The following is a 144179-nucleotide window of genomic DNA, read 5'->3' as shown; positions in this document are numbered from 1 at the left end:
GAGGAGAGAACTGACTGAAGATAACCGTAAAATGACGGCTGCTAAAACGGGCTGAGGACAGCAAAATAGAAGCGGCACAACACTGGTCTACCTGTAAGAGAAAGCAGTCGTGGCTCCCACACCTCCTGGTCATTTTCATCCAAAAGACCTACTGCGATTTCATTAATTTCTGTATTAATGACTACCTCAAATGTGGGGTGATAGTTGGGGCCGTAGTCTGTATCAAATGTTTCAACCTATGAAAACCAACGAGAGTTGAAATCATTATTCAAACACATCAAATGTCAACATTGTTTCTCCACATATTGCTGCAGTGTTAATAAATTGTAAATAAGGAATTGTGCAGGCTGTAGTTTACCCTTGGCTGGGGTTTATAAGTACCACAGCATGGTTTGTATTGTCTGCAAGGGGTTAGTTGACATCTGGAGCTGGTTGTAATGTATGTGCAGCTCTGATGATGTTTCTTTACCTTTAAGAGGAGGAACAAAATAAGTAGTATCTAACTTTAAATTCCAAGGTTGTGTGTAGCCTAGGGCAGTTGTAGCCTAGCAGTTAAGGTACTGGGCTAGTACAACCCCAAATCAGAAAAAGTTGGGACATCATGGAAAATGCAAATAATGAAAAACACAGAGTTTCTTACATTTACTTTGACTTTTATTTGATTGCAGACAGGATGAACCTGAGATATTTCATGTTTTCTCTGGTCAGTTTAATTTCATTTATTAATAAACATACATTCCTGCATATCAGGCCTGCAACACATTTCAAAAATAGTTGAAACACTAAAGCATTTAGCACTTTGTAATGTTGCCGCTCCTTTTCACCACACTTAAGACATTTTGGCACCGAGGAGACCAAGTGATTTAGTGTTTCAGCTTTTATTTTGTGTCATTCTTCCTGCAAACACGTCTTAATATGTGCAACAGTACGGGGTTGTCGTTGTCGTATTTTTCTTTTCAAAATTCTCCACACATTCTCTATTGGCGACAAGTCAGGACTGCTCTTCTTCTGCAGCCATGTCTTTGTAATGTGTGCAGCATGTGGTTTTGCATTGTCTTGTTAAAAAATGCATGGACGTCCCTGGAAAAGATGACGTCTTGAAGGCAGTACAAGACGTCATAAGGCATGTTGCTCTAAGATCTCAATGTACTTTTCTGCATTAATGCTGCCATTACAAAAGTGTAAATGACCTTTGCCAAAGGCACTGACACAGCCTCATACCATGACAGACCCTGACTTTTGGACTTGTTGCTGATAACAGTCTGGATGGTCCTTTTCGTCTGGAGCATACAGTGTCCATTTTTTTCCAAAAAAAGACCTGGAATGCTAATTCATCTGACCACAATACATATTTCCAATGTGTGATGGTCCATCCTAGATGCGTCTGAGCCCAGAGAAGTTGGCGCTGCTTCTGGACATGGTTAACATAAGGCTTCATTTTTGCACAGTAAAGTTTTAAGTGGCATTTGTGCATGTAACTCTGTATTGTAGTTCTTGACAAAGGTTTGCCAAATTGAGTGGCGGTTCTTGATGCAGTGTCATCTGAGGGATCAAAGATCACAGGTGTTCAGCCTGGCCTTTACACACTGAAGTTCCTCCCGATTCCTTGAATGGTTTAATGATATTATGCACTGTAGAGGAGAAACATGCAAATCCCTTCCAATCTTTCTTTGAGGTTCATTGTTTTTAAACATTTAAATCATTTTCTTACACATTTGTTGACAAACTGGAGATTATCTGATCATCTCTGTTTATAAGAGACTCAGCATTTTCTGGATGCTGCTTTTGTACCAAACCATGATTACCTGTTGATCACCTGTTTGGAATCACATCATTTCATTTTTTACCTCATTACTAGCCCTAAATTGCCCCCGTCCCAACTTTTTTGGAATGTGTTGCAGGCCTGAATTGCAGTAATGGAGGTATAATAACAAATGAAATGAAGATGAGCAGACAAAACATGAAATATCTCAGGTTCATCCTGTCTGCAATCAAATAAAAGTCAAAGGAAATGTAAGAAACTGTGTTTTTATTTTATTTGCATTTTCCATACTGTCCCAACTTTTTCTGATCTGGGTTGTAATAAAAAGGTCCCTGTTTCAGGCCCCACCACTGCCAGGTTGTCACTGTTGGGCCCTTGAACAAGGCCCTTAACCCTCAATTGCCTAGACAATATATTGCCATAGTACTGTAAGTTGCTTTGGATAAAAAGCAAAGGTTTTACAATGTCTAAAAAGGTAACCACTTTTTAATCACTGCATGTTTAAGCATCACTGGGTGACTTGTAACAGAATTAAGACAATTACCTCTTCAACTGGCACGTTTCCTGGCAACAAGTGTATGTATAATTTACTTTGTATGTCAGTCAGTTGTTTATGGAAGAACAAAACCTGTGCGTTGATGGGTTTAGTGGGAAAGAGCATATTTTTCAAAAGCCCAAAGAGAGAGAGCCCTTGAACCTCTATGATCACATGTGAGTCCGTCACTTTGAGAGGCTGTATGATCTCTAAATTACCACCAGTGAAATGTGCCACAGCCAGTTTAACTGAATGCTCCCCTGTAACACAAGTATAACAACAAATACATAATACATAAATAATTTAATTACATTTTTTATATTAGTAATACATTCTAAATAAAATTACCAAACATTTAAAATACAAACTTTATAACAGAAGTTGTATAATCAAAATACATACAGTAAATTCAGTGTGAAAAAAATTAATCATACCTATATCTGTCTCGCAGTGTGGGAAGTGCAGATGATGAATTAAACCTTTTGAGCAGTCAATATTGTACATGGGTCCTGCAGGCTGCATTTCACCTATACCATCCAAATGACTGCTTTTCCAATTGGCTACTCTGTACTGCACTTTCGCTTTCCCTTCCATTTTAAAGATAAGGTTGGTCATTGTACACTGAAACTGACCAGCATTAGAGCACGAAAACCTGCAGAGCAGAATGCACAAAAAACAGCTACAATTTCTTACTTTTGTCAATTTGTAATAATAAAGAAGAGCAGATCAGCTTTAATATATTTAACAACTAGCAATCATTTGTGTGAGGAGCAAAATAAAATAGCTGACATTGTACCAGTATGCATCACTGTCCTTATATGTTGCTATTTTAGGAGTGAATTCTTCTGCTTTTGGTAAAAGCTGTAAAAAAAAGAAAGTTGAAGTTAAAATTTTTGAAGTTGTGTTCTTTTCTGTAATTAGGGTTTCCTCTCTTGTTCTTAAGCTTCCAGTGCCTGCTGGGGATATTGCCTGGCTTCGAGTGCCCACTAAGGACATTGCCCTGCACCCAGTGTCCTTTCAGTCCAAAGACATTCAGTCCTCATGGTCTTCACTCAGGCCCACGACTGCCCTCTGTCCCAGCCAGCTCATTGACTCAGTTGCTGGTTCCAGCATTCCCCATGGCTTTCTTGGCAGTACCAGGTAGTCCCTTGGATTACTTGCCACTTCCAGCATTACCCTAGGCTTTCTTGGCGGTTCCAGATGGTCTTTTAGAGGTGCTGTTGCCATTTCCGTACAGCTCTCCAGAAATCTCATCGCAGGCTTTGTATGGCTCTCCAGGGTCCCGTTCGATGTCTTTCAACAGTTCCTGAGATTTCTTGCAATTGCCTTGCCTGAACTCTCGCCGTTTCCTGCTGACCCCCTTAATTGGGACAGGGGCAATTTAAGGCTAGTACTAAACTTAAAAAACTAAGTAATGAGGTGATTTTAAACAGGTGATATCAACAGATGATTGTAACCACGATTTGGTACAAAGCTGGTTAAGTGACCAAACCTGGTATGTTAACTCGAGGTTTTCCATTCCAGAAACTGAGATTACGGAGAGCCAGTGTCAGTTAATACAGCAACTTACACTCTGAAGCTAACCTGCTCACTTTACTTAACCCTAACCCAGGGTTACACACACATTACTCATGCAAATATGGCATGTCCCTTCTTTAAAGATCCAGTGGATATCAAAGCACAAATGATTGATATTAGCTCTTTGTCAGAAATGAGTCATTAGGCTCAGATTTCCAGATGAATTTCTCTGTGTATGTTATTATTTTTCATCGCAGTCAATGATATACTGTACATAAACAACATTCTTAAGCCACACATTTCTAGTATTACAAATTGTGGATCAGCCCTCACACCTTTTCAGTAGGAACGTTTATATTTATATACCCAAAGCACTTACACCCACCTTTAACTTATATTCAAGCAACTCAATTTCTAGTCTTGTCTGTTTTGTTTGGAGCTTGATGTGCTCCATCTGAAGATCAGACTTTGCAATTTCTTTCTCCAGATAGACTTTGTATAGATCCTTTACAGCCAGCTGGATAGGAGAAGATAAATATAGTATGTTATGTTAAAATAAATCTCTTTCTGTGTTAAAAATATTCAGATATCTGGTGAGACACATGAACATATACTTACTGCTCCAAGCTGAGCTCTGGAGGTGGATGGTGCCTTGATTGCCTCTGATTGGGAATTGCCCATCACATTCTGAGGACAGTCACACACATTATCATAGTAGATCAAATGAAATACCATGCTCTATAATCAACGTATACTTAAGGTTTTTTCCCCTGTGTTTAATCAAAATTCTAACTGAGCATGAAACAGGTAGCAGAAAGTGGATTGCTCTGGGTTGGCTATAGCCATGTGTTGTACTTTTTTATCCAGTCATTACTGAAAAACATGATAACATGTATGACAACATATAAAATTAAAAAAATAAAACAATTGTTCACAAAAAGTCATTACTAAAGTAAAACTAAAGTTTCATTTTCTTTTGACTGGCCTGTCAGATTCAGTACCTGGTCTCATCTTTATCAGGAAGCTAATGTAGATGTAATCCAAGTGGGATCAGACACATGTGGCATCAGATTACATACATAAAAAATACATACAAAAACCTAGTACAAAGTGGTATGACTTGTACATAACTACCTAATGTTCTTACTTGTATCCAGCTAGACATTTCTTGATTCTGGCTCCGTAGCTAATAGGAAGAAGACTGAGGCAGCGAAGATGGCTACAGTGGGTACAGGGTAAACATAGTAGCATTCTTCCCTTATTGTAGTATCATAAGATGTTACCCATTTAGCATAGATCAGTAAAGACAGGGTTGGACTGAAGGCTTTATGGGGGTGTATCTATAACCTGACTAGCAGGAAAAGAGTTAAAACAAGACAATCTTTTTTTTTTTTTTTTTTTTAGTGTTATAAAAGCCCATCAAAAGTATTTTTAACTCTTGCCTGGTAGAGATCTTTTGTTACCAAATTGTAGTTCTGTAGCTTGTCTGGGAAGATGATTTCTTTCTTTATGGTAGATATTTTTTTGTTATCTTCTAGAAAATCCAAAGGATTGCTTGGAGTAATGTTTCCCACATTTTCCATCTGTCTGTATAATAAAAAAAAGGATGTTTAAAATATGTAAATTGCTTCACAACATGTAACCTACTGTTTTGTAGATTTTCTCTAATTTTAACACAGCTGAGTTAGTTTATGATCTAATTAAATGAAAAAAAAAATTTAATAAAAAAAAACCTTGAATCGTTGTGTGGACCAATGTGGCTGACGATGTTAAAAACTTTGTGAAACTCCTGTTCAAAGATCTCCTCCATTCTGGTTCCCATTTTGCTAACCTCATTATCCTATGTGGAGCAAAAGTATATAAATTGTATTTATTTGAGGTGACAAGAAAGAAATCACTGTTAAATAAAAAAAAACAACAATGCTGCTCTAAAATGTGCGAAAAGAAAGCAATGTTAACCAATATACAGGCCCAATTAAATCCCACATTTAATTATCTTAAATATTTTAATACCTGACAAAAGAAGAATAAGATTTGCAATGTTTTTATTGATCAACGCTTGTAAATATAAACACATTAAATGTCTGCAACATACTACAAAAAGGGTAAGAGAATCATGACTGGGTATAAAATATAATGTATGCGAACAGAGTCTGCAGCAAAGTGCTATGGTAAATGGGAAAAAAATGGACAGCGAGTTTTCTGTGCTACAGATGAAAAGGACCATCATGACCGTTATCAGTAAAAGGTGCAAAAGCCAACATCTCATGGCATGGGGGTGTATCAGTATGCATGGGTGACTTCAGAGAGACACATGCTGCCATCAAGCTCAAATAAAGTGATGATGGAGTAAAATTTCACTTTTAGTACAATTCCAACATTTAGTGTTCTCCATTCATAAAACATTAAACAGTCTCATTAATAGGAAAGGTGATGGAACACAGGGGTAAATATACCTCTGTCCTAACTTTTTTGGAATGTGATGCAGGCACGTTCTAAATGTATTTATAGTTACAGAAGACCGAGGCAATAAAAAAATGGGGCTAATATTTTTTCACTGAACTGTACATGTCCCAGCACACACAGTGTTTGAGTCTTACCATATTAAACCTGCTGCAGTTTTGAAAGATGAGTCTGACGTCATTCACAAACTCTCCAACTGTTTCATATTCTTTATTCTGCAGCTTGGTCTTCACTCGGTCCAGCCACATGGGTTTTGAGCTCACTCTGCTGTACCCCTCCACCTGTGCACAGTTCTTTATATAGTTACAATTATATATTCAGATTATATAAGAAAATATGATTTTTATAACTCTCAAATATCAGAATCCCCTAATTCTGATAGCACTACTGGGATTACCAACAGTTTTGGATTTGGATCACAATGGCGGTGGGCTAGTGTAATAGACACTTTTTTAATAGTAAAAAAATTCTACAACCACAAATCAGAAAAAAGTTGGGACAGTAGGGAAAATGCAAATAAAATAAAAATGTAATGTTCCTTACATTTACTTTGACGTTTATTGTTTGCAGACAGTTTGAGCCTAAAATATTTAATGTTTTGTCTGCTCAACTTCATTTATTTTGTAAATATACCTCTATTCCTGCATTTCAGGCCTGCGACACATTCCAAAAAAGTTGGGACAGAGGAAATTTAGGGATAGTAATGAGGTGAAAAAACTAAATAATAATGTGATTTCAAACAGATTATGTCAACAGGTGATTGTAATCATGGTTTGGTACAAAAGCAGCATCCAGGAAAGGCTGAGCCTTTGAGGAGCAAAGATGATCAGAGGATCTCCAGTTTATCAACAAATGTGTGAAAAAATTATTAAAATGTTTAAAAACAATGTACCTCAAATAAATATTGGAAGGGATTTGCAGGTTTCTCCCTCTACAGTGCATAATATTATTAAACCATTCAAGGAATCAAAAGGAATTTCAGTGCATGAAGGCCAAGGGCGCAAACTTAAGCTGAACGCCTGTGATCTTTGATCCCTCAGACGACAACAACGACCCAGTACTGTTGCACATCTTAAGGCGTGTTTGCAGGAAGAATGAGACAAAATAAAAGCTGAAACACTAAATCACTTGGTCTCCTCGCCAAAACGTCTTTTAAGTGTGGTGAAAATTAATGCAACATTACAAAGTGGTAAATGCTTTACTGTCCCAACTTTTTTTGGAATGTGTTGCAGGCCTGAAATGCAGAAATGGAGGTTTATTTATGTTGAGCTGAAAAAAAAAGAAATATCTCAAGTTCATCCTGTCTGCAATCAAATACAAGTCAAAGTAAATGTATATAACTATAATGATAAGTTTAATAATGTTTTTGTGTTTCTCTAAAATTATTACTGAAAACAAGGGTGACAGATTAGCTTAATAGTTTCAAACTAATCATACAGTCTTTAGCAGCAAAGGCATAATTTACCACCGATCAGCTATAATTTTGTTACAGTAAAAAGTTAAGCTGTAGTTCAAATCTTTTTGTAGCTTACCTTTTCACTTCAAACTAATGCACAAAGGCAGACAGAATGGCTAGTTTGCTACTCAACTAGATTGCACAAATGGCTTATGTTGGGTAAAGTCATTAAGTATACTACTTAATTATACTACTTAAATATACTACTATTATTCCAATGTTTTGTAGTCTTTCATACTAAATCAATCCTAAATTTAGATCTGGAATACGGTGGTTTAAATATCATGTACAGTTTCCATAGCTTACCTTGACACTAAACTGAGATGTAAAAAACAAATAAAATGTTTTGCCACTTAGATTAGATACATATGACTTGATGTACATTAGCATAGATAGGAAGTAAAGGTCAATAGGTAAACAAATCATTACAATATTTTAGTAGTTTGTAACAAGTTGGGGCAAATTCTACTCAATGCACCTTTAATTAAATAGATTCTTACTGTTGCAGTGGGGTCTCCAGTAAACACTCGCAGTTGATCCTCTTTATACAAACACAACAGCAAATACTCACAGCCCTGATAAAAGAAAAAAACACACAAAATAAAACTGAAAACTGGTCATAAGGTTTAAGCAGGACATTTCACATTTAGTAATTCACACATAAAGCCTAAAGTCAAGTTAAGTCACACAAGCCATGTCCCCAATATGTGAATACATTGTATGTGTGTGTGTATACACTGATCAGCCATAATATTAAAACCACCTCCTTGTTTCTACTCTCACTGTTCATTTTATCAGTTCCATTTACCATATAGAAGCACTTTGAAGTTCTACAATTACTAACTGTAGTCCATCTGTTTCTCTACATACTGTTTCACCCTGTTCTTCAATGGTCAGGACCCCACAGGACCACCACAGAGTAGGTATTATTTAGGTGGTGGATCCTTCTTAGCACTGCAGTGACACTGACATGGTGGTGGTGTGTTAGGGTTTATTTTGCTGGTACGAGTGGATCAGACACAGCAGTGCTGCTGGAATTTTTAAATACCATGTCCACTCACTGTCCACTCTATTAGACACTCCTACCTAGTTGCTTCACCTTGTAGATGTAAAGTCAGAGATGATCGCTCATCTATTGCAGGGCAATTGTTGGCTGGATATTTTTGGTTGGTGGACTATTCTCACTCCCGCAGTGACAGTGAAGTGTTTAAAAACTCCAGCAGCACTGCTAACACACCACCAACATGTCAGTGTCACTACAGTGCTGAGAATGATCCACCACCCAAATAATACCTGCTCTGTAGTGGACCTGGGAGAGTCCTGACCACTGAAGAACAGCATGAAGGGGGCTAACAAAGCATGCAGAGAAACAGATGGACTACAGTCAGTAATTGTAGAACTACAAAGTGCTTCTATATGGTAAGTGGAGCTGATAAAATGGACAGTGAGTGTAGACACAAGGAGGTGGTTTTAATGTTATGGCTGATCGGTGTATAGTGTCTGTGTATTCTAAAATTAATTCTACCAATTAACTTTGTAGTTGATTGGTAGTTTTTAGTATATATAGTCATTCTGAATTTGATGAATTTGACACTTTTTCATCTGTGTTAAATTTCCTTTTCCTTTAACAATGTTCTGTAAACAGTTGGGAACTGGACACTAATAAATGTAGTTTTACATTCATGCTTTCTACAGTATAACACTGCTCAACAGTTTAAGATGTCTGTATATTGCTTTTAATAATGTGATACACATTTCAGTGAAAGACAGACAGATCAGTCTAGCACAACTCTTTAAAGCCACACTGTTGTTTTTCTTTATTACAGAAGTATGTTGGTTTTTAATGCCAAGTTCACACTACAGCAAAAAAGCAAGGAGGAAAAAGAAAGGAATCTGGGTGGAGTGGATCGGGCTATGTGGCAAGCAGGGATTGTCTGTTCTGCAGAGAGAGTTGGAGGTAAATAAATCTTTTTGCAATGCAGCATTGATATTAAGGTTTTGCATGAACAATAGGGTCACAAATACTGTAATGCTTGTGTGTTTGCTGATGTATTCTTATAGAAACTATACTGTATTTATACAAGTCCTCCCCCAGCTACCCCTTACCCCATATCTTGGATTTTGAGTCGCCAACAGGTCCAGATATTTAGAATGCTAGATATTTCTCTTGCAAGCAACCAGCAAGCCGCTCGGATTGAGTTGTTGAACAGTTCACAGCAACTGAATACAGCGACCGATTTTCAAGTAAAAAAATAATATATAATTATTAGAGTTAATAATAGAGTTGCAAAAAGGGATTAATTATTGGCTTTCTGAACCAGGGTGGCAGTTTTTCTGAAAACTGTGCAGTTTGTGAACTGTTCGTGTGCTGCTGTGGTGAACGTGTATCGTGAGTGGACAAATTGCACCATTGCGAATAAGCAACATGAAAACTGCAGAGCACCATGTGCCATTGATATGAGAGGTGAACATAAGCTACGAAGGTGCACAAGGGCGGATCAACACGCTACAGTAGAGCAGCTCACTGCCAAATTGAACCAGGGGGCTACAACAACTATTCAGCAATCCCTACTGTGAATATGGTCACTGTACCTCTGCTAAGTTGCATCAGCAGAAAAGGCGTCAATATTCACAGCAGAAAGTAGGAAGTATATACATATAGTTCATATGTGTATGTTTGTTTGTGTGTGTGTGTGTGTGTGTGTGTGTGTGTATGTATGTGTACATGTACCATCATGGCCTTAGATAGAGGCAAGTTTAAAGAGTCTTCTTTGCTCATGGGAAGACTTGGTCCTTTGAAAGACTTACACATACAGAAAATGCATGTCCATTTATCCCTGAACGTTCACACAAATACACACACACACACACACATATACACACAAACATACATATTTAAATTACTTTTTTTATATTTACAAAAAGTATTATCAGTCATAAAGAAATATATGTTTAAGAAACCAATTGATATAGTCAATAAATATTTAGACACCACAAATCAAAGTTCTTAGTTGCAAAGCCACTGTTAATTGTTTACAGTTTGAAGACAACCACAGTAAAAAACATTCTAAGCTTTTTATTTAGCATTTTTTGTTTTTAATAATTTCGCCACCCTCTTATTTGTGATTGTCCCACCTTTTTGCGGCTTTTTAGTGACAGTATTATTTCATGTTGATTAAATATCTACAAATTCTATTTCCTACAGTGGCGTAACTAGGAGCTTGTGGGACCCAGTGCAAAAAAAATTGGGCCCCCTCAATGATATATATTGATTTAAAGGTACTCACTCAGAAGTTCATGCATGCCTTCTAGTAATGTTAAGCAGGTTACACAGATTCCCAAAATCCCTTGCTGTGCACTCACTGTTTTGATTACATGTATTCTGATTTTTTTTGTTGTCTGTTATTTTAATATTTTACTTAACAAAAATATTGTAATATAATAATAACAACCTAGCGAGTGCAGCCAAAAGGGGGTGCAGTGCGGTGGGGGGTTGAGTTTGTGCGCCATGGGCCCCAGTGCACCTGCCCCCCCTGCCCCCTGGTACTTACGCCCCTGATTTTCTATCTTGCAGGTGTGTTTGTAAAAGCGTCCAGCCCCACTGCATAAAACACCTGTAAGTAATGTAACATTTGTGTTGGTCTCTCTCACCCAAGTGTTTCTTTTTGCAGGTTTGGTAAATGGCAGTTATCATGAAAAGCACGAGGACACTCATCACAGCACACCAGATCTCCTTCAGAATTACAAATGAAGCAGATGTCATCATTATCCTAATCAAGACAGTAAAAAAAGCAAAAAGTTACATTAAGTAAATTATACAAACCTCATTTCTCTAAAAGATGTTACATTTTATAAAATGCAAAAAGAAAAATCGGTGATTTGTTAATTCACTTGAATCTTCTCTTGAAGAATGTTTTTACTGATCAATACTTTGGTTAAACAAACAAATTTGAAATTTTATGCCACCAACACATTTAGAAAAGTTGAGACATGCATTTTTACCACTATGTTACATAACATTTCTTATTAATGAGACTTTTTAATTGATTGGGAACTGAGGACACTAACTTGCAGTTTAGCAAGTAGAATTTAGCCCCATTCCTTCTTGATACAAAAAACATGGTCACTGTCATCTAATTTTCCTCTTTACAATTCACAATAGGGCTTGGTCGGTAGCACTTTTGCCTCACAGCAAGAAGGTCCTGGGTTTGATCCCCAAGTGGGGTGGTCCGGGTCCTTTCTGTGCGGAGTTTGCATGTTCTCCCTGTGTCTGCGTGGGTTTCCTCCGGTAGCTTCGGTTTCCTCCCACAGTCCAAAAAAAAACATGCAGTCAAGTTAATTGGAGACACTGAATTGCCCTATAGGTGAATGGGTGTGTATGTGTGTGTAATATAAAAGGAAAACAACAACACAGACAGACAGATGCCAGACATGCAGTCAATCACAGCAGCAAGCAGTATAATAATAGCAGCAGATGTAAGGTGCAAATAGCAAAAAATGATCTGCAAAATGTGTGAGTTCTTAGGGGCTGGGGTGGGTGTGTGTGAAGGTGGTGACAGAGGTCACAAAAATGCTCATCAGTCTATTGGTCTGTTAGAATATATTTCCAAACCCATGTGGCTTTATTGAACACAGTAGCATGATGGTTTCTGCTGCACTGATGTTTGGGCTCCAAAGCCATAAACATTCAACAGTGGTTTCCTGCCTGGCCACACACAGACTTAGATTTCTCTGGAATCCCATAATTGTAAAATCTTTGAATAATTCCTTGAGAATACATGAGTGTAATATTGGTTTAGTCCAGTGGGAGGGGCTATAAGTATTTAAGGGTAGGCCAAAGATGGGGTGGGGGTATTTTTTTCTAGAAGGACTGTCTCCTTCTAGGTGTATGTTTCTATGGATGCTTCTTTTAAGGTACAGTGGGGTCAAAAAGTATTTAGTCAGCCACTGATTGTGCAGGTTCTCCTACTTAGAAAGATGAGAGAGGTCTGTAATTTTCATCATAGGTACACTTCAACTATGAGAGACAAAATGAGAAAAAAAATTTAGGAAATCACATTGTAGGATTTTTAAAGAATTTATTTGTAAATTATGGTGGAAAATAAGTATTTGGTCAATAACAAACAAGCAAGATTTCTGGCTCTCACAGACCTGTAATTTCTTCTTTAAGAAGCTCTTCTGTCCTCCACTCGTTACCTGTATTAATGGCACCTGTTTGACCTCGTTATCTGTATAAAAGACACCTGTCCACAGCCTCAAACAGTCAGACTCCAAACTCAACCATGGTCAGGACCAAAGAGCTGTCGAAGGACACCAGGAATAAAATTGTAGACCTGCACCAGGCTGGGAAGAGTGAATCTACAATAGGCAAGCAGGTTGGTGTGAATAAATCAACTGTGGGAGCAATTGTAAGAAAATGGAAGACATACAAGACCATTGATAATCTCCGTTGGGGTCAAGATGATCATGAGAACGGTGAGCAAAAATCCCAGAACTACACGGAGGGACCTGATGAATGACCTGCAGAGAGCTGGGACCAAAGTAACAAAGGCTACCATCAGTAACACACTACGTCGAGAGGGACTTAAATCCTGCAGTGCCAGACATGTCCCCCTGCTTAAGCCAGTACATGTCCAGGCCCATCTGAAGTTTGCCAGAGAGCATATGGATGATCCAGAAGAGGATTGGGAGAATATCATGTGGTCAGATGAAACCAAAATGGAACTTTTTGGTAAAAACTCAACTCGTCGTGTTTGGAGGAAGAAGAAGAACCCAAGAACAACATACCTACTGTGAAGCATGGGGGTGGAAACATCATGCTTTGGGGCTGTTTTTCTGCAAAGGGGACAGGACGACTGATCCGTGTTAAGGGAAGAATGAATGGGGCCATGTATCGTGAGATTTTAAGCCAAAACCTCCTTCCATCAGTGAGAGCATTGAAGATGGAACGTGGCTGGGTCTTCCAGCATGACAATGATCCCAAACACACCGTTCGGGCAACAAAGGAGTGGCTCCGTGAAAAGCATTTCAAGGTCCTGGAGTGGCCTAGCCAGTCTCCAGACCTCAACCCCATAGAAAATTTGTGGAGTCCGTGTTGCCCAGCGACAGCCCCAAAACATCACTGCTCTAGAGGAGATCTGCATGGAGGAATGGGCCAAAATACCAGCTACAGTGTGTGCAAACCTGGTGAAGACTTACAGGAAACGTTTGACCTCTGTCATTGCCAACAAAGGTTATGTTACAAAGTATTGAGTTGAACTTTTGTTATTGACCATAATTTACAAATAAATTCTTTAAAAATTTTACAATGTGATTTCCTGGATTTTTTTTTCTCATTTTGTTTCTCGTAGTTGAAGTGTACCTATGATGAAAATTACAGACCTCTCTCATCTTTCTAAGTAGGAGAACCTGCACAATCAGTGGCTGACTAAATACTTTTTGGCCCCACTGTAAAAGAAGCAATATTGTGCAAATATGAAATCAATAGAGAGACATATATACAACGGTTTAAAAATGCATGCATCAAGGAGGGGGAAACCCCAAAAGAATTGCACTACAGACTGAAAAGTGGATGAGGCCTGAAGAAAAATCTAAGAAGAAAATCGGGGACTCAATGTCCTTGAGCAGTATATAAAACCAGTGCTAAACAAAAGCAATGTGAAATGTAGTCCTGAGAAAAACATTAAATGTTTTAATTGTGGGCAAGAAGGGCACATTACTAGAGCATGTAGAGTGACTAAAAGTAGCATTAGCCAATTGTGTTACATGCATAAGCCCAAGAGTGATGCAGTAAGTGCCACATATGCTGATACAATTATCCCGGTACAAATCGGCAACCGACGTTGACGTGATTGCCGATCACGATCATTCAAGATTTTTTTCCGACTGCATTCCTTCCTCGAGGATAATGTGTTCCCACTGTCCTTCCACCTTTTAATAATGCGTTGGACAGTTATTAACCCAATTTTAGTAGTTTTAGCTTCTCCTTAGATGTTTTCTCTGCTTAATGCATGCCAATAATTTGATGCTTCTGAAACAGATTAACATCTTTTCCACGACCACAGGATGTGTCTTTCAACATGGTTGTTTAACAAATGAGATGCTACTCACTGCATCAGTTAGGGATAAATAACTTGTTGCCAGCTGAAACATAATCACCCATGCAGTAATTAACCAACGGGAGGCTCTTACCTATTTGCTTAGCTAAATCCAGGTGGTGACCTTTTCTTTTGGCCAGGCAGTGTATATACATTAAGGACAGGTCTATCTTTTAACAGTAGGAGTAGTGGAGAAAGCTCCATACCAGGTTATTTTGGGAAGAGATGTTCTGGTGCTGTTACGTTTACTAAATGAACATTACATCACAGCCAAGGTGTTTGTAACCACACGTGGTCAAGTTAAGGCCCATAGCGTTGATGAAAACAAGCAGCTGTTTGCACAATTACCGTTTTAAGCGAGTCCAGGAGAAAGAAAACAAAGGCAGAGTGGAGATGTGATCAAATAAAAGGTACAGTGGTGACAGAACAATTGCTGGAGTTTAATTTGGACGAGTCAGGTCCTCCCTTAGATATTGGTAACATGCAGAGAGATGATGCTACTCTAAAACCAATGTTTGCGTTGTGCAGTAAAACATGGGGAGGGAGGGTGCTCCGGTTTCCTCCCACAGTCCAAAGACATGCAAGTAAGGTGAATTGAGGATACTAAATTGTCCATGACTGTGTTTGATATTAACTTGTGAATCGAATAAAACTTGTGTAATGAATAACTACCGTTCCTGTCATGAATGTGTGAAACCCACTTTGAGTTAAAAGATGAGAAGCTATATAAAATTAAAGCACACAGAAAAAACAGTTAAACATTTCAGAGTTGATTTTCACTCTCAAAGTGTTATTTTAACACATTCGCGTTTAAATTGTGTTCAGTGTTGGAGTTATTTGGCAGAGTTAATTGGATCGGTGTTAACCTAACTTAGATTTAATTAAACTCTGCCCATGCATTTAGATTTAATTAAACTCCGCCCATGCATTTGGATTTAATTAAACTCCACCCATGCATTTTACTTCTTCGGTTGGAGACAGGGAGACGACGGCACCATTTTCCTCCTCTGAAGTTTACATGGTAAGTGTAATTAATTCAGTTTTAATGAAAGTATACATTGATGATGATATTGTCAGTGTAAAACATAGCTGTACTGAAGGATGTGTGTGTGAGAGTGAGAGAGAAAGTTTCTGGTGTAAGAACGCTGGGGAAGGGGGGGGGGGGGGGGGGTGAGAGAGAGAGAGAGAGAGAGAGAGAGAGAGAGAGACACTGAATTGTAACGGCAAACTTACTGCTGATTATACCCGAAGTGAGAGAGGGGATTTTAGTGAGATTAGTGAAGGCATGATAACTAAAATGACTGTGGTAATACTGCATTTTATTTGTTTGTTAGTAGTTGCTTAACTTTATAACCACGCGTAGTCAAGTTAAGGCCCATAGTGTTAATAAAAACAAGCAGCTGTTTGCACAATTACCATTGTCAACCGAGTCCAGGAGAAAGAAAACAAAGGCAGAGTGGAGATGTGATCAAATAAAAGGTACAGTGGTGACAGAACAATTGCTGGAGTTTAATTTGGACGAGTCAGGTCCTCCCTTAGATATTGGTAACATGCAGAGAGATGATGCTACTCTAAAACCAATGTTTGCATTGTGCAGTAAAACTGCCATGGAAAGGGAGGGTGAAACCAGTGTTGCCAACTCCTCAGTAACGAAAGTAGCTAGTGGCTGTCCTAAAAGTCGCTAAATGACGTCATTGCGTAATTTGCATAAGGTCCATTTGCATGTACTTGATGCTGTAGAAGAGAGGAATAACATCGTGGGGGAGACAAAAAGTGGGTAAAAACACCCCAAATATGTTTAGAACTACAAATAAACATTCTTCTGTTAATTCGTGGTTTGTTTTTGTTTTTTAAGACAACACTGAGCAACTCTGGGAAGGGTTGCCAGATTGCGACAGTAATTTTCAGCCAAAATGCATGAAAAAATGCCCAAAACACAGGATAAGCAGATGATGTTTAGCATTTCACAAATAATAAACCAGATAAACCATCATGACGTACAAATTAATATATTAAAATGTACAGATCAGTAATTACAGTACATTACAAAGTACAAATTATTTTTGCTTGCATGTCTTTGAAGTAGCCTACCAAGTTTGTAAAATGCATTATTTATTATAGGACACACAAACCTTTGCAAGTAAATCAAAATAAACTTGCAAGCAATGAAAGTTTAACCTCTCATACATATAAAAGGCTATGTGTACGAGACTTGCTTACCTTCATATTCAACTCAAATTACTTGTCTAGCATATAAATCACTGTATTGATGGGCGTGGCAAAAGTGTCTTGGACTGGAAAGAATAACCTGTCAATCAAACTTTTTACAATGGGTTGGATGTGGTGGGAGAAGGTAGACCTATTTATATTCCCCCTGCTTTAGAAAGCAATAGTTTTTTTTGTTTACATTTTAAGCCACCAAAATGATTACAAACCAGCCCAAAATTTGTCCACCTGCTAAAGTGTTTTTCCCTGCCAATTTCCAACAAAATCGCAAAATCGGCCAATCTGGCAACACATTTACATTTTCAGCATTTAGCAGACGCTTTTATCCAAAGCGACTTACACAATGAGCAATTGAGGGTTAAAGAACCGGGAACCTTCTGTTTACTAGTCCAGTACCTTAACCACTGAGCTAACACTGACTATGATACTGACCGCCCATGAGTGCTTTGGGACGGCGGAGGGGCTCACAGCAGGACCCTCTGCTCGTTGAGGACAGTAACTGCAGAACAATATGTGTTTTCACGTTTGAGTCTCCAAAAGTTTCCCATAACACCAGAAAAAGTCTCTAGAATTGTCGCTAGTCGCTTTGAAAAAAAAAAAAAAAAAAAAAGTCGCTACAGGGGTCTAAAAGTCGCTAAATATAGCGACAAAGTTGCTAAGTTGGCAACACTGGGTGAAACCCACTTTGAGTTAAAAGATAGGAAGCTATATAAAATTAAAGCAGGACAGGCACTGCTAGTAATTCCCTCCAGACTTCGAGCTTAGGTCCTTATGTTGACATGTGGGACCAGGGCACTCATTTTACATTGAGGCTTTTAAAAGAGGTTTTGAAGCTGGTAGGAATTAAGGGTAGCAGGACTACTCCGTACCACCCGCAAACAGATGGACTGATGGAACAGTTCAATCAGACACTGAATGGTTCCTTCACACACACTTACCCCATAGGGAGAACAAAATCAGATATTTCTTTACAAATAAAAACATCTCAACCATATTAAATCTAAAAATATGGCTTGTTACCTTTCGAACATCACGCTTGTTTGCAAGTTGAGCTTTCATATATATTCTTTCTTACATATAAGAGAAAAGGGAGAGCTAAGAAACTTTAAAAGTTTACAAACTGAATTAATAATGTAACATAGTAAGCAAAAGGCAAAAACAACAGGATCTACCAGTTTGAAATTAAATATTATTTAATTGATGTTAGAGCATTCAATGATAAGCCCCAGGCTTAAAGAATGAGTCGTATTCATAGTCATATTCAAATTGTAATAATAATTTAAACATTTCCAATTCCCCCCACTGCACTATCAACTTCTGCTTAATGCACAACATCTCTGCTGGTTAAGGAGTACAGAAGACGACTGTGATGATACAAGCTGGACTAGCATATCACTTACCAGTAAGTATAAGACTGAGAGACTAAACTATGACTGTACCTTTTATTTCAAAATATATAGACATTCACTTACCGGTTTCCTGGAGGGAATAGCAACTTGGGTCATTCTGTCCTCTTTGGGGTCTGTTGGCCTTGGGGGGGTGGACAGGTGCAGGTTGACCTGGAAAAACAAAAAGATGTTAAAGTCTTAACTTTGATATGATATATTTAATATGCATGTGAATTAAGTGAAGACTGTACTAGAAACAAACTGCTGATTATACCCGAAGTGAGAGGGGGGATTTTAGTGAGATTAGTGAAGGCATGATAACTAAAATGACTGTGGTATTACTGCATTTTATTTGTTGTTTTTTTTGTTTGTTTGTTAGTAGTTGCTTACGGAGGGAGCTCAGGCAGAATGAGATGGAGCCCACCAGAAACAGGAGAAATGAAGCGTTAAAACCAGAGAGGGCGAGGACGCTACAGGTAGCAGCTAACACGCACGAAGGACTAAAGCCTTCAATCATGCCACCGAAAAGAACTGTCGGAGAAAATACAAGCATTGAACACCTCGCAGCAATGTTCCAGGTTTTTCTACAAAGGCAGCAGGAGTGCAAAGAAGCACAACAACGAGCCAATGAGAGGCAAGAGCAAAAATGGCGGGCGTTACAACATCAATTCACGCTACCTTCAGGAGACAGCTCAACGAGGACAAAGCCGACACGCCGAAACACCGATGCAGTATGGCGGTAGGAACGCTCAACAACAAATATTAAGACCGGCAAATGATCAGCTACTCTCAGCAGTACAATCTGAATCAACAAAGAGAGGTGCATTACAGATGCAAAATGCTTCTCGACCAACTCCAAGACTCCCTGAATTGAAGGAATCCGACAACATAGAACATTATTCAGCCGTGTTTAAGAGAATAGCTCCTACAGCAGGTTGGCCAGTTGAAGACTGGACCATTCACCTGGTGTGACAAGAAGGGTGCCGAAGGTATGTGCAGACCAGCTCTCTGTGGTCTTCACCAAAATCTTCAACCTGTCCCTATTTCAATCAATCATACCAAGGTGTCTGAAGTCTGCCACCATCGTACCACTGCCAAAAAGGACAGGTTGGATGGGCAGCGTCTGTAGACAGCCATTTTTAAATCTTTCCAGAGATGTTCAATTAGATTCAAGTCCGGGCTCTGGCTGGGCCACTCAAGGACATTTACAGACTGCTCCTGAAGCCACTCCTTTGTTATCTTGGCTGTGTGCTTTGGGTCATTGTCGTGTTTGAAGATGAATGGTAGCCCTAGTCTGAGTTCCAGAGCACTCTGGAGCAGGTTTTCTTGAAGAATTTCTCTATATTTGGCTGCTGTCATCTTACCCTCTATGCAGACTAGTCGCCCAGTTCCTGCCGCAGAAAAACATCCCCACAGCATGATGCTGCCACCACCCGCTTGACAGTAGAGATGGTGTTAGCCAGTCGATAAGCAGTGCCTGTTTTTCTCCAGACATGACGCTTGTCGTTCAGGCCAAAACGTTTTATTTTGGTTTCATCAGACCAGAGAATTTTGATTCCTCTGGTCTGAGAATCCTTAAGGTGCTTTTTGGCAAACTCCAAGCAGGCTGCCATGTGCCTTTTAGTGAGGAGTGGCTTCCATCTGATTGGTGGAGTGTGTTAACAATGGTTGACCTACTGGATGCTTGTCCTATCTCCACAAGGGAACACTGGAGCTCTGCCTTAGTGACCATTGGGTTCTTGGTCACCTCTCTGACCAAGGCCCTTCTTCCCCGATTACTCAGTTTGGTCGGGCAGCCAGATCTAGGGAGGGTTCTGGTGGTTCCAAACTTCTTCCATTTCTGAATAATGGAGACCACAGTGCTTTTTGGGACCTTCAGTGCTGCCGAAATTTTTGTGTATCCTTCCCAAGATTTGTGCCTTGACACAATCCGGTCTCGGAGGTCTAAAGACAATTCCTTTGACTTCATTGCTTGGTTTCTGCTCTGATATGCAGTGTCAACTGTGAGACCTTTTATAGACAAGTGAACTGAATTTACCACAGGTGGTCTCCAATCAAGTTGTAGAAGCATCTCAAGGATGATCAGTGTAAACTGGATGCACCTGAGCTAAATTTTGAGCGTCATAGCAAAGGGTGTGAATACTTATGTACCTATTATGTTTAAATGTTTACATTTTTAAAAGATTTACAAAAATGTCTGAATTCATGTTTTCACTTTGTCATTATGGGCTATTTCATGTAGATTTTTAAAAGAAAACTATACTCAAATCAGATTTTGAATATGTCTGTAACGTAACAAAATGTGAAAAAAGTGAAGGAGTGTGAATACTTTCTGTTGGCACTGTATATACTAAACCATCACACAGTCAACCACCCTTGGTTTTGATGGACTGTTTAGCTGATGTGAGGTCCTGGCTGAAAGAGAGCTTTTTGAGTCTAAATAGGGAGGCCATATTGATTGCCTCTCCAGCTACTTTTAAGAAGCTTAATACCATCACTGTTTCTATTCCGGATTTCACAGTTTCATGATCTAGCCAGATTAGAAATCTGGGAGTGATATTTGATTCCACTCTGTCTTTTGAGCCCCATATCAAAAATATTTGTAAGGTAGCCTTTTTCCATCTTAAGAACATTGCCAGGATCTGTCCCTTTCTTTCGTATGCTGCTGCAGAGACTTATCCATGCATTTGTAACTTGCTGTACTTTATGGACTCCCTGCTAGGGTTTTGAACAGGTTGCAGTATGTACAAAATTCAGCTGCAAGGATTTTACTAGATCTTGAGAGCACATCATCCCAACTTTAAAACACCTACACTGGCTTCCAGTACAATACAGAATACAATATAAACTGTTTGTGCTGGTTTTTTAGATCTCTACACGGCCTTGCACCTTCATATCTTGGAAGTCTGCTAACATCATATTCTCCAGCTAAGTCTCTTTGCTCTTCCACCTTGCATCTGTTAAAAGTTCCCCCCTCTAAATTATGTACATTTGGTGATAGGGCATTTAATGTCGCAGGCCACAAGTTGTGGAATAGTCTCCCTCTTGAGCTACGTGCCTGCTCATCTACAGCTGTGTTCAAAACCTGTCTCAAAACTCATCTTTTCCAGCTGGCTTTTGGGTGACCCAGAACTGTGCCACGTTTGGTGTTTTCCATGTTTGTAATAGTTTATTTTATTTATAATTTTGCTTAGATTTTTTTCATATTTATTGTAGTGTCCTTGGGTGTCATGAAAGGCGCTTTTCAAATAAAATTATTATTATTATTATTAAATTCCTTTAATCCAATCTCCCAAAATGAACTAAGAAAGGAGGACAGCAGGAGAACTTTCTGCACCTCCTGGTTCCTGTTCTGAAAGGGTAAAGGGTGAGCACCCCAACCACACGTCTCACCTCAGGAAGTTGGGATTTTTGTAGCCACTAATGGTTTTCTGAGTTTCCCTGTCTTATTTCTCTGCTGAGAGTTTAAGTTGTAATTTGGGTTGTAACCGGTGGACTGAGTAGCTGGTGAAGTTGCAACCAGGTGCACTTTTGTGTCCTCTTGTGTCTGTGTTTTCTCATCATTGCATTGAATGGAATGCAGTGTTTATTCTACCGTAATGTGGTCACCTGTCTACTTTCAGTTTCAAGTCCTTTAGGCTGCAGCTTTGGGGGTTTTTTTTGTATTTTTTTTCTTTACTTATTATTGTCTTTTTTTTGTTTATCTCCCTCCCACTCAGGTTTGAGGTTACACCTAGGGCCTCTTTAATGAGGCACTCACCACCCTGTGATGGAACCACTAAAAAAGCCTAGCAAAGCCTATCCTAGACAAGCTGCACAGATGAATTGTCGGCCGCCAATCCATCCTGCCCAGCTTGCCTCATCCCCTCCTGCCCCATCTTTGAACGTTGGCTTCCAAAAGAATATTCCATGTATATCCTGGGTAGTATTTGGATGCCGGAAGATGTTACTTAGGGAGTGGGTACTATAATTTACCAACCTACCGTGCCTACACTGCCTGGCAGGTGGGGAGGTGTAGGTTGACAGTAGCTGAACAGGACAAGGAGGAGAGTACCTGGGACTCAGCTAGAACAGGAATTGCCACAAAGTCAGAGGTTTGACTCTGTATAATTGATTTCACATAGCTGTTCATAGTAATATGTGTGGCTGAAACTCCTAAACACTAATTACGGGCACATTTAGGATGACGTAAAATGCATTTATGTAGAGAGCTGACTTGGTTTTTAGACAGACTCATCATTCCTAAATTGGTAGGTATAGTGTTATGTTTTCTTCTGTAATTTTTTAAAATGTGCTTTTCTCCCATTTTTCCCAATTTAGTGTAGTCAATTTGTCTTCTGCTGCTGGATCCCTGATTTTTTGAAGTTGAGGAGGGTATATTGCTGCTCAGGCCTTCTCCGACCCACGCGCAGCCCTTTACGGAACCCTTTTCTACCTATGAACTCTGCACAGGCACCTCTATCCGCCAATCAGGGTCCTTACACAGTGTTTGATGACCCACATATTCCAGTCATCCCTCCCTGCAGGCACTGCCAATTATGCCCGCTAGATGGCGCCCAGCCGACCGGTGGCAACGCCGATTTTTGAACCGAGGAGTTTAGAATCTCGGCACTGGTGTGCTAGCGGAATATCCTGCTGTGCCACCTAAGCGTCATTCTTCTGTAAATTTTAAATAATATACTCACAATTAAGCACAAACTATAATATCATATTAAAATATATATTTTTAGACTTGCGGGGATGAAAAACATCATGTGGCTTTACAGAACAAAGCAGGAACATTAACCAGTTTAATACATTGTATATAGAACATAAAAGTAAAACAGGTACAATACCTTCAAAATGGAGGGCTGTAACGTGCGATGTTGCAGATTGGCAATAAAACATAAATGAGAAAATAGAGAACAGAAAGAACTCGACTTTAAATGCTGCACATATAAATTAAGTTATTTTTCAAGTGTACTAAAACATTTAAAACTAGGTAAATAGTAAGCATTAGGTAAATTAATATGCTTGACACATTAGGTTTACCACTATATTAAAGTGTGTTAACATTATGACCACCTTACTAATATTGTTGTGGTCACCTTTTTGCTGCCAAAACAGACCTGACCTGGACTCCACTAGACCCCTGAAGGTGTGCTGTGGTATCTGGCACCAAGATGTTAGCAGCAGATTATTTAACTCCTGTAAGTTGTGAGGTGGGGCCTCCATGGATTGGACTGTCCAGCACATCCCATAGATGCTCGATTCGATTGAGATCTGGGAAATTTGGAGGCCAAGTCAACACCTTAAACTTGTTGTTGTGCTCCTCAAACCATTCCTGAACCTTTATTGCTTTGTGGCAGTGCGCATTATCCTGCTGAAAGAGGCCACAGCCATCAGGGAATACAGTTTCCATGAAAGGGTGTACATGGTCTGCAACAATGCTTAGGTAGGTGGTACATGTCAAAGTAACATCCACATGGATGGCGAGACCCAAGGTTTCCCAAAAGAACATTGCCCAAAGCATCACACTGCTTCCCATAGTGCATCCTGGTGCCATGTGTTCCCCAGGTAAGTGACGCACACACACCTGGCCATCCACGTGATGTAAAAGAAAACATGATTCATCAGATCAGACCACCTTCTTCCATTGCTTCGTGGTCCAGTTCCGATGCTCACGTGCCCATTGTTGGCGCTTTTGACAATGGACAGGGGTCAGCATGGGCACCCTGACTGGTCTGTGTCAATGCAACCCCATACACAACTGTGATGCACTGTGTATTCTGACACCTTTCTATCAGAACCAGCATTAACTTCTTCAGCAATTTGAGCTACCGTAGCTCGTCTGTTGGATCGGACCACATGGACCAGCCTTCGCTCCCCATGTGCATCAATGAGCCTTGGCCACTCATGACCCTGTCACCGGTTTACCATTGTTCCTTCCTTGGACCACTTTTGATAGATACTGACCACTGCAGACTGGGAACACCCCACAAGAGCTGCAGTTTTGAAGATGCTCTGACCCAGTGGTCTAGCTATCACTATTTGGCCCTTGTCAAACTCGCTCAAATTCTTACACTTGCCCATTTTTTCTGCTTCTAACACATTTACTTTGAGGATAAAATGCTGCCTAATATATCCCACCCACTAACAGGTGCCGTGATGAAGAGATAATCAGTGTTATTCACTTCATCTGTCAGTGGTCATAATGTTATGCCTGGTCGGTGTATATATTTCTTTATTGTAAAAATTATGGCAAATGCCACAAGCTTGCCCATCTTACAAAATGTAAAAAAAATGAGAAAAACAAGAGAAAGATATTTTAATATGTGCATGTTAGGTTTAAACATTACAGCAGAAGTAACATACATATTCTGCGTTGATTAAATCATCAACGTCATCGTCATGTATACTCGATCTTGTTCCAACTCGTTTACTTAAAGATTAAAAAACCTAATCTTGATCCACAAGTTTTATGTAATTATAGGCCAATTTCAAATCTTCCTTTTGTCTCTAAGATACTAGAAAAAGCAGTTTCTAAACAGTTATGTTCTTATTTAAATACAATTTTAATCAGGATTTAGGCCCAACCATAGTACCGATACTGCATTAATTGGAGTAGTTAACGAGTTGTTAATGTCTTCTGATAATGGATGTGTCTCTTTTCTTGTTCTATTAGATCTTAGTGCAGCGTTAGATACCGTCAATTATAACATTTTACTGGATAGGCTAGAAAATACAGTAGGTGTTAAAGGACTCGTACTCTCTTGGTTTAACTCCTATTTGACTGACCACTCTCAATTTGTTTATGTAAATAATAAATGCTCTGAAACTACAAAAGTAAAATGTGGTGTTCCACAGGGGTCAGTACTGGGACCTCTATTATTGACACTCTATATGCTTCCACTAGGAGAAATTATTCATAAACATGGTAAAAAATGTCACTGCTATGCAGACGACACACAGCTCTATGTATCAGCCAAACCAAATAATACTGACACAATCAGTAAGATAGAAGATTGTGTAAACGACATAAAAAACTGGATGTCGTGTGATTTTCTTTTACTTAATTCAAATAAAACAGAGGTTTTACTTGTTGGATCTAAAGCTGCAAGAGACAAGTTGTCTAACCTGGTGCTAAACCTAAACACTTTCTCTGTTACTTCCAGCTCAGATGTAAAAAAAACTTGGGTGTCACAATACATTCAGATCTCGGTCGTTCTGCCTCTCTTATCCGATCACTCAGGTTTGATGACACCTTTGATGACATTTAAAAATGGTAAATTAAACAAATGAAATCAATACAAAAGAAATCAAGTTAAATGAAACAAAACGAAACCAAACAAAACCAAACAGAAGGCGAGACAACCTGTGGCTGCGCAGTACCTGCTTAAATAAGCAGGCACAGCAGCAGGTTGTCCGCCTTAATTAGAAGGCCTCTGATTTAAGGCCTTTGTTCCAGTGGCTCTGTAATTCCTGCGACGCCAGGAACCAGAGGTAAGTTCACCCGACGCCGCAGGAACCCTTACAGTGTTGGTCCCCTTTTGCTGACAAAACAGCCCTGATCCGTTGAGGCATGGACTCCACTAGACCCCTGAAGGTGTGCTGTGGTGTCTGACACCAAGACGTTAGCAGCAGATCCTTTAACTCCTGTAAGTTGTGAGGTGTGGCCTCCATGGATCGGACTGGTTTGTCTAGCACATCCCACAGATGTTCGATTCGATTGAGATCTGAGGAATTTTGGAGGCCAAGTCAACACCTCAAACTCGTTGATGTGCTCCTAAAACCATTCCTGAACCTTTATTGCTTTGTGGCAGGGAGTATTATCTTGCTGAAAGAAGCCACAGCCATCAGGGAATACCGTTTCCATTAAAGGGTGTACATGGTCCGCAACAATGCTTAAGTACATGTCAAAGTAACATCCACATGGATGACAGGAACCAAGGTTTCCCAGCAGAACATTGCCCAAAGCAACACACTGCTTCCCATAGTGCATCCTGGTGCCATGTGTTCCCCAGGTAAGCGACGCACACGCACCTGGCCATTCATGTAATGTAAAAGAAAGCATGATTCATCAAATCAGGCCACCTTCTTTTAGTTCCGATGCTCACATGCCCATTGTTGGCGCTTTTGACAATGGACAGGGGTCAGCATGGGCACCCTAACTGGCAAAGCAACCCCATATGCAATTGCGATGCACTGTGTATTCTGACACCTTTCTATCAGTACCAGCATTAACTTCTTCAGCAGTTTGATCTACAGTAGCTCTTCTGTTGGATCGCACCACATGGGCCAGCCTTCGCTTCCCATGTGCATTAATGAGCCTTGGCCACCCATGACCCTGTCACCGGTTTACCACTGTTTCTTTCTTGGACCACCACTTTTGATAGATACTGACCACTGCAAACCGGGACACCCCACAAGAGCTGCAGTTTTGGAGATGCTCTGACCCAGTTGTTTAGCCATCACAATTTGGCCCTTGTCAAACTCGCTCAAATCCTTACGCTTGCCCATTTTTCCTGCTTCTAACATCAACTTTGAGGAGAAAATGTTCACCTGCTGCCTAATATATCCCACCCACTAACAGGTGCCACTTCACCTGTCAGTAATCATAATGTTATGCCTGGTCGGTGTATATATTACTTTATTGTAAAAATCATGGCAAATAATAACATTTAAAACATTATAAGTAAGACAAAAAAAGGAAAAATGAGTACAACACCTTTTGAACTCGTTTCGTTGCACATCGACACTGAAGCTTGCCCGTCTTACAAAATGTAAAAAAAAATGAGAAAAACAAGAGAAAGATATTTCAATATGTGCATGTTAGGTTTTAACATTACAGCAAAAGTAACATACACATTCTGCGTTGATTAAATCATCAGTCATCGTCATGTATACTCGATCTTGTTCCAACTCGTTTACTTAAAACCCCATGGTGGTCTTTAGCCCGTGAACGGGCTATGAATTTTTATGTTTGTGTTTCTCTGTATACTGTCACACCGTCAAAATATCATTGTTGGTAAACAAGGAACCTTCTGATAGCTTAAAATCTCTAGTTTTTAGCAACGTAAACATTGAGCTTATTTTGTTTATAAGTTCTTTTAAAAACACAAAAGAATTGTAGGTCTGAAAAATTTCTGCCAGAAATACAGCCTTTATATTTTGTAATATTATACTGCGGTACTTACTTTCATACCGACAACATTTATACCAAACAAGCCAGCACAACTTCACCATCACATTTCTGCTGTTTGTTTTACTTCAAATACATCAGCATAAAAAATATCCCAGAAATGATTCATGTCTGATAAAGCTCTGCCATCAATGCATAGCATGCAATGCATCAAGCACTCGGTAAACAACACCACCGCGACAAATGTATATCAAACAAAAGCATGAGAGCTAAACCAGCACATACCTGGATCTTTTATCTTCAATCTGAGTCCAAATTTATGTTCATTAGTCCTTCCATTCCAGATAAAATCCACTTTTTGTAAATGTTTACAAACACCGGCGGCCATTTTGAATAGTTGCAAGCATGTTGTATAAGTCAATAACACGCGAATATCAGATCGTATCATAATGAGAGAGCGCTCACAGTAATCACAAAACCTCCCTCTAACAGATAGCGTTCAGAGTTTGGCTGTGAGATTGCGCAATACCTTTACAGCCAATGTAGAGACAGTATCCATCTCACCACCTAATACTTGTTTTTCATTGGAGAAATGCAAAAATATTAGCATATTTTGCTTTTGATTGGAGGACCAGCTTATATCCCGCCCCGCTTTTTGCATTTAGCCTCTCGGATTAGTCTAAACAGCTGTATTTCACCAGCCGTCACCATGGATACACATTACGCACGCTGAAACCTAAGCTTCAGATTCAGTAAAGTGAGTCAAACTTTCCTCTTAGGGCTGATAATACAGTGTGAATCTATTTAAACGACTCAGTTCGTGAAAAGTTCAACCGGCTGCATGTATCTTGTAACAAATGTAGCGGTTTTTATATGTGTATGCGCGCTGGGGGAAGGGAGCGGTGACTGGCTCCCTGTGAGAGTTCATCACTCCAAAAAACACTCAAATGTTATAAATAATGACTTTATAAAGTATAAATAATGCATTTTACACATTTTATCTGCAGTATAATCTGTTTATTGTCAGTTAGAAAGCTATGGAAAGCTTTGGAGAGCAGTAAAGTGTGATGCCACTCCAGGTGCAATAACTCAAAATCAGAATGAGTTAGAGGTCTAAAATCTGGGCCTGTGACAGAAAACCCCTTTGGCTACAACTCTATAGTGTTGTGTAGGTGGTCTGCAGACCTGCAGTCCTACTTATACTCACTGAAACTTTGGCTTTAAAAAAAAATGTAAAAAGCGCCTACATTTTGGGGGGTTTTTGTCATCATTTGATCATTGTAACATAACATCATGGCATTTGGCTGTGTTTTTCTGATACTTTAAAGGGTTTTCTATAACACTGAAGTATAATTTTTGTGTTATCTTATAAACTTTCTGAATGAGAAGCCTTAGAAACTAGGTATGTCTTTCAGGCGGAAAATGCACAAAAATAGGCCGGACTAACAAGGGGTTTTAAAGATTAAAAAACCTAATCTTGATCCACAAGTTTTATGTAATTATAGGCCAATTTCAAATCTTCCTTTTGTCTCTAAGATATTAGAAAAAGCAGTTTCTAAACAGTTATGTTCTTATTTAAATAAAATTTTAATCAGGATTTAGGCCCAACCATAGTACCGATACTGCATTAATTGGAGTAGTTAACGAGTTGTTAATGTCTTCTGATAATGGATGTGTCTCTTTTCTTGTTCTATTAGATCTTAGTGCAGCGTTAGATACCGTCAATTATAACATTTTACTGGATAGGCTAGAAAATACAGTAGGTGTTAAAGGACTCGTACTCTCTTGGTTTAACTCCTATTTGACTGACCACTCTCAATTTGTTTATGTAAATAATAAATGCTCTGAAACTACAAAAGTAAAATGTGGTGTTCCACAGGGGTCAGTACTGGGACCTCTATTATTGACACTCTATATGCTTCCACTAGGAGAAATTATTCATAAACATGGTAAAAAATGTCACTGCTATGCAGACGACACACAGCTCTATGTATCAGCCAAACCAAATAATACTGACACAATCAGTAAGATAGAAGATTGTGTAAACGACATAAAAAACTGGATGTCGTGTGATTTTCTTTTACTTAATTCAAATAAAACAGAGGTTTTACTTGTTGGATCTAAAGCTGCAAGAGACAAGTTGTCTAACCTGGTGCTAAACCTAAACACTTTCTCTGTTACTTCCAGCTCAGATGTAAAAAAAACTTGGGTGTCACAATACATTCAGATCTCGGTCGTTCTGCCTCTCTTATCCGATCACTCAGGTTTGATGACACCTTTGATGACATTTAAAAATGGTAAATTAAACAAATGAAATCAATACAAAAGAAATCAAGTTAAATGAAACAAAACGAAACCAAACAAAACCAAACAGAAGGCGAGACAACCTGTGGCTGCGCAGTACCTGCTTAAATAAGCAGGCACAGCAGCAGGTTGTCCGCCTTAATTAGAAGGCCTCTGATTTAAGGCCTTTGTTCCAGTGGCTCTGTAATTCCTGCGACGCCAGGAACCAGAGGTAAGTTCACCCGACGCCGCAGGAACCCTTACAGTGTTGGTCCCCTTTTGCTGACAAAACAGCCCTGACCCGTTGAGGCATGGACTCCACTAGACCCCTGAAGGTGTGCTGTGGTGTCTGGCACCAAGACGTTAGCAGCAGATCCTTTAACTCCTGTAAGTTGTGAGGTGTGGCCTCCATGGATCGGACTAGTTTGTCTAGCACATCCCACAGATGTTCGATTCGATTGAGATCTGAGGAATTTTGGAGGCCAAGTCAACACCTCAAACTCGTTGATGTGCTCCTAAAACCATTCCTGAACCTTTATTGCTTTGTGGCAGGGAGTATTATCTTGCTGAAAGAAGCCACAGCCATCAGGGAATACCGTTTCCATTAAAGGGTGTACATGGTCCGCAACAATGCTTAAGTACATGTCAAAGTAACATCCACATGGATGACAGGAACCAAGGTTTCCCAGCAGAACATTGCCCAAAGCAACACACTGCTTCCCATAGTGCATCCTGGTGCCATGTGTTCCCCAGGTAAGCGACGCACACGCACCTGGCCATTCATGTAATGTAAAAGAAAGCATGATTCATCAAATCAGGCCACCTTCTTTTAGTTCCGATGCTCACATGCCCATTGTTGGCGCTTTTGACAATGGACAGGGGTCAGCATGGGCACCCTAACTGGCAAAGCAACCCCATATGCAATTGCGATGCACTGTGTATTCTGACACCTTTCTATCAGTACCAGCATTAACTTCTTCAGCAGTTTGATCTACAGTAGCTCTTCTGTTGGATCGCACCACATGGGCCAGCCTTCGCTTCCCATGTGCATTAATGAGCCTTGGCCACCCATGACCCTGTCACCGGTTTACCACTGTTTCTTTCTTGGACCACCACTTTTGATAGATACTGACCACTGCAAACCGGGACACCCCACAAGAGCTGCAGTTTTGGAGATGCTCTGACCCAGTTGTTTAGCCATCACAATTTGGCCCTTGTCAAACTCGCTCAAATCCTTACGCTTGCCCATTTTTCCTGCTTCTAACATCAACTTTGAGGAGAAAATGTTCACCTGCTGCCTAATATATCCCACCCACTAACAGGTGCCACTTCACCTGTCAGTAATCATAATGTTATGCCTGGTCGGTGTATATATTACTTTATTGTAAAAATCATGGCAAATAATAACATTTAAAACATTATAAGTAAGACAAAAAAAGGAAAAATGAGTACAACACCTTTTGAACTCGTTTCGTTGCACATCGACACTGAAGCTTGCCCGTCTTACAAAATGTAAAAAAAAATGAGAAAAACAAGAGAAAGATATTTCAATATGTGCATGTTAGGTTTTAACATTACAGCAAAAGTAACATACACATTCTGCGTTGATTAAATCATCAGTCATCGTCATGTATACTCGATCTTGTTCCAACTCGTTTACTTAAAGATTAAAAAACCTAATCTTGACCCACAAGTTTTATCTAATTATAGGCCAATTTCAAATCTTCCTTTTGTCTCTAAGATATTAGAAAAAGCAGTTTCTAAACAGTTATGTTCTTATTTAAATAAAAACTGTATTCATGAAAAATTTTAATCAGGATTTAGGCCCAACCATAGTACCGATACTGCATTAATTGGAGTAGTTAACGAGTTGTTAATGTCTTCTGATAATGGATGTGTCTCTTTTCTTGTTCTATTAGATCTTAGTGCAGCGTTAGATACCGTCAATTATAACATTTTACTGGATAGGCTAGAAAATACAGTAGGTGTTAAAGGACTCGTACTCTCTTGGTTTAACTCCTATTTGACTGACCACTCTCAATTTGTTTATGTAAATAATAAATGCTCTGAAACTACAAAAGTAAAATGTGGTGTTCCACAGGGGTCAGTACTGGGACCTCTATTATTTACACTCTATATGCTTCCACTAGGAGAAATTATTCATAAACATGGTAAAAAATTTCACTGCTATGCAGACGACACACAGCTCTATGTATCAGCCAAACCAAATAATACTGACACAATCAGTAAGATAGAAAATTGTGTAGACAACATAAAAAACTGGATGTCGTGTGATTTTCTTTTACTTAATTCAGATAAAACAGAGGTTTTACTTGTTGGATCTAAAGCTGCAAGAGCCAAGTTGTCTAACCTGGTGCTAAACCTAAACACTTTCTCTGTTACTCCCGGCTCAGATGTAAAAAAACTTTGGTATCACAATACATTCAGATCTCGGTCGTTCTGCCTCTCTTATCCGATCACTCAGGTTTCTATCAGAACCAGCATTAACTTCTTCAGCAGTTTGAGCTACCATAGCTCGTCTGTTGGATCGCACCACATGGGCTAGCCTTCACTTCCCATGTGCATTAATGAGCCTTGGCCGCCCATGACCCTGTCACCGGTTTACCACTGTTTCTTTCTTGGACCACCACTTTTGATAGATACTGACCACTGCAAACCGGGACACCCCACAAGAGCTGCAGTTTTGGAAATGCTCTGACACAGTCGTCTAGCCATCACAATTTGGCCCTTGTCAAACTCGCTCAAATCCTTACACTCGTCCATTTTTCCTGCTTCTAACATCAACTTTGATGAGAAAATGTTCACCTGCTGCCTAATATTGTAACGCTGACAGCCTCTGTGTGCTCTTGTGCTCCTGAGGTGCCACGCCCCCCTCTCCATGAGCACACTGTCTCCTGCCACGCCCCGTTCCTGATTGGATCTTCAGGGCTAATTAGCTCCAGCTGCTCCCTATAAAGGGAGGCAGCTTCTCAAAAGACACTGAGAACTACTCAACTGAACTGGGTTTATGGTGTGGAACTCTGGGTTTTGGTCTCTGGTTTTTGGTCTCTGGTTTTGGTCTCTGGTTTTGGTCTCTGGTTTTGGTCTCTGGTTTTGGTCTCTGGTTTTGGTCTCTGGTTTTGGTCTCTGGTTTTGGTCTCTGTTTTAAGTTATGTTTCTAGCCGTGTGCTTAGCTTTTGTTTCTAGCCGTGTGCTTAGCTTTTGTTTCTAGCCGTGTGCTTAGTTTATGTTATTAGCCGTGTGCTTAGCTTTTGTTTCTAGCCGTGTGCTTAGCTTTTGTTTCTAGCCGTGTGCTTAGTTTATGTTTAGTTAGCTATGTTTAGTTTTGTTTAGCCCTGCATAGTGGGTCTTGTCTTTTGTATTAATAAATATCCTTTGTTAGTTTTGACATCTCTGCGTTTGTGTCCGCCCCTTTGTCTAGCCGTAGACCCCCAACGTGACAAATATATCCCACCCACTAACATGTGCCACTTCACCTGTCAGTAATCATAATGTTATGCCTGGTCGGTGTATATATTACTTTATTGTAAAAATCATGGCAAATAATAACATTTAAAACATTATAAATAAGACAAAAAAAGGACAAATGAGAACAACACCTTCAGATCTCTGCGTTTCATTGCACGTGGACACTGAAGCTTGCCCGTCTTACAAAATGTTAAAAAAAATGAGAAAAACAAGAGAAATAAATTTCAATATGTGCATGTTAGGTTTTTACATTACAGCAGAAGTAACATACACATTCACTTTGTTGTGTTTTATATCAGTGCACATCTGTAGTGCATCACACATTTCATTTACCTTAATAAGTTCTCTTAGAGTAATGTTTTGGTGGCGGATACTGATTTTCCAGTTTCTGGTCCCTTCTCTTCCTCCAAACCTCTCAAAATCAGTTGGAAAGAACCAACGGCCATTGGATTGAATAGACTTGACTCCTAAGAGGGTCAAAATAAGGTCCAAAATCACTTGACCATTTTAAAACTCACTTAGCTTTTTATTGATCATGAAGTGATTTTTTTTTTAATCCTGATCTTCACCATTAGTATATACTGTACATGTGCTTTGAACACAGCCCAGTAAACCAAATGTAAGAGGATAAAGAGAAGAACCATGGAGCAAAAACCAGATTTTTCACCATTTACCCTATCTAAAGGCTATTTATTGCAAATCATATTGCAAAATGCACCATTAACCTTGCTTTTCACTGCATAATAAGTGAGTAAGCATCGAGGACAGCTAATTTAGTGATACTGCACCCAAAGAAAGCCACAAGAACTAGAGGCAAAATTCTGGGTAACATCTTACTGTGACCACTGTTTTAGCAGATGTGATAAATATTTGATCATTTAATCAATAATTATTATTATAATTATTACAGTTTTTTGTTGTTGTATAATTACTCCTGCCAGTAGCTGTCACTGTGTATCAGACAGAGGGGACAGTGAGTGAGAGAGAAGGTAGTTATTCTTTCGTGAAATTACACCTACAAAATACAACGCTATTGAAATAAAAAAGGAAATAATAGAGAAATATGTTATTGTTATTGTTGTTTCTGGTAGATACAATGTATTATGGTGTATGGTACAGCATACGTACTGTACTGAACTGAAATGTGTACTGAAATGTGATGTGTGTTTATGTACGTACTGTACTAAAATGTGATGTGTGTTTATGTACAATACAGTACTACTGTGTATTGTTGTTTATTATTGTTTATTACAGGAATGTCCATTCTATAATTTAAGATTTAAGGGAAAATATACTTGTATGTAAGACCATTTAAGACATTAGAAAGGTTAGGTAAGGGGGTGGTGTGGGAGGTCTGGCACAGATTCATTCTATTTACATGATTTTTTATAAGGAAAAATAGGTTTAACTAACGAACATTTTGACTCAAGAACAGCCCTTTGGAAGCAATTAAATTGTAAGTCAAAGGTCCACTGTACATAACTGTAAATTTTATACATTTATTATAACCATACCTTCGGCCAGCTTCTCTGGAAACAGCATGCCTTCTTTATCACCACATTTAACTAGGAGCTGACTGTCATCTAAGAAAAAGAAAGCAATAACACACACACACACACACACACTAACTGTAGGTGTACATTTGAAGACTACAGCTGTTTTCTTTTTAATGCACATCATGTGTTCATCTTTCTCTAGTCTTTTATCAGTAAAGACTTTAATCACATGATGCTGTTGATGTAGTTTTGAAGCACTGACATTTGAGTATAAAATGAAACTTATAAAATGTATGCTATATAATATTAAAAGGAATTATGATGAACTTAAAAATAACACACTTAATGCACTTACCTCTACTGTTTGTGCCTGCACCAGTTTCAGTCCCTGTACTGTAAGGATGCAGAGATGAATTAACAGATCCTGCTGTGATGGATCCTTTAATTTTGTTCTTGGTTAAATCCCACGGAATTGAGGACTTCGATCCTGCAAAGCTACTCTTGTTGGACTGCTTAATGCCACTAGCATTTTTATTGACTGTACCTGCATAAGATATATTGTTCAGTAGATTCCCATGTCCTCATCATTATTCTTTATTCTTTTACATACCAAACTTTGTCAGTAGTATTAAAAAAAGTGTTATATAAATAAATAATAAATAATAAATCACATCTTGTTTTAAAACCACAAAAATCTGCCACAATGATACAAGGTAAACTAGGACATGTGGTACTGATTTGTTAGCTCTTACTGTTTCTGTTTGCGTCAGCACCAGGTTCAGTTCCTGTACTGCGATGATGCTGAGATGAATTCATGGATTTTGCTGCAGTGGCTCCTACCATCTCTAACTTGATTGGATGACTTTGAATTGAGGATGTTGGGCCACTGGACCCTCGTCTGCTGGATTGCTGGATACCGTGAGCATCTTTATTAAGTGCACCTGCATTAAACATATGGTTCAGAAGACTCGTACCCTTTATAGTATTACTGACCAAACGATTATGTTCTGTAGTAATCACAAAGGAACTGTGATGGACTGGAGCCTCATCCAGGGTGTTATTGTGTGCTGTGGGCCCATTGAAAAGCTGGGATAGGCTCCAGCACCCCCTGCGACACTGATTGGATAACCGGTTAAGAAAGTGAGTGAGTGAGAAGAACATGTTAAGGTCGTCAGTCAGCTGACAATCTCTCATTGTTTGTGCTGGTGGCCTTTTAGCTGGTGATGTTTTGCAGGGACTTCCAGATGTTTGATGGCTCATTTGTACACATCATGCTACTTAACTTGCTGGAGTAGCTCTTCTTTGCAGCCTTGATCTCTTTGTTCAGGGTGTTCTTTGCCTGCTTGTATAATGCCCGATGCACACTTCTATATGTTACCTCCTTAGATCGGTGCAGCTGTTTCAATTTGGTATTAAACTAGGGCTTGTCATTATTATATTTAATGTGAGTCCTGGTGGGAACACAGATGTCTTTACAAAAATTGTTGTAAGAAGACACAGTATCAGAATATTCATCTAAGCTGCTTTTGCCATCGCCAAATACACACAGTCTGTTACTTCCATGCAGTCCTGAAGCCTTTCTTTAGCCTCATTAGTCCACTTTTTTACTGTGCTGACTACAGGTTTGGTACACTTGAGCTTCTGCTGCTCTCCCTGGTGGGGCATGTATTATGTTGTCTGTATTTAGGGAGTTTGTTGTCCAGTTTTGCTCTGTTGAGCTGTTGAGGTCCCCTAAAATGATCAAAACTGAGTCTGTGTGTTTGTGCTCCGTCCTGAGGATCTGATCAGTGAAAGCATTGTCCTAGGTGTCTTAACGTTTCATTTATTATAAAGCAAGTTCTGTAATTAACTTAAAAAACAACAAACATTACCAGCCAGTCAGTCAGTTTGTTTTTAAGTAGTTTAAACATTAGTACCACCCACCTTATATGCTGTCTATCGAGCACCCAGTGGGTTCCTCAACTTTCATACGTTGCGAGGTGGATTGTTCCACAGAATCCCGATTGCAACAATACAGAGTAAAGTGGGATTGATCATTTGACATATGTAAATTCGTTACTCGTTACTACAAAATAAAACGACAAGATTTTTTTAGCTAAATGATGTGAGATGTGTGAGACTGCAAGCAGGTTTGGCGAATCTGCACTTGTAAATTAGATCAGCAGTTAAGCACATTAATGTGCAGGTGCAAACAAGTTCTTGGAACGACTGAAGTAAAGCGCATTGTTCACCCAGAGATAAAACCCTTTAATGGTCTCAACAAGAAAATAAGGTTTAAAAAAATATTTCTTTGCTTTTCCTAGTTTGAAACTTTTCCAACTTATTATGGATGATTTTTCAGCTGCTGCTTCAAGTTGACACATAAGTTAGAAATGGAGTTTTTTTAAAATAACATCTGTGTGATCTACCAATATTTTAGAGTTTAACACGTCAACCAGGGAGTAGATACGACCCAAACAAGATTATTTAAATACAGCTTATTTTTACCCAAATATTTCAATTCAAACTAATGGATGAGCAGATCATTAAAGTATCACATAATTCATGTTTTGTCTGGTCAACTTCCTTTCAGCTCTTAACATGGATACACATGCATTTTATGCCTTCAACACATTCCAAAAAAGTTGGAACAGAGCAATTTAGTGCTAGTAATGAGGTAAAAAAAAATACCTTCAAATAGGTAATGTTAACAGCTGATTATAATAATGATTTGACACAAATCATGTTCAGATAAAGGAATAAAATGCATTTTGTTCTATAAATTCTTATGATGTGAAGACCTGTTTTTTCTGTAGGTTTGGGGTCGGCTCCATTGTTAAGGTGTGTTACAGACTTAAAACAACAATCTTCATATTTTTCAAAATTCTGACAACTTGCATTTTTATTAACAGCATTTACTTTTACTTCTACTTGTACTTTATACACCACGGCATGATTGTTAAGGAAAGGCATTGCCATTTTTGGACGGTGGTTCTAATGTTTTGGCTAATCCGTGTATGGATCATGTTTTTTTCCAGTTAATAATGAGTTAAAGAAATTAGACTTACACAAAGCATGGCCTGGGGTTGGTTTCTTTTGTTCGGGGAAGAAAAAAGAAATAATTGTGTCATCATCCTCTGATTTTTCAATCCTTCTCTTTCTTCCTGTATCATTTCCTTTTGATGTTTGTTCCTTTTTCTGGACTGATTCTTTTTCAGCACTGTTTGCTTTTTTTGCACCAGGATACATTTTTGCTTCAAGTTCTGAAATTCCAGAAATACCTTTAATACTTTAATACATATTTAGCTTTAGTTATTCCAACACAAGTCTAACTGTGTACTTTGTAATAAGAGTAACTACGTATGTCTTATAGACAAATAATCAGAATAAAGGAAGAACAACACATAATGAAGTAAAGAGGTGAGCATGTTATTAGCAAATATAAAATAAACCCTTTAACCACAAAACAGCCTGTAATTCCACAAGTTCAATTGAATACTCAAAGGTACATATCACTTTATCATTATTAAAATCATTGATCTGGTAAGTAAACACTCCCATCACCCTCTTTTTTGATTCACTAAGCCATTGGTAGGTGCTCTTATTAGTACTCGGGTGTCTTGCTTGACAACAGACTAACCAGGAGGGCCAACACAGAAGCTGTGTACAGGACTGGGATGAGCAAGGCAAGACAAGGCAAGTTAATTTGTATAGCACCTTTCATACACAGTGGCAATTCAAAGTGCTTTACATAAGGAAAAAAAATATTAAAAGCATTAAAACATTCCTGAGATCTAGAACCTCAGAAAGACTTCTTGCAAACATTTAGTTACAATTAAGAGAGCATGGAATACAAACAAGAGAGTTAAAAAATTAAGAACATGAAAAATTAAAAGAAAATATTGTAAAATATACCCTACAATTTAGGAAATATGAAATGAAAACAAGAGAGATAAGCAATTAAGAACATGAAAACTAAAAGAAAATATAGTAAAATTTACCCTACAGTTTAGGAAATATGAAATGAAAACAATAGAGATAAGCAATTAAGAACATTAAAACTAAAAGAAAATATAGTAAAATATACCCTACAATTTACAGTGTTCCAGTTCTACTGCCACACAATGATGCTCATATAGCGATTTCGTCCATGGTGATATCTCTGTCTTACATAGACAGGCGCCCCAGATGTCTTTACTTTTAATCCTTAAACTACGGGTCAGGTGGAACACACAGCGTCACCTTAGTACTATGGGCCAGACGGTATCACACAGCGTCGTCTGATTCCCACCGGGGTGGAACACGCAGCAGCACCTAGTACTGATACAACACAGGTACTATGGGGCAGACGGTATCACACAGCGTCGTCTGATTCCCACCGGGGTGGAACACACAGCATCACCTAGTACTGATACAACACAGGTACTATGGGGCAGACGGTGTCACACAGCGTCGTCTGATTCCCACCAGGGTGGAACACACAGCATCACCTAGTACTGATACAACACAGGTACTATGGGGCAGACGGTATCACACAGCCTTGTCTGATTCCCACTGGGGTGGAGCACACAGCATTATCTAGTACTGATACATTAAACTACACAACTTACCGCAGTAATGTCAACAAACACTCATACAATACTCTATAAAAAATTATTAGGAGCATGAAAAACTAAAAGAAATATGGTAAAATTAGAGTAATAGCAAAAATTTCGAGCTCAATCATAGGCACAAGAAAAAAGAAAAGTTTTTAACCTGGATTTAAAGATTTCTACATTTAAGGAACAGCTAATATCTCCTGGCAGTCTGTTCCAGTTATATGCAGCCCAACAGCTAAATGCTGCTTCACCATGTTTAGTTTGGACTCTGGGCTCAACTAGCTGACCTGAGTCCATGGATCTAAGAGATCTACTGGGTTTATATTCTCTAAACATTTCTGAGATGTATTCTGGGCCGAACCCATTCAGTGATTTATAGACCAGTAGCAGCACTTTAAATTCTATTCTGTAACTAACTGGAAGCCAGTGTAGAGATTTTAGAACTGGAGTGATGTGCTCAGTTCTCTTCGTCTTAGTTAAAACTCTAGCAGTAGCGTTCTGAATGAGCTGTAACTGTTTAATGGTCTTTTTGGGAAGTCCAGTTAAGAGACCATTACAATAGTCCACCCTACTGGAGATATGGATGAATCAGCTTCTCTAGGTCTTGTTGGCACACTAGACCCTTGATTTTGACTATATTTCTAAGATGATTGAAAGCTGTTTTGGTGATGGTTTTTATATGGCTGGTGAATGTGAGATCTGAGTCTATTAGAACGCCAAGATTTCGGACTTGGTCTTTGGTTTTTAGAGCCCGGGAACTGAGGTGTTCACTGACACTAGACCTCTTCTCTTTGTTGCCAAACGCACCAATCTCTGTTTTGTCCTTATTTAACTGTAAAAAATTCTGGCTCATCCAGTTATTGATGTTCTTCAGACACTGACACAGTGAATCTATTGGGCTATAATCATCTGGTGAGAAAGCCAGATATATCTGTGTGTCATCTGCATAACTATGGTAATCAATGTTGTTAGCCTGAGCAGACTCTACTTTCTGAGAAAGCTCAGGTCCTTTATTGTGAGCAGCAAGATGTTGACTATCTTTTACCAGTCTGTTGTTACAGGTGCTGTTTTCTTTGCAGCAGTGTGTTGGGGAGGCAGCATCAACAATTTGATCAAGAAGCCTGGCTCAGTCTTGGGCTGCTCACTACCTGTATATGGTTTCGAGTTGGTGATTGAAAAGGAGGTTCTTTAACAAGCTCACTGCTATCCTGAATAACACATCAAACACCCCCTCTATGACCTAATTGCCAGACAGTGGAGCACTTTCAGTAACAGACTTATCCAGCTCTGCTGTAACAAGGAATCATTTGTACCAACATCGATCACACTGTACAACACCTCTTCACTATACCGAGACATCATAATACACTGAGCCACTATCAAAACAGACTCATGAAGCATGATCCCGCACTTTGCATCCTACATCTGCACATCTATTAATACTTACTGCACATGACACCTATGTGATATTTTTTTATATTCATACTACATATCTTTATTTTATTTCTACACAGGAATAGAAATGTTCAGTAATACTTACTTCCCTTAAATACTTTTGTTTTACCTTAACATACCTTAAGCTGCTGTAATACCTGACTTTCCGTTTACCTTAATCCCAACAAGACAGAGCTGATACTAATACTGATACTAATATTTCTAGTCTAAACTACACTAACTCACTATCACTGGGATCCAGGGTTCACTGCAATGTAAAATGTATGTAAACAAATTTGCTTAAAATGCAAATGTGATGTGTGGAAAATATGATATTGTTTACAAATGATTCAGCCGCTGCACCTGGTCCATTACATCACACCTTGTTGTTTCCACTGACATAATATGGGCTTATGGTCTTAATAAGCCAATAAAATTAAAATTTTAAGATTTACAAAGCCATTTCTCAGGCTTTGAGACTCCAATAAACCATAGTGAGAGCCATCATCTCCAGCCAAGAGACACAGTAGCTTCAGTTCAGTTTCTCAGAAACAAGGTGAACAAATGCCAGCATATGATCTGGTGGAAACAAAAGGTCTGGCTTCAAACACTATATAGCACAATGAAATTAGCCTGCAAGCAGGAAGGCAACAAAAGCAATAAAAGGCTTTCCTCCATTTGGCATATAGACAGCCAAATATTTAGTTCTTAGTCTAATTACGCTTACTCAACAATGAAAGTGAAAATGGCTTTACTTTCTTAGTGCTAGGTTTGACATTTATGTATTCATTATGGTTTAAAGACGTGAAGTAAATAAAAAAAAAAGAGCACTACGGGTTAATCTGAAATTCATCCATTTAAGCACACATACATATTTATACACACATATACACACTCTCTTCACTCATTGTGCATACTACTAGTCTGTAATTACTCTTACCTGATTAAAATATGATATTTCTAATCCAAAATTTCCAGCTGATATAAATTTACCACCTTTGCTTTTTGTTTATTTTCTTTGTCTTTTTTTTCTCTGTACTCCTGTTGTTTTCTTCTCATCAGCTGGGTGAACAAACGAGTGAAGAAACAGAGACAGGGATGATTTGCCTTTCACTCACCTGGTAACGCCCTTTTACCTGCTGCTATTTAAATAAATCTAAATTTAAAGGGGAAAAATATGGTGATCAGTGATGTTGGGTTGCTTTCTTTAATTTCTTTAACCATCCAAATATCACTTGTCTTCCGTGCTCTAATCTTCTGTAAATAAATACTTCTCTCTTAATTCTCTCACACCTCACACTTCTCTTGTCAGTGACAAGTTGACACTTTTTTCTAAGTGGAATCTTGATAGGGGGGTGGACTCACCTACATTTCAGATGGGTATATTAATGGGTCATGGGTTTAAAATTACCATGGGGGCTATGACACTCCTTAAGTGGTACAGTACTAAAGTAGCCTGTAAGCATTTGCATTATAATAATAATAGAACTATATTTTGTTGTTGTTTTGTTTACAAGAAAATATGCTGTATTACTAATCTATACCTTGACTACTGATAATAATAAAAATAGCATGTGCATAAAATCAGCCACATAATAAACACCAGTGTGTTTAACTGCTTGTTTATTGGAATATTAAACTTATTACTTAGATTCACGGACTGTAAAGTCGGTTTAGCCAAATCATCTGAGTCCGCGGTGTTTCTGGTGAGTCTGCTTACCCGCCTTGTGCAGCCAGTCAGAGGACTCATAGGATCCGAGATTGAGATTTCGGACTTGTGATTCCTGATTCAGTACAAAGATTCAAATCATTAACCCGGGTGATTCAGGAATTATTGATGATTTTTTCATATCATATTTTAACTAAATTTCTTGGTGGATCTGACATGAACTTTTTCAACCACCTAAAGTCCATAGGTTTGGGGCTGCCATGACAGCAATACCATTACTGATGGACTGCTGGATGTAATGGGAATCTGCAGTGACTGCACTCACAAGGTGCAAAACTCACCAACAAAGTTGATTCTACCACAGACTGAATTTAAATATGAACACTTGTGAATTAATTTAATTTTAATTATTAATTACTTTCATTATGTTTTTATTTGTTATAGCTTTTTAATCTCTGGGCCACCCAAGGAGGATGGGGGTTCCTGTAAAGTCTCAAGGTTTCCTTTTTAATATATTTAGAGAGTTTTTGTCCTAGAATCTGTTGTTTTGAGACCATGTCCATTGTAAAAGGCACTATACAAATGAATTTAACTAGACTTGACTTGTCCATAGGTGTTTAGCAGTTCGTCTAACGCTGCAAAAGAATAGGGCCGGAAGGCTCGCAACACTGTTAGGGTCTAAAATGACCAACAATTCTAGAACACCTTTGAAGGAGGGTTAATTCTATCTCTATAGATTACAATCTACCCAGTCAATGTGGATAAATCAGATGTTTCACAGAACTGATTCACATATTATGCTTCAATCCAGTACTGTGTAGCCCCTTTAGCCCCTCCTCTAATCCAAAAACCCCTCACACCAACTAGTAGCTGGTAGTCTGTCAGGTGTCCGCTCAATATTCAACATTCAGGTGAAGTTTAGTACCCAGTAACTAGTCGATTTGGAGGCATACGGCCCAATACTGTAACAACTAATCCTGTATTTACAGAAGTTTACAATTGTTCCTATTTTCACAAGAATTGAAACTGATCCTGTATTCACAAAAATTTAAACTTATTCAGTATGCACAGAAATTGAAACTGATCCTGTATTCACAAGAATTGAAACTTATTCAGTATGCACAGAAATTGAAACTGATCCTGTATTCACAAGAATTGAAACTTATTCAGTATGCACAGAAATTGAAACTGATTCAGTATGCACAACAATTGAAACTGATCCTGTATTTACAGGAATTGAAACTAATCCGGTATGCACAGGAAGTGAAACTGATCCTGTATTCACATGAATTTAAAGTAATCCTGCATTTACTGATTATACCTTAAATGTAAGAGATTCCTATTGTCAAAGTTGGACCACAAAATCTAAACTAAATTCACTAACTGACTGAGTGTTACCCAGCAACAGGCTGGATTTTAAGGTGTAATTGAACACTCACCTACATTTTTTCTCACAGAAACGTGGCTCACAGGCAACATTCCAGATGCTAACTTGAACATTCCCGGAACATTCCCACTCACCACTGTGAGAGCAGATGGTTGCACCATCTAATGTGTACATCGTGTATACATCAGATAGTGCAACCCAGGACATGTAACAATAAAGAAGGTGATCTGCTGTGATGATACTGAACTGCTAGCGATGAGTCTACGACCCTATTATATGCTCAGGGAGTTCTCTCTCACCATTGCTGTATGTGTTTATGTTCCACCATGGGCTGATGCAGAGACTGCCTGTAACGTCATACTTGCAACCATTGTGTGGCTTCAGACCCAGTACCCGTGCGCTGCTATTTCAATAACAAGCCTTAGATAATCTGTGATGTCAAGAACCTCCTGAATTTAGGGACAGTGGTGGCCTAGTGGGTAGAGCTTTGGGCTATCAACCGGAATATTGGCGGTTCAAATCCAGGCTCCGCTATGCAGCTACTGTTGGGTCCTTGAGCAAGGCCCTTAACCCTATCTGCTCCAGGGGCGCCGTACATTGGCTGACCCTGCGCTCTGACCCCCAGCTTCCCAACAAGCTGGGATATGCAAAGAAAGAATTTCATTGTACGTACACCTGTATATGTACAGTGGGGCCAAAAAGTATTTAGTCAGCCACTGATTGTGCAAGTTCTCCTACTTAGAAAGATGAGAGAGGTCTGTAATTTTCATCATAGGTACACTTCAACTATGAGAGACAAAATGAGAAAAAAAAAATCCAGGAAATCACATTGTAGGATTTTTAAAGAATTTATTTGTAAATTATGGTGGAAAATAAGTATTTGGTCACCCACAAACAAGCAAGATTTCTTGCTCTCACAGACCTGTAACTTCTTCTTTAAGAATTTCTTCTGTCCTTCACTTATTACCTGTATTAATGGCACCTGTTTGACCTTGTTATCTGTATAAAAGACACCTGTCCACAACCTCAAACAGTCAGACTCCAAACTCAACCATGGCCAAGACCAAAGAGCTGTCGAAGGACACCAGGAAGAAAATTGTAGACCTGCACCAGGCTGGGAAGAGTGAATCTACAATAGGCAAGCAGGTTGGTGTGAATAAATCAACTGTGGGAGCAATTGTAAGAAAATGGAAGACATACAAGACCATTGATAATCTCCCTCGATCTGGGGCCTCACGCAAGATCTCATCCCGTGTGGTCAAAATGATCATGAGAATGATGAGCAAAAATCCCAGAACTACACGGAGGGACCTGAATGACCTGCAGAGAGCTGGGACCAAAGTAACAAAGGCTACCATCAGTAATACACTACGCCGAGAGGGACTCAAATCCTGCAGTGCCAGGCGTGTCCCCCTGCTTAAGCCAGTACATGTCCAGGCCCATCTGAAGTTTGCCAGAGAGCATATGGATGATCCAGAAGAGGATTGGGAGAATATCATGTGGTCAGATGAAACCAAAATGGAACTTTTTGGTAAAAACTCAACTCGTCGTGTTAGGAGGAAGAAGAATGCTGAGTTGCATCCCAAGAACACCATACCTACTGTGAAGCATGGGGGTGGAAACATCATGCTTTGGGGCTGGACAGGGGACAGGACGACTGATCCGTGTTAAGGGAAGAATGAACGGTCTCCAGACCTCAACCCTACAGAAAATTTGTGGAGGGAGTTGAAAGTCTGTGTTGCCCAGCGACAGCCCCAAAACATCACTGCTCTAGAGGAGATCTGCATGGAGGAATGTGCAAAAATACCAGCTACAGTGTGTGCAAACCTGGTGAAGACTTACAGGAAACGTTTGACCTCTGTCATTGCCAACAAAGGTTATGTTACAAAGTATTGAGTTGAACTTTTGTTATTGACCAAATACTTATTTTCCACCATAATTTACAAATAAATTCTTCAAAAATCCTACAATGTAATTTCTTGGATTTTTTTTTCTCATTTTGTCTCTCATAGTTGAAGTGTACCTATGATGAAAATTACAGACCTCTCTCATCTTTCTAAGTAGGAGAACCTGCACAATCAGTGGCTGACTAAATACTTTTTGGCCCCACTGTATATATGACAAATAAACTATATCTTCTAAATAAGAAGAGGGCCTTTAAAAACAGGAACCAGGAGGAGCTATGAAGCATACTGAAGGAGCTCAAAGTCTGCTTGCGTGATGCAAAGGAGTCTTACAGGAGGAAAGCAGAGCAGAACCTGCAGGAGAACAACATTAGGGAGGTCTGGGATTCAACCTCTTTTAAAATCACTTCCCTGCCCTGTTCCAGAACTACAGTAACTGCTAGTGTATGTCCAGTCATCACGCCCACATTTAGTTTTGTCCCATTCTTCCTGCAAATACATCTTCAGATGTGCAACAGTACGGGGTCGTTGTTGTTGCATTTTTTTTATTCAAAATACTCCACACATTCTCTGTTGGGGACAGGTCAGGACTACAGGCAGGCCAGTCTAGTACCCGTACCCTCTTCTTCCACAGCCTTGCCTTTGTAATGTGTGCAGCATGTGGTGGTGTGTGTGTGCCTTGTGATGGACTGGCGACCTGTCCAGGGTGGTTCCTGCATTTCACCCAGGGAATTATACCAACCGCGACCCTGAATCGGATAAACTGATGGTAAAACAATGAATTAATTAATGAAAATGTAATGTACGCACATTGTTTCTAAATATTAGCTACAAATACGAAAACATAAATGTTTTTTTATTCATTTCAATGTTAACAAGCTAAGTTATGAAGAAGTATAAAGATTTTGAGAAAGATCACTGCTAATGTCAGATGGTGTTTTAATTTTAATTCAAATATGTATACTGACCTTTAGTCATTTTCATTGGTAATTTGTATTAGAAAAAAAATGGCTTTTAATCTTGAAAGATTTTCAATGATACTTCCACTCTATATGTTAAAACTGATTAACATTGTAAGTACAAAAAAATTACATTTACATCAGATGCTTTTATCTAAAGCAACTCACAATACAATGCAAGCAGTTGAGGGTTAAGGGCCTTACTCAGGCCCAACAGTGGTAACTTGCTGATTTGTGGAGCTTAAACCAGAAACCTTCTGCTAATTAGTCCAGTACCTTAACCACTGAGCTACCGTTCCCGAAAACTGATACCATATTAGTAACTAATTGCTAATATGGATAATGATAATGAAGAAGTCTAAACGTTCATATTTGTCAAAACTTATTAATAAATGAATAAATAAATGATTTTTAAACATTTTATTTCCATATATACAACACATCCAACCTATTTTAACCAGGTCACTAGTATTAAGTAAAATATTATATCCCTTTTCATTTTGTTTGTGCTGATCCTTCACAACTGAATGCTGACAGTCACATTCTGAGTCTGCAATGAAAGAAACAATTTTGTTTACTGAGCAAAATCAACTAAAAACAAGAAACAAAAAAAACATAAAGATTTCAAGTAGTTAAATCTAAACATGCATACATCACCTTCTGAAGGCTGCTACAGATTGTATGTGGACGCTGCAGTTGGTCATCCTTATGAAAGGAAAAAATGAAAGGGGAGACCATTTTTAATACATTCACAACTTGAAAATGCAGTAAGTACATTCCTATTTTCTTTTTTATTAACCCACTACCACCATGCCCATGAACTAATGTATTGAATACACATTCCACAGTTACCACGGTCTGTTTTACAATAATAATAATAATAATAATAATAATAATAATAGTAAGAAGAAATAGAAAAACACTCAAACTATTGGCATATGTCTACTAGTGAAAATGATTTTATACATTGCATTTAATCCATTGTTTTGCATTCCAAATCATATAATCAGCATCCGCATATAATCAGCAAAAAGAAAAAGGAATGTCCTAAAGGAGTTTTGATGAATTGACATGGTCAAATTACATTTGAGAAAAATGCAAAATAGAAGCACGACAAGCATTTGTTTGACACAAAATTAGCACTTTTTATTACAGATTTTTTGATATATTAAAACAGTTGAGTATGTAATAGGTGTAAGAATATAGTTAAAGCAACTAGCATTATATGCAAGTGCAGTAGACCCTTGACTTACGGATTTAATTGTTTCTGAAGAGCTGTTCTTAGGTCAAAATGTTCGTTAGTTAAACCTATTTTTTCCATAAGAAATAATGTAAATAGAATTTATCCGTGCCAGACCTCCCAAACCACCCCCTTACCTAACCTTTCTAATGTCTTAAATGGTCTTTTTTGTTATAAATACAAGTATATTTTGCCTTACATCTTAAATTATAAGATGTTATATTGATTTTCAGAAGTAAAACTGACTTCACTTTTGGCTTTTGCAAGGATGAAAACAGAATATTGTCTTACTAAACAAAAGCATTATAAAGAAAACACTGTGAATTAGGATAAACAGTAAAAAGGTGAACAATACCCTCTGAACTGTATTATTCTTTGTGCGACTCTGCAGATGGTCGAACATATAAAAAAAGGAGAAAAAGCTTTTATTACTTACATAAAACATACATTTTAGTTTGCAATATGTATGTGCATGTATGCGGCAAACAAAGATCTGGCAAAGAAAGTCAGTATGGGTTGTCCTGCGATAAGTGAGATTTTTGTTTGTATTTCTACATAACCAGTATTGTTAAATCACCTTCATTAAAACCTCAATTTATACACATTTAGGCAGTTTTTATCATTTCTGTTGCTAAAACATATTAATACAAAACACTACATGATTAAAAGTTGTTTGTAAGAAGTCTACCATAATTATATATTTTTTTTCACAACGGAAAGTTTACAGTCACTTTCTGTTGCTGCAAAGACAAAACAAACAAATATTATTCTAATAAACAAAATGACAAATAAAAAGGACAAAAAGTAAAATAGATACCTTTTGGACTGTACGTTGCATCATGGGTGCACACTGCAGATGGCCACTCTACAAAAAGAAATGTACTGTTCTATAATACTCACAATTAACAAAAGTAAACATCTGAAAACAAAGTTTTTTTTTAATATGGTGACGCATAAAAAAACAGTTTTAGCAGAAGCTTTAATCAGTGTACAACTATTTTATAAAATTTTTATAAAAAATTATTTTAGCAGTTTAAAATAAATAAAGAAATAAATACATAAAATAAATCTTGAGTAAGGCAAAGAGTAAGTCAACAAAAACCTCATTTTAATTTTATGGATTTCTTGTTTAGCCGCTGAATGTGCGTGAATCAGGTCATCTGCATATATCTAAAGGTATCATCGATGTGGATACTTATACTGGTGGAGCGGAAAGCTGCTAAAAGGACTATTCCATGAATTATTCTTTAACATTTTCTCTTCATCTGTCTATGTTGTCCTGAGGCCTTCATGCATTCAATGGACCCCTTCATGCTTAGGGTCTGTTTAATCTCAGAGTTTTACAACCCTGCACCTATGCCATTCCCCATGTTTGACCTCAAAAGCCATGAGTGTCACAGCTCAGAAGAACTCTGTTCTTTCATCTCAAGTGATAACTTCTTTTACAATCTCTTTAGGGGAAAGAGGCACCAGAGACTAGTACCAGAAGATTAAAGACAATTTACCCTCCATTCTGTATGTAATTCAGCCCTCCTTTACTACAGAATAAAGTCTGGACTTTCAATAAACAGAGTGAGAGTGTTTTGGAGAGAATGGAGTTTTCCCAGGAACTCCTTGTCTATTTCAGCAGGACAAGGCCAGGCCTAATTCTGCACAACTTACAACAACATGGCTTTGTAGACCTAGAGTGTGAGTGCTCTACTGGCCTGCCTGCAGTCCACATCTCTCTCTTATTAAAAATGAATTACATCATAAAGACAGGGACGCCCACAGATTACTGAGCAGCTCATGGCTTGTATTACGCAGGAATGGATAAATTCAAAAATATTAAAAAGTGTAATTAAAAGAATCAGATGATTTGACCCTGTGGTAAACACGCCTCTGTTCCAGCTTTTTGTTGGGAGCAAAATTTCCAAATTGGAGCTAAAACGACTACACTCAACAATTAGGCAGGACGCCCACATACTGTTGGGCATATAATCAGTCTTCTTTTTTATTTTTATTAATCACTTTCTCCTGGTCAGGTATTTCACTGAAAAACACTGGGGGCAAGGCAGGAATACAGTGGACAGGGCAACATCCAAGCCTTGGCCATATAGTGCATATTTTATTCAAAATTTTATATATGGCATCCATAACAACATCAAACATTTACCTCTATAAGCTCTTTCAGTGTTATATTATTGTGGCAAATGCTGGTTTTCCAGTTCTTGCTGTTTCCTCTTCCTGCAAGCCTCTCAAAATTATTTGGGGTGTACCAACGGCCATTTGACGTACACTTAATACACCTGCAGTGTATTCCAGCAGTGTATTCATTGTCCAACCCCTGTATATATATATATATATATATATATATATACAGGGGTTGGACAATGAATACACTGCTGGAATACATATATATATATATATACAGTGTATCACAAAAGTGAGTACACCCCTCACATTTCTGCAAATATTTCATTATATCTTTTCATGGGACAACACTATAGACATGAAACTTGGATATAATTTAGAGTAGTCAGTGTACAGCTTGTATAGCAGTGTAGATTTACTGTCTTCTGAAAATAACTCAACACACAGCCATTAATGTCTAAATAGCTGGCAACATAAGTGAGTACACCCCACAGTGAACATGTCCAAATTGTGCCCAAATGTGTCGTTGCCCCTCCCTGGTGTCATGTGTCAAGGTCCCAGGTGTAAATGGGGAGCAGGGCTGTTAAATTTGGTGTTTTGGGTACAATTCTCTCATACTGGCCACTGGATATTCAACATGGCACCTCATGGCAAAGAACTCTCTGAGGATGTGAGAAATAGAATTGTTGCTCTCCACAAAGATGGCCTGGGCTATAAGAAGATTGCTAACACCCTGAAACTGAGCTACAGCATGGTTTTCCAGGACAGGTTCCACTCGGAACAGGCTTCGCCAGGGTCGACCAAAGAAGTTGAGTCCACGTGTTCGGCGTCATATCCAGAGGTTGGCTTTAAAAAATAGACACACGAGTGCTGCCAGCATTGCTGCAGAGGTTGAAGACGTGGGAGGTCAGCCTGTCAGTGCTCAGACCATACGCCGCACACTGCATCAACTCGGTCTGCATGGTCGTCATCCCAGAAGGAAGCTGACGCACAAGAAAGCCCGCAAACAGTTTGCTGAAGACAAGCAGTCCAAGAACATGGATTACTGGAATGCCCTGTGGTCTGACGAGACCAAGATAAACTTGTTTGGCTCAGATGGTGTCCAGCATGTGTGGCGGCGCCCTGGTGAGAAGTACCAAGACAACTGTATCTTGCCTACAGTCAAGCATGGTGGTGGTAGCATCATGGTCTTGGGCTGCATGAGTGTTGCTGGCACTGGGGAGCTGCAGTTCATTGAGGGAAACATGAATTCCAACATGTACTGTGACATTCTGAAACAGAGCATGATCCCCTCCCTTCGAAAACTGGGCCTCATGGCAGTTTTCCAACAGGATAACGACCCCAAACACAACCTCCAAGATGACAACTGCCTTGCTGAGGAAGCTGAAGGTAAAGGTGATGGACTAAACCCAATTGAGCACCTGTGGCGCATCCTCAAGTGGAAGGTGGAGGAGTTCAAGGTGTCTAACATCCACCAGCTCCGTGATGTCATCATGGAGGAGTGGAAGAGGATTCCAGTAGCAACCTGTGCAGCTCTGGTGAATTCCATGCCCAGGAGGGTTAAGGCAGTGCTGGATAATAATGGTGGTCACACAAAATATTGACACTATGTGGGGTGTACTCACTTATGTTGCCAGCTATTTAGACATTAATGGCTGTGTGTTGAGTTATTTTCAGAAGACAGTAAATCTACACTGCTATACAAGCTGTACACTGACTACTCTAAGTTATATCCAAGTTTCATGTCTATAGTGTTGTCCCATGAAAAGATATAATGAAATATTTGCAGAAATGTGAGGGGTGTACTCACTTTTGTGATACACTGTATATATATATATATATATATATATATATATATATATATATATATATATATTTATATATATATGTATATACAGTGAGCGAACATTCGGACAGCGGACAGTGTTTTTTTTTTCCGGTGTTTTCTTTATATTTTGTAAAATTCAATATTAAATGGCCCCAAAAGAAGGTGCAGAAAAAGCATAGTGGTGAGAAAATGAACAAATCTATTACTATTTGTTGTGTTGTATAATTAGTAGCTGTCACTGTGTATCAGACAGAGAGTGAGAGAGAAAAAGGAAATCAAAAAGTCTTTCGCGCAATTACACCTACAAAATACAACATTATTGAATAAAAGAAGGAAATAATAGAGAAATATGAGAGTTATTGTTGTTTCTGGTAGATACATTTTATTAAAAAAAGAAGGAAATGTATTATGGTGTATGGTACTGCTACAGTACAGTACTATTGTGTATTATTGTTTATTATTGTTTATTACAGTATTATCTATTCTATTATTTAAGATTAAGGGGAAATATACTTGTATTTATAACAAAAAAAGATCAATTAAGATATTAGAAAGGTTAGGTAAGGGGGTGGTTTGGGAGGTCTGGCACGGATGAAGTATAACGATAACAGGCTTTTCTTCCAGTTCGCGTTGTGAGTTACAAATTACTCAAACTGCTGCTGCTACATATTGCGAAATGTAGCGGTGTTTCGAATAATAAGTTTTGTTTTCAAAATGCAAAAGAAATAATCACCAGACAAAAATACAGTTATTAATTGATGCTTTAATATCATATTTGGTCAGAACACCTTTGTGTCATCAAACATCTGCATGCATGGATACACATTACAGGCAAAATGAGCAGACAACTTTATTTCAGATGAATTTGGATATACACGTCGTGGGAACATTACAAACACTGGTGTTAAATGGATTGCATTAACTGTATATATGCTTTAACATAGTTAAAGATGTGGGTCCACATGACGTTATACGTGTTGCATTTAGAAATGGTTTATATTAGTACCATGTGAGCCCCTGTTTTCAGTGGCAGGGTTATGAACAGGAAAAGATTCTCACTTTTACCAGATAATGTGAACAGACTTTTTCATTTTAAATAACTGGCTGAAAGATGGGTAGCTGTTAGGCATTGGCTGGCTTTTTAAAAATAATTTAGATAATTGAATAATTTTATCATAATTGTATAAATTTTTTTATTTGTATGTTTTTGATTGTTGTTATATGAGCTTTAAGCGCTTCACTGAGCTAGTCTGATGTGATGTCTGATGTGATGTATATATGTACAGTGTATCACAAAAGTGAGTACACCCCTCACATTTCTGCAAATATTTTATTATATCTTTTCATGGGACGACACTATAGACATGAAACTTGGATATAACTTAGAGTAGTCAGTGTACAACTTGTATAGCAGTGTAGATTTACTGTCTTCTGAAAATAACTCAACACACAGCCATTAATGTCTAAATGGCTGGCAACATAAGTGAGTACACCCCACAGTGAACATGTCCAAATTGTGCCCAAAATGTCAATATTTTGTGTGACCACCATTATTATCACTGCCTTAACCCTCCTGGTCATGGAATTCACCAGAGCTGCACAGGTTGCTACTGGAATCCTCTTCCACTCCTCCATGATAACATCACGGAGCTGGTGGATGTTAGACACCTTGAACTCCTCCACCTTCCACTTGAGGATGCGCCACAGGTGCTCAATTGGGTTTAGTCCATTACCTTTACCTTCAGCTTCCTCAGCAAGGCAGTTGTCATCTTGGAGGTTGTGTTTGGGGTCGTTATCCTGTTGGAAAACTGCCATGAGGCCCAGTTTTCGAAGGGAGGGGATCATGCTCTGTTTCAGAATGTCACAGTACATGTTGGAATTAATGTTTCCCTCAATGAACTGCAGCTCCCCAGTGCCAGCAACACTCATGCAGCCCAAGACCATGATGCTACCACCACCATGCTTGACTGTAGGCAAGATACAGTTGTCTTGGTACTTCTCACCAGGGCGCCGCCACACATAATGGACACCATCTGAGCCAAACAAGTTTATCTTGGTCTCGTCAGACCACAGGGCATTCCAGTAATCCATGTTCTTGGACTGCTTGTCTTCAGCAAACTGTTTGCTGGCTTTCTTGTGCGTCAGCTTCCTTCTGGGATGACGACCATGCAGACCGAGTTGATGCAGTGTGCGGCGTATGGTCTGAGCCCTGACAGGCTGACCTCCCACGTCTTCAACCTCTGCAGCAATGCTGGCAGCACTCATGTGTCTATTTTTTAAAGCCAACCTCTGGATATGACGCCGAACACGTGGACTCAACCTCTTTGGTCGACCCTGGCGAAGCCTGTTCCGAGTGGAACCTGTCCTGGAAAACCGCTGTATGACCTTGGCCACCATGCTGTAGCTCAGTTTCAGGGTGTTAGCAATCTTCTTATAGCCCAGGCCATCTTTGTGGAGAGCAACAATTCTATTTCTCACATCCTCAGAGAGTTCTTTGCCATGAGGTGCAATGTTGAATATCCAGTGGCCAGTATGAGAGAATTGTACCCAAAACACCAAATTTAACAGCCCTGCTCCCCATTTACACCTGGGACCTTGACACATGACACCAGGGAGGGACAACGACACATTTGGGCACAATTTGGACATGTTCACTGTGGGGTGTACTCACTTATGTTGCCAGCTATTTAGACATTAATGGCTGTATGTTGAGTTATTTTCAGAAGACAGTAAATCTACACTGCTATACAAGCTGTACACTGACTACTCTAAGTTATATCCAAGTTTCATGTCTATAGTGTTGTCCCATGAAAAGATATAATGAAATATTTGAAGAAATGTTAGGGGTGTACTCACTTTTGTGATACACTGTATATACCCACTGCCTGGCCAAAAAAATTTCACCACCTGGATTTAAGTAAGCAAATAGGTAAGAGCCTCCCATTGGATAATTACTGCATGGGTGATTATGTTTCAGCTGGCAACACGTTATTTAACCCTAACTGATGCAGTAAGTAGCTTCTCATTTGTTAAACAACCATGTCCAAAGACACATCCTGTGGTCGTGGAAAAGATGTTCATCTGTTTCAGAAGGATCAAATTATTGACATGCATCAAGCAGAGAAAAGGAGAAAGGAGATTGCTGAAACTACTAAAATCGGGTTAAAAACTGTCCAACGCATTATTAAAAAGATGGGGAAACATCTTCGAGGAAGAAATGTGGTCTAAAATCTTGAAGGATCATGATCGGTGATCACTTAAACGTTTGGTGAAATCAGATGGTAGAAAAACTACAGTAGAACTCGGAAATGTTTAATAGTGAAAGTAAGAGCATTTCCACACACACAATGCAAAGGGAACTCAAGGGATTGGGACTAAACAGCTGTGTAGCCTTAAGGAAACCAGTTGTCAGTGAGGTTAACTGACAAAAACGGCTTCAATTTGCTAGGGAGCATAAAGATTGGACTCTGGAGCAATGGAAGAAGGTCATGTGGTCTGATGAGTCCAGATTTACCCTGTTCCAGAGTGATGGGCGCATCAGGGTAAGAAGAGAGGCGGCTAAAGTGATGCACCGATCATGCCTAGTGCCTACCGTACAAGCCTGTGGGGGCAGTGCTATGATCTGGGGTTGCTGCAGTTGGTCAGGTCTAGGTTCAGCAACGTTATGTGCCCAAAGAATGAGGTCAGCTGACTACCTGAATATACTGAACCACCAGGTTATTCCATCAATGGATTCTTTCTTCCCTGATGGCACGGGCATATTCCAAGATGACAATGCCAGGATTCATCGGGTCTCGAATAGTGAAAGAGTGGTTCAGGGAGCATGAGACATCATTTTCACACATGGATTGGCCACCACAGAGTCCAGACCTGAACCCCATTGAGAATCTTTGGGATATGCTGGAGAAGACTTTGCGCAGTGGTCTAAATCTCCCATCATCAATACAAGATCTTGGGGAAAAATTAATGTAACTCTGAACAGAAATAAATGTTGTGACATTACAGAAGCTTGTGGAAACGATGCCACAGTGAATGCGTGCCGTAATCAAAGCTAAAGGCGGTCCAACGAAATATTAGAGTGTGTGATCTTTTTAATTTGGCCAAGCAGTGTATATACACTCATTTGTACTCAGAATTAAATTATACTTGAATTATGAATTGCCAATATATATGTGCCGATCTTGATGGTAGTAACAAATATTCAGTTGAGGCCAAAGTGAAGAAGGGTTCCATGTAAACAGCAGTTGAACATGGGTCAGTCAGTAGATGTGTATATATATTAAGTACAAATACACAGTATATAAATATAGAAATAATGCTTTGTGTTTAAAATATACTTGTGTTCTGTTTTATAGAATACAATTTATAGATATAAAGAATCATTTTACTGTTTAGTAATTATTAGAAAAGATTCAGTCCTGTTATTGTGACAAACAGAGGTTTGATTTTGGTAACAATTATGTTTGAACATTTAATTTTTTTTTTAATATATATTTTTTTTATATATATATATTTTAAATTAGATAGCCACTACATTATGCAATACAAATATATTTACATTACTTATTTACCTATTTCTATGAAGCACCAATAATTCTGGAAATTGCTGTTAATATAAGATGCAAAATGCTACAAACTCTGGCACCCTATCTAGGGTTTTAATAATAATAATAATAATAATACAAACGTGTACATATGAGAAAGAATGTGCACTAACAGATGACGGAGTCTGAAGGAGTAATTTAATTCTGCAGGAGAAAAAATCAAATGTTAATTATACATATAATTATATATAATTATATAACTAACATTTTATTAACAAAAGCATTGGAATCAAAATAATAAAAAGGGATAAAATAGGTTACAGCACCTTTTGAACTTTTCGTCTCTTTGTGGGTGGAGCTTGCAAATGACCATCCTTCAAAAAGTAGAATATGTAAGAACTGTCACGTTGATATTTTGATATTTGAGATTTAGAGATAAATAGGTATATTAAACAGATCATGTATTGCAGTGACAGTAATACTACAGTAATACCTCTATAAGTTTCTGCAGTGTGGTGTTTTGACAGCGGATACTGGATTTCCAGTTCTTGCAGTTCCCCTTTCCTGCAAACTTCTCAAAACCAAATGGTGTATACCAGCTTCCCTCAGACAGAATACACTCCTCCCCTACAGGAACAAATTTAACGTCCAATTTTGTTATGAAGCCACAGAGAGAGATTTGCATGTTGTCGCCTTGTTTTCATTGTTTTGTCATTCTTGCTTTGTGGTGGCTGATGAATATTGGTTTGTATTGCAGTTATCTGGTTAATGTTAATGTTTAAACTGATCAGCCATAACATTAAAACCACCTCCTTGTTTCTACACACACTGTCAATTTTATCAGCTCCACTTACCATATGGAAGCACTTTGTAGTTCTATAATTACTGACTGTAGTCCATCTGTTTCTCTGCATGCTTTGTTAGCCCCCTTTAACACTATTCTTCAATGGTCCAGACCCCCACAGGACCCCCACAGAGTAGGTATTATTTAGGTGGTGGATCATTCTCAGAGTCAGCACTGCAGTGACACTGACATGGTGGTGGTGTGTTAGTGTGTGTTGTGCTGGGATGAGTGGATCAGACACAGCAGCACTGATGGAGTTTTTAAACACCTCACTGTCACTGCTGGACTGACCACCAATCAAAAATTTATCCAACCAACAGCGCGCCGTGGGCAGCGTCCTGTGACCACTGATGAGGGTCTCCAAGATGACCAACTCAAACAGCAGCAATAGATGAGCAATCGTCTCTGACTTTACATCTACAAGTTGAAACAAATAGGTAGGCGTGTCTAATAGAGTGGACAGTGAGTGGACATGGTATTTAAAAACTCCAGCAGCACTGCTGTGTCTGATCCACTCATACCAGCACAATGTACACTAACACACCACCACCATGTCAGTGTCACTGCAGTGCTGAGAAAAAAAGCAGGTTAAAAAGGTATGTAGTGAAATATATGGACTTCAGTTTTTTAGAGAGTAAAGGTTAGTTCATTGTTCAGTGTTATGATACACAACTGTACCTTTGGCCAACTTTTCCTGATGCAGCATGCCTGCTTTATCTCCACAGGTAACATGTAGCTGAGTTTTATACAAACTCCATGACCAATCCATGTCATGGTTTTCCTCCTTCTTTGATGAAGAGACTGAAAGGAAAAACATTGCTGATATTGACATGTGAAAAAACTACATTAAATATTCATATTGTAATAAAATTGCTTAATTAGAAAAGTAATAGGGGCCACACCTACCCATTTTTGAACCTCCAGTCACAGTCTGTATAATTTGTTGTAACAATGTACACATGGGTTCTCTTTACTTTTTCTCTAACCTCCTAAAACATGCCTGTTGGACTGGCTACTCAAAAATGTCCCCGGGTGTATGATATAAGACAAAAAGTAACATTTACAAAAACACTAGGATACATGGACGTTTGGTTAAAATAATGTATATAACCAAGCACCAGTAGTGCATAACTTTCATGTCTGGATGTACCACAGGCATCTAATACATGACGTGAATTAGTAAAATATTACATTTCTTTTGGGGGACTTACATTGCATTTGGTTCATTGATGGTTTCATCTGCTTATTGGTGACAAGAGATGAAGGGCCTGGTTTTTCCTCTTCTGTCTCTTTATCACTATTTTTTCTCTTTATTCCTGTCTTCTTTTCCTTAGTCATCTCTTCATGATTCAGGTCTGCAGTAATCCCATTAACACTTATTTTTTCGGCACCAGGAATCTTAGTGAACGCTAAAATGATGATTGTATAGTGTTATTTGATGCAATACAATTACAACAATTATTATACTGTCAGAGCTTGTACATAAAGTTGAGGTCAGTTAAGTTAGCATACACTTGAAAAGAACATGACATGTTGAGGATTTAATGATTGTCCCAAATGTTCTTTTTCTGCTGACTTGGTGATTGAAACTTAGTACATTATTGTAAGTGTATTGTGAGTTTTCCCAAAAATGAAAACTGTGATTTTCCTATGCCTAAATAAATAGGGCTAGTTTGGCTGCACACATTAAATCAAGCCCCAAACATTACAGTGGAAAGTCTAAAAAGCTCTGTACACATTTTAAAAAGAGTGGCATATACAGTGTATCACAAAAGTGAGTACACCCCTCACATTTCTGCAGATATTTAAGTATATCTTTTCATGGGACAACACTGACAAAATGACACTTTGACACAATGAAAAGTAGTCTGTGTGCAGCTTATACAACAGTGTAAATTTATTCTTCCCTCAAAATAACTCGATATACAGCCATTAATGTCTAAACCACCGGCAACAAAAGTGAGTACACCCCTAAGAGACTACACCCCTAAATGTCCAAATTGAGCACTGCTTGTCATTTTCCCTCCAAAATGTCATGTGATTTGTTAGTGTTACTAGGTCTCAGGTGTGCATAGGGAGCAGGTGTGTTCAATTTAGTAGTACAGCTCTCACACTCTCTCATACTGGTCACTGAAAGTTCCAACATGGCACCTCATGGCAAAGAACTCTCTGAGGATCTTAAAAGACGAATTGTTGCGCTACATGAAGATGGCCAAGGCTACAAGAAGATTGCCAACACCCTGAAACTGAGCTGCAGCACAGTTGCCAAGATCATCCAGCGTTTTAAAAGAGCAGGGTCCACTCAGAACAGACCTTGCGTTGGTCGTCCAAAGAAGCTGAGTGCACGTGCTCAGCGTCACATCCAACTGCTGTCTTTGAAAGATAGGCGCAGGAGTGCTGTCAGCATTGCTGCAGAGATTGAAAAGGTGGGGGGTCAGCCCGTCAGTGCTCAGACCATACGCCGCACACTACATCAAATTGGTCTGCATGGCTGTCACCCCAGTAGGAAGACTCTTCTGAAGTCTCTACACAAGAAAGCCCGCAAACAGTTTGCTGAAGACATGTCAACAAAGGACATGGATTACTGGAACCATGTCCTATGGTCTGATGAGACCAAGATTAATTTGTTTGGTTCAGATGGTCTCAAGCATGTGTGGCGGCAATCAGGTGAGGAGTACAAAGATAAGTGTGTCATGCCTACAGTCAAGCATGGTGGTGGGAATGCCATGGTCTGGGGCTGCATGAGTGCAGCAGGTGTTGGGGAGTTACATTTCATTGAGGGACACATGAACTCCAATATGTACTGTGAAATACTGAAGCAGAGCATGATCCCCTCCCTCCGGAAACTGGGTCACAGGGCAGTGTTCCAGCATGATAATGACCCCAAACACACCTCTAAGATGACCACTGCTTTATTGAAGAGGCTGAGGGTAAAGGTGATGGACTGGCCAAGCATGTCTCCAGACCTAAACCCAATAGAACATCTTTGGGGCATCCTCAAGCGGAAGGTGGAGGAGCACAAAGTCTCGAATATCCGCCAGCTCCGTGATGTCGTCATGGAGGAGTGGAAAAGCATTCCAGTGGCAACCTGTGAAGCTCTGGTAAACTCCATGCCCAGGAGAGTTAAGGCAGTTCTGGGAAATAATGGTGGCCACACAAAATATTGACACTTCAGGAACTTTCACTAAGGGGTGTACTCACTTTTGTTGCCGGTGGTTTAGACATTAATGGCTGTATATTGAGTTATTTTGAGGGAAGAATAAATTTACACTGTTATATAAGCTGCACACAGACTACTTTTCATTGTGTCAAAGTGTCATTTTGTCAGTGTTGTCCCATGAAAAGATATACTTAAATATCTGCAGAAATGTGAGGGGTGTACTCACTTTTGTGATACACTGTATGTTTACATGTCAGGTATGTCAGTTAAAGCTTTTTCTTCATCTGTATGAATAACGGTTGAAAATTAGCCTGGAGGGTCAGATGTAATCTAATCTCTACTGAAATAGGCCTGGTGTGAAATTCAAGTTGCTGGAACATGTGACACATATCAAGGTATTTAGCCACAAAGACCTAAAATGCTTACATTTAAGCATGGTGTTGGTAATATTATACTTTGAGTTTGAGACTTGCATTGGACACAATGATTAAAGTGCAAGTCGATGCTTCAGCAGTACAAGCACACATTAAGGGTGTGTTCGAAAACCTAGGGAGCTGCCTTGCTGTCTTACTGTCTACATAGGAAGCTGCCTCAGTAGAGAGGATTCTAATAAGTCAATGACTTATAAGGCAGGTTATTCGAATGCACTACTTAGACAGCGATTCCATCGGGTTTTGCTTTTAGCATTTAGCATTTTGTCATTCAAACCCATGGGATGGGGTGGCACAACACGCTAGCATGTCAACTAACTCTCTTGTCCCTATCTCCCTCCGTGTAGCGCAAACGGTTAGATTCGCTGACAAGCCCGATATTGCAAATAAAAACACATGTACAAGTTTATAAAAATTAAAATCAGTCATCGTTTATTTACGTTTGAAAAACAACGTTCGTTTCTCCGCCCGTCAGCCATGGTTTTTTTTTCAGTGAGAGAAGAGCTGCCGCACTGAATGCTGTGATTGCCTTGATCACTAAGGCACTAAGGAGCGGATGCTCACTCGGTCTTAAGTCAAAATAACATTGAAATGTTAAAATGCCTCAGTAGTGAGGATATTAAGGCATTTAGGATTTTGAACAGCCTCCTTCTCGGGAGTGCACATAGGATGACGTAAAATGCTGCCTATGTAGAGGGAGAGCTAGCTTTTCGAACACACCCTAAGACTGGTTTAGGAATGGCTGAATAGCCTTTTCACAAATTCTGACCATAACCCTATTAGGTATATGTAAGGTGTACTGATGAAGTCCAGTCTACACAAAAAAAAAGCTGGCTGAACTGTACAAACTGTACAAATTTCACCAAGTAGATATAGAGACATAATTTACAATATAGCATCAGATAAACCATGAGCATTAATATTGAGTGCCTCCCTCTCGCTTTAACAGCTTTTACTCTTTTGGTCTGAAGAGAGAAGATTGTGAAGTGTGTCAGAATTTGTGTCAGTTCAGTCAAAATAATATTTGTGATGAAAATGCCTGGAACCCAATCAACATTTTAAATATTCTGAAAGATTTTCAGAAAACCACAGGGTTGAGGTCAAGTCTCTTTGCAGGGCACTGAAGTTCCTCCCCACTAAACTTATTACATCATGTCTTGGTGCTACTTTTCACAAAGCAAGATCCATAGTCACACTGGCACAGGAAAGACCTTCCTCAGACTGTAGATACCAGTCTGGAAACATCTAATTTATTTTATATAAGTGATTTTAACATGTATTAACAAAGGGTGTGGCTAAAAAACTAAAACTCAATTATTAGTAGGGGTGTCCAGTAGATATTTAGGGTTCCATCTATTAGTCAGGAAGTACCTGTAGATGCTCCATAAAACTATCATCTAAATATGAGGGTTTTTTAAAAAGTTTCCACACTTTTCAACATAAATAGTTTCAACTCTATTCATTAAGAATTTCAAAATAAAATAAAAAATCACTTTTCTACAGTCGCCTTCCGATGCATTTTTCCAGTGTTGTACCAACTTTTTAATGCCATCAGCAAAAAATGTTTTTGGTTGAGCTTGTAGTCACTGATGCACCACTGCTTTCACATCATCATAACATGAAAATCTTTTTCCCCTTAAAGCTTCTTTGTGCGGTTAAAAAAGGTGAAAATTAGATGGAGATACATCCAGACTATAAGCGTCTCTAAGTCACGACCAATTACTTCCCCTCCCACCCTCACTGTTTCCAACCAAAATATAAAAGTGCGTAAAATGAAACTTGTTGAAGATCCCTCATACTTGAACACGTCATAGGCGATTAAAATAACATATATAAACAAGCACCAGTAGTGCATTTCATGTCTGGATATATTTAGGGCATCTCTAATACATGATATATGAATGAGTCAAATTCTAAAGGTTCTATTGTTTGTGTTTAATGTCAGACTCACACAGGGTTTGACTAATTGCTGGGGTCATCTTAATGTTGACGGTAATTGAAGGGCCTGGCTTTTCCTTTTCTGTGTCTTCACCAGCTTTCTTTCTCTTTATTCCTGTCTTCTTTTCCTTGGTCGTCTTTCCTGGTTTCAGTCCTGCAGCTTTTCATAAACACATAATTTTATAAGGTTGAGGTACTTATTATTAATACTTATATTACATACTTGCTAGATCAAAATATACATACAGAAACTTTTATTAATTTAATAATATTAGAATTTCTATAGTATGAAAAATAAACAAACATATCATGGATCCCTGACTTTTTGCATGTTCTTGTGTAAATACAGTATAACTGTAATTTTACCCATTAATATTCAATTAATTACCCAGAATGACAGGGTGGCTAAGTGGGTAGCACTGTCTCCTCACAGCAAAAAATCCTGGGTTTGATCCCCAGGTGGAGCGTGTCACGAGGGAGAGAAAGGACTCAAACGCGGAGGTTTAAATAAATAAAAGTTTATTTATTAACAGAAAAACACAGAACATCACACACAAGACAGAACTCAAAAACAAACATAAGGAACCCCGATGGACTTTAGCTGGGGCATGCAGGCAGCAACAAAAAGAAAAGAAGAAAACTAAAAGACGCTGGGCGCGAACCCCGGCCGCTCGGGTGAGAGCCGGGCGCGTAACCAGCGCGCTGCTGCCGCGGGGGAAAGCAGATGACTTCATGCGCTTAAGGCGCTACAATTACTTTTGGCTACAAAGCCTCGAAATCGCCTCAGGCGCAGTTCGAGGTAACAGACGGCTCCGTTATCAGCCGCAGCTAGAGCCAATCTGTTAAAGCACACGAAAAGGGTGCAGATTCGAACCGGGTGAGCTGGCAGAACGGCCACGCGCTTGGCGGTGTCGCCACCCAGCGGTTGCAGAATCCCAGACTACATGTTTTGAGCTACCAAGCCCCGAAATCGCCTCAGGCGCAGTTCGGGGTAACAGACGGCTCCTTCATCAGCCGCAGCTAGAGCCAATCTGTTAAAGCACACAAAAGGGTGCGGATTTGAACCGGGGAGGCTGGCAGGACAGCCGCGCACTTAGCGGTGTCGCCACCCAGCGGTTGCTGAATCCCAGAATAATTATTTTTAAGCTACCGAAAACCCCGAAATCGCCACTGGCGAAGTTCGGGGGAAACAGAGGGCTCCGTCATCAGCCGCAGCTAGAGCCACCCTGTTATGAGAACTGAGTAAAGAAAACCGGTTAACAAAACAGTTACCCAAGCTCCTAGTGCGGATTCGAACCGGGGGTGCTGGCAGACCAACCGAGTGTCTTACCGAGACGCCACCCACCGGCTGCCGAATACCACAGCTAGAGTAGCTAGGTAAACATTAGCGGGGAGAGGACCAGCGCCGTATCACGGGGCTGGCTTCACCCGCTAATGCTAAATGCTAACGGGTAAAATAAAAACAGTACGAGGACTGCACGACATCGCACCACGCTACTTCTAAGAAGGTAAAAGAAAAGCTAATTACCTCAACCTTGCAGTCTACACACCCTGATGGCCTAATGCCACCGGGGGTACCTCTAAAACTACAAAAGAAGCGTGGGGGAGCCGTCAGCAGTCCCCACGGACACCGCAGTGCCCAAAACAAAAGGAGCAAACAAGACAAAAGGTGCGACACCTGCAGCCAGGCGGCGTGCCCTTAAATAAGGGAGCCGCAGCTGCAGGTCGTTCACCCTAACGAGCTGGCCTCTTATTAAAGGCCTAGCTCTGTACTGCTCTGTAAGGCCTGTGACGTCAGGGAAGAGTGGTAAGTCCCACAAACGCCACAGAACCATTACAGAGCGGTATCCTTTCTGTGTAAAGTTTGCATGTTCTCCCCATGTCTGTGTGGGTTTCCTCCGGGTGCTCCGGTTTCCTCCCACCTCCCAACTGAGGTGAATTGGAGACACTAAATTGTTCATGACTGTGTTTGATATAACCTTGTGAACTGATGAACCTTGTGTAACCAGTAACTACCGTTCCTGCATGAATGTAACCAAAATGTGTAAAACATGATGTTAAAATCCTAATAAACAAACAAACACAGAATGACCAGGTAAAAACATTGCTTGCAATGGCACCAAACAAAAAGGCTAAATACTTTTAAAGGCACTTTATAAAAAAATGGATTTTACATACATGTACAATCCAAACAGCAGACTAGAGACTTACCAGTGGTAACGTTTTTGGCTGGTTTCTTTTGATTAGAGATGAAGGAAGATGAAGGACCTGGTTCCTCCTTTTCCATTTTTCTAAGTAATTCCTTATTTAAATCAGCTATTGTCTTTTCATTTGCTGTCTTTTTCTGTTTCTTGCTTGAGGGCTCTTTACTCTTGGTAGGTTTTTTTGCACTGGGATTTTTCTTGTTGGACGTTGGAAGGGCTGAAATTAATATTACAGTAAATATTGATTTAAAGTACAAAATGAAAGTAATACACAGTGAAAGCTGTACATACTGTAAAGTCTATATACGAGGGATCTTCAAAAAGTTTCCACACTTTTATAAATGCTACATTTTAAGTTTTCTGATTGGCTGTATATGGACAAAAAATGCCCACAATTAATCTATTTTCAGTGGATTCAGAAGCTATTCTAATTTGTTGACTTTTTGCAAATTTTTTTGTTGTTGATTTGATTTTAAAATAATATAATATTGCCATTTTTAACACCAATCTCACACATACAGTGTATCACAAAAGTAAGTACACCCCTCACATTTCTGCAGATATTTAAGTATATCTTTTCATGGGACAACACTGACAAAATGACACTTTGACACAATGAAAAGTAGTCTGTGTGCAGCTTATATAACAGTGTAAATTTATTCTTCCCTCAAAATAACTCAATATACAGCCATTAATGTCTAAACCACCGGCAACAAAAGTGAGTACACCCCTTAGTGAAAGTTCCTGAAGTGTCAATATTTTGTGTGGCCACCATTATTTCCCAGAACTGCCTTAACTCTCTTGGGCATGGAGTTTACCAGAGCTTCACAGGTTGCCACTGGAATGCTTTTCCACTCCTCCATGACGACATCACGGAGCTGGCGGATATTCGAGACTTCTAGCTCCTCCACCTTCCGCTTGAGGATGCCCCAAAGATGTTCTATTGGGTTTAGGTCTGGAGACAAGCTTGGCCAGTCCATCACCTTTACCCTCAGCCTCTTCAATAAAGCAGTGGTCGTCTTAGAGGTGTGTTTGGGGTCATTATCATGCTGGAACACTGCCCTGCGACCCAGTTTCCGGAGGGAGGGGATCATGCTCTGCTTCAGTATTTCACAGTACATATTGGAGTTCATGTGTCCCTCAATGAAATGTAACTCCCCAACACCTGCTGCACTCATGCAGCCCCAGACCATGGCATTCCCACCACCATGCTTGACTGTAGGCATGACACACTTATCTTTGTACTCCTCACCTGATTGCCGCCACACATGCTTGAGACCATCTGAACCAAACAAATTAATCTTGGTCTCATCAGACCATAGGACATGGTTCCAGTAATCCATGTCCTTTGTTGACATGTCTTCAGCAAACTGTTTGCGGGCTTTCTTGTGTAGAGACTTCAGAAGAGGCTTCCTTCTGGGGTGACAGCCATGCAGACCAATTTGATGTAGTGTGCGGCGTATGGTCTGAGCACTGACAGGCTGACCCCCCACCTTTTCAATCTCTGCAGCAATGCTGACAGCACTCCTGCGCCTATCTTTCAAAGACAGCAGTTGGATGTGACGCTGAGCACGTGCACTCAGCTTCTTTGGACGACCAACGCGAGGTCTGTTCTGAGTGGACCCTGCTCTTTTAAAACGCTGGATGATCTTGGCCACTGTGCTGCAGTTCAGTTTCAGGGTGTTGGCAATCTTCTTGTAGCCTTGGCCATCTTCATGTAGCGCAACAATTCGTCTTTTAAGATCCTCAGAGAGTTCTTTGCCATGAGGTGCCATGTTGGAACTTTCAGTGACCAGTATGAGAGAGTGTGAGAGCTGTACTACTAAATTGAACACACCTGCTCCCTATGCACACCTGAGACCTAGTAACACTAACAAATCACATGACATTTTGGAGGGAAAATGACACGCAGTGCTCAATTTGGACATTTAGGGGTGTAGTCTCTTAGGGGTGTACTCACTTTTGTTGCCGGTGGTTTAGACATTAATGGCTGTATATTGAGTTATTTTGAGGGAAGAATAAATTTACACTGTTATATAAGCTGCACACAGACTACTTTTCATTGTGTCAAAGTGTCATTTTGTCAGTGTTGTCCCATGAAAAGATATACTTAAATATCTGCAGAAATGTGAGGGGTGTACTCACTTTTGTGATACACTGTATATGTAACGTTTTTAGATTTTTTCAAATATGATCTGAAAATCAAAAACTGAAATTCACTGTGAGGTTTGCACACTTGGATTTGGGATGTGGGCAGTTTATTCAACCTTTATGTATGATCTACTTAATGCTATGGGCCTTTTGCAGTGGACATACAAGTAAACAAATCTTGCACATTACCTAATAGATTCAGTTTTGTAGTGTTTAGCAGCATTTTTTTTTTTTATTAAAAATGGTCTTGAACTATACACTTAAAATGCATTGTGTTAGATGGATTATTTCTTAAAGGGTTTTAAAATGGCAGTGTTTAAAAAATAACTATTATATAAAAAAATGTATAATAATAATTTATAAATAGATTTTAAATTCAGATGAATTAAACAAACATCAGTAAACTGGAGACTCAAAAAACTTGGTCTTTTTAGTGGCAAAAGAGGATATGTTTGGTTTCTTTTGTTTTTGAGTGATGAAAGAGGATGAGCCTGGTTTCTTCTGTCCTGTCTTTTCAACACCTTTCTTTATTTTGTTGGTTTTCCCATCCTTTGGTGTCTTTCTGGATTTTTGGATTGGGTTATTCTTCTTCTTGATTGCTTTCTGTGCCTTACCAATCTCCTTGTAGGAGCCTAAGGGTAAAATGCATAGTAAATATTAACAATATTTGTATGTAACTATAACATGATTGTAATTATCACTACACTGTGACAGTGTGTATACTGCATGACTAGTAGATATTCTAATCTTAAGTCAGATGCCCTTTCTGGTACAACCCTCCTATTCATCCAGCTAAGGGTTCACTGATATATGCTTGGCCTAATAGCTAGCAATAGCTCTTACACCATGCCCCTTCTGATTTGTGAGCCAAGCCTGGGATTTGAACCCCAGAACTGAAGCACTATTTTGTTTCAATAAATTGTTTGAGATGAGGAAATCACCATTGCATTCTTCTACTTAAATGCCCTACTTTCATGATATAATATCACTGTAGCGTGAACTTTTTACATTTTCCACAAATTTAATCCGATAGCCAAATATCCCTAACTTTTTGTGAGTAGTATATACTTATATATACAGTATATATATGATAACTATGACAAATATATGACAAATAAACTGTATTTATAACTGTATATACTATATTTGTGCCATCTAATGTGCCATCTGAGAAAGTGTAATGTAATGACTGGAGACTTACCGAAAGTCACTGGTTTCTTTGGACTGGGGATAAAGGAAGATGAAGGACCTGGTTCATTTGCTGTCTTTTTCTGTTTCTCAATTAAAGGTTTTTTACTTTTGATCACTTTCTTTGCACTGGGACCTTTTTGGGGACGTTAAAAGACTTGCAATTAATATAATACAGTAAATATTAAATTCATGTACATCAATCAAATAATACACAGTCAAAGCTGTACATCAAATAAATTCTTTTAATTTTATACAAAATGTATTTTGCACATAGTAAAAATCTGTGTGTCAGTATTTATGGGACATTGGTAGTCCCATACTACTGACAGGATAGAAATGTTTCCTAATACTATTTAGACAATCGGTCAACATAACCTTCATAATTTGAATCGATGCTATATAATAAATAAACAAGTGGGACAAACCATGTTAACAAAATGTGCTCCTAGACACACACTAACACGATTATTTACTCACTATGAGAGTAAATAGCAGCTAATTTACATACTGGCACATTATAGATAGTGCAAAAATAACAGACACATAGAGAACATACCACATTCTCACAGACAGTAAACAAAGACAAGGATCCAGACTACATAGAAATGAAGGAAAAAAGCAATTCTCTACACAGTGTGTATTCAAATTTGCTTCAACTTTTTAAAGCATTGTTGCCTGGCAGTTACAAAACATAAATAAAAATATGGCTGATTTATGAGCCAAGCCTGGGATTTGAAACCCAGAACTCAAGCACTGCACTGCTGTTTCCAGCCTCATGGTTTTTTACCATTACACCACATAAACTCACTCAATTAATTTTACATATGAGCATGTGGAAAAGTGTGGTTACACTTTTAGTTGATTTACTCAGGGGTTTTGTGTGTAGTACCATCTAGAAACACATTTACAGGGCAAAAATACAGCCTGAACAGAATACAATTAATCAGGCACTCCACTGACTGTTCTACATACATGCGAGTCTGAAAATACATTGTCATAAAAATAATTTGCAACATTAAATTATCCTTATACAAAATATAAGGGGAAAAAAAGTACAAAAATAATAATTTAATTAAAAAGTTATGCAACACATTTATAGTCCATGTGAATTCTGAATAAGTTGTTTTCATCAAAAGTGCAGTTCAATTAAATGTACAAAATACAAAAGAATGAACACAGAAATCCAAAAAAGGTCAGATATGACCACCTTACCATCCAGAAGACTGGCTCTGAGTGACTGCATGGTAGAATATTTTAGTCGGATATGATTCTTAAAGACACATTTCCAAAACTTCTTTATGGACTGATTTTGATTCTTTTCCACCCATTCCAAAATCTGATACACACCCTTCTGAAGTTTATCCTTACAGTCTATCATAATCACTTCCTGCAAAGAAAGAGAGTTAAGAGTGTTATATAAAAAGAAATTCATTTATTAATACATTTTTCAGTAAACACAGAAAACTGTCTACTTTTCAAAAACATGCCTCTAGGCCAGAGGTGGGCAAACTCCGGCCTGCGGTCCACATACGGCCCATTAGGCTGTTTAATCCAGCCCACTGAGTATTAACAAAATTGTCCTTAAACCGCATTAATTTGACCTTTTTCCTGCAATACCCTGCGTTTTAACTGATTCCAATACATGACGCACGCCAAATACTACCGACTTTCATTCGTCATATTTGCCATCGCACTGAGCCCTACTACCCCGCGGACCGTACCCCTCTGGAGTTGCCGATCACGCCAGCGTGATTTAACCACTTGGCTGGTTTAAGACGTCAAACATAAACCATTAATGTCGAAAGTGCTGCTTTAAACTGAACTGGTTTTTTTAGATGGCGATACAACAAGTAGAAACAAAGATAAAATTTATAAAAAAAATACACATACAGTGAGGAAAATAAGTATTTGATACACTGCCGATTTTGCAAGTTTTCCCACCTACAAAGAATGGAGAGGCCTGTAATTTGTATCGTAGTGACACTTCAATTGTGAGAGACAACTGTGAGAGGAATCCAGAAAATCACATTGTATGATTTTTAAATAATTAATTTGCATTTTTTTTTTTTTTTTTGCATAAAATAAGTATTTGGTACAAAGGAAAAACAGAACTTAATATTTGGTACAGAAACCTTTACAGAGGTTAGACGTTTCCTGTAGTTCTTGACCAAGTTTGCACACACTGCAGCAGGGATTTTGGCCCACTCCTCCATACAGATCTTCTCCAGATCTTTCAGGTTTCGGGGCTGTCGCTATGCAACATTGAGTTTCAGCTTCCTCCAAAGATTTTCTATTGGGTTCAGGTCTGGAGACCTCCAGGACCTTGAAATGCTTCTTACGGAGCCACTCCTTAGTTGCCCTGGCTGTGTGTTTCGGGTCATTGTCATGCTGGAAGACCCAGCCACGACCCATCTTCAATGCTCTTACTGAGGGAAGGAGGTTGTTGACCAAAATCTCACTATACATGACCCCATCCATCCTCCCTTCAATACGGTGCAGTCGTCCTGTCCCTTTTGCAGAAAAGCACCCCCAAAGTATGATGTTTCCACCCCCATGCTTCACGGTTGGGACGGGTTGTACTCATCCTCCTTCTTCCTCCAAACACGGCGAGTGGAGTTGATACCAAAAAGCTCTATTTTGGTCTCATCTGACCACATGGCCTTCTCCCATGCCTCCTCTGGATCATCCAGATGGTCATTGGTGATCTTCAAATGGGCCTAGACATGTGCTGGTGTGAGCAGGGGGACCTTGCGTGCCCTGCAGGATTTTAATCCATGGCGGCGTAGTGTGTTACTAACGGTAATCTTTGAGAATGTGTTCCCAGCTCTCTTCAGGTCATTGACCAGGTCCTCCCGTGTGGTTCTGGGCTGATTCCTGACCTTTCTCAGGATCATCCTTACCCCACGAGGTGAGATCTTGCATGGAGCAGCAGACAGAGGAAGATTGACAGTCATCTTGTGTTTCTTTTATTTTCTAATAATTGTGCCAACAGTAGTTGCCTTCTCACCAAGCTGCTTGCCTATTGTCCTGTAGCCCATCCCAACCTTGTGCATGTTTACAATTTTGTCCCTGGTGTCCTTAGACAGCTCTTTGGTCTTGGCAATGGTGAAGAGGTTGGAGTGTGATTGTATGAGTGTGTGGACAGGTGGCTTTAATACAGGTTACGAGTTCAAACAGGTGCAATCAATGCAGGTAATGAGTGCAGAATAGGAGGGCTTTTTAAAGAAAAACTAACAAGTCTGTGAGAGCCACAATTCTTGCTGGTTGGTAGGTGATCAAATACTTATTTCATGCAATAAAATGCAAATTAATTATTAAAAAATCATACAATGTGATTATCTGGATTTTTTGTTTAGATTCTGTCTCTCACAGTTGAAGTGTTCCTACGATAATCGGCAGTGTGTCAAATACTTATTTTCCTCACTGTATACACATACACAAATCACATTCATGCATGTCTAAACGTGCACATCTGGCACAAAAATAAAGGTTTAAATATAAGGTTTCCTGCGGCGTTGGGGTTAACCTACCTTGGTTCCCGGCATCGCAGGAATTACAGATCTTCTGGAACAAAGGCCTTAAATTAGAGGCCTCCTAATTAAGGCTGACAACCTGCAGCTGTGCCTGCTTATTTAAGCAGGCACCATGCAGCCACAGGTTGTCATGCCTTTAGCCCTGTTTCGTTTGGTTTGGTTTCTTTTAGTTAAAGTCGGCTTTTTTGTTTTTCTTCCCAGCCGCAGCAAGGTGTGGCTGGTGATTTAGCCATCGGGTTCCCCGAACTGCGCGACGGCGATTTCGGTTTGTCCCTGGTGCTAAACAGGTGTGCTCCTTCCCGATCGTGCTGAAGCGCGATCGGTGACATGGCCATCTGATTCCCCAAACGTTGCGACGGCGAGTTCGGCGTGTTCCTTGCACTAAAACAGATTGGCTTCTTTCCAGCTGCGGCTGACGACAAAGCCATCTGATTCCCCGAACTCCACTGCGGCAAGTTCGGGGTGTTCCTTGTGCTATAGGTGTGCTTCCGCCCGGTGACAGCAAGGTGTGGCTGGTGACAGAGCCACTGGTTTCCCCGGACTACGCTGAGGCGAGTTCGGGCTTTTCTCTTGTTTCCTGTAGGTGGACCTGAGTCCACCCGAGGGGACTCAGGCTATGGGGCTTGGGACCTCAGGAGCGGTCCCTTTTGAGAGGGGCATACTGTAAGGTTTCCTGCGGCGTTGGGGTTAACCCAGCTTGGTTCCCGGCGTCGCAGGAATTACAGATCTTCTGGAACAAAGGCCTTAAATTAGAGGCCTCCTAATTAAGGCTGACAACCTGCAGCTGTGCCTGCTTATTTAAGCAGGCACCATGCAGCCACAGGTTGTCATGCCTTTAGCCCTGTTTCGTTTGGTTTTATTTCTTTTAGTTAAAGTCGGCTTTTTTGTTTTTCTTCCCAGCCACAGCAAGGTGCGGCTGGTGATTTAGCCATCGGGTTCCCCGAACTGCGTGACGGCGATTTCGGTGTGTCCCTGGTGCTAAACAGGTGTGCTCCTTCCCGATCGTGCTGAAGCGACGTCGCGACGGCGAGTTCGGCGTGTTCCTTGCACTAAACGGGTTGGCTTCTTTCCAGCTGCGGCTGACGACATAGCCACACGATTCCCCGAACTTGCCGTCGCGACGTTCGGAAACACACCGAACTCACACGGCGTGTTCGGCGTGTTCCTTGCGCTAAAACAGATTGGCTTCTTTCCAGCTGCGGCTGACGACAAAGCCATCTGATTCTCCGAACTCCGCTGCGTCAAGTTCGGGGTGTTCCTTGTGCTATAGGTGTGCTTCTGCCCGGTGACAGCAAGGTGCGGCTGGTGACAGAGCCACCGGTTTCCTCGAACTGCGCTGAGGCGAGTTCGGGTTTTTCTCTTGTTTCTTATAGGTGTGCGTCTGCCCGGTGACAGCAAGGTGCGGCTGGTGCCAGAGCCACTGGTTTCCCCGGACTACGCTGAGGCGAGTTCGGGCTTTTCTCTCGTTTCCTATAGATCGGCTCTGTCACCAGTTGCGTTGTGAAACGCAGCTGGTGCCAGACCCATCTGATCCCCGAGCCGCGCTGAGGCGAGTTCGGGATTTTCTCTCGTTTCCTCCATGGAGAAGCTCCATCCCTGCAGTACCGGTCGCGACGGCCTCGCTAGCTGCGATGGGGATTCACGACTCGGTTAAGTTTTTCCTATGTTAAATGTTATATCCCTGGTTATTATTTGTTTACTTTTGTTAATAAAATATTTTGTTTTCAATCTCTGCATCTTGGGTCCTGTTTTCTCCCCCCACGTAACATTAAATGTGCTGACTCTGTTTGTCAGGAAAAGTGCAGCAGGGATGGGAGGGAGAACTGAGTGGTTGAGCAAAGGAGAGTGAGAAAAAGAAAGTGAGATTGAGTTTGGAGCTTTTAATGTGTTAAATCAGACATTCACCGCCCAGACTTGGGCAATACTCCTAAATTTAACAATGAATGCACCAAAGAAAAGAAAAATTGACATAGAGTTTTTAATAAGGAGTGGACAGCTAAATAGTCCAGTTAAAGGCGGTATGTCTAATTTGTCAAGAAACTGTTGCTGTTTTCAAAGAATACAATATCAGCTGCCACTTTTTCCACCAAGCATTCTAACTATGCTAGCAACCTGTCAAAGCAAAAAAGGGCAGCTACTGCAGTTTGGTAAGCAGCCAATTTACAGGCTCAGCAAAATATATTTTTTCTGACAGTCTACTATACAAAAATGAATTTAAACAAATTAGTTTGTCATGCAGAACAGTGACTCGCCATATATATATATATATATATATATATATATATATATATATATATATATATATATATATATATATATATACTGTATATAATTGATGAAGACTTTACCAGCAAGTTAAACAAAGCGAGTAAAAAAAGCCAGTCATTTAAAGTGTCATTTAAGTTTTATTCATCGGCACTGGATGAAAGTAATGACACTACACAGCTTTTAATTGTTATTAGAGGGATGAATGATAATTTTGAGATCACGGAGGAGTTTTTGGCCATGGAGTTCATGAAGGGGACAACGCGAGGAGTAGACTTGTATGACAAGTTGTCAAGTGTCATTGAGAGGCTGAAGCTACAATGTAAACTTGCGAATGTCATTACAGATGATCACCAAATTTGAAAGGAAAAACCATTGGGCTGCTGAAAAGAATTCAGGATAAGGTGAAAGAAGAAAACCCTGAGTTGGATGTAATTTTCCTACACTGCATAATCCACCAGGAAGCACTATGCAAGTCTGTACTGCAGCTTGATCAAGCTTGTCAACTTCATACAAGCAAGGTGACTTAACCATTGTCAGTTCATTAAATTCCTTGAAGAAATGGATGCTGATCACCAGGACTTACTTTACCACTCTAATGTCCGTTGGTTAAGTTTGGGGTAATTTTGTCAGTGAGTGTGGGAGCTGAAAGGAGAGATAAGCTCATTTTTGGAGTTTATTGGGAAAGCCAACGATTTTTCTGAGCTGATCGATACAGGCTGGCTTTGTGATTTTGCGTTAGCTGTAGACATATTGGCACACATGAATGTGCTGAACACACAGCTACAAGGAAAAGATACATTTGTGCATGATATATTTACAAATGTGAAAGCCATCAAAGCCAAATTGACTTTATTCTCAAGACAAATTTCAAACAACTCATGCAAAGAAATACAGCAAATCACTGGGCGACCTGCACAGAGAATTCTGCTGTCGATTCCCTGATTTTGAAAACATTGAAAAGTCACTTCAGCTGGTGTCATGTCCCCTGTCAGTGAACCCTGAAACAGCATCGCAAGAGTTGCAACTGGAACTGATAGATCTTCAGTGGGAGAGAAGCTCAACTCGCTGAAACTGGATGCGTTTTATGCTTCACTAAACGAAAACAAGTTTCCAACAGATGGCGGAGAAAATGCTGGTTTTGTTTGGCTCTACCTGCGTGTGTGAGCAGACATTCAGCGTGATAAACATCAACAAAACACTTTCCATTTCCATTTTAAATTCTGCAAAACTTTTGTAAGTACACAATTAGAGCACACTGACAGGCATGTCTGTCTGGTCTGGCAGCTGCTCTGACCACGATTGATGAGCTTATAACTGGTTGCAAACTACCGGCCTTACAAGACATCTACCACTCTCGATGCCTCACCGTGCACATGGACTGTTTACAAGACTGCCATACGAAAGACGGTACCACAGCATTAAATCCAAGACTGGCAGCAATGTTGAACAATATGTAACTGACCCTCCTTTTTAAATATTCCACCACTACTCACACACTCGCATTCACACACTGTGCATGCGTAATATCACTAATACCGCAGATTACAACTGGACTAAAAATCTGTTACGCAGTACTATTTATCAGTCACACATGGAATCGTTACACAAATAGCTGTAAATGTTAGTCTTTGTTTACATGAATTATAATCATTTCTGATTATTACATATTATTTTATAATTACCACAATTTTCATTCTCTCTATTTCATTCATTTCTCATTTCGTTGGAACATTTGCACAAATGACAAATAAACTTGAAACTTGAACTTGGATTTAAGCTTGTGTGCATAATATTTGACAAAATGTCATGTCCTTATCCTTAACAAATACAGTGTTCAATTGGATAGACAGGATTGCTTTTTTATTTTTCACTTACCTGATAAAGGTCCTCAGGTACCAGATCATGGTCTCGGAGCTGGTTGAGGAAAAACCCTGGATCCTCCATGCAAGATATTGTTGTCTTATTGCAGCGCAAAAAAGCAACCAGCTCCTTATCTGACATATTATCCAGTGGATCCATTGAGATATTTCTTTAAATAAAGGAATTCAGGTTATTTTGTCTGTTCAATACAACACCATGAGTTAGTTAAAAAGTCTCATATTTGTCCATTTAAGTAAGATCCACTAATAATGCCTTGCTTGCCAGACTTAAAATGAACTATCATTAAATATGCTTTCTTTCATTTTCTCAGGCTTATGCACATTAGGTGATAGAGCTTTTAATGTTACAGGGTCAAATCTCTGGGTATTCTGGCTTGCTGAATTCTGGACGTAATGTAACCTCTATAGGCAAGACACCCAAACAGAGAATTGCAATTGTATTTTTGTATCCTATGAAAACATCTCTTCCAAATTTTGCAGAAACCTACATCAAGTTTGCCAAAAGCATGTGAGAAAATGTGTTATAATGTGTTGAACTTTTTGGTAAAAAGTCCAAAGAGCAACACTGCCCCTTACCAAAACAACAACATACACACAGTAAAGCCTGGTGGAAGCACTATTGTTAACATTTCAAAATATCAGTCAGCTTTTGGAAAAAGGTGTGGAATAGCCACACAAACCTGAACCTAATAGAATAACTATGGGGTGACCTTAAAAGGGCTGTGCACAGGAAATGCCCTCACAATGCCAAGCTGATAGGATCCCACCCAAAAGACTGAAACTGTCATAAAAATCAATGGTGCTTCAACAAAGTTTTAGTTTAAGTGTGTGTATGTTCATACATCCACATTATTGTATTTTTTTTAATCCCCAACTTTAATTCTGAACCCATTTTATTACCATGAAACTATAAATTCTACTTTTGATTTTTTAAAACATTATTTAGTGTATTTTTGTGCTTTACAATATAAACGTGTTTCAGTAATCATTATTTAATATTAGTAGTTCACAAATTCTCACAAATGAAGTTTGTAGAATTACACATCATGAACTTCGTATTGTAAATCAAACTTAATTGTAAGCAGAATGCCAAAATACTAAGCATGAACAAATGAACAAACTAGGTGACTAGAATAAAACTCTAATGCTAAATATTAGTATCAATGTTGTGCATTTTGATAGTTATGGTCTGCGTTCTCAAAAAAAGCACGCAGGGTGCCGAAAGGTGGGAACTGAGCTGTGAACAGGTTTAAGCTGTGGTGATATTGTTGCTGTCTTTTTTGCTTTTACAAAAAAATGAAAGTAAAAATTACTTTTCTCACGATATGTTTGAGTGAAATAATGGGTAAGTTAGCAGTTTGCCCTGTTGCATAAATGTTTTTCTACGTGGTGCTGAACCTACCGAACTCTAACCTAAATGATGAGTGGTTTGTGTAATTAAATGAATGGAATCATACCTTATAAATAATGATAATAGATTTTATCCACAAGTCCAGTCACTATCGTCTCAACACCAGTGATCTAATTGCCCTATAGATGTGTTACATTTGTACTTCATAAGCAGTTACGTAAGTTGGTACAAATAAAGTACTCTCTGTTCTACTTTCCTCTTCTTACTCATAGTTGTGTAAAAGGAAACGTCATCTATGAATGTACGCAAATGGCCACACCCTAATACGCAAGGAATTACTCACACTTTTTAATTCCACATTTCAAATTCTGGACTGGGTGTGTTACTGCCAGTTTCACCCCATTAGCTTCAGTAAACTGTTTATTACACAACACCATCAGGACAGGTGAAAGCTAATGTGCTTTCTTTAAGAAACGTAAAGTCAGATGTGCTTCTTTTCAATAATTCAATCTCTTCACACCAGTGAGAGACAGTTATGATTTCTTGGACTCTGATCAGCAGAACTCTTGATATGTACAAATCGATATTTTTCATCACTCAGAGACAATGGTATTGATTATGTAAAAATCAGAACATTAGAAAGTCTTCCTAACACTTTTTACTGTTCAGCATAGGGCTTTCTACTCCCATTTTTCCCATGTCCCTGGTAGGGTGAATTCTATATCTGTAGGGCTGTAACGATACACTCTACCCATGATGAGATGTGATTTACAAAACTGGGTTCTCAATACAATTTTTTCCCGATTTTTTAAAACTGAAATTGAAGACAAATTATGACAAAGTTTCATTTTATTATTTCCTTAAAAAAGAAAATGAAATACTGTATTTGTGATTATCTTTATTTATATAAATAATGAATGCCCTTTTATTTCTGAGGTAGGTTCAAACTATGCAAAACAATTTTGAATTAAGCCCAATTTTGCTGAAAAAAAAAACAAATTTGGCAACCAGGCGTATAGCGCCAGTGACGTCAACCAGGCGAGGTAAATAGCACCAGTGTCCTCTGCTGTTTAAAGTGAATATCAATTCATTTCACATGTCAAATCATTTAGAATTGTGAATTTTTGAATCAGTTATTAACTGTCTTGTGGTGAATCGTTACATCCCTATATATCTGTGATGATTATATGGCCAAAGTATTTGGACACCTGACTATAAGCTTCTTGGACATCCTATTTTAAAAAGGACATACACAACTTTACAAAACATATTATGTTCATGAGAATTAGTGCCCATTCACCCAAATGAGCATTCATATGGCTGGGCACTGAGGTTGGCCAAGAAAGGTTGGACAGTTGTAGCCTAGAGGTTAAGGTACTGGTCCAGTAATCAGAAGGTTGCTGGTTCAAGCCTCACCACTGCCAGGTTGCCACTGTTGGGCCCTTGAGCACAGCTTAATTGCTTAGACTGTATACTGTCACAAATGTAAGTTGCTTTGGATAACAGCATCTGCTAAATGCTGAAAAGCTAAATGTAAAGCCTCAATTGAGGTTCCAGTTCAGCTGTTCAGTGGGACTGAGATTAGGGCTCTGTGCACGAGTTTCTTTAAACCGAGCTTTTCTTCATGTCTTTATAGAGCTTACTTTGTACACAGAGGTACAGTATGCTGGAACAGGAGGGTTAAAAAGTATGAAAAATGCACACACAAAAAAAAAAAAATATGCAGTGTTGTAAAGTTGCCATTCCTTTTCACAACACTTAAAATACATTTTGGCACCAAGTATACCATTTGATGAAATGGTTTATGTTTAAACAAAAAACATAAAACATCTTGGGTTCAAACTTTCTGTAATAGAATAAAGTCAAAGTAAATGTAAGGAACACTGTGTTTTAAAATGTGCATTCTCCATACTGTCCCAACTTTTTAGAAATGATTTTTAAAGGAAATAGTTTAACTTTTTTAACTTAACTACATTTAGTAGCTTATACTTTTACACTTCTACTTAAGTAAAACATAGAATGCCATACAACTTTTACTTAAGCATTTGATCAGATTAGTAGTACTTACTTAATTAAGAACTTCCGACACCCCGACTTAAAACTGGCCAGCACCAAAGATCAAAGGCACCAACAGTCCTCCTGTCCCAAGTTCACATTTTATAACAAATTACAGTGAGAGACGAATAATTACATCTTTTCCAGTTCCTTCATTCTTTTCCTTACATGTGCCAGGTGGTGTCGTATCTCCTGACTGCTGGATAATTTGCTGTTAATAATTAATCCAAGTAGGCAAAAGCTGTCCAACTCTTAAGATCTTCTCCTTCAATGAAAAAGTTTGTGGTTATTCCTTGTTGTCATGACTTTGACTTCTTTCTTTATAAGGACTTTCTGTTCTTCCTAATTTGCAGCTGTGATCAAAGGTTATTGTTTTTTCACCAATCCCTAATGCTTCTCTCATTATATGTTTTACAGGTTGAACAGGAATGGTGACAGAATGTGAACTTGTCTGATTCATTTGCCAACATGGAAGTAGTTTGTTTGTATATGTTCTGTCATGACTGTAGCTGATCAGTGTAGAGATTTGATATTCCCAACTTCCTGAGTACAATCTACGAGGGTTCTTCAAAAGGTTTCTGCACTTTTTCAAACTCTATTTATCAAGAATTAAAAAAAACAACAACATATGACATCACTTTTCTACATAATCACCTTCCGATGCATTTTGCCCAGCGTCGTACCAACTTTTTAATGCCATCATCAGCATCAGGTTGAGCACGTAGCCACTGATACAGCACTGCTTTCACATCATCTCATGAAAATCTTACTCACTCACTGTCTTAACTGCCTATCCAATCAGGGTTGCGGGGGGTGTGCTGGAGCGTATCCCAGCTTTTCAATGGGTGCAAGACACACAGTAACACCCTGTAGGGGGCACCAGTACATCGCAGGGCAGACACACATACCTACACACACATGTACACACCCATTAACCTACAGGGCAATTCAGACTGTGGGAGGAAACCGAAGCTCTTGGAGGAAACTTACACAGACATGGGGAGAACATGCAAACTCAGCACAGAAAGGACCCGGACCTCCCCGCCTGGGAAACGAATCCAGGACCTTCTTGCTGTGAGGCGACAGTGCTCACATGAAAATCTTCTTCCCCTTAAAGCTTCTTTAAGAGTCCACAAAGGTGGAACTCAGACGACACTAAATCCGGACTATATGCTTTCTCAGTCTCTCAGACCTGGTTAATTACTACTCCTCCCACCCTCACCGATTCCACCAAAAATATAAAACTTTTTAAAGATCCCCATTATAATTTAGTGTGGTCAACACAGTAGAGAGCTTTGCTGTAACCTATAAATCTTCAACATAATTTCATTGGTGTGTCGGGATGGCATGGTGGCTAAGTGGGTAGCACTGTCACCTCACAACAAGAAGGTCCTGGGTTCGATCCCCAGGTGGGGCGGTCTGGGTCCTTTCTCCCCGTGTCTGCGTGTGTTTCCTCCGGATGCTCCGGTTTCCTTTCACAGTCCAAAGACATGCAAGTGAGGTGAATTGGAGATACAAAATTGTCCATGACTGTGTTTGATATAACCTTGTGAACTGATGAATCTTGTGTAATGAGTGACTACCATTCCTGTCATGAATGTAACCAAAGTGTAAAGCATGACGTTAAAATCCTAATAAACAAACAAACATTGGTGTGTCATATAAGAGTGATTATATGGGATTATATTATATCGTTTATAAGCGTCTTTGAGTATCTTGAAAAGCGCTATATAAATAAAATGTATTATTATTATTATTATATGATAATGATAAGAACTTTGACCCATGCTTATGAATCTGTACTTTTTTGTACATTGTAATTGTTTCATTGTACCTTATTTGTACTTATCAATTGGTTTATTCATTTAATAAATACAGAGAACTCCAAAATAAAACGGCGACCCAGGCTACAGAGAGGGTATCAAAGCAGCTACACCGGTGGTGAGGCTTTATGTTAGAAGAGCATCCTGTGATGAGCAATGTATTCACCAGGGGGGCTGCTTAGCCAGCAATAAATACTTCCAGCAATGCAACTCAGCAGCTATAATAAAATCAGAATGTGAAAACTTCTGCCAGAATCTCATTGGAGAGTGAGCAATCCAAAGTGAGCAGGTCATGAAGATCAGACAGAAAATTACCAGCTATTTTATAAGGGCGATATACTAGTAGTAGGAACATGGTGATGGAACCAGAGATTCGTAATGCCAGATATTATAGTGATAATGTATCATTAAACTCCAAGGGTTTGACACTAAAGGTACAGCAATGGACAATAGCCAGACCACCACCTTTTCCTATTGAACAGGGGTTGGACGGAAAAAAGTATAACCGGGGGGAGCTAGAGTGTTTAAGAAATCTCTGAGAGTAGAGTGAAATCCAGATTTTTGATGAATAATATCTTGGTGTAAATTGTTCAAAAGTGAAGTTTGATATGCTAAAAAAATTGCCCCTGCAGAAGGAAACAAAATTAACCCAGCTGACACCTCTTTTGTAGAGGCTTTGGCAGATGGAGTACCAAGCACTGTGGGAGAGGAATGTTGAGGATGTTAAGCTATTACAGATGGCACAAGACTTATATTGTTCAGTGGTGGCACAGCAGCTTTTCTTGTGGTTTCTGTTGCCAGTTTACCGAGTTTCCTTCTCTTGGTTCTCTGACAAGCATTTGGTTTGTAACTACCGGGTGGATTTAGTAGCTGGTGTGATGATGTGTTCTTTAAATTAGTCTCTCTGTTTCCCATGTTTCTTGGCAGTCTCGTGTTTCTACTCTTAAGTTTTACTTTAGACTGCACTCTACAGTTTGGTTTTGTGCATTTTATGAATTAAATTTAACCTATTATTATTTCCCCTTTTCAGCCACAGTATTGTTCTGCCTCGGTTAAATATCCTGCAATTGGGTTCAACCAATAATATTGCAGGTGTGGGGTTACACCTTGCGCCTCTGTCAAGTGGTGCTCCTCCCCTGCTGACAGAAGAACTCAGTCATTACATAAACCATGCGGGACTTAACCAAGATGAGCAGCTTTAAAAAACTAATTTAAAAAATAGTCTTTATAATATCCTTAATGGAGAACACCTCTCACCTACTGTATGAGACAGTGGCTGCACTGGTCAGCTCCTTCAGTGACAGGCTTCTCCACCTCTCTCAAAGGAGAGATATTGCACCTCCTTTCTTCCTTTTGCTGGCAGACTCTACGAATATCCAGCACCGCCCCAAGCACAGACAATCATCACCATCACAGTAATTCATATGGTTTATATCTGCACTCATTTAATATAAACCTGAACCATGTGCAATGCCTTTTTACAACCTGTGCAATACCTGCTGTACTTTGTGCAATACATTTTATAAATCTGTGCAACTTTTTTGTTCAACTTTTGTCTATTTTTTTTTATATATCTTTTTATATATCTTTACATTTCTATTTTTTAAACATATGTGTAAACACTTTTGTATCTCTATTTTCCTAAAAGCTGATGTAACATTGCAAATTTCCCCATGTGGGATAATAAAAGGCCATCTTATCTTAAACATGTTTTTACTTTATCATGGGTGATTCAGTGTAGATTTGTGGTTAAAATGTATAATTACATCCTTTTAAAATCAAATTACCAACAGTGTTTAAAAAGTCTATACTAGGCCGCTCAGGTGGCGCAGCGGTAAAAACACATGCTGAAACCAGAGCTGGGATCTCGAATACATTGTATCAAATCTCAGCTCTGAGAAGCCAAATGAACAACAATTGGCCTTTTGTTCAGATATGGGTGGGATTAAGTCGGACAGGGTCTCTCTCTCATAACTAATGCAATTACGACCTCTGCTGGCTGATTGATGGTGCCTACACAGAGATGAGAAAAAGAGTGCTGTCAGGGTGTGTCTCTCTGTACACAGTGCTGAGCTGCACTGCATTGTCAAAGTGTAGGTGATAAGATGCATACGGCATGCTGCCCACGTGTCGGAGGGGGCGTGGGTTAGCTTCGTTCTCTTTAATCAGAGCAGGGATCGGCATTGGTGGAGAGGAAGCATGACGCAATCAGGCAATTGGCAGGTAAAATTTAAAAAAGTATATACTATATAAACTATATAAAGAATGCATTCATGACAGTTTTCTGAAATCGTTAGTGGATAATAAATTAAAAGTTCCAGAATTGGAACCAAACATGGTGAATCAACATAAAGTCATTATGCATCATCAAGTTATTAACATCAAGTGATCTCAGATGTACTACTATAACTACTATAAAAACACATGACTGTTGAAAGGATGGGAATAGTACAGGAGGTTGTGCTTTCATTTGCAGAAATATTATATGTATTATATGCATTAAAATGCAGACAGTAGTACAAAATGGAATACATACAAAGGTGCACAAGCGTAGATAAATTACAAAAAAGGAACAAAAATCCCTCATTGTCACATCTGAGGCTGCTGGTTCCTCTCCTCGCCAGCAGAGAGCCCCCTCACCTGAGTACTAGCTGGCGACTCACCTGATCCTAATCAGCGGCTATCTCGGAATCTTTAAAAACCTGAGAGTTTTCTGATTTCTCTTGCATTTCTGGTTTTGACCCTTGCTTTCTGTTTTATGGTTTATCGATTGATTTTCTGTTTTGGTTTGTTTTAATTGGATTTTAGCTTGACCCTGTTTGTTTTTGACTACTCTTGTGATTCAACAAACCTGCACTTCACTCCTCTACCTGGTCTGAGTCTTTCTGGTGACAGAAGACTTTGCCTTAACATGAAGTCAGCAGGATTATAGGACAGGATGGCTAGACAGGAGCAGAAGATGGATAATTTACTGAAGACCTTGTAGGGGTTCATGAAGCAATTTAACAACCATGACCTGGCACCCTCTCCTCCAGCTCCCCAAGCTGTGGTTGCTACGACCAGCTTGTGCAGAGAGGGACATGGGGAATCTTTGATGTGAAATTCAGCCAAGTAATCATTCTGCCGCAGATTACACATTAGAATTTCACACAGTAGAGGCTGAAGTGAACCTGCTGTCCTCACAGTGTTTCATCGAGGATTGAGGACCTACAGGCTGAGATTACAGGTATCCACTTAGTGTTGACACTACAAAAAGTCTGACACCAGAAAGACTCAGGTCAGGTAGAAGAGTCAAGTGCAGGTTTATTGAATCACAAGAGTAATCAAAAACAAACAGGGTCAGTACCGGGTAATCAAGCCAAAATTCAATGCAAACAAAACCAACACAGAAAACCAATTGATAAACCGTAAAAAAAGAAAGCAAGGGTCAAAACCAGAAACAGAAATCAGAAAAGGCTCAGAAATGCACTGCATAGCAAATACAAGACTTTACAATGAGGCAAACAAAAAACAGGGTTTTTAAAGATTCCAAGATGGCCGCTGATTAGGATCAGGTGAGCCACCAGCCAGCTAGCACTCAGGTGATGGGGCTTTCTGCTGGCGAGGAGAGGAACCAGCAGCCTCAGATGTAACACTCATTAAGAAAGAATTAGTTTTAACAAAGCCACATGTGGTGGTTGGGTGGCACAAATGAGCTAGCCCACTGCCTCAGAGATTTGAACGGTGCTATCAGCGGGTCAGGTGTCTACATACAGACACATGACCCTGGCCAGATTATTACCATAATTAGAATTAACATAAAAGAATATTAAATTAGAGTGTGTTGCTACAGTAATTGCTACAAAATGTGTTGCAACCAGTTATTAAAATAAGATGGCAAATACAATTATACTTCATAATACAGCTACATTCATGTGAAAAAATTAAGACACCCCATGAGAACCTTTGTCTTTTTGAACATATTTAAACATATGAACATTTGAGCTTCATTTGAACAGTACAGTACTGAGAGATGGAGCTTATATAACTAAACAACCAAAATGTTAAAAAATTACTTTCAAACACAAGTTGTAAAATGTAAAAAACAAAAATGGAAATTTATTGTGAGAAAAAAGTTAAAACACCCCCACATTTATTACTACTTAAAATGTATAAAATTAGAATCCGGTGCACCACATCAGCTGCAATGATTAGACCATCGTTAGAGGACATTGGAGTTTTATTTAAACCTCAGACATTAGTTTGGTTTGCTCTTGATTGTAAGTAAGTGATATCACCATGGTGAGATCTAAAGAGCTTTCTGAGGCCTTCAGAAAGAAGGTTGTAAATGCATATGAGTCTGGTAGGGATTTAAAAAGATCTTAAAACAATTAGAAATTAGCCATTCCACTGTCTGGAAAATCATTTTCAAGTGGTGAACATTTACATAATCCTACAACTTCATCACAGGACCTACAGGTAGCTCTTGCCGCAGTTGATGTCAGGGTACATTCATCTACCATCTGGATTTTTGTTACATTTTTACATGCCCAGTGGACTAGGTTATAAATGTATGATTTGGCCACTTTGTAAGTATAGAACAACATTCTCAGAAACAACAAAATCCCACCATTTACCACAGATTGAAAATATATACAAACTGTTCATCCTAACATAAAGTACTAATTATATATACAAATAAAACACAAACATATCTTAAATGATGCAGATCTGTCAAATTGCTGGTACATGAGTATTTCCACATAATAAAACTCACATGGAACATTACAGTGTATTGCCATCAGCTTTAAAAGTCCACTGACTCTCACTTGGTTCAGATCAGATCAGCCAATAATAAAGGCTGCTTCTCCGTAATGATTTTATAAAACTCAGATTTCTGTACTTCTGTGTTAAGATGATTGTACAGGGCCCTCATTTGTTCTTGGGAGGTTTTTTCCACTCTAATCATGTCATAATCTTCATTACTTATTATGTTCCTGCTTAGTAAACTGTCGGCCATTTCCATTACTGAAGAGACTCTCTGAATTAGAGCCTCTCTGTGTCTATCCACAAATTCTGCCCCTGAAATAGAAAGAAATAATGTACAAATAATTCTTTGCTTAATTTGGTAACAAAAGAATGTATTGGGTATTAAAAGAATATTTATGATACCAAATGTCTTGCCTGAATTTTGCACATTAGATGTGGCTGCATCCTGACTACAACCTGCTGTGAAATAACAAAAAGAAAAATGTGTGCTTTGTCACAGGCATTACATCACTAATATCAACATACTGTGTTTTTGTAACAATGAAGGTTGCATCTCGCTACTGAAACGCTAAATGAAGCCCTGCACCTGCAGGATGCTTGTGTAAAGTACAATACTGTGGCAAAAAAAAAAACACTAACAAAAAGGGACAAGGAAAAATAAAAGCAGTAGCTGAAAGAAAGTACCAGGAAAAAGACAAAAAAAACATATGCAGCCTGCAGTGAAAAAAGTGGATAGAACAGGGATAGCGCAGAGCGGAGAACTGACTGAAGATAAGTGTAAAATGACGGCTGCTAAAACGAGCTGAGGACAGCGAAATAGAAGCGGCACACCACTTGTCTACCTGTAAGAAAGACCTGTCGTGGCTCCCACACCTCCTGGTCATTTTCATCCAAAAGACCTACTGTGATTTCTTCAACCTTGGTATTAATGAGTACCTCAAATGTGGGGTGATAGTTGGGGCCGTAGTCTGTATCAAATGTTTCAATCTATGGAAACCAACGACAGTTAAAGTCTTTACTTAAATAAGTCAAATGTCAACATTGTTTTTTCACAGGTTGCTGCAGTGTTAATAAATTGTAAATAAGGAATCATGCAGGCTGTAGTTTACCTTTGGCTGGGGTTTGTAAGTACCACAGCATGGTTTGTATTGTCTGCAGGGGATTAGTTGACATCTGGAGCTGGTCTTAATGTATGTACAGCTCTGTTGATGTTTCTTTACCTTAAAGAAGAAAAAAAAAATTTGTTGAATTTTAAAGTAGTATCTAACTTTTTTTATTCTGACATTCTTGAGGTTTTATAATGTCTACCAAGGTAACCACTTTTTATCATTTCATGTTTAGGCATCATTGGGTGTATTGTAACAGAATTAAGACATAAAAATAAATTAAAGCTTATTACCTCTTCAACTGGCACGTTTCCTGGTAACAAGTGTATGTATAATTTACTTATTTGTATGTCAGTCAGTTTTTCATGGAAGAGCAAAACCTGATCAGATCAGCCAATAATAAAGGCTGCTTCTCCGTAATGATTTTATAAAACTCAGATTTCTGTACTTCTGTGTTAAGATGATTGTACAGGGCCCTCATTTGTTCTTGGGAGGTTTTTTCCACTCTAATCATGTCATAATCTTCATTACTTATTATGTTCCTGCTTAGTAAACTGTCGGCCATTTCCATTACTGAAGAGACTCTCTGAATTAGAGCTTCTCTGTGTCTATCCACAAATTCTGCCCCTGAAATAGAAAGAAATAATGTACAAATAATTCTTTGCTTAATTTGGTAACAAAAGAATGTATTGGGTATTAAAAGAATATTTATGATACCAAATGTCTTGCCTGAATTTTGCACATTAGATGTGGCTGCATCCTGACTACAACCTGCTGTGAAATAACAAAAAGAAAAATGTGTGCTTTGTCACAGGCATTACATCACTAATATCAACATACTGTGTTTTTGTAACAATGAAGGTTGCATCTCGCTACTGAAACGCTAAATGAAGCCCTGCACCTGCAGGATGCTTGTGTAAAGTACAATACTGTGGCAAAAAAAAAAACACTAACAAAAAGGGACAAGGAAAAATAAAAGCAGTAGCTGAAAGAAAGTACCAGGAAAAAGACAAAAAAAACATATGCAGCCTGCAGTGAAAAAAGTGGATAGAACAGGGATAGCGCAGAGCGGAGAACTGACTGAAGATAAGTGTAAAATGACGGCTGCTAAAACGAGCTGAGGACAGCGAAATAGAAGCGGCACACCACTTGTCTACCTGTAAGAAAGACCTGTCGTGGCTCCCACACCTCCTGGTCATTTTCATCCAAAAGACCTACTGTGATTTCTTCAACCTTGGTATTAATGAGTACCTCAAATGTGGGGTGATAGTTGGGGCCGTAGTCTGTATCAAATGTTTCAATCTATGGAAACCAACGACAGTTAAAGTCTTTACTTAAATAAGTCAAATGTCAACATTGTTTTTTCACAGGTTGCTGCAGTGTTAATAAATTGTAAATAAGGAATCATGCAGGCTGTAGTTTACCTTTGGCTGGGGTTTGTAAGTACCACAGCATGGTTTGTATTGTCTGCAGGGGATTAGTTGACATCTGGAGCTGGTCTTAATGTATGTACAGCTCTGTTGATGTTTCTTTACCTTAAAGAAGAAAAAAAAAATTTGTTGAATTTTAAAGTAGTATCTAACTTTTTTTATTCTGACATTCTTGAGGTTTTATAATGTCTACCAAGGTAACCACTTTTTATCATTTCATGTTTAGGCATCATTGGGTGTATTGTAACAGAATTAAGACATAAAAATAAATTAAAGCTTATTACCTCTTCAACTGGCACGTTTCCTGGTAACAAGTGTATGTATAATTTACTTATTTGTATGTCAGTCAGTTTTTCATGGAAGAGCAAAACCTGTGCATTGATGGGTTTGGTGGGAAACAGCATATTTTCAAACACTTTTAAAAGCCCAAAGAGAGAGAGCCCTTGGACATCTATGATCACATGTGAGTCCGTCACTTTGAGAGGCTGTATGATCTCTAAATTACCACCAGTGAAATGTGCCACAGCCAGTTTAACTGAATGTTCTACTGTAACATAAGTATAACAACAAATACATAATACATAAATAATTGAATTACATTTTTTTATATTAGTAATACATTCTAAATAAAATTACCAAAAATTTATAATACAAGCTTTATAACAGAAGTTGTATAACACCAACAAGCGTATAATCAAAATACAAACGGTAAATTCAGTATGAAAAAATTAAACATACCTATATCTGTCTCACAGTGTGGGAGGTGCAGATGATAAATTGAACCTTTAAAGCATTCAATATTGTACAAAGGTCCTGCAGGCTGCATTTCACCTATACCATCCAAATGACTGCTTTCCCAATTGGCTACTCCATACTGCACTTCTGCTTTCCTTTCCATTTTAAAGATAAGGTTGGTCATTGTACACTGAAACTGACCAGCATTAGAGCACAAAAACCTGCAGATCACAATGCAAAAAATAATAGCCACAATTTTTTTTTTTTTTTTTGTAACATTAAAGCAGAGCAGGTCAGCTGTAATATATTCAACAGTTAACTGTTATTTGTGTAAGGGGCAAGAAAAATAAGCTGACACTGTACCTGTACACATGACTGTCCTCATATGTTGTTATTTTAGGAGTGAATACTTCTGTGTTTGCTAAAAGCTGTAAAAAAAAAAAAAAGAAACGTTGAATACAGTGCACCCGGAAAGTATTCACAGCGCTTTACTTTTTCCACATTTTGTTATGTCACAGTCTTATTCCAAAATGGATTCATTCATTTTTCCCTCAAAATTCTACACACAAACACACACAATACTCCATGATGACAAAGTGAAAAAAGTTTGTTAAATTAAAAATAAAACACAAAAATATAACATGTACAGAAGTATTCACAGCTTTTGCTCAATACTTGAAGCACCTTTGGCAGCAATTACAGCCTCAAGTCTTTTTGAGTATGATGCTACAAGCTTGGCACACCTATTTTGGGCAGTTTCTCTCATTCTTCTTTGCAGAACCTCTCAAGCTCCATCAGGTTGCACAGCCATTTTCAGATCTCTCTAGAGATGTTTAATCAGATTTGGGCTCTGGCTGGGCCACTCAAGGACATTCACAGAGTTGTCCCCAAGCCACTCCTTTGTTCTCTTGGCTGTGTGCTTGTCCAGTTGGAAGATGAACCTTCGCCTCAGTCTGAGGTCCAGAGTGCTCTGGAGCAGGTTATTATCAAGGATCTCAGTGTACTTAGCTGCATTAATCTTTTCCTCTATCAGGACTAGCTGCCCCGGTCAAGCTGCTGAAAAACATCCCCACATCATGATGCTACCACAGCCTTGCTTCAATGTAGGGATGGCATTATCCAGGTGATGAGCAGTGCCTGGTTTTTTCCAGACATGACGCTTGGTATTTAGGCCAAAGAGTTCAATCTTTGTTTCATCAGACCAGAGCATCTTGTTTCTCATGGTCTGAGAGTCCTTCAGGTGCCTTTTGGCAAACTCCAGACGATCTGTCATTTGCCTTTTACTGAGGAGTGGCTTCCGTCTGGCCACGCTACCATATAGGCCTGATTGGTGGAGTGCTGCAGAAATTATTGTCCTTCTAAAAGGTTCTTCTCTTTCCACAGAGCAACGCTGGAACTCTGTCAGAGTGACCATTGGGTTCACCTCCCTGACTAAGGACCTTCTACCCCGATCGCTCAGATTGGCCTGGTGGACAGCTCTAGGAAGAGTTCAGATGGACTTGGACTTCATGGCTATTAGAGAAGTTTACCCATGTGCATTGATTTATTTCATGTTGATTTAAAATTCTCCAGACATCACACAAACTTTGCTCAAAGCAGCTTACTTGAACCTATATGTCTAAAATTATTTCTCAATCCCATTCCTTTCTCCAGGTAATTACTACTAATATTGCTGTGTGTTTTATTAAATAGTTCTCAGATTTTGGTAATTCGTGTTCTGAGCTGCCTAAAGGCTTCCACAAGGGCACTGCCATTTTGGGCATCACTATGAGGGCATCACTGTCACTGCACCATCTTTCTGCTTCCATGTGGCTGTAGTGTGCTATCATCTGGGTTCCAAGTACTTCCAACTGTGGCTCTGCCTTGTGGGTTCTCCCCTTGTTTATATCTTTATTCTTTCCATGTTTGCACTGTTGTCAGTTTATTGAAGGCCGATGTTGTCCACACAGAGAGGTTTATTGAGTTAAAGTTTAATCAACTGAGTTTTTTGAGGGGTTTTATCCATAATATTTATTTAAATAATTATTTAATTTATTGAAGGAAAAAAGTCCAACACTGGCAACAACTGCACTTAAATGCCTAATATATCATAAGTTCAGTCTTTCACATTGCTGTGGAATGACTTTAGGATTAGTTTTTATGTTACTTTTTGCAGTTCTTGCCTTTCATGAATAGTATTTTTGCTTAGTCTCCTAATGGTGGAATAATGACTGTGGAGCTTATCTGAGGCAACCAATGCCTGCAGTTCATTAAATGTTTTTTCTGGGTTATTTTGTGGTTCTAGTGGCTATTTCATGAACTGGCTATACTATCTAATAAACATTTTGGTGTAATGTGTATTTGGTGTAAGGTCAGACAGGGTAAAGTATAGTAAATGTTTTCCTTCGTCCTTGTATCATAAGATGTTACCCATTTAGCGTGAGTAAAGTGAAGGCTTCTTGGGGGCATATCTATAACCTGACTAGCAGGAAATGAGTTAAAACAAGACAACCCTATTTTGTTTTAATTTTAGTGTTATAAAAGCCTCTCAAAAGTATTTTAAACTAATGACTGGTAGAGAAATGATACCTGATTGTGGATGTGGAGCTTGTTGGGGAAGTTGTCTTCTTCCTTCATGCTAGATATTTTTCCCTTATCTTCTGGAAAATCCAGAGTTTTGTTTGGGTTGATGTTACTCTTATTTATCTGTCTGTATAATAAAAAAGACATTTAAAACATGCAAAATTGTTTCACAACATCTAACCTACAGTTCTTCAAGTTTTCTCTGTTTTCAACACAGCTGAGTTTATGATCTAACAATTAAACCAGTTTTTGAGTGGGATTAGGTAAAAGGGGAAACCTTGGATCATTGTAGGTCAGTGAGCCAACATGGCTGACGATGTTAAAAACTTTGTGAAAGTCCTGTTCAAAGATCTTGTTCATTCTGGAACCCATTCTGTCAAACACATTATCCTACACAGAGCAAGAATACAAGTGAGTGAGTGAGTGAGTGAGTGAGTGAGTGAGAGAGAGAGAGAGAGAGAGAGAGAGAGAGAGAGAGAGAGAGAGAGAGAGAGAGAGAGAGAGAGAGAGAAAGGGACAAAGAAGAAAGGGACAAAGAAGGGGAGAGAAAACAATTTTAAAGTCATGGGCATTAATAAAAAGTTGCAATGTTATTGAAACATCAGTCTGGAGTTGGTAACAAATGGAGAACACTGTAGTAAAAATACCAATGAGTGGACAGTCCTAAAAATCACCAGGAGTTTATCAACAGCTCATTCAAGAAGTCACAAAATGTTTGCGAAACTTTTACTGATCAACCTTTGTAAATGTAAACACATTTAGAATTTAATAATTGCAACATACTCCCAAGTTGGGACAAGGGCGAATAATAATTAGTGTAAAGTTTATAGATTATTTAACTTACATCATTCCAATAAACAGGTGAATTAGTAACAGGTGGGAGAACCATGATTTGGTACAAAATAAGGTCCACCAAACATGTGCTGTGGTAAAATGGGTCTAATGTTCAGCTTGTTTTTGGAAAAGAGAGATGACAATTTTTTGTGTCAGAGATGAAAAGGACCTTCCAGACTGTTATCAGTGAAAGGTGCAAAAGCTAACATATCATGGTATGGGTGACTTGCAGGTACCATTGACATAGAGGCATATAGGGATTTTAGAGAGACACATGCTGCCATCAAGACAGCACCCAGAAACTCCATGATTATTTTAGCAAATCAATGCCAGGCCTCATTCTGTACACACAGGCAGCCAGCGTGGCTGCAGGTTGTTGCACATTTGGTTTCTTACTCGCATTGCTGCGTTAACTTCTCACCGTTTTTAGGGCCAGAAGGTCCCCCCCGGGCGTCACAAGGATGGTCGGGTGTGTAAGTCGAAAGGCCCAGGTAGTAACGGCTCCTTTATTTTTTGATAGGGAAAGTTTGGTACAACTGTTACGCAGCCCTCGTGCTGCCTTTTATTTTGGGTAGCACCAGTTTCCGCCCTGTGACATTAGCAGGTGACTAACCGCTAGCTGGAGCTGTCAATACCGGCAGCCTCATTTCCCGTTAAGCCAGGGCATTCACAAGCACCAGAAGAGGAAGCGCTTAGAGTGCTTACCTTGGGTCTGGACGACCCCGGTTCGAATCTGCCCTGCGCTCACTCCTTAACTTTTCTCTCGGCTCTATTGTAGAGCCGCTTCTAGGAGCGCCTATCTGCGCTCCTTCCCGTGTGTTGTATAACTGCTGATTAGTGCAGTGCCTAGCTCACGTGTCTGCAGAGCCAGCGACCTCGGTTTGAGGTTCGCAACCTTAGTTACTGTTTTTTAGTTATTTCTGTTTCATTCCCAGGTCTCCTGAGAACTAGGGATGTCCTGATCCGATCTCAGAGATCGGGATCGGGCCCGATCAAGGCATTTTTTAACAGATCGGAATCGGCTTTACGGAACCCGATATTCGGTCCGATCTTTTATTATATGGCAGCGTTCACGCAGGTGTCGTAAACGGAGAGCACAATTTGTGGCAGGACGTGGTTATAATGTCTGCTGTGTGGCAATACTTTGATTTGGAAAGCGAAACAAATCCAACAGCGACGTGTAACATCTGCAATGCAAGTGTTTCACGAGGCGGTAGTAGCAGAGCTGCGTTCAACACCACCAATTTGATACGGCATCTAAAAACTAAGCACGCAGCCGAATACAGCGAGTTTATTCGGGCAACTCAGGCAAAGGCTGCACCAAAGCAACAAACGCTAGAAGAAACTTTTAAAAGAAGAGAGACATTTTCTCGAGACAGCGACATGGCCAAAAAGATTACAGAGAGAGTCATTGAATTCATCGCTTTGGATGACCAGCCTATCGCTGTTGTAGAAAATACAGGTTTTCGCCGTCTTTTAGAGCTTTTGGAGCCACGGTATGCCCTGCCGTCGCAACACTACATTTTAGAAACAGCCCTGCCGGAGCTTTACAAAAAGGTAAGCGACCACCTGCGAGGTCTTTTATCAGATGTGACTGCTACTGGCTTTACCACCGACATTTGGAGCAGTGATGTTTCTCCAATGTCATTACTTAGCCTCACTGCACACTGGATTAACTCCGCTTTTGATTTAAAGCGTGCAGTATTGCATGCTCGTCAGTTTCGCGGATCACATACAGCAGAGCATATAAAACAAGCAATCGAGGAGATGTTGAACACTTGGGAAATAGACAAGCAACGGGTTCATGTTATTTTGCGCGACAATGCAAGAAATATGAAAAAAGCAATGAATGATATGGGGGTACAAAACGTGGGCTGCATTGCACATACGCTTCAGCTGGTTGTACACGAGGGACTGCTTTCTCAGCGCAGCATCACAGACACACTGGCTAACGCAAGGAAGATCATAGGTCATTTTAAGCACTCACCACAGGCCTACTCACATCTGGAGGACATACAGATTGATATGAAAATGCCAGCCAAGCGTTAGATGGAACAGCACTCACTACATGATGCAGAGCCTTTTGGAGCAAAAGCGCCCTCTTAGTGTCTATGCAGCTGACCACAACCTTCCAGCTACACTGACAGTAAACCAGTGGACACTAATGGAGAAGACGGTTGAGGTTTTAGCTCCCTTTGAAGAACTGACGAGGGTAGTGAGCGCTGAGACTGCAACTGCAGCTGATGTGATCCCTGCCATAACCGTCCTTAAGCGTGTTCTTTTTCGAGAGCACAGCACTGACCAGGGAATCAAGACAATGAAAAGCACTCTTCTGGAGGCAGTGGATAGACGCTTTAGCCAGATTGAGACTGAGCCACTCTACTGCATTGCCACTTTAGTGGATCCCAGATACAAAGACAGGCACGTCCAGTAAATGCACTTTGTTAATGCTATGATAAAATACTGCTTTACAATTAATCAAATGTAAATCACTAGTATCATTTAAAACTTTTTTGATTTGATTTTAGCTATTTTTATCTAGATTTAGTTCTGTTAATGGTTATGACTTTTTAAGTACACCATTTATCTCTTTTCAGATACTTTACAAATACAGATAACCTGAGGCATGCTAAGGATGCTTTCATTCAAGAGGTGGAGAAGATAGAGTTAAGGAGGGCCACCAATGAATTGTCAGAGACCAAGCCTGTGAAAAAGGCACCACGTCAAACCACAGCAAGCAGCAGCCTTGGCAGTGTCTTTGATGAGATCTTAGAAGAGAGTGAGACAGAGATAGGGTCTGTGAGCACCTCATCAGCAATTATCCAAGTGCAGAGTTACCTTGCAGAGCAAACCATCCCAAGGTCTGACAATCCACTACTGTACTGGAGGGCACATTCTACACAGTTTCCCACACTAGCTGCTACTGCAACCAAGTTTCTTTGTGCCCCCTGCACAAGTGTGGACAGTGAGAGACTCTTTAGTGGAGTCTCAAACATCATTGATGAGAAGAGGAACCGGCTGTCCGCTAACACGACAGAGATGCTGATTTTTCTTTAAAAAAACCTTCACTTCATTTTGAAGTGAGCGTATAGATAACAGTGAGAGAAAGGACAACTGTAGCAGCTCAAATCAAAGCACTTTAAGAACTGGCTTTACTTGATAACAAAAGAGTGCCTTGCAATTTTATTTTGGTATTATTTTGGTTTTAGTGTAACTTATTTGTGTTTTTTTTATATATATATTTAAGTTCAGCTCCTACACCACTTTTGAGTGGAGATTTCTGTTCATTTTCAATTCAATGCTGCACTAAGTTTGTTTACTTTTATTTATTGAAAATAAAAGAACATTAAGCAATAGCTTGGATGAAGCAATTTATTCCTACAGCACTGCAGAGCTATTCAGTTGTTAAACATATACATTGGATTAATTTGAATAATTGTAATGTACTTGAAGTGTGCACTGTGTGAACAGTATTATCTAGTTCTTATCTAGACAATATCTAGAAAATACAAGTATCGGTTTGAGACTCGGTATCGGATCGGGATCAAAATTAATAATCGGGATCGGGAACAAAAAAACGTGATCGGGACATCCCTACTGAGAACTGATGCCACCCGACGGAGAGGTCGGAACATCTCAGATCCTTTTTGTTTCTCCTTTTATTTCTTTATTTTCTTCGAATTTGTATTTTCTTTTGTTTAATAAACACAGTTGCTTACGCAACTTTTATTTGCATCTTGGGTCCGACTTCTTTTCTCATAACAGAAAGGTGCGATCAGTAAGATGAACCCAGCGGATTCCCCACCAGTAGGCAACGTTCTACGCCCCCAGGGGGCGACCCTAGGTAGACACGAGCTGGCACTAAATGAATTGGCTCAGCACCTGGCCTATTTGTCCCAAGCCATACCACTATCTAATAATGGCTTTGATAATGCAGTCCAGTCTCCTGTTCCCCCTGGGACGTCCTCAGTGGATGAACCTCTCATTCCATCCCCCAAGCGTTTTGCGGGGGACGCCAAACGATGTCGAGGTTTTCTCCGCTTCTCTGCTTTTTGAGCAGCAGCCCTCTCGATTTCCTACTAAGCACTCTAAAGTGGCCTTTATCATCTCCCTCCTCACGGGTAAAGCCCTGGAATGGGCCACCGCTCTTTGGGAGAATAATACTAGCAAATACTCCTCTGAGCACGCCTTTGTTAACGCTCCCAAGGAGACATTTTTTAACCCACAGGGAGGTAGGGAAGCCTGCTTAAATTAACTCAAGGGTGGTGCTTCATGGCAGACTACATAATCATATTCCAAACGTTAGCTGCCGAGTGAGGGTGGGACGAGGAGGCTCTCATGGTCATTTTCCATCGCAGTCTCGGGGGGAAAATAAAAGACGAGTTGGCCACTCGCGATCTCCCCTCCTCGCTCAGGTCATTCTACCAGCTGGCCACTCGCATAGATACCCGGCTCAGACAGCAAGCTCGGAGCCCATCCCTCGTATAATAGAATTCATTCTCCACCTGGAGCTGAGAAATTGGCACAACCCGAGCCCATGCAAACTCAGCGTTGCCGTTAAACGAATACGCCGCTCTCGCTCTCCCTGATGGGGGTTTATTCTTGCAGGCCCAGTTGCGCTGGGAAACTGGGGCCACTGTGCTTAAAGTGTGCATTGATTCGGGAGCGGTTGAGAGTTTTATTGACCAGCCCCTGGTACAGAGGCTTGGTATCGCCAACCCCTTACTCTGCTCCTTGGCAATCACAAGGAGCAGATCACTTTTCTGGTTACTCAGGTCCCTCATCTTCAATTAGTCCTAGGATTTTCTTGGCTCAGTAGAAACAATATTAGGATTGATTGGGCCACAGGGTCAATTTTCGAGTGGGGTAAACATTGCCAGGATTCGTTCTTCTTACAAGCCAGCCCACAACCAGAATCTAAGGTGTCTAAGGTGTCGGGGTAAAAGAACCCAATGGTCACTCTTAAAGTTTGTTTGTTTGTTTATTAGGATTTTAACGTCATGTTTTACACTTTGGTTACATTCATGACAGGAAACAGTAGTTACTCATTACACAAGGTTCATCAGTTCACAAGGCTGTATCGAACAGTCATGGACAGTTTAGTATCTCCAATTCACCTCATTTGCATGTCTTTTGGACTGTGGAAGGAATCTGGAGCACCCGGAGTAAACCCACGCAGACACGGGGAGAACATGCAAACTCCACACAGAAAGGACCCAGACCGCCCCATCTGGGGACCGAACCCAGGACCTTCTTGCTGTGAGGTGACCGTGCTACCCACTTAGCCACTGTGCCGCCCCACTCTTAAAGAGCTCTAAAAGGTCAAGACTCTGCGCTAGCCAGGAAAGTTCTTCATTACCAAACTCATTCATGTTTTAATAACCTTGCTTTGTGAACAGGATAGGGCCTTCCCCAGAAAGAGTTGCCAGAAAGTTAGAAAAAAAACAGTTGTAGTTTATTTCTTTACAATGTGGCTGTAACAGCTGAACTAGTAAGGAGGGCTGTCCACATGCTTTTGGTCAGAATTTATGATGATCCCTCTTTGAAAATGCAAATACCTCTGTTATTGCAATTTTAAAAAATAAGAACATGATATAATATTTGTCAAAAAAGTAACTGCCCACATAGTTACTCGGTCAACCGGTTTATTCAATTTAATCACTAAACCAATTAAGCTTAACCGAGCTATTATCCATTATCTAAATTCAATCGTGACCATAAAGTCTATACAGGAACACTAAGCCACAAGGAAATTCCAGCAGAGATTTTTGTAATACACTATTCTCTTCCAGTTAACAAAGCCGTGTTTAGTGGTTTATCATGTCACTGAACTGAGCTATAATCTGCAAATAGAGAAAATTTGGAACAGTGGTGAATCTACCCAGGAGTGACCAGTCAGCTATACATCTCTTCAGGCAGTAACTAATCAAGTTTTTTATAAAAACATTGTAAAAACTGCAGATGTCTTTACTCCTGGAAAAGATTAGTGTTTGTGACTCCACAATATAAAAATAAGTGGGATTCATGGGAAGGTAGCAAGGAGAAAACCACTGCTTAACAAAAGGAACATCAGTTCTGGTTTAAAAAAACTTTTTTAGAGGAAAATTATCTTATTTTGTCAGACAAAAAGCAAATATGTCATACCAACAATCAGACATGGTGGTGGTAGTGTGATGGTGTTGGGGTGCTGTGTCAGTGCCTAGAGAACTTGCTGTAATTTAGGAAACACAGCTGTTTAACAGTGTGTATTAGACGATTCAAACAAAGAGACTTAAGCGGCCAATGTTTTTTGACGAGCGTGATATAGGTGTTAAATAACTTTGTTCTTTGAACACATTGTTTAAATTGTGTTGAGTTTTACTAAAGTTCCCCTTTATAATATATTTTGTACAATAATCTGACATTGAGCAGTGTGACAAATAGGTGAAAAGGGACAAATACTTTTTCACTGAACTGTACATGATCCAGCACACACAGTGTTTGAGTCTCACCATATTAAATTTGCTGCAGTTTTGAAAGATGAGTCTGACGTCATTCACAAACTCTCCCACTGTTTTATATTCTTTGTTCTGCAGCTTGGTCTTCACTCGGTCCAGCCACATGGGTTTTGAGATCCATCTGCTGTACCCCTCCACCTGTACACGATTCACCATTTATATATTCAGATTATATAAGAAAATATAATTCATATAACTCGCAAATCCCAGAATATTACTTGTAAATATTTTGATGGTAATTCATTATTCTGCATTCATTAAGACATTCACATTAAGAGTCCTGTTACACATCCAAAATGTGTATTTGCACCTGAAAAACTGAAAATAAACCCAGTTTGCGCTATGCTTAACCAAGGCAGAACAATACTGTTGCTAAAAGCCACAAATTAGTGTAAGGAAAATAAAAAATGAAACAATGTACGAAATGAAAGACACAAAAAAACAAAAAGCAGCCTGCAACAGCAAACATGGATAGAACAGGAACAGCAGAACTGAGAACTGGTTGTTACAATATTACAGGCTGCTCCAATTGTCTGCAACAATTCAGTTTTCTAAAAAAAAGAAAGACAGGGAACCCTTAGAACCAGACATGAATGGCAATCCACAAGTGCCACCCCAACACCACCAACTGGCAGGGATTTATTGGTGGGGTTTTCTCCAAAAAAGGATGTGACGCCACCTCTTGACTTTCCCTTTGTTTCTTGACTTTCTCTTTGGGATTAATAAAGTGATCTACAGGTATCTATCTCTGGGGCAATCCACTCTTCCAGGACGGTTTCATCATGAGGCCCAAAAATGTTGCGAAACACCGATGTGAATTCCCAAAAAGAAAAAAAAATTGATGCCAGCAGAAAACCAGACCGAACCACACAGCCAGGTATGATGAGTTCCGAGAAAAGCAGGTGTCCCAACAGCTGGCAAGGCTGAGGGAGGAGGGAGAAAGCAAGATATATAGAAAAACTTCCACCTGGTGCAAATGAACGCTTAAAGGTACAGTTGATTGTCAATTAGGATAAACTCACATATCAATCATCTGCACCTCCACACCCTTTACTGGCTAAAATGTAAACGCAGAAGGACAGAACTCTTAACATTGCTCACTGTCGAACTCATTCAGCCGCTGCCATGTAACACACAGTGCAAAAAGTTAAGGTGCTTGTAACAAGTTGAGGCAAATTCTACTCAAGACACCTTTAATAAAAGAGATTCTTACTGTTACAGTGGGGTCTCCAGTAAACACTCGCAGCTGATCCTCTTTATACAAACACAACAGCAAATACTCACAGCGCTGATAAAAGAAAACACACACAATAAAAAACACAACTGTGTGCAATTCATTTTCTTATTTATTCAGTTTTCTTACTTCTTATATTTTAATCCTGTTCTTTGACACAGCAAGTTATGTTAGCGTTATAGCCCATTGCACCACTCAGGCACCTGACACCAATTACTGTAGCTGTAAACGTGGCATTCTTGATTGATATAGCACTGTTCAACAGTTCAGAAGTTCTTGTGTATATTGCTTTTAATAATGTGCTTCACAGTTTTAATGGGAGGCAAGTCTACAGGCAGACCAGTCTAGCACCTGTATTCCCTTACTACACCATTTACATTTTCAGCATTTAGCAGACACGTTTATCCAAAGTGACTTATAGTACTGTGACACCATACTGTCTAAGCAATAGAAGGTTAAGGTCTTTGCTTAAGGGCCCAACAGTGGCAACCTGGCAGTGGTGGGGCTTGAACCAACGACCTTTTGATTACTAATCCAGTACCTTAACTGCCCTACAAAGCCACAGTTCAGTTTATATTTCATAAAGAAGCATGTTGGTATTTAATGCATTGCTGTGTAATACATATCTATACAGCTCATATGTGTGTGTACCATAATGTTTCCAGATAAAGGCCTGTTTAGAACTTCTTTTTGGGTCATGGGAAGCCACAGTCCCTGGTAGGCCTTCAACACACAGTAGGTGCACGTCCATTTATCCCTACACACACACACACACACACACACACACACACACACAGTGTAATAAGCAATAGACAGTAATTTATAGTTGGGAAAACTAGGTGCGCAAATTAGTACTGTATAAAACCACTTTTGCTTTGGTTATCTAATATTTCAGTGCTTATATTCCCTTCAAATTTACACACACGTTTTTTGACTCTGTACTTGAACAAAGGTGTGTTTACATAAATATAATTACATTAACATAAATATAATAAAAATACATTAACAGGGAAAATATTCAGATGTTTCAAATTAGTAACATTAGTACTTTGTTGCAAAGCTCACTCACTCACTGTCTTAACCGCTTATCCAATTAGGGTCGCGGGGGTGCTGGAGCCTATCCCAGCTTTTCAATGGGCACAAGGCACACAGTAACACCCTGGACAGTGTGACAGTCCATCGCAGGGCAGACACACACACACACCCATTTACCTATTGGGCAATTCAGTGTCTCCAATTAACCTGACTGCATGCTATTGGACTGTGGGAGGAAACCGGAGCTCTCGGAGGAAACCCATGCAGACACGAGGAGAACAGGCAAACTCCACACAGAAAGGACCCGGACCGCCCCGCCTGGGGATCAAAACCAGGACTTTCTTGCTGTAAGGCGACAGTGATACCCACCGAGCCACCGTGCCGCCCCTTGTTGCAAAGCTGCTGTTGGCAATTTAACTTTCAAGACGTCTATTGTTAGAAATAATTATCTATTTTAGTCCATTCCCTTTTAGAAACCATCTTTATTTCTCTGAGATTACAACCCCTGGCAAAAATTATGGAATCACCACTCTTGGATGATGTTCTGTCAATTGTTTAATTTTGTAGAAAAAAAATAAATCACAGACATGCCACAAAACTATCATTTCTCAAAATGTCAACCTTTTGACATTTAAGAAACAATAAAAAAGAAACAAATATAATAGTTGTGGTCAGTCACAATTGCTTTTTTTTAGATCAAGTAGAGGAAAAAAATATGGAATCACTCAAATCTGAGGAAAAAATTATGGAATCATTAGAAAACACTGCACCATTATTACTTTGTTGCACCACCTCTGGCTTTTATAATGGTTTAAACTCTCAGAGGCATGGAGTTAACTAATGACAAACAGTATTCTTTATTAATCTGCCTCCAACTGTCTCTTATTGCTGTTGCCAGATCAGCTTTGCAGGTTGGAGCCTTGTCATTGACCATTTTCTTCCATTTCCACCAGAGATTTTCAAATGGATTGAGATCCGGACTATTTGCAGGCCATGCCATTGACATTATATGTTTTCTTGAATGAAAGTTTTCACGTCCTTTGCCCTATGGCAAGATGCATTATCATCTTGAAAAATGAAGTCATCATCACCAAACATCCTTTCAACTGATGGAATAAGAAAAGCGTCCAAAATTTCAATGTGGACTTTGGCATTTATTGAAGACCATCTCCCCTGTACCTTTACCCGACATGCAGGCCCATATCATCAACAACTGTGGAAATTACCATGTTTTCTTTAGGCAGTTATCTTCATAAATTTCACTGGACAGACACCAAAGAAAAGTTCCAGCATCATCACCTTGCCCACTGCAGATTCGCGATTCATCACTGAAGATCACTTTTATCCAGTCACCCACAGTCCACGGTTGCTTTTCTTTAGCCTACTTTAACCTTGTTCTTTTCTTTTTAGGTGTTAATGATGGCTTTTGTTTGGCTTTTCTGTATGTAAATCCCATTTCTTTTAGGTCATTTCTTACAGTTCAGTCACAGACATTGACTCCACTTTCCGGCCACTTGTTTCTCATTTGCTTTGTTGTGCATTTTCTGTTTTCAAGACATATTGCTTTAAGTTTTCTATCTTGATGCTTTGATGTCTTCCTTGGTCTACCAGTATGCTTCCCTTTTACAACCTTCCCATTTTGTTTGTACTTGGTCCAGATTTTAAACACAGCTTACTGGGAACAACCAACATCTTTTGCGACATTCCACGATGATTTATCTTCTTGAAGGAGTTTTATAATCTTCTCATTTGTTTCAACTGACATATCTTGTGTTGGAACCATGATTCATGACAATCTGCTTTGTGCAACAGCTCTCCGAGGTGTAAGCACTCTTTTTAAACTGAAGAATAATTAGCAAATACAATCTGCTGCAGATGTTTTGTTTTTAAACTGCAAATTACAGAGTGATTCCATAATTTTTTCCTCAGATTTGAGTGATTCCATATTTTTTTCCTCTACTTGATCTAAAAAAAGCAATTGTGACTGACCACAACTATTATATTTGTTTCTTTTTTATTGTTTCTTAAATGTCAAAAGGTTGACATTTTGAGAAATGATAGTTTTGTGGCATGTCTGTGATTTATTTTTTTTCTACAAAATTAAACAATTGAAAGAACATCCTCCAAGAGTGGTGATTCCATAATTTTTGCCAGGGGTTGTACAAGACAAATAATAATTTTTAGTGAGATAAAAGTTGGATAAAATTGTTTTGTTTATACAGTAGACCCTTGACTTACGAATTTAATTGGTTCCAAAGAGCTGTTTTTAAGTCGAAATGTTCGTTAGTTAAACCTATTTTTTCCATAAGAAATAATGTAAATAGAATTAATCCGTGCCAGACCTCCCAAACCACCACCTCACCTAAACTTTCTAATGTCTTAAATGCTCTTTTTTTATATAAATACAAGTATATTTTCCCTTAAATCTTAAATTATAGAATATACATTCCTGTAATAAACAATAATAAACAATACACAGTAGTACTGTACATAAAACACACACCACATTTCAGTACAGTACGTGTTCTGTACCTTACACCATAATAAATTTCCTTCTTTTTTTATAAAATGTATCTACCAGGAACAACAATAACTCTCATATTTATCTATTATTTCCTTTTTTATTTTAATAGTGTTGTATTTTGTAGATGTAATTGCACAAAAGAAAGAATAGTTTACTCAGCCTACTTCTCTCACTCACTGTCCCCTCTGATACACAGTGACAGCTACTGGCAGGAGTAAAAGATTGTGAATGTAATATATGAAATAGATTTGTTCATTTTCTCAACACTACACTTTCTCAGCACATTCTTTGGGGTCATATTAATATTGAATTTTACAAAATATAAAGAAAACTCCGGAAAAAAACTGTCCGCTGTCTGAATGTTCGCTCACTGTATATAGAGAGTGAGAGAGGCGGTTGGAGTCGACTTGTTCGTGACGTCACGTGTTTCGTGATTTTTCTGTTCGTAATCCGAAATTTGTTCGTACGTTAAGTTGAAAAATGTTCGTATGGTAAACCGTTCATAACTCAAGGGTCTACTGTTTATGTTTATATAATATATTAATTTCATATTAATTATATGTTTATATAATCGTTAATTTCCTTCAGGATTAATGAAGTGTTTTAAGTGTTGTTTAAAATTTTGTCCAAGAGGCATTTAAAAAAAATAAAACAATTTATTTCACGTCTTATTAACCAACTGACACATATTTTATCATGAAACTAGGTGCAGTTAGCACTAGAGCAGGGCTCTAGACTAACTTTATGCACTGGTGCACCTAAGTTTTTTTCTTAGGTGCACCAGCACAAAAGTTAGGTGCACCCTAATTTTCGACCGCATCGCATTTAACACCGCAGTTTTACAGGTTCACTTTTTTTTTCCCGCTGTCCATATAGGCAATATTGACTTGTAAATGATTAACTAACAATCTGGTCAACATGGCCTCGTCTGATGATCTGTTTGCTGCTGCCTGCCGCTGAAAGGCAGTGGGGAGAGGGGACACTTGGGCGGTGCATTTATTGGGGCATGTAATGTGTTTTATAGATGCATTGTGCTTTTTCAGCCTTTCAATTCGAAATGTATTAGAACCAGTCACAAATACACTATTGCAGGCCATGGTCTTCCCATGCTCTTTACATTTAATTATAGTTTTATAGTCTCATTATAGTACACTATTATAAAAATTATAACAATAATAATAGAGTAAATGTGTGTATGTATGTGTGTATATCTATTTTAATGTGTGTGTATATTTAAAATGATATGTATATATATATTTGTGTGTGTGTGTGTGTATGGGGCTCTAGAGTGTTTGAGTGTAATCTTAAATGCAGTGCATTATACTGTATTATCGGCTTTACTTGATCTTTTACACAGATTCCCAAAATCACTTGCGGTGTGCCCTTACTGTGTATTTTGATTACATGTATTCTAATATTTCACTGTCTTTTAGTTAATTTTATATTTTACTTAACGAAAATATTGTGGTGTTTTTACTTTCGCTATCGCCGCACTTTACCGCTAGCATTAGCCACTTGCTACTAGAGGGTCGGCTCACCACTGTCCGGGATGTTACAGGTCTCTTGCTGTGTGGTGATAGAGGTGTGGGAATAAAAGCACACGACAAGGTAGACTTCACTGTCTAGCTCCAGAAACCGAACTTTAATGCTGGGGCCGTCCGGCGAGTCTCATATACAAAACTAAACCAACTGAACGTCCAAACGCACATGTATAAACCGGGTGCTGCATTCTGATTGGCTGAGCTGAATGTCGCTCACATATCGCCGCTACAATATTGTCCCGCCCTTCATTGTCTCTGATTGGTTTAGACCATGATATGGGCCTGATGTGTGTCTGTTGTTGTACCACAGGGAGACTTTCAGAGTAGCGGAGACTTTTTTCCCCTCGAACGGCTGGTCGCACCGGTGCGACCTCAGATTTTTTTTAGTCGCACCATTGAGAAATGAGGTCGCATGTGCGACCTCTAGAGCCCTGTAGAGCATTTTTCTCAATAACAATGACATTTTTTTAGAAAATCACTGGCTTTGTTCTGGTCAGGGTCACAGCAGGCCTAGTTCCTGCACCACCCAGAAACACTGGGCACCATTTACACCTGAACAGGGCACCATTTCATCACAAGGCTTTGGACACCCTCCTTTCAGACACAGTCAGTTACGTCTGTGTCAACGCCTGACCAGCTGATTGCATTGCTGAGATTCAAACCCAGATCTTAGTGGTGGTAAGCTAGTGTAACAGACAGCTGCGGTACCCCGGCACTACCTAAAACTTAATTTCTAAGTGCATGTAAATGTTGAATGTCTTACTGACTGAATACTGTTTGCCTTATTAATTATAATACAACTGCAAACCAGAAAAAGTTGGCATAGTATGAAAAATACAAATAAACAATGTCTTATATTGACTTCTATTTCATTGCAGACAGTATGAACCCAGAAAAATACTAACGTTATGTGGTTTGGTCGAAAGGTCACTTAACCCCCTTTCACCCCTAACATCACCACCAAGGATGGTATCATATTCCTGGCCTGCATCCAGTGTTTCTCGCTGGAACCGGACCAGATAAAAAAACACCTGTAAGTAATGTAACATTTCTGCTGGTCTCTCTCACCCAAGTGTTTCTTTTTGCAGGTTTGGTAAATGGCAGTTATCATGAAAAGCGCGAGGACACTCATCACAGCACACCAGATCTCCTTCAGAATTACAAATGAAGCAGATGTCATCATTATCCTAATCAATAAAAAAAAATAAAAAAAAATTCATTGTTTTATTTATATATATACAGGGGTTGGACAATGAAACTGAAACACCTGTCATTTTAGTGTGGGAGGTTTCATGGCTAAATTGGACCAGTCTGGTGGCCAATCTTCATTAATTGCACATTGCACCAGTAAGAGCAGAGTGTGAAGGTTCAATTAGCAGGGTAAGAGCACAGTTTTGCTCAAAATATTGCAATGCACACAACATTATGGGTGACATACCAGAGTTCAAAAGAGGACAAATTGTTGGTGCACGTCTTGCTGGCGCATCTGTGACCAAGACAGCAAGTCTTTGTGATGTATCAAGAGCCACGGTATCCAGGGTAATGTCAGCATACCACCAAGAAGGACAAACCACATCCAACAGGATTAACTGTGGACGCAAGAGGAAGCTGTCTGAAAGGGATGTTCGGGTGCTAACCCGGATTGTATCCAAAAAACATAAAACCACGGCTGCCCAAATCACGGCAGAATTAAATGTGCACCTCAACTCTCCTGTTTCCACCAGAACTGTCCGTCGGGAGCTCCACAGGGTCGATATACACGGCCGGGCTGCTATAGCCAAACCTTTGGTCACTCGTGCCAATGCCAAACGTCGGTTTCAATGGTGCAAGGAGCGCAAATCTTGGGCTGTGGACAATGTGAAACATGTATTGTTCTCTGATGAGTCCACCTTTACTGTTTTCCCCACATCCGGGAGAGTTACGGTGTGGAGAAGCCCCAAAGAAGCGTACCACCCAGACTATTGCATGCCCAGAGTGAAGCATGGGGGTGGATCAGTGATGGTTTGGGCTGCCATATCATGGCATTCCCTTGGCCCAATACTTGTGCTAGATGGGCGCGTCACTGCCAAGGACTACCGAACCATTCTGGAGGACCATGTGCATCCAGTGGCGGTGCCGTGTATCAGGATGACAATGCACCAATACACACAGCAAGACTGGTGAAAGATTGGTTTGATGAACATGAAAGTGAAGTTGAACATCTCCCATGGCCTGCACAGTCACCAGATCTAAATATTATTGAGCCACTTTGGGGTGTTTTGGAGAAGCGAGTCAGGAAACGTTTTCCTCCACCAGCATCACGTAGTGACCTGGCCACTATCCTGCAAGAAGAATGGCTTAAAATCCCTCTGACCACTGTGCAGGACTTGTATGTCATTTCCAAGACGAATTGACGCTGTATTGGCCGCAAAAGGAGGCCCTACACCATACTAATAAATTATTGTGGTCTAAAACCAGGTGTTTCAGTTTCATTGTCCAACGCCTTCAGGATACAATGTTTGAACCATTGGATGCACATGGTCCTCCAGAATGGTTCGGTAGTCCTTGGCAGTGACGCGCCCATCTAGCACAAGTATTGGACCAAGGGAATGCCATGATATGGCAGCCCAAACCATCACTGATCCACCCCCATGCTTCACTCTGGGCATGCAACAGTCTGGGTGGTACGCTTCTTTGGGGCTTCTCCACACCGTAACTCTCCCGGATGTGGGGAAAACAGTAAAGGTGGACTCATCAGAGAACAATACATGTTTCACATTGTCCACAGCCCAAGATTTGCGCTCCTTGCACCATTGAAACCGACGTTTGGCATTGGCACGAGTGACCAAAGGTTTGGCTATAGCAGCCCGGCCGTGTATATTGACCCTGTGGAGCTCCCGACGGACAGTTCTGGTGGAAACAGGAGAGTTGAGGTGCACATTTAATTCTGCCGTGATTTGGGCAGCCGTGGATTTATGTTTTTTGGATACAATCCGGGTTAGCACCCGAACATCCCTTTCAGACAGCTTCCTCTTGCGTCCACAGTTAATCCTGTTGGATGTGGTTTGTCCTTCTTGGTGGTATGCTGACATTACCCTGGATACCGTGGCTCTTGATACATCACAAAGACTTGCTGTCTTGGTCACAGATGCGCCAGCAAGACGTGCACCAACAATTTGTCCTCTTTTAAACTCTGGTTTGTCACCCATAATGTTGTGTGCATTGCAATATTTTGAGCAAAACTGTGCTCTTACCCTGCTAATTGAACCTTCACACTCTGATCTTACTGGTGCAATGTGCAATTAATGAAGATTGGCCACCAGACTGGTCCAATTTAGCCATGAAACCTCCCACACTAAAATGACAGGTGTTTCAGTTATTTTGTCCAACCCCTGTATATATATATATATATATATATATATATATATATAAACGTTGGGTAAAACATAAATATAAACAGAATACGATGATTTGCAAATTCTTTTCAACCCATATTCATTTGAATACACTACAAAGACAAGATATTTAATGTTCAAACAGATTTATTGTGTTTTGCAAATAACAAAAAACAAACTTTATTGTGTTTTGCAAATATTCACTTATTTTGAATTTGATGCCTGCAACACGTTCTAAAGAAGTTGGGACAGGGGCATGTTTACCTCTGTGTTACATCACCTTTCCTTTTAACAACACTCAATAAGCGTTTGGGAACTGAGGACACTAATTGTTGAAGCTATATACAGTATATACGTATATATTCTATATTTTTTTGTATAATATATTTTTTAACTATTTTGTAGATTTGTAATTACTGTGGCGGAGCAGTCACTAAAGCATTTCACTGCCAGTTGTACTGTGTATGACTATGTATGTGACAAATAAACCTTGATTTGATTTTTGATTTGATTTGATTTGGATGCATATGTTGCTCCAAAACCTGTATGTACCTTTCAGCATTAATGGTGCCTTCACAGATGTGCAAGTTACTCATGCCATGGGCACTAACACACCCCCATACCATCAGAGAGGCTGGCTTTTGAACTTTGCGCTGATAACAATCCGGACAGTCCTTTTCCTCTTTGGCCCGGAGGACACAACGTCCATGATTTCCAAAAACAATTTGAAATGTGGACTCGTCAGACCACAGGACACTTTTCCACTTTGCGTCAGTCCAACTCAGATGAGCTCGGGCCCAGAGAAGCCAGTGGCGTTTCAGGGTGTTGTTGATATATGGCTTTTGCTTTGCATGGTAGAGTTTTAACTTGCACTTGTAAATGGAGCGACGAACTGTGTTCACTGACAATGGTTTTCTGAAGTGTTCCTGAGCCCATGTGGTAATATCCGTTACAGAATGATGTCGGTTTTTGTGTGAACCTTGCTTGTGAACGACTGAGCCTTTCGGGGATGCTCCCTTTATACCCATTCATGACATTTACCTGTTTCCAATTAACCTGTTCACCTGTGGAATGTTCCAAACAGGTGTTTTTTGAGCATTCCTCAACTTTCCCAGTCTTTTGTTGCCCCTGTCCCAACTTCTTTGGAACGTGTTGCAGGCATCAAATTCAAAATAAGTGAATATTTGCAAAACACAATAAAGTTTATTTGTTAAATATTAAATATATTGTCTTTGCAGTGTATTCGATTGAATATGGGTTGAAAAGAATTTGCAAATCATCGTATTCTGTTTATATTTATGTTTTACACAATGTCCCAACTTCATTGGAATTGGGGCTGTATATATATATATATATATATATATATATACAGTGTATCACAAAAGTGAGTACACCCCTCACATTTCTGCAGATATTTAAGTATATCTTTTCATGGGACAACACTGACAAAATGACACTTTGACACAATGAAAAGTAGTCTGTGTGCAGCTTATATAACAGTGTAAATTTATTCTTCCCTCAAAATAACTCAATATACAGCCATTAATGTCTTAACCACCGGCAACAAAAGTGAGTACACCCCTAAGAGACTACACCCCTAAATGTCCAAATTGAGCACTGCTTGTCATTTTCCCTCCAAAATGTCATGTGACTCGTTAGTGTTACTAGGTCTCAGGTGTGCATAGGGAGCAGGTGTGTTCAATTTAGTAGTACAGCCCTCACACTCTCTCATACTGGTCACTGAAAGTTCCAACATGGCACCTCATGGCAAAGAACTCTCTGAGGATCTTAAAAGACGAATTGTTGCGCTACATGAAGATGGCCAAGGATACAAGAAGATTGCCAACACCCTGAAACTGAGCTGCAGCACAGTGGCCAAGATCATCCAGCGTTTTAAAAGAGCAGGGTCCACTCAGAACAGACCTCGCGTTGGTCGTCCAAAGAAGCTGAGTGCACGTGCTCAGCGTCACATCCAACTGCTGTCTTTGAAAGATAGGCGCAGGAGTGCTGTCAGCATTGCTGCAGAGATTGAAAAGGTGGGGGGTCAGCCTGTCAGTGCTCAGACCATACGCCGCACACTACATCAAATTGGTCTGCATGGCTGTCACCCCAGAAGGAAGCCTCTTCTGAAGTCTCTACACAAGAAAGCCCGCAAACAGTTTGCTGAAGACATGTCAACAAAGGACATGGATTACTGGAACCATGTCCTATGGTCTGATGAGACCAAGATTAATTTGTTTGGTTCAGATGGTCTCAAGCATGTGTGGCGGCAATCAGGTGAGGAGTACAAAGATAAGTGTGTCATGCCTACAGTCAAGCATGGTGGTGGGAATGCCATGGTCTGGGGCTGCATGGGTGCAGCAGGTGTTGGGGAGTTACATTTCATTGAGGGACACATGAACTCCAATATGTACTGTGAAATACTGAAGCAGAGCATGATCCCCTCCCTCCAGAAACTGGGTCGCATGGCAGTGTTCCAGCATGATAATGACCCCAAACACACCTCTAAGACGACCACTGCTTTATTGAAGAGGCTGAGGGTAAAGGTGATGGACTGGCCAAGCATGTCTCCAGACCTAAACCCAATAGAACATCTTTGGGGCATCCTCAAGCGGAAGGTGGAGGAGCGCAAAGTCTCGAATATCCGCCAGCTCCGTGATGTCGTCATGGAGGAGTGGAAAAGCATTCCAGTGGCAACCTGTGAAGCTCTGGTAAACTCCATGCCCAGGAGAGTTAAGGCAGTTCTGGGAAATAATGGTGGCCACACAAAATATTGACACTTCAGGAACTTTCACTAAGGGGTGCACTCACTTTTGTTGCCGGTGGTTTAGACATTAATGGCTGTATATTGAGTTATTTTGAGGGAAGAATAAATTTACACTGTTATAAAAGCTGCACACAGACTACTTTTCATTGTGTCAAAGTGTCATTTTGTCAGTGTTGTCCCATGTAAAGATATACTTAAATATCTGCAGAAATGTGAGGGGTGTACTTACTTTTGTGATACACTGTAAATATATATATATATATATATATATCATTTTTGACCGGAAATGACAGGGTCGTCTCCCAGAAGATAATAAGATGATGTACATCATTGTGGAAAAAAATATTTCTCAGCTTTTATTTACATTTGAACAAAAAGTGGCATGTCCAAAATTATTCATACCCTTTGCAAACTGTCACAGTCTGTGGGAAAATCCAAAGTTCTATACCATTCCAAATAGTCCAAGCTGTTCTAAAGCATCCTAATTACCCTGATTCATTGGAAACAGCTGTTTTAATCAACTCAACAGGTGAAAAACAGCAGCTCTCTGCAGTTGGTTTGTGGACAGTCATGGCTAAGACAAAGGAGCTCACTAAGGACCTGCGGCTGGACATTGTGGCTGCTCCCAAGTCAGGAAAGGGCTATAAGGCCATATCTAAATGTTTTCGAGTTCCAGTGGCTACAGTGCAAAGTATTATTAAAAAATACAAGACATTCCGCACTGAGGACACGGTCGGAAGCCAAAAGTGACACCTGTGCTGGCCAGAAGGATAGTGAGAGGATAGTAAAGAGTCCTGACTTGAATCCAATTGAGAATCTGTGGAGGGAGCTAAAGATCAGGGTGATGGCAAGAAGACCCTCCAACCTGAAAGAGTTGGAGCTCATCGCTAAAGATGAATGGGCAAAAATACCAGTGGAGACATGCAAAAAGCTGGTCAGCAATTATAAGAAGCATTTGATTGCTGTAATAGCCAATAAAGGCTTTTCTATTGATTGTTGAGAAGGGTATGAATAATTCTGGACATGCCACTTTTTGTTCAAATGTAAATAAAAGCTGAGAAATATTTTTTTTCCACAATGATGCCTCTTTACATTATTATGCTTATTATCTTCAGGGAGATGCCTGTGTCATTTCCGGTCAAAAAAAAAATTGCTGGTTGAATAAAAGTAACTTTAGGTCAAAATTTGTCAGGGGTATGAATAATTTCGGGCTTTACTGTATATATACACTGATCAGCCATAACATTAAAACCACCTCCTGGTTTCTACACTCACTGTCCATTTTATCATATCCACTTACCATATAGAAGCACTTTGTAGTTCTACAATTACTGAAGAAGTGGAGCTGATAAAATGGACAGTGAGTGTAGAAACAATGGGGTGGTCATAATGTTATGCCTAATTGGTCTGTATATATACAGTGGGTACGAAAAGTATTCAGACCCCTTTACATTTTTCACTCTTTGTTTCATTGCAGCCAATTGGTAAGATCAAAAAAGTTCTTTTTTTTGCTCATTAATGTACACTCTGCACCCCATCTTGACAGAAAAAAAACAGAAATGTAGATATTTTTGCTAATTTATTAAACAAGAAAAACTGAAATATCACATGGTCATAAGTATTCAGACCCTTTGCTGTGACACTCATATTTAACTCACATGCTGTCCATTTCCTTCTGATCCTCCTTGAGATGGTTCTACTCCTTCATTGGAGTCCAGCTGTGTTTAATTAAACTGATTGGACTTGATTAGGAAAGGCACACACCTGTCTATATAAGACTACACAGCTCACAGAGCACATGAGAATCATGAGGTCTAAGGAACTGCCCAAGAAGCACAGAGACAGAATTGTGGCAAGGCACAGATCTGGCCAAGGTTACAAAAGAATTTCTGCAGCACTCAAGGTTCCTAACAGCACAGTGGCCTCCATAATCCTTAAATGGAAGAAGTTTGGGACGACCACAACTCTTCCTAGACCTGGCCGTCCAGCCAAACTAAGCAATCGTGGGAGAAGAGCCTTGGTGAGAGAGGTAAAGAAGAACCCCAAGATCACTGTGGCTGAGCTCCAGAGATGCAGTAGGGAGATGGGAGAAAGTTCCACAAAGTCAACTATCACTGCAGCCCTCCACCAGTCGGGGCTTTATGGCAGAGTGTGCAAGACATATGAAAGCCCGCATACAGTTTGCAAAAAAACACATGAAGGACTCCCAGACTATGAGAAAGAAGATTCTATGGTCTGATGAGATGAAGATTGAACTTTTTGGTGTTAATTCTAAGTGGTATGTGTGGAGAAAACCAGGCACTGCTCATCACCTGCCAAATACAATCCCAACAGTGAAACATGGTGGTGGCAGCATCATGCTATGGGGGTGTTTTTCAGCTGCAGGGACAGGACGACTGGTTGCAATTGAAGGAAAGATGAATGCGGCCAAGTACAGAGATACCCTGGAGGAAAACCTCTTCCAGAGTGCTCTGGACCTCAGACTGGGCCAAAGGTTCACCTTCCAACAAGACAATGACCCTAAGCACACAGCTAAAATAACAAAGCAGTGGCTTCAGAACAACTCTGTGACCATTCTTGACTGGCCCAGCCAGAGCCCTGACCTAAACCCAATTGAGCATCTATGGCGAGACTTGAAAATGGCTGTCCACCAACGTTCACCATCCAACCTGAGGGAACTGGAGAGGATCTGCAAGGAAGAATGGCAGAGGATCCCCAAATCCAGGTGTGAAAAACTTGTTGCATCATTCCCAAGAGGACTCATGGCTGTACTAGCTCAAAAGGGTGCCTCTACTCAATACTGAGCAAAGGGTCTGAATACTTATGACCATGTGATATTTCAGTTTTTCTTGTTTAATAAATTAGCAAAAATATCTACATTTCTGTTTTTTTCTGTCAAGATGGGGTGCAGAGTGTACATTAATGAGCAAAAAAAAGAACTTTTTTGATCTTACCAATTGGCTGCAATGAAACAAAGAGTGAAAAATTTAAAGGGGTCTGAATACTTTCCGTACCCACTGTATGTATGTATATATATATATATATATATATATATATATATATATATATATATATATATATATATATATATTATATATACAGTACAGGCCAAAAGTTTGGACACACTTTCTCATTCCTGTCTAATTATTGGCTGCATCAAGCAGAGAAAACATGTAAGGAGAAGCTGAAAGTACTAAAATCGGGTTAAGAACTGTCCAACGCATTATTAAAAAGTGGAAGGACAGTGGGGAAACACCTTCGAGGAAGTAATGTGGTCAGAAAAAAATCTTGAATGATCGTGATTGGCGATCACAAACGTTTGGTGAAATCAAATGGTAGAAAAACTACAGTAGAACTCAGGGAGATGTTTAATAGTGACAGTAAGAGCATTTCCACTCGCACAATGTGAAGGGAACTTAAGGGATTGGGACTAAACAGCTGTGTAGCCTTAAGAAAACCACTTGTCAGTGAGGCTAACCGGCAAAAATGGCTTCAATTTGCTATTAAGCATAAAGATTGGACTCTGGAGCAATGGAAGAAGGTCCAGAGTGATGGGTGCATCAGGGTAAGAAGAGAGGCGGCTGAAGTGATGCACCCATCATGCCTAAAGCATGTTTTCATGGTGTTCATGTGGTATTAGAATTTGTCCTCAAGCAAGAATCTATTATAGAATAACAATCTGTATAATGGTTTTAAGACTTACAGGCTCCTTGTTATGGCAGTGATCACAAGGACACAGCAGCGAATGAAAAAACAGGATCTTCTTCTGCAGATTGAACACATGCTAGTTATCCTACAGCTGTGGTTAAAATGACCAGAACATTTTTAAGAAATTCACATTTACCTTTACCAGGTAGTGTAAAGTTTTGCCATGACACAGTATATCTTTCCTCCAGTGGGCATCTGTCAATGTGGATTCCTGGTTTACAAACTCCTCAGGGGTGAACCAGCGCTCCTCTGTGCGGATGCTTTTACTACATGCCCCTGCAGCACACAAACACACGTTTATGGTGGACTTATTTCATTTAGTCATCCTACAGCTACAACTATTAATTTAAAATTGTTGTGCAGTGTAAATAATAATGTAACAGTAGTTTTGAAGAATGATAAACTACAATTATTTTGGAAATTATATTATGCAGATGTTGCAGTTATTCTTTTCATATTCAAACTTGGTGTAAAAGGGACAAAGCATTATGTTTGGAAAAGCATGGTGTATGGTACAGGAACCATGATGGTATTGGCAGCCATCTGATTATAATGAGCAGTGGTAGCTCAGTGGTTAAGGTACTGGACTTGTAATCATAAGGTTGCTGATTCAACCCCCACCATAACCAAGTTGCCACTGTTGGGCTTTGGAGCAAGGCCCTTAATCCTCAATTGCTCAAATTGTGTTCTGTGATAATTGTAATTCGCTTTGGATAGAAATGTCTGCTAAATTCCACTAATGTCAATGTAACAAATTGGCCAAGTGATTTTTTTGTAAGATTGTCCACCATCTAACAAATATCAGACAGTTTTATAGGACCAAGTGCACCCTATGGTGCAAACATGCACTTCTGAATATGGTCCAGAATGTTGCTGCGCCTATAAATATTGATTGTAAATATCACCAAGATGGAATTAGGCACCTCCATATCCTTTCCATTTAAAAGATGTTTTCATTTCATTGCTTTTCTCCTGGCCTGGTCAAAGAAAGGTGGGTCTCCCAGACTTAGCCAATCATGCCTATGTAGGCAAACAGCTGGACGATAGCACCTGCTGAAATTCTAACCCATAACAGCCTGTAATGCCTGAACGTCCTTCAGTTAAAAGATGTACAGTGGTGCTTAAAGGTTTGTGAACCCTTTAGAATTTTCTATATTTCTGCATAAATATAACCTAAAACATCATCAGATTTTCACACAAGTCCTAAAAGTAGATAAAGAGAACCCAGTTAAACAAATGAGACAAAAATATTGTACTTGGTCATTTATTTATTGAGGAAAATGATCCAATATTACATATTTGTGAGTGGCAAAAGTATGTGAACCTCTAGGATTAGCAGTTAATTTGAAGGTGAAATTAAAGTCAGATGTTTTCAATCAATGGGATGACAATCAGGTGTGAGTGGGCACCCTGTTTTATTTAAAGAACAGGGATCTTTTAAAGTCTGCTCTTCACAACACATTTGTGGAAGTGTATCATGGCACAAAAAAAGGAGATTTCTGAGGACCTCAGAAAAAGACTTGCTGATGCTCATCAGGCTGGAAAAGGTTACAAAACCATCTCTAAAGAGTTTGGACTCCACCAATCCACAGTCAGACAGATTGTGTACAAATGGAGGAAATTCAAGACCATTGTTACCCTCCCCAGGAGTGGTCGACCAACAAAGATCACTCCAAGAGCAAGGCGTGTAATAGTCGGCGAGGTCACAAAGGACCCCAGGGTAACTTCTAAGCAACTGAAGGCCTCTCTCACATTGGCTAATGTTAATGTTCATGAGTCCACCATCAGTCCACCAACACTGAACAACAATGGTGTGCATGGCAGGGTTGCAAGGAGAAAACCACTGCTGTCCAAAAAGAACATTGCTGCTCGTCCGCAGTTTGCTACAGATCACGTGGACAAGCCAGAAGGCTATTGGAAAAATGTTTTGTGGACGGATGAGACCAAAATAGAACTTTTTGGTTTAAATGAAAAGCGTTATGTTTGGAGAAAGGAAAACACTGCATTCCAGCATAAGAACCTTATCCCATCTGTGAAACACGGTGGTGGTAGGATAATGGTTTGGGCCTGTTTTGCTGCATCTGGGCCAGGACGGCTTGCCATCATTGATGGAACAATGAATTCTGAATTATTTAGGAAAATGTCAGGACATCTGTCCGTGAACTGAATCTCAAGAGAAGGTGGGTCATGCAGCAAGACAACGACCCTAAGCACACAAGTCGTTCTACAAAGAATGGTTAAAGAAGAATAAAGTTAATGTTTTGGAATGGCCAAGTCAAAGTCCTGACCTTAATCCAATCGAAATGTTGTGGAAGGACCTGAAGTGAGCAGTTAATGTGAGGAAACCCACCAACATCCCAGAGTTGAAGCTGTTCTGTACGGAGGAATGGGCTAAAATTCCTCCAAGCCGGTGTGCAGGACTGATCAACAGTTACCGGAAATGTTTAGTTGCAGTTATTGCTGCAAAGGGGGGTCACACCAGATACTGAAAGCAAGGGTTCACATACTTTTGCCACTCACAAATATGTAATATTGGATCATTTTCCTCAATAAATAAAAGACCAAGTACAATAATTTTGTCTCATTTGTTTAACTGGGTTCTCTTTATCTACTTTTAGGACTTGTGTGAAAATCTGATGATGTTTTAGGTCATATTTATGCAGAAATATAGAAAATTCTAAAGGGTTCACAAACTTTCAAGCACCACTGTAAATATCATTCATTCTTTCTAGGAGTTTCTAGAGCTTAAAAAGTAAAGCTCTGCTTTGTGCATCCCTCTTCATTAGGAATGTTTACTATTCCACCAGTAGAGTTAACCAGTATGAATATGTCTGCTACACAAAACTCAGCTTCCACATCATTTCTATCTCATTCTGTGGCTTATCTGAAGCAGAGATCAAGGCAGTAGTACATTTGAAGGGGGCGCTCAAGGGCTGACTGCAAGACTATACAACAATAACATTAAAACCACCTCCTTGTTTCTACACTCACTGTCCATTTCATCAGCTCCACTTACCATATACAGGTCCTTCTCAAAAAATTAGCATATTGTGATAAAGTTCATTATTTTCCATAATGTAATGATAAAAATTAAACTTTCATATATTTTAGATTCATTGCACACCAACTGAAATATTTCAGGTCTTTTATTGTTTTAATACTGATGATTTTGGCATACAGCTCATGAAAACCCAAAATTCCTATCTCAAAAAATTAGCATATCATGAAAAGGTTCTCTAAACGAGCTATTAACCTAATCATCTGAATCAACGAATTAACTCTAAACACCTGCAAAAGATTCCTGAGGCTTTTAAAAACTCCCAGCCTGGTTCATTACTCAAAACTGCAATCATGGGTAAGACTGCCGACCTGACTGCTGTCCAGAAGGCCATCATTGACACCCTCAAGCAAGAGGGTAAGACACAGAAAGAAATTTCTGAACGAATAGGCTGTTCCCAGAGTGCTGTATCAAGGCACCTCAGTGGGAAGTCTGTGGGAAGGAAAAAGTGTGGCAGAAAACGCTGCACAACGAGAAGAGGTGACCGGACCCTGAGGAAGATTGTGGAGAAGGGCCGATTCCAGACCTTGGGGGACCTGCGGAAGCAGTGGACTGAGTCTGGAGTAGAAACATCCAGAGCCACCGTGCACAGGCGTGTGCAGGAAATGGGCTACAGGTGCCGCATTCCCCAGGTCAAGCCACTTTTGAACCAGAAACAGCGGCAGAAGCGCCTGACCTGGGCTACAGAGAAGCAGCACTGGACTGTTGCTCAGTGGTCCAAAGTACTGTTTTCGGATGAAAGCAAATTTTGCATGTCATTCGGAAATCAAGGTGCCAGAGTCTGGAGGAAGACTGGGGAGAAGGAAATGCCAAAATGCCTGAAGTCCAGTGTCAAGTACCCACAGTCAGTGATGGTCTGGGGTGCCATGTCAGCTGCTGGTGTTGGTCCACTGTGTTTTATCAAGGGCAGGGTCAATGCAGCTAGCTATCAGGAGATTTTGGAGCACTTCATGCTTCCATCTGCTGAAAAGCTTTATGGAGATGAAGATTTCATTTTTCAGCACGACCTGGCACCTGCTCACAGTGCCAAAACCACTGGTGAATGGTTTACTGACCATGGTATTACTGTGCTCAATTGGCCTGCCAACTCTCCTGACCTGAACCCCATAGAGAATCTGTGGGATATTGTGAAGAGAAAGTTGAGAGACACAAGACCCAACACTCTGGATGAGCTTAAGGCCGCTATCGAAGCATCCTGGGCCTCCATAACACCTCAGCAGTGCCACAGGCTGATTGCCTCCATGCCACGCCACATTGAAGCAGTCATTTCTGCAAAAGGATTCCCGACCAAGTATTGAGTGCATAACTGAACATAATTATTTGAAGGTTGACTTTTTTTGTATTAAAAACACTTTTCTTTTATTGGTCGGATGAAATATGCTAATTTTTTGAGAATTTTGGGTTTTCATGAGCTGTATGCCAAAATCATCAGTATTAAAACAATAAAAGACCTGAAATATTTCAGTTGGTGTGCAATGAATCTAAAATATATGAAAGTTTAATTTTTATCATTACATTATGGAAAATAATGAACTTTATCACAATATGCTAATTTTTTGAGAAGGACCTGTAGAAGCACTTTGTAGTTCTACAATTACTAACTGTAGTCCATCTATCTTTCTGCATGCTTGGTTGGCCCTCTTTCATGCTGTTCTTCAATGGTCAGGACCCCCACAGGACCACCACAGAGCAGGTATTATTTACAGTAGGTGGTGGATCATTCTCAGCACTGCAGTGACACTGACATGGTGGTGGTGTGTAAGTGTGTGTTGTGCTGGTATGAGTGGATCAGACACAGCAATGCTGATGGAGTTTTTATACACCTCGCTGTCACTGCTGGACTGAGAATAGTCCACCAACCTAAAATACCCAGCCAACAGCGCCCCGTGGGTAGCGTCCTGTGACCACTGATGAAGGTCTAGAAGATGACCAACTCAAACAGCAGCAATAGATGAGCGATCGTCTCTGACTTTACATCTACAAGGTGGACCAACTAGGTTGGAGTGTCTAATAGAGTGGACAGTGAGTGGACACGGTATTTAAAAACTCCAGCAGTGCTGCTGTGTCTTATCCACTCATACCAGCACAACACACACTAACACAACACCACTATGCCACTATGTCATTGTCACTGCAGTGCTGAGAATGATCCACCACCTATATAATACCTGCTCTGTGGTGGTCCTGTGGGGGTCCTGACCATTGAAGAACAGCATGAAAGGGGGTTAACAAAGCATGCAGAGAAACAGTTGGACTACAGTCAGTAATTGTAGAACTACAAAGCGCTTCTCTATGGTAAGTGGAGCTAATAAAATGGACAGTGAGTGTAGAAACAAGGAGGTGGTTTTAATGTTATGGCTGATCAGTTTATATTAACATATACCATACAACCAAATGTATGTGGACACCCCTTCTCATTATGAATTCAATTGAACACCTTTGGGATGAATTGGAAAAAAGGTTTTCTTGTCCAGCATCAATAACTAACCCTGTTCATCCATTTCAACTAAATGACTGTGGACTGAATTTTATCAGAAACATTCCAAAATACAAACAATCAAACATATCACACACATAATACAGTCATATTGTTTATAACACTGCAAAATCATGTGCACCACGTGTTAAACCACATTACTCCTGACTGATCACCTACCTGTAAATCTGCTTTTATACAAGACCCCACTAAAAGAACCACAACTGACTGGTAAAGAAGGAGCCTCAAATATAGACAAATCCACTGGTTCACTCTCTTCATCTTCCTCTTCCACTTCTTCTTGTAACCTGATTTCCTTCTTTCCCTGCTCATCCTGGTCATCGTCACTTAATTCCACCAGCTCCACACTGGATGTTGACTCTATCAAAAAGTGAAGCAGCAATACAAACACATACGTTTTGAATAATGTATACAGACCGATCTATCATTCAAATATTGTATACATATAACAATGACTGTAAACATGTAAGTGTGCGTTTCTGTGTGTACTGACGAGGACTGGAGCTTCCTGAAGAGCTGGAGCTTTCTGGAGAGGTGTCAGTAAACTGCACTTTCTAATTCCATAGGGAAAACAAAATCAGTTATTTCTTTACAAATAAAAAGCATTTTAAATTGATAAGTATAAAAAAGGTCATAATACCTCCCGGACACAGCTCCTCTTTGCACGTGGAGCCTTCAAATGCCCTTTCTTACAAATAAGAGAAAAAGGAGAACAAAGGAACTATAAAATAGCAACTATTAGGAAAATGATGTGTATACAGATTACCTTAAACTTTTAAATGCTAGATCTGTCAAGACTTGTTTGGTGTTTGAGGTTCATACTAATTCAGTATAGGTGCTTTGCCTGATAGTCATCTTCTGAGTCATTTCAAGCCCAGTACCACCCTTGCTTGGTTGGTATTAAAACTAGTAGCTACACTGATCAGCCATAACATTAAAACCACCTCCTGTCAATTTTATCAGCTCCACTTACCATATAGAAGCACTTTATAGTTCTACAATTACTGACTGTAGTCCATCTATTTCTCTACATACTTTTTAACCTGCTTTCACCCTGTTCTTCAATGGTCAGGACCCCCACAGAGTAGGTATTATTTAGGTGGTGGATGATTCTCAGCACTGCAGTGACACTGACATGGTGGTGGTGTGTAAGTGTGTGTTGTGCTGGTATGAGTGGATCAGACACAGCAGCACTCTGTTAGACACTCCTACCTAGTTAAGTCTGAGGCGATCGCATCTATTGCTGCTGTTTGAGTTGGTCATCTTCTAGACCTTCATCAGTGGTCACAGGACGCTGCCCACAGGGTGCTGTTGGCTGGATATTTTAGGTTGGTGGACTATTCTCAGTCCAGCAGTGACAGTGAGGTGTTTAAAAACTCCATCAGCGCTGCTGTGTCTTATTCACTCATACCAGTGCAACACACACTAACACACCACCACCATCTGAGAATGATCCACCACCCAAATAATACCTGCTCTGTGGTGGTCCTGGGAGAGTCCTGACCATTAATGAACAGCATGAAAGGGGGCTAACAAAGCATGCATAAAAATAGATGGACTACAGTCAGTAATTGTAAAACTACAAAGTGCTTCTATATGGTAAGTGGAACTGATAAAATGGACAGTGAGTGTAGAAACAAGGAGGTGGTTTTAATGTTATGGCTTATCAGTGTATATCGACCCTTTGTAATTAAGATTAAGACACTTTGCCAGCAGAAAACCGGACTGGACCAAGAGGTCCGGCACCTTGGTTTCAGAGAAAAGCAAAAGTACCAACAGAGGAGCTGGCAATATAGAAAAACTTCCACCTAAAGCAAATTATCACAAGTCTGACACATCAATCGTGTGCACCTCCGGGCCCCCTTTGCTGGCCAAAAATGGCAATGCAGAAGGACGTGTTCAGCAGCTGCCACGCTACAAAGCCCCCTCCCAAAGGAACGGCTCTTGAAGTTTCCAATTCACTAAAGGAGAATTTTTTTTCCAAGATAGGGAGGGAGGGAAGGGCCAAATGTCCAAATGCACATCCCAAACAGATGAAAGGTAGGTGCGTCAAACACCCATTGAAAGAATCTCAAGTGGAAAAGACTCACAAGTAATCACAAATGTTTGATTTGTTACTTCCAAGGGCAGTATTTAGGTTTAGGAGCAATAACTTTTTGACATGAGTGATAAATAAAGCTTTATTTTAATAAATGTAATAATCATTTAAATGCTGTATTTTGTGTTTACTTGTTTTATCTAATATTAAAATTAATAGGAAGATTTGAAACATTTGAATGTGTTAAATAGAAGAAACTGGGTGAGGGGCAAATACTTTTTCACAGCACTGTGTGACCCTGAACAGGATAAAGCTGTTGATGAAACTGAAATGAACTTTATTATGGTCCTTGTTACCTTTATAAGTTTCAGCAGGGGGGTGTTTTGGCAGCGGATGCTGAGTTTCCAGTTCTTGCTGCTCTCCTTTCCTGCAAATTTCTCAAAACCACCCGGAGTGAACCAGCATTTCTCAGATAAAATACACTTTTCACCTGGTGGAACAATTCAAAATAATTTGTACATCATCATTCTTGACACAGTACTTGAATTATACAGCCAAAAGTATGTGGACACCTGACGATGAGCTTTGTGGACATTACATTCTAAAAAGCCATGGAGGTGATATAGAGAAGCTACAACAGCACCCTCTCTTTAGGGAGGGCATTCCATTCCAGATTTTAAAGAGTGTCTGTGGGAATTTGTGGCTATTCGTTTAGAGGGCATTCGTGAGCTCAGGCACTAGTGTTGGCAATCGACATTCCGATTCATCTCAGCTGTGTTTAATGGGCTTGAGGTTACGACTCTGTGCAGGTCACTGGGGTTTCTTCATATTAAACTCAACTCAACAAACCATATATGTATGGCTTTTGGCCAGGAAGGGGTCTCTCCACATGTCACCACAAAACTGGAAGTACATGATACACACTTGCCACATATCATTTAAGGGTGTCCACATACTCAGCCACATCCTGTATTTTTGGTCTTTATCATTTATTTTAACTAGGGATTCAACGATGCACCACAAGACAGTTAAAAATCGATTCACATGTGGAGCGATTCAAATCGGTTTACGTGTGTAATGAATCGATATTCACTTTAAACAGCAGGGGGCACTGGCGCTATTCACCTCACCTGGTTGACGTCACTACAGGGTTGCCAGGTTCGGAATTTTCCAGCCAAATGTATTTATGTGAGGATACTTTGTTTGTTTTACTAATTTATTTATATAATGTTGGATTTGTTTTACAATTTCATTTTAGTGTTTTTTTTGTTTGCAGCATTGTTTGTACCTACCTCGGAAATAAAAGGACATTAATTATTTAGATAAATAAAAGATAAGCACAAATACGGTGTTTTTTAAGAGAAATAATAAAAGGAAATTTAGTCATAATTCTTCCCTAATTTTAACCATCACTTGTTTTTCTCTTTTTAATAAACTATACAATTCAAACCACTGACACTTAACACTGAACATCACATCCAAGAAGAAGCTAGATTCCATGCAATATAAAGATTTCCATTATGTGTCTTTACCTTTGGCCAGTTTATCTTTGTACAGTGTGCCTTTCTTATTTCCACATGTGACTAAGAGCTGAGTTTTGAAAAATCCCCAAGTCCAAACATCCGGCTTCTCTCCTTTCTTTAATGGGGATGCTGAAAAAAAGTAAATGTCACAAACTGTTTATCTGATCAGCATTGTGGTGGAAAACACTAGATGCGATGCAAAAACTAATCCTGAACAAGGCGCCTGTTAATCACAGGACAACACACACCAAAACATTCAAAATAACTTTTTGGCTAATATACGGTACATCATCTTTTTTATGCACTTTTCCCCACTTTTCCTCCCAATCTACACTTCCTTTCTACTGATGTTGATCTCCACCCTGACTGAGGAAAGCCGAGATTAACACACGCCCCCTCCGAAACATGTGCAGTAGCCAACTACATCTTTTCACCTGCACAAAGCAAGTTCATATGCGGATCAACTTTGTGTACAGAGAGACACACCCAGATCAATTTATTATCCCCCCTCTCTGTGCAGGCACCATTAATCATCCAGCAGAGGTCATAATTGCATCAGTTATAAGGAATTCCCCCTAACAACACCCAATTGTTGTCCATATAGGCGCCCAGCCTGCTGGATGGCAGAGCTGAGTTTTGAACTGACGAGTTTGAAATCATGGCAACAATTAGAACTGGACATGGGAACCAGAAAAGCATAAAAGCTAAGCATCAAATTGTGGCTAAACTGTGGGTGTCCCTGGGGCTGTGCAGAACTCTTAGCCAAAAATGAATAATTTTTCTCCAAATCATGATCAGGCACACCAAAACTGACCACACCTTCAGAAAACCAATACATAAAGCTTTGTTCAATGAGAGACAAAACAGCATCTTCTGCAGAGATAAAGAATGTGCTAAATACAGAGCAAGCAACTCCAATCAGCAAACTACCATCAAAAAAGACGAGCAGGAGTCTCAAAACTAGTTCTCAGGAGAGTACAGGAAGTAAACACCTGACATGGGCCAAGACTATTGCTGAGCGGTATGACTGTACATTCGGTATTCCGGTTTTGATTTCTCATACCGTATGGATTTTTCATATACCGCCTTACTCTCAGTGAACATAGTAAATTTTAACAGCTGTAGGCTTCAATAGGCAGCAAATCATATAATATTGTTTACAGCTAAAAGCGCTATGGAGCACAAGTACAGCTGCCACAAAACTTACAACATTTTGGTTTCTTCTCTGGTTTTTTCTGTTGAGGTGTGGAGCAAGATGAAGGACCTGGTTCTTCCTCCTCTGTCTTCTCAGTGCTTTTCTTTCTTTTTAGTTCCGTTTTCATTTCCTTTCCTGTCTTTTCTTTTTTCTGGACTGATTCTTTCTCATTCTTGTTTGGTTCCTCCGGTGCATCAGGAAGCTGCTCGTAGAACCGAAAGGAACCTGAAATTAAAGCCACTGTGTCCTTCAAAATAATAATAAGGAATTAAACCTAAATTACAAGAAATATGAGAGATATTTTAACTGACCATCCATAAGACTGTTCCGGAGCAGACGCAGCACTGGATATTTTTGAAGGATGTGATCCTGAAACACACAGCTCCAAAATACCTTAATGCAATGCCCTCGCTTCTTCTCCAGTTGGTCCAGAATTTGATAAACACCCTTCTGCCTTCTCTCCTTACTCTTCATCCTCATCACCTTCTGCAAAAAGAAAGAGAACCAATCCAGAGACAGCCTTGACTTCATAAAGAAGAGATTAAAAGATTGATGCTACACAAAAAAATCTACATGCAAAGTAGAAATACAATCTTTAATTAACAACCTCTCTAACTAAATGCAAAGCCATTCTACTTTCATCAAAATATTAGACTGTAATATATTTACTGTTTTCAGTTACCACAAATCCTGGTAAGGATCATGGTGGTTCAACACCACCCGAAAAAAACACTTTGAACACAGCAGAAATGGACAGGGTGCCAGTTCATCAAAGAGCAACATGAACTCACTCATTTACTCTCTCACATCTATAAGCAATTTTGTGTAGTCATGCATGTTTTTGGAATGCGGGAGGGAACCAGTGTGCCCAGAGGAAACCCCTAAAGACATGTAGATTAGCAAAACTTTTTACAGATAATAAATAGAGGCAATTATGTTCATGTGTGGCAATTACATCAAGTGCTGCATCAACATGCTACACAAATGTTATCATGTACATGTATTTTGTATGTATTTTTTGTAATATATACACCGATCAACCATAACATTAAAACCACCTCCTTGTTTCTACACTCACTGTCCATTTTATCAGCTCCACTTACCATATAGAAGCACTTTGTAGTTCTACATTTACTGACTGTAGTCCATCTGTTTCTCTGCATACTTTTTTAGCCTGCTCTTACCCTGTTTTTTAATGGTCAGGACTCTCCCAGGACCACCAAAGAGCAGGTATTATTTAGGTGGTGGATCATTCTCAGCACTGCAGTGACAATGACATGGTGGTGGTGTGTTAGTGTGTGTTGTGCTGGTATGAGTGAATAAGACACAGCAATGCTGATGGAGTTTTTAAACACCTCACGGTCACTGCTGGATTGAGACTAGTCCACCAACCATAAATATATTCAGCCAATACAGCGCCTTGTGGGCAGCGTCCTGTGACCTGAAGGATGAAGGTCTTGAAGATGACAGCAGCAATAGATGAGTGATCGTCTCTGACTTTACAAACACAGACATGGACAAATTTGTAGCTCCAATTCACCTCACTTGCACGTTTTTGGACTGTGGGAGGAAACCGGAGCTCACAGGGAAAACTCACACAGACACAGGGAGAAACTCCACACCCGGACTGCCCCACCTGGGGATAAAACCCAGGATCTTCTTGCTGTGAGGCGACAGTGCTAACCACTGAGCCACTGTGCTGTCTGATTCTTGGCATAGCCAACAGACAAGAAGTAGGAAAGTCTGATGGGAAATCAACTCCTGACATAGTATGAGAGTCTACTGTCTGGTTACATTTACATTTTAGGCATTTAGCAGATGCTTTTTATCCTAAGTGGCTTACAGTACTGTGACAGTATATTGTCTAAGTAATTGAGGGTTAAGGGCCTTGCTTATGGATCCAACAGTGGCAACCTGGCAGTGGTGAGGCTTGAACCAGAGACCTTTCGATTACTAGTCCAGTACCTTAGCTGCTAGGCTACAACTACAACAAAGAAATACGGAGAGGACCATGGTCATCCATATGTGCTGAGGCTCTTTGTATGAACACAGCATGATCTAGTGTAAAGATTGCACCAGTGACTTCACATACATTAAGGGAGGATTGTGATAACCTACAGCCTAGGAAAAATTTGCCAAAGTGCACAACGAAAGTGAATTTTCAGCTTGGAACAATGCACAGGTCTCTTTCAATTGATAAAAGAAATACAGTGAGAGTGTGGGTCAGTCATGTGAGAAGCTTGATTTTGTGTTCAGTAAACCATTTTGTATTGATCTGGACATACACTATATTGCCAAAAGTATTCACTCACCAGTGTTCCAATCACTTCCATGGCCACAGGTGTATAAAACCAAGCACCTAGGCATGCAGACTGCTTCTACAAACATTTGTGAAAGAATGGGTCGCTCTCAGGAGCTCAGTGAATTCCAGGATGGTACCGTGATAGGATGCCACCTGTGCAACAGGTCCAGTCATTAAATTTCCTCGCTACTAAATATTCCACAGTCAACTGCCAGAGACATGCTCTCTGGAGTAACAAACCACGCTTCTCTGTCTGGAAATCCGATAGACAAGTCTGGGTTTGGTGGTTGCCAGGAGAATGGTACTTGTCTGACTGCATTGTGCCAAGTGTAAAGTTTGGTGTCTGACCTCACAAATGTCTTCTAGAAGAGTTAAAGCTGTTATAGCTGCAAAGGGTGGGTCGACATCATATTAAACCCTATGGATTAAAAATGAGAGTCACTCAGGTTCATATGCGTGTGAAGGCAGACAAGCGAATACTTTTGGCAATATAGTGTATGTTTTTGGATCACTGCTCCAGAGGTGCCATACATTGGCTGCCACTGTGCATTAATCCCAGCGCTGGAATATGCGAATAAAGAATTTCATTGTACTGTACATGTGTATGCAAACACGACAAACAAAGCACTCCCATCTGCCCTAGATTGTACTTATAATTTAACCAGTGCACAAGTGCATTTTAAAACAAGTCAGTTCTTTTATTTCATTAAAAATATAAAAGCCCATCAAATACAGGTAACACTCATTTCAAACTCTTGCCTGGTAGAGATCTTCTTGTACCAGATTGTGGTCCCGGAGCTGGTTCAGGAAGGTTTGTGGTTCCTCCATACAAGAAATCTCTGTCTTCTTATAGTGAAAAAAGCCACTCAGCTCTTCATCTGTTACAAAATCCAGAGGATCCATGTGGGTCGAGGTAACTGTTTATTCACCTGCATAACAATAGAAAACCTTATTTAAATATGCAAAATGCTTTTCAAAGTCAGTCCTGGATACACAATGACCTGTTTAGTTTTCCTAATAGTGCACAGTGCACCCACACAGCTAAATTCATGCACATTACACAATCAAATCAAGCTTTATATCCTTGTATTCTAATAGAGTTACCTTTATTCTGATGGAGTTTGTTGACATAAACGTGCTAGTAAGTGATCATTTCCATTCTGCGTCAATTCCACACCACACACACACACACACACACACACACACACACACACACACACACACACTTCTCTCTGCCGCCCTACAGACGAACCGGACGTGTGACGTATCGAAACCGAAAGTTAACACCAAATACACAATAACGACAATATTAGACTTTATACAACAGTTAGTTCCGACCGTACAATCTGATTGGTTGAGAAGCCTTCTAACTGTGCTGATATTCATGACAACAGCACGGGCTTTTCACACCACAACGGTATTACTCCGCTGAAGCGTTGCCAGTAACGACAAGCTACATGCATATGGCATGCATTTGGGGCCAAAATCCACGTAAAAATGTACACGTAAAAATATTACGTGTCCAGACGTAAAATATGTACGTGTGATGTATTGAGACGTATTTCTTTTACGTGTACAGACGGCTTATTTTTTGCGTCTGCAGAGGTACTTTTTTTACGTGTACAGAGCACAGTGCGTATTTAGTGCGTGCTCTCACGTGCAAATAACATAACGCTACGTTTGCATGTGTGTCATGCTTAGTAGGCAATACGTTGTAACGTGTGTACGCGTCTCATGAATATGGGAAGCCAAACGTTGCACATTGTCAGTGTTTGTCACGGTCCCTTATTCAGATGCAGATATATTCATGTTATAGTTCACTGATTGGCTATAAGTTGTGAAGAGGCGTTAACACGTCATATTTTGCCGTCTGTACACGTACATATTTTACGTCTGGACACGTAATATTTTTACGTGTACAGGCGTTAGAACTAAGACGATTTTGGCCCCAAATGCATGCCATAAAAATAAGCCGTCTGTACACGTAAAAGAAATACGTCTCAATACATCACACATACATATTTTACGTCTGGACACGTAATATTTTTACGTGTACAGGCGTTAGAACTAAAACGATTTTGGCCCCAAATGCAAGACGTTAAAGGGTTAACACAGAATACGGAGTTATGCTTGATGCCGTATACGCATGCGTGGGTTCAGTTTAAAGATGCAATAAAACAAAGCTCTACGGAACAGTTTATCTCCTGTATTTCTTTCCAATAATACTTCACACACAAACGTGCACGCAGGCGACACAGCTCCCGATCACGTTTTAAATCCGTGATCTGATATACAATCTATAGCACTGTATAGGGAACATAACCAATTGTCTAATTCACTATCTAGTGCACTGTGTAGCGAACATAAATCCGTGATTTGATACACATTCTAGCGCACTATGTAGGGAACTTAAAAGATGTGTGCAAGATGTTTTTTTATTTCTTTTTTTCCCTTCGGAGGTTCTTGCCTTTTTCTTCTTGTTGTTCTTACCTCCCTGAAATGAGTTTTTGCAACTTGGGATGTCTGCTTTGTAGTGTTAAACTTTATATTCGTTGTGGAACTACTTTTTGGTGGAAGGTATTGTCAATATTAAAGCATATTTATTATTAAATTTAGGGCTTCTTTGATTTATTTTCTTTCTTTATTTTGTGAAAACTGTTGTATAAAAGCAATAGAACACTTGAGGTCGTGTGTTATCACGAATAACATCACGGCTGTGATGGTCTGCGACCGAATCACAGCCGTGATGTTATTCGTGATAACACACTCCCTCTCGTGTTCTATTGCTTAAGTAATATATTTACAGGGGCATTTGCATAACTTATGTAAAATAGTAATAATATAGTACCACTACCTTAAAAAACCAGCCATTAGCCTTTTTCCAGAGGTTGAAAAAGTACTTTAAAATCTTATGTTGAAAAAGTATCTTTAAAGTACAACTTATGTCATATGAGAACGAGTCGACTCTTTGAGTCGGTACAATGAGTAGGCTTTTCAAATCGTCTCCTTTCGATGTACAGTGCCGACTCCAGTTAAAAAGTCGAATAATTCGTTTATTAATTTATGCATTTCTTACATTTCAATATATTAATATTTATTAATATACAAAATATTAACGCGTATACAGTAGACCCTTGACTTACGAATTTAATTGGTTCCGAAGGGCTGTTCTTAAGTCAAAATGTTTGTTAGTTAAATCTATTTTTCCCATAAGAAATAATGTAAACAGAATTAATCCGTGCCAGACCTCCCAAACCAAAGGAGAACTTTTGACGACTGCTGGTTTACACGCCTGTTTGCGGCTAGTGGAGAACTTCAATTGGCCGCCGATTTGCACGTCGGTTGCGGATAGAGGAGAACTTTTGACGACCACCGGTCTGCACGCCGGTTTGCATGCTGGTTTACGGCTAGAGGAGAACTTTACCGATTGCCGGTTGCACACTGGTTGTGGTTGAAGGTGTATTATTAGTTAGTTGAAATGTTGCTTGTTAAGATGTATATTTTTTACGTACTAAGTTTATTACTTTTTTTCTGTAGCTCCTATGGATCAAATGGGGGTGAAAATAGGTCATCGGCTATTTATTTTTACGAGGCACAGGTGCAGAGGATGTGTACTGATATCTTTGTTCTGAAGGAAAAATCATTATCCTTTATCCAAACGGTATATTTTAACAAATTGATTCCGCAGATGTGTGTGTTAGTTTTGCAGGAGTATTTTACAACATTGTTTAAAATTTATAATCCAAACTTCACTCCGAATACTAAAAAACTTGGTTGTTATGCTAAAACAATCAATATGAGAAAAATAATTATTCTTTTGTTATCAATGTCAGGAAATGTACTACCAAATCCTGGCCCACAGATTGTTAGTAACAATGTTTTTAATACCCCGACAGATTTTAAAAATAGAGATGGTTTGGGTATTATTCATCTAAATGTGCGTAGTCTGCTTTCCAAAATGGACTTGATTCGAATCTGGGCTAAAATTACTAATGCTGATGTTATAGTTTGCTCGGAGTCTTGGCTTAATAGACAAATTCTGGACAGGGACATAAATATTGAGGTGTATAATGTATTTAGGACAGATAGGCCAAAAAGAGGAGGGGGTGTTGAAATCTATATTAAAGACAGGTATCATGTAAATGTGGTTCTTTCTAAATCTGTTGATAGACAGTTTGAATTGCTGGCTTTAGATTTAGTTATAACAGATTCATTTAAACTTACTATAATTGGTTGTTACAGAACTCCATCATCGCAGGGTGATGTTCTATCTACACTAGCTCTATTATTGTCCTCTATAAAATATAATGAAATTGTTTTAATTGGAGATTTTAACTGGAACTGGTTACAACCAGTGTCTGATGATTTTAAAATATTGTGTGATTCACTTAATCTCTTCCAGTTAGTTAACAGTTATACAAGACCAAATTTGAAGTGTCCTGATAAGTCGTCATTAATCGATTTAATACTGACAAATTCGCCACATAGATATACAACCGCTTCAGTTTTTGTAAATGATGTTAGTGACCATTGTGTTGTGGCAACGGTTAGAAGCTCAAAATTACCGAAATTTAAACAGCGCATAGTAGTTAGACGGAATTTTAAGTTTTTTGATAAACAAGCATTTATACATGACTTATGCCAAGTTGGATGGGAGAGGATTTATTTGATTCCAGATGTTGAAAATTCTTGGACATATTTTTATGATAGCTTTAGTGAGATTGTAAATAGGCATGCACCGTTTAAAAAATTTAGAGTTAAAGGGCGTGAAAATCCATGGTTTAATTCCGATTTAGCTAGTTTATTGCACGAACGTGATATAGCTTGGGAGAAAGCAAGACATACTGGATTGGAATCCGATTGGTTTTTAGGCAATTACGAAATAAGTGTACAGCCGCAGTTAGGAATTCTAAATCTAATTACTTTCTCTCTGAAATCTCGGGCAATGTAAATAATTCCCGGAAATTTTGGAAAAGTATTAAATTATTAACTGGTGCTGTAAATTCTAATAAACTTCCATCCTGTATTGTGAAAAATGGGGAAAAGATTTTGGATAAAGTGCAAATGCTAAATTCCTTCAATACACATTTTATTACAGCAGGATCCTTATTTGATTCTTTAAATTCGAAACCATTGAAGCATGACAGTGAGTATATAAATAGTGATGATGGAGCATATATGCCTTTTAACTTTAAACAACTCCTTTATTCTGAGGTGCACAAAGCTCTTACTTTTTTAGATACAAATAAATCAGCCGGACGAGATTATTTAGATCCAGTCTTTTTAAAAATGGCAGCTGATATTATTGCAGGACCATTGACTTATATTTTTAATCTCTCATTAGCTACAAATGAAGTTCCCCAAATATGGAGGTCTGCCTTTGTTGTGCCCCTCTTAAAAGGGGGAGATCCTACCATGTTAGATAATTATAGGCCCATCTCCAAAATTTCGATTATAGCAAAAATGTTAGAAACCTTTGTAAGTGAGCAATTGAAGGACTATTTAACAGTGAATAATATTTTAACTGAGTTTCAATCAGGTTATAGAAAAAAACATAGTACAACTACAGCAGCATTAAAAGTGATAAATGATTTAATTTTATCGTTGGATAAGGGTGATTATTGTGCAGCACTGTTTATTGATTTGTCAAAGGCATTTGACACAGTTGATCATGTAATAATGAAATCTAGATTATTGAACATCGGTGTATCTAAGGATTCTATTTTATGGTTTGAAAACTATTTATCTGGTAGGACACAGTGTGTGCAGGTTGAAGGTTTTAAATCATCTTCATTGGTACTAGATAAAGGGGTACCTCAAGGGTCAGTCCTGGGGCCCCTGCTTTTTACTATTTACATAAATAGTCTCTGTGATAATGTGCCAAATGCAAGATTTCATTATTATGCTGATGATACTGTTATTTATTGTTCAGCTAAAACTCAAAATCAGGCTGTAAGTATTCTGCAGGAAAATTTTGAAATTATACAACAGAGACTTTTTAATTTGAAATTGGTCTTAAATGCTGATAAAACAAAAGTAATGGTGTTTACAAAGTCAAATAAGATGCCACTAAATCTTCCATCAATAATCACCTTGTCGGGGAGTGTGGTTGAAACTGTATCCACATATAAATATTTGGGTTTAGTGTTAGACAGTTCTTTGACTTTTAAGGCTCATATTACTCAGCTCACAAAGAAATTAAAGGTTAAATTAGGCTTTTATTTTAGAAATAAATCATGCTTATCCTTTCAAGCAAAGAAAAAGCTTGTCTGTGCCACTTTTTTACCAGAAATTGATTATGGAGATGTTATTTATATGTATGCACCCATATCTTATCTACGTTCACTTGACACTGTTTATCATAGTGCACTGCGATTCATTACAAAGTGTTCGTTTTCTACGCATCATTGTGTTCTTTATGAAAAAGCAGCTCTGTCCTCATTAACCACACGAAGATTAACTCATTGGTACATTTTAATTTATAAGTCTATTTTAGGTTTATTACCTTCATATTTATGCAATTTTATAAATCGTAAAGAACCTGGAAATTATTGTCTGCGCTCTTGCACCTTGTATCTTCTTAAGGTCCCCTTGGCACGTACGAAATTAGGGAAACAGGCTTTTAATCATGCTGCACCATCAGACTGGAATACACTGCAGAATGTTTTAAAATTGCAGGATTTGGTGAATTTAAGTTATTTTAAAAACATGTTTTTGAATATAGACATAGGTAAAACGGTTTGTAATTGTTTTAAATGAGCATTGTATTGTCTATATTATGTATTCATGTTTGTCGTATGTTGTTTGTGTAAGTGTAACTATGTACTATGTTGCTGCTTATCTTGGCCAGGACTCTCCTGCAAATGAGATTGTAAATCTCAGTGAGATTAATTTCCTGGTTAAATAAAATAAAATAAAATAAATAAGCTAAACAACCTCTTGCAGGTTCTATTCTTAAGAGAATACTGGAACAACAGTAGTATATTTCAAAATCAGCATTTACAGTGCTTGCACTAAGTTATAAATTAACCAATGTAATAAGAATATTTGTCAACCAAAATTAGGCTTCTGTAGCCAACGTAAGTTTCAACTTAAAGCATTAAACAAAAGTGAATATCACACTTAACACACTTAAACCTCACAGTGTAATATCTGCCATTTCTAATATTGTTAGCCTAACTAAATTCTCTTTTGTCTTATTTGCATTACATTGCAATGACCCATTTCTTTTCATTTTACATTCTCAGCGATCCGCCCTTTACATATTTTCTTTCTGTTGACTCCTATTATGTCATCACATAGTCTTTAGTCCAAGCTGGTGTTTGTCTGTCTCTCTGACGAGTGGTGTGTCTTTCCAAAGTCTCTGTTGGACTGACATTTTCCTCTGCTGTACCAGCTTGTGACGACCCCTCTCTTCTCTCCGGGCAAAGGGAAAGGCGTGATGCATTCCAAAGTTTTCCATCGCTCAGAATGAACGTGCTTAGCCCAGTTTGCTGTTGCACAGACAAGGGATCTGTGTACTGCCTCTCTCCTTTTCCCACATGGAAAGGCTTTCGTACTCGCACCTTATCACCAACTTTGAGCTTTGAAGGCCTTGCACCTCTTCTAATGTCAATGTAGAGCTTACTCTTGGTTTGCTGTAAGGCCACTCTGGCGGTGACTTGAGCGTACTTCTCTTTGTCCATCACAGGTGGTAGGACATGTAACTTTGTTCACATTGGTCTGCCTTTAAGAAGTTGAAAAGGGGATTGTCCAGTGGTTGTATGAGCTGTGGCACGGTAATTGTGAAGCATTTCAGTTACTGCAGACTTCCATGGTTGTTGTGCTGCTTGTGCCACTTGAATACAGTCTTTGAAAACTCTGTTGAAGCGTTCCACACAGCCATTAGCTTGAGGGTGGTAGATACTCGTTCTAATGTGTTTGATGCCCCTTTCTGTCAAAAACTCAGCAAAAACAGATGATGTGAACTGTGGACCATTATCTGTTGTAATGACACAGGGGTTTCCTTCACGTGCAAAGATTGAAGTCAGAAATGTAATGACTGTGTCTGTAGTTGCATTTGCAGCAAAGCCTACTTCTGGCCACTTACTGAAGTAATCTACAAGAGTGATGGCAAATCTACAATCATAGGCCCCGCGTTCAAACAGAACCTACTATGTCAAGAGCCACATGCTGAAAAGGACCTCCTGGAAATTCAACAGGTTGCATTGGGGTAGGAGGAGCTGGGCTGTTTTGTCACATGACTGACAAACTGTGCAGGATGATAGAACTTCGTGGACTAGTTCACCCATGCGTGGCCACCAGTAAAGCTCTCTAAGGCATTGTTTTGTACGAACTACACCCTGATGCCCTTCATGTGCTAGGTGTACTATCCTCTCTCTGAGAGCTCTGAGAACAACCAGGCGTGTACCACGAAAAATCAACGGTGCATCCACAGCTAGTTCATGTCGCACTAAGAAATATGGTTGCAACTCACTTGAAAGAGACTTTTTCACCTTTGGCCATCCTGAACCAATGACTTGCCGAACTTGTTCTAATTCAGGACAGTCTTCACATTCTGCTTTGAAGTCAGACAGTGGTAGTGCAGTTAGGAGTGGAGAGATCTCTGCTATCTCTGTGAATAAATCATGCTCTGAATCCATTGCAGTGCTGGAGTCATTGAGGGGAACACGTGAGAGGCCATCTGCCATTACATTCAGGCTACCAGGGCGGTACTGTACATCATACTGAAAACACATGAGCCTAGCCGACCATCTTGCAATCCTCATACCAGCTCTATGAAAGTAGGAAATTTGGGGTCGTATATGGCAAGTGCATGACTTTTCAGGAGCATTGTTTTCAGGTTTGTGAAGCTTTTGTCTGCTGCATCATTCCACTGTAATTCGGCTTGTGTATTTGCCCTGAGCAGTTGTCGTAGTGGTTCTACCATTGCAGCGTAATTTCATATAAATTTACTGAAGCATGATGTTAAGCCCAGGAAAGAGCATAGCACTGCCATGTCTTTTGGTACAGGAGCTTCAGCAATGGCAGTTAGATGATCTGGGCTAGGGCGTAGACCCTCTTTAGAAATGACATGCCCTAGGAATGTGATGTCTGTTTGACCAAAAGAGCTTTTGTCGAAGTTAATTCGAAGGCCAGCATCTTTAAGACGCTGTAAAACGGTTTGCAGATGCCCATCATAAATTTCCGCGAGGGGACTCACCCATTCAGATGCATCTATATGTTCAATGATTCCTGCTTGGAGTAAACGGTTGAGCTCTACTGACACCTCTTTACGTAAACTCAGTGGTAAGCGTCTTAACTTTTGTCGTACCGGTTGCACTGATTTGTCCACCTGTACCTTGTGAATGAACGCTTTCACACATTCAAATGGATGCGGCGGAGCCGAATCAAGATTGTACACTACGGAGTTTTGTCTGGCAGCAGGTGGTGCATGTGCATTGTGGTCTGTGATGTAGTTCACTTTGCCTCCATAATGTTGACATTGAATGCTTTAATTAGGTCTAGGCCTAATAAAGGTGATCCAGTTTTAACAATATAAAAAGAAGCTGGAATTTTGTCACTTTGATCATTTATGGTAGCCACAGCTGGTAGACAGCCAATCACAGGTAACTCTTGTCTAGCATAAGTGAGTAGTTTGACTTCAGGTTCCCTGAGTGAGCAATTAGCAAAATACTGCTTGTACAAAGTTTCTGGAAGAATAGATACAAAAGCTCTAGTATCTACAATTAATTCGAAAGCATGGGAATTTCCTGATGGTGCTTCAATGTTAACAGTGCAGGTTATCATATGCTGCTGCCACATGTCTAACATCATCTATGTAGAGCATGGCTAGCTCTGGAACAACAACTTCCCTCACTTCACTTACAGCTGATTTACATACCTTGGTGAAATGTCCTTTTTTCCACAATTGTTGCATTTTACTGAAGCAGCTGGACTCAAAACCACACAACCAATCACTGGAGAGATGGCAATAAAAAGTGTTTAGACTGTACCAATGCAGTTCTTAATATTCCACAGTTTATGCACTACAGACTAATGATTTACATGTAATGAACATGCCTTGTAATGAACATAGACAGTTTTTGTATTACATTTTTTATCTGCTGCTGTGTACATCTGATTCCACTGATTACACCTAGATTGAGTAAATGAAAGGGGAAAAAAACGTGTAAAATCGAGACAAATATTACAACTGACATTTTGCCATATTCTTCTGTTTTTGCCATTTGTGCCATCCTTTTTTTACGGACGCTGCTGTATTACTTTTACGTCTAAAACATTTTCATGATCTGCATACGCAAATATTAAAATTAACAGTTTTATTGGTGTAAAATATGACGGACTACATTTTCTTTCATTCACATCCATGATGAATCCATTTATCGCCACTCCATTGAGAATGTCTGTTTATAGTTTTTTTTTTTTTTTTTTATTATTTATTTTTTTCCCACTTTTCCCCCCCCAATTTTTATCCCTATTCTAGTCATGTCCAATTACCCTGATTGTGTCCTCTATACTGATTCGACCCTTTTGCCGCTGACTGAGGACGCCACTCAACTGACTTGTGCCCCCTCCGGCACGCAATCAGTACAGACTTGCATTTTTCACTTGCACGAGCCGAATTCATACACCGAGAGACACTGCGCACGGAGTGAAAACAAAACCAATGAAAACAAAACCAAAACATAAAACCAATATAATTTTGGTTTATAGCACAACACGATAAACCGTAAAACACAAAGCAAGAGTCAAAAAGAAACAGAAACAGAGAAATTAGAAAACGCTCATATATGCACTGCATAGCAAATACAAGACTTAACAATTTCGGTCGCTAATGTATCCCATAATTCAACAATTAGAAAATGCAAATAAAAAAAGACATTACATGCGTACATTTACATTGACATTATTTCATTGCCTATATAAACCCAAGATATTTCATGTTTTGTCTGGTCAAAATAATTATAATATATATGCAAATATAAATATACATGCATTTCAGGCCTACAACACATTCCAAAAAAGTTGACGGAGCAATTTAGATTGGGCTAATGAGGAAAAAAAATTACTTAATAATGGCATGATTTCAAACAGGTGATGTCAACAGGTGATTGTAATCATGATTTTTCTAAATTCTGACAGCTTGCGTTTTTATTAACAGCATTTACTTTTATTTCTACTTTCAAGTACAGTCTTTTAATCAAGTAATAAAGTAAAGAAATGTTCTTTTTTGAACTTTTAATTTCTGGTAAGACTTTTGTACTTTTACTCAAGTGGCTTTTAAGTACTTTATCCACCACTGCCTCTGAGTGACTATCTGAGCAGACTCACAAACAAACTTGACAACAATGACTATATTAAGTAGTTTGTCAGCGAAGGGCTAAAAACATAGTAGTCTGGATTGTTGTTGAGAGAGAAACAGCAGAAGGGATCCAGTAGGAGAAATGCATGACAAATTTATCAAAGAAGAAGGTGTGCCACAGTGCTTCATGTCCACACACAGAGAGAGAAACAGCAGACGGGATCCAGTAGGAGAAATGCACCAACAAATTTATCAAAGAAGAATGTGTGCCACAGTGCTTCACATCCACAGAGAGAGAGAGAAACAGCAGACGGGATCCAGTAGGAGAAATGCACCAACAAATTTATCAAAGAAGAATGTGTGCCACAGTGCTTCACATCCACAGAGAGAGAGAAACAGCAGACGGGATCCAGTAGGAGTAATGCACCAACAAACTTATCAAAGAAGAATGTGTGCCACAGTGCTTTACATCCACAGAGAGAGAGAAACAGCAGATGGGATCCAGTAGGAGAAATGCATGACAAACTTATCAAAGAAGAATGTGTGCCACAGTGCTTCACATCCACATAGAGAGAGAAACAGCAGATGGGATCCAGTAGGAGAAATTTGGTAGTTTGGTTGAAGGAACAGAAAGTAAGTAGGCATCAGCAGACCGGAGTGAATGTGAAGGACATTATTCAGTGAGCAGAGCAAAGGTAATTGGGAACCAAAAAATGTTTATTTGTTTATTTATTAGGATTTAAACGTCACACATTCGGTTACATTCATGACAGGAAACGGTGGTTTATCTTCACTCAAGGTTCTTCAGTTCACAAGTTTATATTGAACACAGTCATGGACAATTTTGTATCTCCAATTCACCTCACTTGCATGTTTTTGGACTGTGGGAGGAAACCGGAGCACCCAGAGTAAACCCACACAGGCATGGGGAGAACATGCAAACTCCACACAGAAAGGACCCAGACCGCCCCACCTGGGGATCAAACCCAGGACCTTCTTGCTGTGAGGCGACAGTGCTACCCACTTAGCCACCATGCCGCCCCCAAACAATGTAAACCATAAACCAAAAGACCCCTAAGAACTCTTGTCACTGTGTTCTGGACATACTGAAGTCTCTCTAAACTGCTTAAGGAAGCCAAACCAGTAAAGAGTTGCAATAATCTAGATGTAATAAAGGCATGTATAAGGGTTTCAGCTAGAGAGTCAGTAATTTAATTGGTAGAGTTCATGGACAGTATATGAAGTAGACATAGTGAATAATAAAAGCACTTTATAATGCTCAAAGTCACAATGTACTCATAGTTGGACAAAAAAACAGCAGGGCACACACTGCAACCACTGAGGCTAAAAGCTGGCTAGTAAAGCTCATCCCTGACATAACCATGGAACACGGCCAAGTTATACATACACCGCATTAGCCTACAGCTCACAGCCATTATATGTCATGATAAAGCAGTTGTATTTACTCACCAAGACATAAGAAGGAACACAACACCTCGACAGATGAGAAAGAGGAGACTTGCTCGAATGAAGCAGGTTCACACCAGACAGGATATGAACAGGGAAAGCTGGTGTTAGATTGGTATCAGAATACAGGCAGAGGAGCAGCACAGCAGCAGGCAGGTGTAGGAGAGTCCAGCGGCAGTCGTTGGAGAGAAAAAGTTAGGACAGATAGGGCAGATATACTGTCGATAGAAAATACAAGGAGAAAAGCCAAACGCTCTGTGTCCAGGAGCAGCACAGCAAGCTCTCCAAGGAGAAAGCCCAGCGCTCTACATCCAGAGAGGGAGAAACAGCGGACGGGATCCAGTAGTAGAAATCCACAGAGAAGGGAGACAACTGCTAGGTAGGTGTAAAAGTTATAGTGAGTGAGCTCAAGCCAAACAAAGTTACAAGCTGTCTTAGTTTACAGTCCAAGAGCGGGGCTTACATAGAGCAGACTAGTAAACCAAAAAAGAAAATAAAAAAGGCATAGGAGACCAAATAAAAATAGAACTAAAAACAAACACAAATGGATAAAAACAAACAAACAAACACAACACTGGAGCAAAGCAGCAGCCAAACGCACAGCTTTAGCCTTATATTTCCAGACCTGATTAATGACAGGGGATGCCCGCAGTTGTCTCCAGGGGACATGTTAAACAAATACTCTTTTTATTGCTAACAGCTGATTTTTCAGTTGTTTTGCAGAGGTGAGAATTAATTTATGGGACTACATTTACTGACTGAAATTGGGTTGAAAAGGTTTAAAGGGGTACTAAGTTATGTCCACGTAAAGAGCTACAAACTATGTATCGTAATGCTTACAATTTAAACAGATTTTTAACAAATGAGCCACTAAAAGCATCATCGACCAGACCAAAAACATTTTAGGTAGAGGTCCAAGAGTGCAAACATGACTTCCGGCTACCACACTGAAAACAACAAGTCCTTTTTTACACTGGATCTGCTTTTAGATATTGTACTTCTGTTAATGTTACTTCCCATTATCCTTTCAATTTAAGGGGCAAATTTAGTGGTATAGCTCAGTTTTGTATTCTTTGGGTAAGTGTCTTTTGAGGTATTGCTTGGTAGAGCCACAAAACTTCTCCATAACTTATGGCTAATGAATTTCTCCTTGGTTTGCACCACTGATTTTAAGCTGTGGTGATGTTAACATCATCTTTGGCCTGAACCCATGAATTAAACACCCATTTTCTATTACCTTACATCTACAGAAAAACAAAACAAGGTCACAACATAAGAACATATAGAACAAGTAAAAGTAAAAGTTGACAGAAATTTAAAAACAATTACAGATGCTCAAAAAATACTTAAGTACTGTAACAAAGTACTATTACTTTGTTACATTACACCACTGTAGAGAGCTCTTCATCAGAAATGAGTCATTAGACTCGGATTAGACATCCTGTCATTTCCCGATGAATTTCTTTGCAAATATTACCTTTTTCATTGCAATTATATACAAAAACAACATTGTTTAGTTGCACATTTCCGGTATTACACACTGTGGATCAGCCCTCAGCAGACTCTTAATTTCTGTTTACTTTAATGATTTCTTCATTTCCTGAAACAAAAAATGCAGAGTTAATTTTCTTGTCCATATGCTTTAGTAAGAACATTCATCTTTATATACCTACAGCACCTACACCCACCTTTAACTTATATTCAAGCATCTCAATTTGTAGCCTTGTCTTTGTTGTTTGGAGATTGGTAAGCTCCAATTGAAGATCACTTGCAATTTGTTTTTCCTTGTTTAGATCCTGTACAGTCAGCTTGAAAAGAAGGGACAAAATAGCATGTTATGGTTAAATAAATAACTTTCTGTGCAAATAAACAGCTTTCAGATATCTGGTGAGACACATGGACATATTCTTACTGTTCCAAGCTGAGTTCTGGAGGTGGATGGTCCATCATCTGATTGGGAATTCCCCATCACATTCTGTTAGAGGACAGTCACACACATTATCATGGTAAATCAAATAAAATGCCATGCTCTATATTCCATGTATACTTTAACTCTACGGGCCTTTTAGTGTCTTTTTACTGTAAGGCTGCGAATATGGTTTCTTCATCATCCTTCAACATTGATTTTTTCTTTCAAATGGTATTCATACACATCAGGTAAGATCTAGGGACATTCAGATCACTTACAAATGAAGGAGGCTCGGTTGCTTTAACTCCACCACCAATCACTGGAGATATGGCATTAAAAAGTTCAGACTATATCAATGCAGTTCTCAGTATTCCACAGTTTATGCACTAATTAATAACATGTAACGGTCATGCCTTGAACATAGGCAGTTGTGTCCTTGGGGTTGTTGGCTCCCCAATGAGCTTCCTCCAGGAATTCCATCAGTTATAGGCCGGCCACTGTTCTGTGACAGTGCCAGCTTTTTTGCTTTTTTTTTTGTGAAAGGCTCCTGTTTTACATGCCTCAACCTATTATCTACAGAGCCAGAATCAACTCTTAGCCATGCCTAGCTGGATACAAGTAAGAACATTGTTACTTGCATATGTTCCCAATACATAATAATATAATAAAATGATTAAAGGAATCTTTAGGTATTCCATGTTGCCTGCTTGCTTTTATGAAGACATCACCATGCCGTGCCTTTCTGTGGCTGTCATTGTGCTATTACCTGGGATGCAAGTGATTGTTAATGCAATGCTTCATGATTTTCAAACAAATGTCGGGATACAGCCTGCTAGTTTCTCAGAGAATCTATTTCCATTTTCCAACTGATTAGTCTGTGTAAGTTTATCTTGTAATTCTGTCACCCCCTTTGCCAAGAAATACTGTCTATAAAAGCATTACAACTTATATTTTGACATTTTTCAGGTCTTCCAATTTATAATGCATGCACCTGTGATAACTCTGTTTTTCTGTTTTTTTTTAACTCTAAAGCTATTGATTATTTGTAAAGTACATTAAAAAGCATTTATTCCATTTCAAGTAGAACCCATTTCAGAAAAAATGAATCTTATGTAATGCACTAACAATGAATAAGAAGGCCTGCAATCAGTTTTATAAATTTAAAACCAAAAGTGTTCCTGTGTTGTTTAGGTCAGGGCTACTAAAGTTCCACTCAAACACAACAACTCATAAAGCTATGTTTTTTATGGACTTTGCTTCGTGCATGGGGACACAGTCATGTTGCAACAAATCTTTTTCCACAAAAGAGAAAATTATGGGTTTTGCTTCTCACTGCTTATCTAGGCAGCTGTCTTGGAAGAGAAGATTCTAACTGACATCAAACTTTAGAAGACAGGTCTTGTTAGACAGCGATGACGTCATCAGCTGTCACCGCTCTTCACCACAGTTTT

General features: G+C 39.4%; 2 protein-coding genes across 10 annotated transcripts; both read right to left on the bottom strand.

Annotated features, from left to right (window-relative positions):
* Positions 1 to 47281: 47281 nt before the first annotated feature.
* LOC134301742 (sp110 nuclear body protein-like) lies at positions 47282 to 69957 on the bottom strand. The gene is made up of 13 exons (XM_062986589.1): positions 69916 to 69957; positions 69641 to 69815; positions 68439 to 68561; positions 67759 to 67869; positions 65094 to 65303; positions 62896 to 63042; positions 58565 to 58762; positions 58032 to 58154; positions 57003 to 57136; positions 48822 to 48869; positions 48360 to 48389; positions 47422 to 47469; positions 47282 to 47314 (listed from the first exon to the last, which is right to left on the bottom strand). Exons 1-13 carry the CDS (start codon positions 69955 to 69957, stop codon positions 47282 to 47284), a joined length of 1422 nt encoding a protein of 473 aa, XP_062842659.1.
* A 16542-nt stretch (positions 69958 to 86499) lies between these two features.
* LOC134333981 (nuclear body protein SP140-like protein) lies at positions 86500 to 129222 on the bottom strand. Of its 9 annotated transcripts, none has more exons than XM_063016210.1 (25): positions 129152 to 129222; positions 128807 to 128976; positions 126057 to 126231; positions 125758 to 125970; positions 124560 to 124679; positions 123384 to 123517; positions 121630 to 121677; positions 121483 to 121543; positions 121149 to 121349; positions 115571 to 115710; positions 115430 to 115492; positions 106654 to 106772; positions 101137 to 101242; positions 100465 to 100539; positions 99246 to 99389; positions 92198 to 92310; positions 91927 to 92047; positions 89722 to 89786; positions 89362 to 89579; positions 88908 to 89170; positions 88618 to 88728; positions 88351 to 88495; positions 87197 to 87307; positions 86930 to 87074; positions 86500 to 86543 (listed from the first exon to the last, which is right to left on the bottom strand). In XM_063016210.1, the coding sequence occupies exons 2-23, from the start codon at positions 128948 to 128950 to the stop codon at positions 87273 to 87275; spliced, it is 2814 nt and encodes a 937-aa protein (XP_062872280.1). In that variant the 5' UTR covers positions 128951 to 128976; positions 129152 to 129222; the 3' UTR covers positions 86500 to 86543; positions 86930 to 87074; positions 87197 to 87272. The 9 variants fall into 9 exon arrangements, with proteins under 9 accessions (XP_062872280.1, XP_062872274.1, XP_062872232.1 ...); XM_063016204.1 differs by having other exon boundaries at positions 86501 to 86546; XM_063016162.1 differs by lacking the exons at positions 86500 to 86543; positions 86930 to 87074 and adding exons at positions 87487 to 87820; positions 87923 to 87967 and having other exon boundaries at positions 87220 to 87307.
* Positions 129223 to 144179: the final 14957 nt, after the last annotated feature.

The sequence above is a fragment of the Trichomycterus rosablanca genome, chromosome 2, assembly GCF_030014385.1.
Source record: "Trichomycterus rosablanca isolate fTriRos1 chromosome 2, fTriRos1.hap1, whole genome shotgun sequence".
In the NCBI taxonomy this organism is placed as follows: Eukaryota; Metazoa; Chordata; class Actinopteri; order Siluriformes; family Trichomycteridae; genus Trichomycterus; species Trichomycterus rosablanca.
This window is presented reverse-complemented; position numbering and strand designations above follow the sequence as displayed.

Coding starts and splice junctions, on each gene's coding strand:
- LOC134301742 (XM_062986589.1), bottom strand. CDS start 69,957: ATGTGGACCGCAGGCCGGAGTTTGCCCACCTCTGGCCTAGAG. Junction 48,870..57,002: donor CACTGCAGAAACTTATAGAG/GTATTACTGTAG, acceptor TTCTTTTTGTAG/AGTGGCCATCTGCAGTGTGC. Junction 47,315..47,421: donor TCTGTAGCAGCCTTCAGAAG/GTGATGTATGCA, acceptor CTTTCATTGCAG/ACTCAGAATGTGACTGTCAG.
- LOC134333981 (XM_063016162.1), bottom strand. CDS start 128,950: ATGGATCCTCTGGATTTTGTAACAGATGAAGAGCTGAGTGGCTTTTTT. Junction 121,678..123,383: donor CCCTGCTGAAACTTATAAAG/GTAACAAGGACC, acceptor CTTATTTGTAAG/AAAGGGCATTTGAAGGCTCC. Junction 89,580..89,721: donor GAGGACAGTCATGTGTACAG/GTACAGTGTCAG, acceptor TGTGATCTGCAG/GTTTTTGTGCTCTAATGCTG.